Source organism: Oenanthe melanoleuca, chromosome 3 (genome assembly GCF_029582105.1).
Source record: "Oenanthe melanoleuca isolate GR-GAL-2019-014 chromosome 3, OMel1.0, whole genome shotgun sequence".
In the NCBI taxonomy this organism is placed as follows: Eukaryota; Metazoa; Chordata; class Aves; order Passeriformes; family Muscicapidae; genus Oenanthe; species Oenanthe melanoleuca.
Genome location: NC_079336.1, coordinates 80,350,880 through 80,495,058, shown reverse-complemented (window position 1 = coordinate 80,495,058; position 144,179 = coordinate 80,350,880). Strand labels below are relative to the sequence as shown.

Below are 144,179 nucleotides of genomic sequence, written 5' to 3'. Positions count from 1 at the left end.
CCAGGTACCACGTTATAAGTTGGGAGGGCTTCCTCTGATAGTCAAGGTTCCAAGTACAGCCCATAGCCAGAACTCCTTCTGGTTAATAAAAAACTGAGTAGATACACAGAAAATATATTAACATATAAGAAACATGCTGATTAAAATATTCTGATAATAATTTTGGATTTTTCAAGTTAAACTGAAACAACTGTGAAGTCAGAGAGTTTTGGTTTTCTATTTTTAGAATATTTTTTTGAGATGCCAGAATTTTTCTCCCTCTTGTCACTCCTTGCTGCTCATAGAAAAGAGCAGAAGAGTGATACTCACTCTTCATATTTTGGTAGTTATGTTGTTTTCTACATGGAGAAAGCTGTGGAAAATATACCCTGTCCTCTCTTTTCTCCTTACTGGGGTGGAGCTGCAAATGACAAAGAAAGCAGAAAAAACATTGAAAATATGAATTCTGAAAAATTGAAAATCTCTGAAAATGAATTTCTCCTCTGTGAGGAGGTTAAGACACAAAATATCTTAAGTACAAGTCAGTATTTTTCCTACAGACATTCTGCGAAATTTCCCATGCTAATTTTAATATTCTTTCGGCTACTCTCCTAAAAATGCTAAACAAAGGCACTCATATTTTCAAATTACATCTATGCATTATTAATTCAGGTAAAATGTAAATACTTTGACATACTTTTAATCTTACTTGATATAAAAGTATAGTGTGGCACCATAACATGCCTGTAATTGTAAGAATTAATGCACTCTGTATGAATGACCAAGAGCAAAAAATTCCTGTTTAAAGCCTGTCAACAGCTTTGCACTGTTCTGTGGACTTTTGGCTTTGGACACTTGTTGATCACATTTCTGTTTATCTAGTTAAGGTTTTGGGTGTATAAGGAAGTATCATAATTCCTAATGCCGCTAAGATCAGAGACAAAAATCCTCTTCTGTGCTGATTTGTGGGTTGGGTGCTATCCATACTGATCAAAATAAACTCTGCAGAGGAGCACTTGTTCCTACATACTGCTGGTTGCTGGGCAGAACTGCAAAATATGTGCATACCAACGTGAAATAAATCTGTGTTCACATTGAAATAGAAGTCACAAGCTTCTGTAGCTAAAGTGTAAGTGTTTATTCATAATGCTCTGTTGTCCTTCTCTGGCAACCTTCATATTTGTGGCTTATGGGTTGTTGGCAGCTAGCAAAAAGTAAAGGAACAAATTAACACTTCAAATGCAGACAATCTCTACTGATATACTCCATTCCTCTCATCCTGGGACTTTGCCAACTCATCTCTGGCACAGCTGGAAAGGAAGGAAAAATAGTAAGCTAATTGGCCTGCTTTTTAATTGCTGATTAGAACGGGAAATTAATACAAAAGCAGGAGTAAGCAACGCACCTGGGACACCTGAGGGGGACACTGCACTCTTTGGCTGTTTTGGTGGCTGTTAGTTTTTAATAAATAGTAGAAAATGTGTGGCTTAAAGTGAGAATGGCTTGCAAGGATGGCTTTCTTTTGTACAATGAAGAAGACTCAGGTTTTAAGGTTTTTTTCTGTGCTGCTTATCTTCAGAAAGTGAAATTCACCATGTAAATTGTGAGACTAGACTGAGCTATATGATAGAGATCAGGTGAATGCAAGAAGGTAAAGCAAATAGTTGTTTTTAAAATTTAACCTTCAAGTCATCTGTAGTTTTGTGGTATATGTTCTCTGTCCTTCACAGCTGCTCAAAGTGAGAGAGCCTGACATTTAGCTCCAGCTCTGGTAATCCCAGCATGTCAGTCAAGCAAAGTTAAAGAGATGGGATGTTGAATTAAGAATTTTTTTTTTTTTAGGGTGACAGATAAAATTTGTATGGAGATCAGGAAGAAATCAGAACTACAGTAGCTGAGGAATCCCCTAATTGTGGGGAGATTTGCTCTAAAACACTGAGAAAATAGTTTTCTGGCAAATAATTTCAAGGAGTTTTCTGAAGATATTATCTGTCTAAGTGATATTGATGTCTCTGGGGGAGTTTAATTCTATGATGTTTGTCAGTAGATGCAAAGAAAATCTTATGGAGGCACAGCAGCTGAAAGTTCCAAAATCTGCAGGAGAGAACTGGCAGCTTTTTAAAATATGTAGGCTTGAGACAGGCTTCTTTCAAAGAATGCAAGGAAAATACAAAAATAAAAAAATAAGGTGGAGATGGATTGTAGCTCTAACTGGCTCTTATTTAAAAGCTTCTGCCCCCAAGTATTACTGTGCCTTCAAGTGCTGTGTTGTTTTGGAAATGCATAGAATAAACTCTGGCACAGAGGGAGGAAGAGACTTTGGGGTTGTCAGGGTATATTTACTGTAGAATGACCATTCTTGAAAGCAATATCAACAGTACTCAGGGTGGGGAGAACTGTGACTGGTTTCAAAGACACATTCTAGTCAGACCTGGGCAGTAATGACCCAACTAATTTTTCAAGGAAGGATGCCGCTTCCAGCACTTTGGTCTATACCTTCTGGTTCCCATCACTTGTCTTCTTGCTCATTTGTCTTAATTTCCCCTTCCTGCTGTGTGGCACCTGTCCCATGCCCCCTAGGAGCATCAGGGCTGCCTGCAGGCAGGACACAGCAGGCTTTTGGCATTTGACTCCAGTTCAAAACAGATTTTGAAAGAGGCTATGCATATTGTCAGTATTGGTTGCACCTTTTCTAGCTCCATGTTCCTCCTCCCTTTCTTCCCACTCCAGTTCCCATTTACTGCCACTCCTATGCTCCTCCCCACCACTTCATAACCATAGTGTCCCTACTGCTGCAGCCTCTGAACTTGGAGGATAAAGCTTAGCTCTTTCTAGTCTGGAACTCTCCAGAAGTCTTCCAAACCTTAGCTACACCTTAGCTTGTTGTTGTGTGTTCAGATCCCTTGGCATGACTACATTTGTCTTTGTAGATGTGGCCTAAAATCATGTTACCAATGCACCAAGTAAGCAGCAAAGCTGTCACCTGTTTAAATAAACCTTTGGCTCCTAATCAACAATTCACCAGAAGAAAAGAAACTGAATAGAACAAAATATGTTTGATTATTTAGTAAAGGCATAATGGCCTGGAGACTGAAAACAAAGAGTGGGACTGAAAACCAGATGGCAACCAATATAATCTAGACAGCCTACATATCAAATCTTTAGGGTACAGAAAAACTCCCACAGTGGGATCTTTTTAAGCTGTAGAGAAATCCATATGTGCTACTTTCCCAGTTACAGTAATTCCAAATAAATGCCAAAGCTGTGACTTTTTAAAAATACCTTAGATCAAAGTTAGGAGCCATTTGTGTGTAACACTTGACTTTAGGTGGCCTCAGAATGCCAGTGAGGGGAGAGCAGCGAGAATGGGACTCACACCAGCTCTGTGCAGAAGCCCTAACCACAAGATTTGCCACCTGTGTTATGAAGGAGTCCATAGAAAGCTGATAATGCAGGAGAGCACAAGCTTATGGGATGGATGCTGCTGGTACCACGTGGCATAATTGAATTTTAGGGTGTTACGGTGCCAGGGAGTGTAAAGGGACCATTTCAGACATGGACAATCAGCTGACTACAGGCACAGAGCAGACTATGAATAGCAGCTGCCAGTGGCCCCAGGCAGAATTCAGAGATATCTGTATAGCTTGCATTGCTCTTGGCTGGTAAGTCTCCAGCTGGGGTACAGGAGTCTTCTTCAAGTCTCAGGGATATATGGCAGCACCAAAGTCATTGTACACAAAAATGAAACCCTAGGAATGAGAAACAGGACTAGACAGAGACAGTCACCATCTAGAGCTTTGAAGAGGAGGAGGAAAATGGAGCAACCTTCATTCCAGACCACCTGCACACAGCAGGTACTCTACATGAGGGGGAGTAAGAAACCATGTCAACCATTGTTGAAAAAGAGTCTTCTACATCCCCACGTCCTGCTAAACAGATCTTTTCTTGGACTTCTGTTTAGGCCAGGCTAATATTTGGAGTGGGAAGGATAAGAACATGAGTTTGGGTGGATTCAACAGTTTTAGAGCACTGTCTCTTATATTTCCTGTTGCATCTGAAGGCCCTGAAGTATCTCTGTGCACTGGGACTCTGGGATGGGACTTGTTCCCTTGACAGAAATTCACAGGCAAGGAGGGCAGGACACGTGCCACCATATGCCAGCTGCTGGGAAAGGATTTTGAAGAAGCAAAATTATCATCCCCTTACAAGAAAGAGTTGTTTCCTCCCTCCCAGTGAATCACCACAGTGATCCTCAAGGATTAAAAAGAGGTAAACCTATATCCTCATACTAAAGGTCTCCATTAGATGACATTCAAACAAAGAATAGAGTATACAGCCCATAAGACACTGTGCTGACAACAAGTTGCTGTCTGGTTGTAGCTTTGGTGGGATCTACTGGTGCTGTTTCCACCATCTCCCTCAGCAGGTTCTTTTTTTTGGGTAATGTAATTTTTCTTACTCATAACATGCAACACTCTGAAGCTTAATTTTGCCATCATTTTATGTTCCCATTAGCAAGTAGAAATAATTGGTTCCTGTTTTCTTCTTAATTTTCATTTTTCACTGTCCTGGGTGCAGAGACCTCTGGGCAGCAAAATTAGGAAGAAACTAAAAACAGAATTAATGAGAAAGAAACCAACATGCATCTATAGAGCCCATATCAGGAAATTCTTAAAATCCCATCCTCTCACCTCAAGAAAGTAATTTCAAACACTTAGAATAGCATCAGAATTACTGCTTTATGAAAGGATCTGGGAGGTGTCAAAGATCCTCCACCAAACACATCAGATGGCTTCCAAAGCCATAATTCCTGGGATGTATGAGCAAAATTAGAATGTGTGAGAGATGAGAAGTATTGTTCCTAGAATGGAAGTTTCCTAGAATGGTGGGGCTAACTTGGACTCTTGCATGAGATCAGATCATCAGATTTTAAGGAAGCTGTCGGTAAACTGACAGCAGTCTGTATTGAGCAACAATGTTTTAAGAAAGGATGACATTTGAGAAAGTCATTAAAAAAGGCAGAAAATGCTTATTCAGACTAAAAAGAAAACAAAAGAACCAGTGCACATAAGTTTTCTGATTGCTAAAAGACTGCTGAAGACTGCTAAGCAGGGGCTAAACTGCTCTTTTGTAGGCTTTGGAGAAAATAATAAAAGAAATCTGTCAACATTGCAATAAACATGACAGAGCCTAGTGCTACAACAACATTATTTCCTACTGTAAGACCAATAAACTACAAGATGGACATGGACTTCAAATTCTTGGAGAATTTGTGGATGGTTTAGAAAAACAGCTAAACTGTCAGGGATAGTCTTGCTACATGTATGGACATCCAGTACAGAGGGGCACATTCAGTTATCTCTTGAGGTCCCTTTCAGCTAAAGTTTGTATCCATTCAAAGTTTGTCTGTGTTTCTGTAGTTTGTGTCCATTCTCTGATCTGTTTTTATCACTCTCTAAATTATTGCTCTTATGTATTAGAGTTACTCAGACTAATGAGACTCTGCTATAAATCATATGCAATATTTCATATGCATCTTAGAAATAACACACTCTCTTCTCCTTCCTTAACAGGCTGCCCCAAGGTGGTTAGAATGTACCAGCATAAAAGAGAACAAAGACATGTAGATAATAAAAAGACAAGGGGATTTCATATCCTTTCTATTTCCTCCACTTCCTTAGTTGTCAAGGCACTGGAAAATGGTGCTGTGAGGGATCTTCTAGTTCATTATCAGGCTCTCCTTTCCAGTGTCAAGTGTTTGGATATAATAGTGTTGAGGCAAAGATTGCTAGGTCTATGCCAGTGTTTCCATTTGCTTTTCCACTTGAAAGAAGGAATATATTTTTTTTCATTTCAAGCAGTTTCTCCTTGAACAGTATGTCCTCCTTGCCTGCCATTTCCTCCCACTCCTTAGTCATCTCCCATTGCTTTTCAGCCACATGTATGCATTTATGTGACTCGGAGGAAGTGGTTGTGCTGTACATGAGTTGTCATGCAGGTGAAGTTACAGAAGTTAGCTCTTGATTATATTCCTCTGGATTCCAAATTTGGTGGCCTTTAACTTCTGTGTAACAGGTCCCTCTTCATTTACCTCACTGCTTGACAGAAGGGATGGAAAAGGAGGTAAGAAATTCTGTGCAATACTTTGCCTTCCAGAGTAGCACAGATGCTTTGCACAGTCACAGCTACAAAGCAGCAACTGGTATCTCAGAGAACATCACTCCCTTCGTGGGTGAGAGAACTGGCAAAACCTCTGACTCTTGGGAAGTCTTATGAAAAGAGCTCTTTCAGGATAAAAAGCAAGAGGCTTGTTTACAATTCACTTCCATTTTTATTACAAAATGTTATGCTATTTCTGTTTCTGGAGCAGAGGAATTAGCAATCTTCTCAGACACCTACGATTTGCTTGTAGAGAAGGGAAGTGTATTATGATGAACTTGTTAATCAGCTGGACATAGGACTTGAAATTGCAGTGAAAAGAGAAAACAATGCTTTACTAAGGTGTATTAGAGACTATATGAAGTACTTACTGACATAAATGATGCTTTATTCAGCTCAGAGAAAGTGTCTATATAAGAACTGCCTTTCTTATTCCTAATTTATTGGGTTATTTGAATTATGAAATCTTTAAAGATTATTTATACTACGGCTAATTCCATTTCCCTAGGATAGAGCCAAAAAAACTTCTTTTCCCTTGTATTTATAGTTTTCTGGCAAAGAAAAGGGAAATGCAGTCCCATATTATACCAGTGGAAGACCCTTCCTCATTGTTAAACTCATGTTAAGCAGCAGTTCAGGAAAGACAGTGGGAAAGCTGATGAAGAAGGGGGAGTTGGGCCATTGTACCAGAGCAGCCTCTGTTCACAACAGATGCAGCAGCCAGGCCTGTGCCTTTCCTGGGACATGGAGGGGACCATCAGCACCTCAGGCAGGCAGGGCCATACCTGTCCTTGAGGACAGACAGACTCCTATGCCTGAGTCCTGCAAGGCTCCTGCCACAGCATGGGCTCGCCACCATGATCCACTGCACTTGCTGTCTCAAAAGACAGAAGGAGCTGAGAGAGAGGTCCTGGGGCATCTTTTCCCCAGTCTCCCATACATTTTTGCCTTTTTCCTTAGCTTATGCTATTTTTCTGCTCTGCCGGGCAACCTGTGAGATTGCTCACATCAAGCCTAAAGCCATCCTTGCCCTCTACTGGCACCCTGTAGAAACACAGGAGTGCATCAGGCAACAGCTCCATCTCTTCAGCTAGTCAAAATCCCTGGGCAGGAGAGGGTGCACAGGCTCCCTGCAGTCCCTCATGGGGTGGGGAGCAAACCTGTGCAAACACTCTGTGAGCATCTTCCTACAGCATCTGTGGCAGTAGCATCCTGGTGAGTCAGGGCACAGCAACCCCTTCTGCTCATTCTGTCCTGATGTTTGCAAAGGGAAGACCTGTTACTTATGGAAGTGGAATCTGATTTCAGGTTATTTATGAACAAACCAATCTAGAAAACAAGAAGCAGCTCTGCCAGTTGCTGTTCACAGTGTTTCTTTCCTTCATTTCTAAGGAAAGTACAGTCCAGTTGGTTTGTAAGCTCAGGGAACATGAGCAAGAGTGGTCTAAGAATATTGCTTGAATGGCTTCCATGGGTGTGCAAGCAGGCTGGTAATGTTAGGTGGCACTTTCAACTTTGAAGGGTGCTTGAACCTACTGTAGGCTTGAAGTGTTGCACTGAATCCTGCTGGAAAGCCACTGCTGGGGTAGGATGCAGTGGCTGCACCAACAGAAGGTAGAAATCTGAGACAAAGTAGAAAAATAATTGTGCTCACTCAACAACATGTGACACTTCAGCTTGGCAACAGATTACTGGATAAATGGAGCCAGCACACCAGCACCACTGAAAATGTAGACCACAGTTTCAGTGTTCAGGCTGACCTAATCATAGAAGCATAGAATGGTTGGGGTTGGAAGGGTCCTTAAAGATTTATTTAGTTCCAACCCACCCTGCCATGGGAAGGGACAACTCCCCCTAGACCAGGCTGCTCATCCAGTGCCCCATCCAGCCTGGCCTTAAACACTATCAGGGACAAGGCACTCCCAACACAGTCCTCTTGCAAGGTTTGGTTGGATCTTTCATATCAACCCCAGTTGGAAAATCCAGTAGATTTGATTCCTGATAAAATACACTATGAAAAGACTCACAGGCCATCTAACCATCTAACTACTGCAAACTACTTTATATTAACTTGTTATATAAGCTACTTTTGGTCACTATAATTTTCTAAAATTCAAAGTATTGAAAATAAATATGAAACTATATAGAAGTAATAATTTTCAGAAAATAATTGTTCTCTTCCCTTAGTTTGTTTGTCCATATTAACAAATAGCAATTTACACCTCCAGCAATGGCACAAATAAATAGAAAGCAACACTTATCGAAGAAGAAATGTTCAAATGGCAACTGTAATTCAAAATTGTGATGCCATTGGTTCTCTTTAATTGTATGTGTTTAGATCAAATTTATCAAAATAACTTATAAATTTTGAACAATTGGAAAACTTGGATTATTCTTTGAGACAGTGTCAATGTGCACATTACTGGGGGTATATGTGCATGCCATCTGCCAAGATTCTGATCTTTTTGCCTTGCCCAAAACCACAGAGCAGTGCCATTTGGCTTCTAGTCTCCTTAGACACTCCCAGTTTCTCTTCTAGTGTGCTTTTCTGCAAGTCATTTTGATCAGTCTCCAGCCTCCACATTTAAGATGGAGTTCCCCTCCACCTCTTTAAATCTGCTTCTGGTTTTTGTAACCTCAGAAGCTCAAAACCAATTAAACATCTCTCAACACCTCAAAGTTAGCAAGGTCTTCAAGAGGAGCTTTCTGCTTTGGTCTTTGTCTGAAGAAGCTGCCATTGTGATGGTACATCACCCTTGAGCCATAGACAGGGAGCCTCAAAGTTGTGTTGGATCCTGCTCCAGCACTAAATCAACTTGACTTTTCCTCTGCTCCACCTGGAAAGTGGAGTCCATCTTTGTCCTGCTCATAACTTACTGCCATACAAGCATTTATCTTGAAACTCTCTGGTCTATCAGCATCTGACTTTACAGTAACAAACCCTTCCCATGATATTGCCATCCGAATTTATGTCTGGGACAGAGGTGACCAGGACTTCACCAGATCCTCTCAGCACCTAATGCAAATATTTTGCACTCCACATACTCCTTTGAAACTGCATAAGTCTTTGCAGTAACAGATACTGTGCTTTGGCAGAGCAGAGTGTTTAACTTTGTATCCCAGACATCACTCCACTGTCCTTGGATGGTCTCCTGGCTCATAGAAAGCCCAAATAACTCAAAAAGGAATCAAGACCTCAGTATCTTTCAAAATCTGTTTATTTTCTATCACTGCTTTTCATATGGATTATGAGGAATTTGTGGAACTGATTTCCCACCAAAATCAAACCACAGTGCCCTTGTGTCCTGCAGAAGTGTTTGCTGCTCTGAACTAAAAAGACAAATGTAAATATCTGAGACACTCCATCCAGTTACCCTGAAGGCCAGACCTTCCTCTTACTTTTGAAGACCTTTAGAAATGTCCTATACTACCAGTGGTGAATGTATGCAGGTGCTCAGCTATTTACTTCATGTTGATTCCTATCTCCAGCTTCTCCCACCCTTTCCAGTTTAGGATGTTTCTCTCAAGATTGTGCTTCACAGAGATGTTCCTTGCTACTGTCTTGTCTGCAGCATGGAAGAAGCAATAGAGAAGCACTGTTTTGGGATGTGAATATTCTCATTACCATCAAACTTCACTACAGAAAAGATCTGAGGTTTTTGGTGAGTTTGCATTAATTACCAGAGCTTTCATGGGAGAGGCAGCCCATTGGCCAATGAATTACATAGCTCAAAAGACATATTAAAAATGAGTCAAAATATAATCTTATTTATCAAATAAGCATCTCCTGGATTACTTGTTTTCTTGCCTGTAATAAGCTCCAAATGTACCCTGCTTTCATAGGATCTAAGAAGTGACATCTTAGGTAATTCAGTTTTAATAACAGCTGAGAAATTGCATTTTTTTCCCGGTTTAGGTAACAATATCTTTCAAATTGACCCTTTGGTTACTAATTTCTTCAATTACAAAGGAACTGATTTTCCTCTGTAATTCACAAATGTGGCTTTTATTCACAGGTAGCAAGGGTTCCTGAGATGAAAGCAAAAAGCATCTGGTCTATTGAAGTGCAGCAGAACTCCCACTGCCTGCAGCAGTGTCAGAATTTCACACTGAGGATCAGGCATATCCTAATCTGTCCTGATCTTTTATGCAAAAGACTGGTAAAACAGCATTTAAAGTTTTATCAGATTAGACACACACATACTTAACAAATCAAAGGCCTTTTAAAGATAAAATTTGTGCCTCTATGAGGCCTGAGTCATAATGTCTGAATGTTTGGAGACTGAGAGGGATACCTTGTTCAGGCTGATGAGCTCACTGGAGCTGATGCCTGAGGAATCATGGCATCTTTACCTCACCAGTCTGATGGAGCAAAAGTTTGGCAGGTCTGATTCCCCACTGACTCTTCAGATTCACCAACTCCCATTAAATTAGGTATTTTGTTCCCTCTGTCTTGTTGCCGTCTATGTGTTCTATAAAGATGTATTAATAACTTAATCTTTGCACATGATAGATATAGAACATCAGTCTGCTTGGAGCAACTCAACAAGGTCATTTCCAAAGCAATAAAGTTTCTCCCTTTTATCCTTCCAAGGGAGTACATTCCTGGTTTCTTTCTTTTGGGAACAAAATACAGCATGGACAGAAACAAATAACTAAAATACAGTGTGGGGAGAAGTTTGACTGATAACAGCTCTGCACTTGAGAAAGGCCATGTTTCAGCTCCCACTGACAGATACACAAGAGATGCACCCTCACTGCCCTGTAATTGTACAGTGAAGGTGGATGTCTGGCCCGTGTACTTTCTGAATCCTGCTTCCAAAAGAAAGGGCAGAAAATAAAAATGTCAGAGCAGAGATTATCTTTGTCTTCTGCACAATCAAGCATATTCCATGGGCATCACAGGTACCATTTTCACAAATCCATCCAGCTTCCCTTTAAAACTAATGAGGGATTTTGGCCCTAGAAGAAGGCTGTTCCAAATTCTCGTTCCTGTGGGGTCTGGAAATCTGTTTTCCAGCAGAGATCTATTTTTGACCTGTTCTTACCTATTTTTAGTAAGCTAACCTTACCCTTTAGCTTAAGTATTCTCTTCCTTTCGAAGTGTTATGGTCCAGTGTATTTACTTACAGTAATTGTACCCCTCTCCACTATTTTGTGCTTATTTTGTTAGACTAAACAAGCTGATGTCCTTCATCTTCTTAACCAGCCTATTTGCCTTTCTCTGCTCCACTCCAGTGTGCACAGCAGAAGTCAGGAATTTTTACAGATTAAAGCTCGTCAAATAAAGATTCCTTTTTCACACCAGGAAATTCAACAAGGAATACTCAATTACAGCAATAAACTCTAGGTGCTACTATTATCAATACTATTGCTGTTTTATCAATAGCAATAAATTGTATTCTGCTTTTCATACTCTCATCAAGAGATTAGATCAACTCAGATCTAATTTAGTTATTTCTTCTCCCCTTTCAAGGGAAATGCATCAAAGTCAAAGCATTATTTTGTGTCTTCAGTTTACTGATTCTCATTTTTTCCAGCTAGAATCATAATCCTGGAATCAAAATCACTTGGTTCTTTGTGATTCACACAGTGTTTTCATATTTTTAACACACTTCAGTGTATGAGAGCTGACATCACATTTTAGGTCAGACTTAACTCAAATCTGGCTGAAGTTTCCTGAGCTTCTCTAGGGGAACAAAACCAAACCCTGGATATTCCAGAAAACATCCCCAAGAGCAGGAGAATGGAGATTAAAAGCAAGAGCTGTTTTCATCTGAAAAACAATTTATTTTGTGTATCAATCACAGAGACAAATCAGCCAAGTTTCTTATGTAATCCTGTGCATGCTGCATGACTTCTGTGAGCCTGGAATATGGCATTTACCTTTTGTGTGTAATCTGTTCAATCTGCCTTCACTTACTGAAAAGTCAGTTTCCAACCACTGTGATTGCAAGGGAAACAGACTGATGCCTTGGTATTTACCTCCTGAAAAATGGCTCTCTGAGCTACTCTGCTCACCTTAGCAAGTATCTGAGTGTTAGTGCCTTGTGGTGAATGAATTATTGATGAATTTTAGGAAGAAGAACCGACTAACTTGTTTATCATCCTCATCCAGCACTGCCTCCCTCCCTCACAGCTGCTTAAATAAGCAGCTGTCCTCATTCCAGCTCTATCTCCTTTTGATAATTCTGCAATACTGTCGTATGTTTTCAACTTAGTTTTGCAGCACACTAAAGCTTTGAAAGTGTGGAGAACTGATAAACCAAATTGCACTTCTGCATAGAAATATTATTTTACCACCTTTCTCAAATGTATGCTTAGTTCAGTAAATAAATACTCATTTAAATAGAACAGCAGCTAAGTTTTCTCTTTCAATTTGATATATTCCCAAATCTAAACACCTTGCTGTAAAAGTGGATCTAATTTGCTAAAACAATAGCTGATTTAAGTAATCATCAAGCATGGCTGCACTGCCAGGATCTTTGTGCTGATGGCTTTTGGTAATGGAGCATCATTTTCCTGTCATGAAGTGCTTCATGTGACAAGGACAACAAATCTCTGAGAACTCAGTGTGAGAAACAAAAACTGAATTTCACTAGCAAACAGATGAAAGCTACTTCTTTCTTTTTTTCTTTAACCTCATTCAATGAATGTACTGTAAGGAAGTCTTAAGGCTATAGAGTGATAAAAATATTGATAACACCAGAAGCTTCTTCTCACCAAAATGTTCACCCTTAAAGCTCTGCAAACATAAAAAAGTATTTAAAGATGTGCCTGGCTATGGCATTATCCAACATTTTTCTTTATGCCTGAAACTCAAGACAAATGAAAATATTTCGGAATGCTTTGGAATCAGCATCAGGGAATGATCTGCCTAAGGGAATCCTGTTCTTCCAACAGCTCCCAGCACCTCCAAGTGAAACTTAAAGGCTTCCTTTACTTCTATACCTAGCACAAGGATAATCTGAGAGTTGATGTTAACCCACACTAGATCATACTTATAGTCCCCTGGAGATGGATGGTTTTGACTGTGAGAGGTCCTTATTCCTACAAAGAATTTCAGGTCTCAAAAAGACTTTTAGAAGTGAGGATTTGGCTTTCAGTCTTGTAATAACTGCTGAGCATCCACCATGGAGATACTGATCAGGCCCTTTTAAACAGATATATTTCAAAACATCTGCAGGAAGAGAATGCAACAGGCAGAAGGAATATTGGGAGAGGCTCTAATGGAGCTTGAAAGGAGACACCGGCTCATACTGAGTCCTTCCTACGACATGTGTGACTCTTGCAAAGACTGTGTTTGCTTCCTTGCATGTATCACCAGGCTTGAGTTGCCCACTATGTTGTTTTAACTAGCAGATAGAGCAAGGGCTCTTTGGAGTGCCAGGTGCAGTGAGTCCTGGCTCATAGGGTAATTTAGAGCACATTCTAGTACATCTCTGTGCTTCATTGGTCCCAGCTGAAAAAAAAGAGCACTTGAATTTTGCCCTGTTGTGAAGTGCTTTGAAATCTGCTAGATCAAAAGAGCTTCAAAGCAAAGAGCAATGTTTTCAATCACTTTACTGTGTTGGCAAACTCCTCACATGTATTACTAATTTCTGATTGCTTCTTGTCCCCACGTCCCCAGAGTGACAACTATGGAAAAGGCAGGCAGGTACCACATATCTTATCAGCAGTTTCAGGTAAAGACAGGTGGAAATGGAAGGGGGAGAGCTAGACACAAAGCAGGGAAAATCAGCCATGGCTTTGCATCTCCAGATGAGATGAATTTTCACTGGCTCCTGATGTCCATCTAACCTGGACATCACCTGAAGGTTAATTTTAAGCTGAGAGAGCACCACAGCCCTCAGTACCACAGCTGAACTTCCATGTAGCTGTCAGTGTAACTAACAGAGACAGTAAATTATGGCTCCCCAATTTAGACTGAACTTGCTGGTTCTTGCCATCTGCAGGAACATGTCCTGAGCAAGTGATTTAGAGCAGTGCTCTGAATAATCAAAGGAATAATGTGTGCACCCACTGCTGTATTATACTGATGCATATGATAAATGAATTGACCTGTAATTTCCTGCAGCATTAGCTAGAGCAAGTATTTCCTTTTGTAGGTTGTATTTATGGAAACCTGACTGTAGCAGGTCAGAGTGACTTGATACATGCCTGATGCAACCAAAGATCTTTTTAAAGTCAGACAGGCTGGGAAGAAGCTTTCCTCCCATCAGGCTCAAACATTGTTCTGCAGCTATGAGAAATCCAGGTGTCTGGTCACTGTCAGTCACATCATACTCATGCAGGGACAGTCACAGCTGAATTATTTGCAGCAGTCAAGATGTATCTATTCAGAAGTGCCTTTGAAAGGATCATCCCAAGTCAGTGATGGTAAAGCAGTAGCACTGGTACCCAGTTCAACACAGGCAAAATTTGGACCAGCCATAAGATTTAATAATTTTTAAGAGCAATTTGATAGTGAAAATCAGAATTGAATGCTATTGCTCTATATATATATAAATATTTTTTTTAGAGAGTACAGAAGTGTATCTGTATATAAGGAGATTCATACTCTTGTCCATTTGCAAAAGAAGAGCAAAAATTAATATAAGAAAAAATAATATGCTAAAGGCAACTATCATCTACCAGCTGCTGTCCCTGTAAGGCTAAAAGAAATTCATAATCTTTCTGATTGCAGACAGCCTTTAAAAAAAAACATTGGCACTTAGTATCAGTTGTCCTAATTCATAAGATAATTTACATAAAATCCCCAAAGTCCTCACTGAGCCCAGGCTCAGGCTCCCAGCCACACTCCTCTGCCACTTCTGTGCCCCACCAAGACCAGCTGTGCTATCAGGTACCTGGACAGTCTCTAGTAAACAGGCAGCAAGATGAAAATTATCTGAGCAAACTTCAGTGCAACTATTTTTATTTAAACTGCAGTTCACTGCAGTAATTTCAACCCCCTCCCCACTTTTCCTATTTGTCTTGCAAGCAGGGGCTGAGGAAAATATTCCCCGCCCCCAGACAGAAGTCATTTTTTGAGTGTGACTTATCCATATTTTGAAACTTTGTATTATGAGTAACTCTGCAGAGCCTCGTCACCGTCCAGCCCAAATGTCCAATTCCAGCAAATTTCTGATATGCCACCCTACATCCCCTGCACTTCCCCTTAATTGCTCTTCCCTTCTGCCCCTGACCAGACTGCTGGGAGGGTTATGGCAGCAATGGGAGAGAAATGGAGAGACCCCAAGGGGTTGGGTTTGTCATATCCCTGGCTCTGAACCCTGCCCTTCCTCCCCTTCCTTCCTCCCTCCTGCTTTTCATCTTGGTGCAAAAGGAAGTGGCATTTGGCTGCAAAGTCTTTCATTTTGCCTCCTCTAGGGCAGGATTAACCAGTCTTACCCACACTCCAATCCATCCTCAAGCACATGACAGGCAGCTCCATCACCCTCCACTCCCACCCTTTCCCTCTGCTGCCCACAGCAGGCAGTCACCATCAGGGTGCATCCTGACGTGTCCTGACGTGGCTGCATCTTGCTAACCATAAAAAGCCAAACCCACTGATCCCACACAAGAATGTCTCCATTAGAAACTGAGAAAGCGCACCAGGCAGCATGTCTAAAAAAAAAATAAAAATTGAGAGATTTTCTATTCCTTTGCTACAGCCAGGATCTGCCAGATGTTTTTGCAAAGTTCACAGCACCACCTATACAGATGCTCCTTCCCTCTCCCTCTTTAACTGTGCTCAGAAGAAACCAGACACCAGGCTGCTGCCATGGTCTCAGCACTGCAATGACAAAATGAATGTATGCAATAAGCCTTCTTTTTTCTGCCACCTCAATATAAAATAGCCCTCTTCTGCTTAGTAAGTATTATCAAGAAATTTTGGACTGAGATCACCACTGCCTCACTATGAAATATACAATCTCCACCCAAATGGAAAGAAAGGGTGATTGCTCCTTGGGGAAGGTGACTCAAGGTTTGGTGGCAATGCAATGTGCTTTTTGATCACTATGTTAAACAAACAAAGTCTACAGCGGAGAACGCCAGTATTCCTTCTGCAGAAGAGGACATTAGCAGTGCTGCCAAATACTTGCACAATGTTTTCAACTGACAGATGCCCAAATGCTGTGTAGGAACAGGGACCAAAAAAAATAATCATAATCATTAGCAAATATTTGAAATATGCCTGTGTTATTAATCCTGCTTTAGTGATTGTTAGATAGCGGTATGCAAGATCAAGGAATCAATCCTGCTGCAGAGTGACATTCAACAAGACAACCACAAATAAATGTCACATAAACACCCAGTCCACTGATAAGTTTAGACTTATTGGAAACATTATTCTGTATATATCTCCATTGACTTTTTTTTGTGTTGAGTAAATGGTATTGGAGGAAAGTTCAATTAATTCACAGGTTGCTGGACTGAAATGTTATCTAAGCCTATCAGAACAAATAGTTGCCTATCTTGATGGGCAGAAAATTATTTTAAACTTGAAGTAATGCAAGTAACTATAATGTTATAATGAAGCAGAAATATTCAGTTAAAGGGGAAAGAGCTTTCCTGGTCTATGTACAGAACATCCCAAAATTTCAGTGTTTCAAATTTACCCGAAATTAAGACAATGTAAAAGTGCATCCCTGGTGACATAGGCCTTCCAAATCTTTTGACAAAGGCACCACAATTCATAATTGATATCCCAAGTTGCAGCCATCGAGAACTATGATAAAAACTGTGTGGAAGGTGGAACAAATTTGAAGGAATATTTTTATTCCAGATGAAATTCATCAGCTTGTCTGATAATAGATTTCAAACATAAAAAATGTCATCAAGTGCTATCCATGTCCAGTACCAGGCAGGACACAAAAGTTAAGAGATCAGCACTCAGAGCTGAAGGATTGAAAAGCACTTTCTAAGTCTAGGAATAAGCTACATAGCCCATTTTGGGGATTCTGATTTTGGAGGTTTTTAAAAGATCCCTTTGCCAGGGAACATCTAGGTTCAGATATTTCTATCTTGATCAAACAAGCTGTAGGTGACATCTTGTGGTCCTTATAGATTTTAACTTCTGTGATTCCAAAATATTCTTCTGAGTTTCAGTTTTGAACATTTACCATTTTTTGACCTTTTTTTTTCCCCAAAAGAAATCAAATAAGTAAAAAAGGCTATTTCATTCTGTCTTGGCTTGACAGAAGCACAGGAAATATTGCTGTGAGGCTTTTCCATAACCAGGAAGTTCTCTTAGGTTATTTATGGTTGCTGTGCCCCAGGCTGAAGGCTGCAGATTATGGGATGGCTCCTCAACAGCATCAGCCACAGCAGCTGGTCCCTGGACTCCACCTGTAGCTCCTGTCTCTTAGTGTGCAACTAATATATATTAGTTGTTTATTCAGTCTAGTCATCACAGCTGGTAGAAGCAACATATATGAAATGTGCTCCAAGTAATAATCTAAAACCAAGTAGGATTAAAGCCCCACAGAAAATATTATTGCAGTAAATTCTTTTCCAGTCCCCGAAATTGCAATGTCTTAGTGACTTCAAAACCTGAAGGATTGGGCAGGTGTGATGAAAGAGTTAAATTTACTGAAGATGAGGTACCTGTCTAGCACTATGAGAGGGTTGATGAAATCTGGCAGGGAGTAGAAGTGGTTATTCTGTCCTGAATTGCCTTGTTTTTTCAGTTAGTTCAAATCACACCAAAAAGAGTGGGCAACTTTTCTCAAAATTCTGAGGAGCTGAGGTCTATTTTCCCAGTCAACAATGACTCTCTGGAATGTACATCTCATGCACACATAGATCATCATCTCAAAATATATGTGTTTGTGGAGGAGACTCAGTGATCCAGCTGACAGCTGATCTGAAGATGTGGGATTACGTGTGTTGACCTGATTCAAGAAGCTCACCACTGGGGAAATCTTGGAATAGAAAATGTCAAATGACATGAGTAAATCTGTAATTAAAAATCAGAGATCCAGGAATGTTTTACATCTGCTATTCTCAGCCTCTGGAGCATCCAAATATCTTCTATAGATGGTAAAGCTCATGTCTGTGCCAAGCTGTGTGTGCTCTGCTCCTCATGCTCCCAGCTCAGCCTTGTGAACACTGCAAGCACTTGCCATAAAGTTGGTGAGAACAGAGCAAGGAGCCATGCCATCTGATGAGCACCATGAGCACCAAGGAGAGGGGCTGATCACTCAGGAGAAGTACTTGTTTGGGGTGTTGTTTGGATAAGGGAGTCTGACTCAAATCCTGTGTAAGGAAGAGTGCACCATATCCTGCATTCATACTGTTCCTACATCTGGAATCACTACAGCATTAGTACAAAGGCTGGGAGAGGAATATTGAGGTCACTTCAGCCCTGATAGCTCACAAAGCTGCAAGCACAGATCCAATGTGCAAGATCAGGGCCAAACACTTAACACAATGGTTCTCATCAGTGAGCAATGCTGGATGCAAAAACATCTGAAGATTTGGCTTTCAGATCTACATACAGTGGCAGGATCTGAACTGTTTTCTGCTCTTTTTCCTGTCTTGTACTACATGCATCAATTGGAGAGACCACAAAGAAGCTGGAAAATAAGCTAAGAATTATTCCCCACTTAGTCACAACAAGGACATAAGTGAAAATCCAAGCATGCAATAATGTGGCTATATAATGAATGCAGCAGTTAAATAACACTCATTAATGGCATTTCTGTAGTTATGATTAGCCACCATAATATGGTAGTTAGGCTGCTTTGCTCCAGGTTCAGGCAGCTTTAACTCCACAAAAGTTGCAGCCCAAGGAATGAGGAACAGAATTGTACTGGGATACCTATTCCCTTGGCTCCCACTCATTCTTGTGCAAATGATGGTAACCCTGGCAGTGCTGTTCTAATTTCTAGGAGGCTCATGAATATGTTGGTAATGAAAATGCTGCCCATGCTCAGGTCATGCCTCTGTACCCAGAGTCAGAGAGCAAATAATGAGGTGTGGGTGTGGACAGCAGCTGATCCAGTCCTGGGCTGAGCTAATTCTCTGTGTTCATTACAGCCTCACCACACCAGAGCTGGATTTCAATGAAGGGTAAAGGACTCTGAACTGGTACCTTAAAGGAGCACTCAAGCAATTCCAAATCAGGCCACATAAAAAAACCCAGGCCATTTCAATTATGCACTTTCATGTTTGGCAAGAACAGGAATGAATAAACTCCTACGGCAGTTTGAAAATGGCAAAGATAATAGTGTAGCACAAATATTTCTCATTGGTTTAAATGTCTCCTCCTGACTTTCAGTAAAGATTTTAAATGCATTCATTTTTTCTTTCCCAAGCAGGTTTAGGTAAGATACATCTTTTTATGGATCATTGTTTTCAATGCACACTGTACATACTCCGCAACAATTTTTTTTCCCACAGAGACTTTAATGCTCTTGTTCCAGATATTGTGCTTTCTTTTTCACTGATTTTGTCAATTATATTATTTTAGCCTATTGTGCAACCATAATATTCTGATTCCCTTCTTAATAGCTTTGGAAAGCAATTCTTCCCATCAACCAAGTGATCATGACTTTCTGCATACTGCTGAGAAGGGGTAAGCATGATGCCCTTTCAGAAGAGGGGATATGTGTCATTCATTGGCATATAATAGCAGAATATTCCTGCAAAGTCTGTGGTTTCTCCTCAAATCATAAGTAGTTAATATTTAAGCAAACTGTATTAAATCTTCCTTTGTTGCACATAATTACGACATTCCTAAGGAAGGAGGAAAAAAATCCAGACCATCCAGATGACTGAGGGGTTTTATGACTAAAGCTACCTCTTTGTGTTGACTTTGGCCTCAGCTCTTGTCTGGACCAGACATAAAGAACATTTCTTTCCTTTGGTGTTTACCTGCTCTTCTCATGCACATTTCTGTGCAATTTACCAGACTTGAAAAAGAGCAAGGAAAGCCCCCAGTTCAGTGAGTTTCCTGCCCTGTTCTCATAGTAGACAGCATTTGCAGCTGTTCTTTTCTGCAAAGAGCTTTATCTGATTCTGTTACCTCCAAGAACAAGTTCTCTCGGAGTGATGCAAGTTACTTCTTCATAGACCAGCTTTTGGTGAGAGCAATGTCCCTCAGGATGAGCTGGCTCAGCATCTAGCAGTCTGTCCACCCTAGAGAACTCAATTGCCTGAATATGGTTTCCTGAGATTGTGTACATCCCCACATTTCTGCAGGGGCTTTCTCCTCTGTCAAAATACTGTCAGCTTCATTTCAGAAAAAAAACCCCCAAACCTACAAAATCCCCACCCTGTTCCTTTTTGCCCTGCAGAAGATCAAGGTGTGAAATGCAGCACATTTTGCAAACTGGACACTCATATTGCCTGTTCCACCTACAGCAAGCTTGAAATGGCTGCTGTGTTCAGTCTCTTCTACTTATGGAGCAGCTCCAGTTTTAGTGACACTCAAAACTTTTATCGTAAAGACTTAGAACAGAGGAAGTTAGCATCAGTTTATACTTCTCAAGTAGTCTGATGCTATAAACCACTCATCATTAGCTCCTATGTCATCCAAGTTCTCAGCACATGGATCCAACCTTCATGGGGAAATAGAGCAATGAGAGCTTCATGGTTTTAACAGCTGCCTCTTAAGTGAGTCACAGGGTGACAAGAAATAACATTTGGTGACAATCTTGTGGTTGGGACACTGTGTTTTCATGCACTACTAAGGAAGTTATCACTGAACTTGCTTATTCCTTTAAAAGTTGTTTTTCCGGCCATTTGTGAGTTCTGAGTCAAGAAGTGGAATAATCTCTAAAGCAATGACAGCATCACAGTGCCATTGTTTGATAAAAAAGTCATGTCCCTTTTACACCACAAAACCTCAAATGGCTTTCTGAGCAATTATGTGCTATGGGTTTGACCTTCATCCTTTCCCAACTAAGTGCTTTGCCTCTTCTCCATCAGGAATTTTTGTGTTTGTAGGTGCTTTGTGGGGAATCTTTTTTCCCAATGCACAGCAGCATTAGGAATGTTGGTCTTATGCCAGATCAGCTTACAGTTTTAGAAATGGCACCATCCAACCACAGGTCAGTAAACAATGATTTTTAAAAAGTGCCAAAACTTTGTATTTTGGAAATGTGTGGGTATAGTGAGAGTAAAAGGTGGGAGAAGTAGGGGGAAAACAACTTGTTTATTTCTTTGGGACCATTTCCTTTGTATGCCATGGCACAGGTAACTTACTGAAATATGGTGTGCATTTTATTGTACTGAGCTAGAAAAAGAACTTAGCTGAATTTTCAAAACAAGACCAGACAAAAAAAAAAAAAAAAAGGGGTGTTTGAGCACTGGAAGAGGTTCCACAGGGAAGAGTTCAAGAAGCATTTGGACAGTGCTCTCAGGCACATGGTGAGACTCATGGGGCTGTCCTTTGCAGGGCAAGGAGCTGGACTTCAATGATCTTGTGGGTCCCTTCCAACTCAGAGCATTCTATGATTCTATAAGTAAGCTGGGAAAAACATTACCAACTATTTGATAATAATCATGATGGGGAGCAGTCAGTTCCCACAAAACCTTAAAGACGTGGTGATGAGAAAAAGTGAGTGCATTACTTTCTGTGTTATCAACTCTACAAAACTTCCAATAGCTTGTTCCAGTGCTCCATACTTTCATCTCCTGAGGAAGCTACAGTAGTAAATAGCACTGTGGTGCCTCTGATACTGCATTTGCCTTCTGTGTCCAAGCAAACCCACCTGGTGTCTGATCAACCCTGCATTTTTGTAAAAGTTGTCGTGAAGAGGCTTAATGAATAAATTACACTCAAATATGGATTGCAACATAAATTTTACCTACATAGTCAGGACAGAGGAGGAGCACTACTTTAAAAACCAATAAGTGTCAGTTTTTCCCTGGATGAGTGGGTGTGGGTTTTGGGGTAAGGTTTTAGGATATGTTGCAATCTCTTTGTCAGTTGTGTGGGCTGGGCAGATGAAGTGGCTGGTCTGAAAGCCATAAACATCATCTGTGGAGAGAGCTTAAACAAGCTCACCCCACACATGCTGATATCTGAGCAGCAAAAGAAGAGATAATGAAAAGAATAAAGGACCTAAAAAGCTTACTGGTTGAATACTGGCATCCTAAATATTTTTGTTGTCTTTGTATTCCCTTATTTGAATACAGAGCCACATTCTGTGGCCCAGACTTTTCTGGTAGCTCCAAGAATTGCATCATTTAATTTTCACCAAATCCATCCCTGCCTTCCTTCAAAGGAGGCCCTTCCAAGCACTTTAATGCTTCTTAAAATATCCCTGTGTAAGCTCAGAATTAGCTGTTTTGAAAGAGATGGGAACTGAAGGTGAGAGTCTTTGTCAAGAGATGCCTTCTCTTCTCTTTATTGCCATGATTTTGACCTTTTAGAAAAGAGCATGAATGCACAAAGGAATCTGCAATAAGAGGCTGTAAGGAGCTTTTCTGCCTCATGTTTCTTTTCACCTGGGAAGGCTGTATAGTCTCAAGTTAATGAGAAAATGAAAATCTTATGAAATGGCTTATGAAATCTCTGCCACAACTAACACACAAAACACAAAAGAGAAGACTGATGCCTGGCAGCCACCTTTAATTCCAGTAGATTTAATAAACTGGTAGCAACATCTGAATTATTCTAAATACATGCCCAAATCATATATATCTCACTTTTTGGCAGAGGCAGAAAAGCCCTACAGTGTTGTTTTGGATTGTAGGATTCAGAAAACAAGAGGACACAAAGAAGAAAACTTGAATGGAAATAAAAAAATCCCTTCACTTATGTACAGATGAGCAGCTTTTGGTTTTTAATGTTTCCTGTTAAATTCAAAGGAAGATAGAGTGCCCATCCCTTGACTTGCTAAAAAATCCAGCATTATCAGGTACTGACCACAGGTAAGGAAAGTCGTGCTGCTTTGCTCTTTGCTGCAGTTGAATAATATAGGTGAGGTTTTCTTTCACTCAATAACTTAATTTATTAATGATGTTATGCACTGAAACTGTGTGTAAGGCTGTCAAGTTGGAGAAGACAGGAGACTTGAAAGTAAAATATGCAAATATGATGGAAGGAAGAAATAGCAAAACCTCTCAGTGACATTGCTGGCAATAGTTCATTAAGGCAGCAGAAACATCTGAAGGAGATCAGACCTCAGAGGCAGACACCTCATAAGATAAGAAAGAGGTTAGCTCACATGCACCTTGTGACTTTGCTAGAGCCACAACAGAACATGCATATGGCCAGGGAAGGTAGTCTGGAAGCAGAAGGAGCATCTTTTGGGGCACACAAAAGCATAGAGGAGCTTTATCACAGCTTGACAAAATCTGGCTCTGGAGAGAAAATGGGCAGTGATGGGAATGACAGCCTGGGGAATTAAAATTGTTTCCTGCTGCTGTGACACTTACAAGCAAAATTGGGCCTTTCAGTCATTTTATAAAGCCATCTAAATCAAGCATGGAAGATAAAGTATTTTCCCAGCCCTAAAGTAGCTCAAGCTTCAGCTGGTTAAAATGCTTCCTCCAACTTCAGACCATCTATAAAATTTTCAGTTAAAATAAACAAATTCTTCCCTGTCTGTCTCTCATATAGGAGACAAAAATCCTTTCTGTTTGTTTAAAAATGCAAGAAAAACTGCAAATATGTAGGCAGAGACATTATTTTATATTCTTTAGTGCATGGCCAGGTTTCATTCATTTGTGTCCTTCTCAGCAACATTCACCCTGAGATAGAACAGAGGCCTTTCTTACCATGAAGTGCTCCTGAGGACAACAATTTCCTTTTCCCTGGGAGTCACACAGTGTCTGTGTCAATACAAATACCCTGAATGGATGAAGATATGAGTACCACTCTTTTCCTCCCTGAGCAACACTAACCCTTCCTGGGCTGCCCCTTAGAGATGTGCTGGCATCGCTGGTTTGGTCATTTACAGGAGTGGTTGATCATGAGATGGTAGAGCTCAGAGGGTCTTTTATTGCCTGGCCTAAGGCTGGATGTCTGATACCTGAAGCTATTAAATTTCACAGGCTCAGTTGTGATTTGTACTTTGACTCCTGCTAAGTGCACTTACTTGTAAGAGGCACTGTAAACATGGCAGGGACTTCTGCTGCCCCGTGCCAGGGCAGCCCCTCTGTCCCTGCCTGCACCTTCAGGAATGAAAAGGAGCAATATTTCCTTGGAAGCACCAAGAAATGTGTCCTGCAGATACTGTGCAGGCTAGGTAGGATTCATCCTGGTTGAGGCTGTTTTGCAAAGCTACCTCTGCTCTCATATAAAAACTGAGCAGAGGAATGAGCTCCTCAGGACCTGTTTGGACAGGTTGGAATGGGAGGAGTTGCACAAAGGCATCTTCAGCTAAACTGGTCTCAATCTGCAGCCATTCTGCTGTGATGGGGGATGTGAGGATGTAGGAAGCATGCCCTGGTGAGAACTGGGGAACAGAGCAGTTGGTTCAGAGGGCAGAGAAAATAATCCTTGCCATGAACTCTCTGACTTTGGGGGTGTGTGGCAAAACTGTACCAGAGGTGAGAACAAAGCACAGATGTGGGGGCTTGCTGTTGCTGTTGTTGTTGTTGATGTAGATTGTAGAATTGATCATTGAGTTACTGAGTTCATCTATCCCTGCTGTCAGACACAGCTTGTGCAACCCAAAAGTCAGTGGGAGTCTGCCCAGGCAGAAGCTGTGCTGCAGCAGTGTGAGGTGAGGGAGAGAGCTGAGAATGGCAGATCAGTGCCAGGGCTGCTCCTTATATGGCCTCTAAATGTCTGTAGTGTGTTTCTTGGTGTGTGGTTTACGGAAAGAAGCTTCAGGTGCTGTGTTCCTGCTCTGCTGTGTATCAAATGCTATTGCTGAGGCTGCACTGGGACTGGGCCAGAAGGAGGTGGGTAGCTGGGATTCATTCAAGTGCTGAGCATTTGACTAGCCAACCCTGATATGGTCTGCAAAACCGCTGTCAAAAATCCCTGCCTTTCCAGGGGCTGGCAAAGGTGGCAAACGTGATGCGGGAAGCCTCATCCCACAGCTGGCAGCACATCCCTCCACAGTGGGGTAAACAGGGCAGGGTGCTCTCAGCATGGGGTCCCAGAAGAGATTTAACTTAGCCAAGGACAGACAACTTTTTATATCAGGCCCTGATTTAGTTTTTGTTTCTTGGGCTGAGAACATCTAATGGGAAAGCTCCTGTTTGCCAGGAAGAAACCTGAACTACATCTGGACTAAGATGTGATGCTGGCTGCCTGTCTGTGACTGGTACCTGTGCACAGCTTGAACAGCACCTATTTACATTTTCACAGGTTAATTTTCCTCTCTCTAGAACACACTACCACTGGCAATCATCCACTAGCACTGATTCTTTGGGGGCTTAGCTACAGTGAATCATTCTCAGAGAACTTGCCATGGTTTTGATTGCTGGAACATTGCTTTTCTGCACTATGGGATTTTTAAAGTGAAAATATTTTCAGCTTTCCCAAACCCACAAAAATATGGTTTATCAGTGCCCTAGAGATCAGGATTTAAAGCAAACAATTTAGTGCAATGAGGAGAGTGTTTTGACTTATGGGAAACAAATTTTAAATTCAAACAAATTGCTTTATAAATACACACATACCTACACACATATCCATACAGATATAGATATGGATATAGATACAGATATAGATATATGATATAGATATAGATATAGATATAGATATAGATATAGATATAGATATAGATATAGATAGATATATAGATATAGATAGATATAGATATATTTATGAAAGACAGAAATGTAGATGGTTCAGGCAGCTCTAAAACTCTGAAGCTGTGTCTTAAAATATACATGTTATAGACGTGATAGTACAAGGTTTTCATGGTCGACTACTATGAGCTGACTTTTTATAAATAATGTTTTGAGGCCTAAATAAAACATATTTGTTTCCTGTTTCAAGCATCTGCCAAATAATTCTGATTCTTGGGAGACTACAAAAGTGATAGGCTTCATCTAGCCCTTCAGAAATTCTGCTACCAGACTGTACAGTTGCATTAAATGTTGGGGGTTTTTTGTTTCTCACTTTTAAACACTGAATTATCTCTCACTCCTTCATATTTTTTTGAGCTTTGCCTATGCAATCTTTATGCTTTTTTTACCACTGTAAATTATTCTATAGATCATCCTTCAAAAATATCAAAGCTGCCTCAGCATTAATTTTGAACAACTGTGTTGTACTTCATGGTACACCTTGAGTTGCCTTTGTTTTACTTAGACCTCCAGGATCTTATGCTGAGAGTCGTGCACTCCCTGGTCTTTTCATGCTATTTTAAAATTCTAAATATCTGTGTCTTATGTAAGGAAGAAAAAGAAGCTGGTACATGACACAGTCAGACATGGACCCACCTAGGGATATGCAATGAGCACACAGTCCTCTGCACCAATGATCACAACTTTAAGTTGTAGCAATAAAGCAAATTACTGTTTAAATGCAATGTTCAAATTACTGTTTAAATTCTTGAATTGTCAAGCTAAGAGACATTAATTAAAACATCATAAACCATGGCTCTTGAAAAGGAAATGGAGAAAGCACTGGCTTCTTGTTTTTACAGCAAATGTAATACAGTGCACTTGTGATGAAGCTTTCTGACCACAGCAAATTCCCAGAGGGAAGATTCTTCAAACATAGCAACCACAAAATGACAGAAAGTAGGGATAGTCTACTCTTCATTTTTAAAAAGTCTCCAGAACTTAATGGCCACATTTAAATCTAATGTTATTAGAAATGACTAAATATTGTAAGCTTGAGCTTGGATGAATGTACAGGCTTGTTTGGAAAATGTTGAAGAAGAATGGATGCTCTGTGGTGTGAGGTTGGATTAATGCAGGATAATTACTTCAATGTATATATCAAATGACAGGTTATTTGTTTGCTTGTTTTTACTTTTATTGGAATTTTGTGATGCTCTAGTGGGAGGTGCATGGGCTGCTACAAGCTCTTCTAAAAAACTCTGATGCTCATTTGATGGAGGTGGGCTGGGATGCTGTGAGAATTATTCAGCATCTGCAATTATCTAAAATCTAAAATCTTTCTCTTGTGGCTGTCTTGTCATTCTCCCATTCTGCAAAATGAAAGCAATTTTATGTAATTCCCCATTTTGTGAGGGACTTTGAGTCAGGGAAATCACCATGTAGGACTTGCCTTTCCTTAACAGCAATTTTAAAATTGCTTTGCCCATTGTGATAAATTATGTGTCTCTGCAGAGATATGAAGGCACAGGAGTGTGGAGTGAAACAGCTGTATAAAGTCACCCCAAGAAGCCTGACTTCCTTTTCTGTGTGGTAACAATTATACAATAACTGTGACAATAAAATGCAGATTGAGAATAAAATAAGCTACAAGAGCATAAGTGAAATCTGCATATATCACAACCCTAACCATATTTTAAGCAGCCTGTAGATCCCACAGGCTGAAGATGAAATATCTTAGGGTCAGTGGTGAATGATTTTTTAAAATTGTATATTTATGGTCTTCTGGGGTTTCTCTACTTTTTGGGGAGGATTTAGTTTGCTTGTTGCTGCTGTTCCAATCTGGTGGTTTTTTTGGCCTTTATCCCCCTCCTCCATAGTAGCTCTTTTTTGGTAACAGGAGAAACAAGACTGTTTACTAAATGCAACGATTTCTCCTCATCACAACTCTTGTTATTGTTTTAAATCACTTGGAAAATTTTCAAACTAAATCAGACAATATATTAGAAAAATAATTTAGGATAGGAAGCACTCTTGCACTTTTCCAAAAGAAAAGAACTAGACAGAATTGAGGTATTTTGTGTTGCTTGATAAAAAAATCAGCAGCTGAAATTATTTTTGTCTCTTGTCCTGAACTTTTCAGCTGTATTTTGAGTCTTTTCCTTTTCACTGTTTCCTCCTTGAATATGGCTTTTTTTTTTTTTTTTTTTTTTTGTTCCTGCTTGCTTTCTATCCAGGTCCAACCAATCTGTACTTCTGTACTCCAGGTCACATCTGTACTAGCAACTTTCATGAGAGCTCACATTTCATGAAAAATGACCCAATGCAGGGTAGAAGAGGTAAAAATGTTTTCATTCCCTCATTCTTAGACATTGCTATTCCTGGAGCTCTGGCTAATGGATGGTATGGAAACACCTCGTATTTGTAGACTACTATTCTTAGCTGACTTTTGGAATATGAGTGTGGTTTTTAAATAAACTTTCAGCTAAGCACATGTGCCTATTACAACAGGACAGAGCAAGATAACCTTGCATGGAGTTGCTATGTCACCCTGCTCTTAAGCTGTAAATTCTTTTAATATGATCAGTTATTTCTCCCAGTCATCATGAGGACTTATTTATTAATGGTATTTCCTAATAGAAGTTATTTATGTGTGATACTGTGGATTGAGAATAAATAATTGCATCTTTTCCATATCTCTCAATTTACTTCTGGTGTGAGATTAGCAGTTTCAAGGCACATTCAAAGGTTATAGAGCAGTTCTTGGCTTTACAAGAACAAAATGTCATGGAAATGCCACCTCTCAGCTCCCTGTCCATCAGCAATAGCAAATATTTGATCAGTGTGTACTTTCCATTCAGCTCAGCATCCTTGGGCTGGTTTGGCACATCTGCTTTTTGGAGAAGTCTTGCATTTGTGATGACATGATCACAGAAGGGTCAAGGGGACCCTCCATCAGTATTTCAGTGAGATTGGTTTAGATAACAAAACAAGGGGAAGACATGGGTAGACTTCAATGAAACAAAGACAAGATGATATTGCTATTTAATGGAAGTTTTAAAAAGCATTTTTAAATAAGTTTTTTGCATTAAGAGTGGTAAAACACTGGAACAGGTTGCCCAGAGAGGTGGTAGATGCCCCATCCCTGAAAACATTCAAGGCCAGGCCTTGAAGATGTCCCTGGTCACTGCAGGGAGGCTGCACAAGAAGACCTTCAAATGTCCCATCAAACTCTATAGTGGTCTTGATTCATCCCACCTTTGTGATTTCCTCTGGATTTGTACAAAAATAAAGAAATGCCAAGTCCTGATCCTCATTTTTTCCCCCATATTTTTAAATAGTTTTCTCTTTGGAGCAGCCAGGCCATAGCTCTTTAGTAATGTTGGTGCTGTCCCCACATTGGTGCTGTGGCCAAGGGGTGCCAGAGGGCTGTAGAGCTGTAGCTCTGCAGGTCCTCAGCTGTGAGGAATGGCACAGCAAGAAACACTGGATTTGAATTTGCCCATTTGCTCTTGAACACAGCTGTTCAAGACCCACCAGGAAACCCCATCACCTCCTGCCTGTGAACTACCCTGAGCTCCCTTCCACCAGCTCCCAAAGACACAGGGCATGCATCAAATGGTTCCCCACTAAAATCTGCAGAGAAGAACATAAAAAAAAAAAAAAAAAAAACTTAGTGGGAGGCCTTCTGTAGGAATTTTGCAGGCTCTTCTTGCTGGAAAGCCAAAGGAAACCTAAGCATAAGAGAAAATTAAGCCAGTTGCTGTTCACCCCAAATATGGGCAAAAAATAGGAGCAGCTATATTACATGCTATTGCCTTGAAGGAAGAGAAAAAGACTTATTCTTTTAAATCTGTGCAGAGAAACGGAATTCCAGGGGGAAAGCACTGATAACAATCTGCTAAAAATCCAAGATTAGAGTCCAGACAAAGTAGACTTGTTCTTGTTCTCCAACAAGAAATTTATTATCTCACACAGCCCATTCAAAAGAGCTTCTGACCAGGTAATTAGAGTCCAAAACTCTGCTTTCAAGGTTTTGTCATATATTACTCCCTGTTTGTTTTTTATCATGCAAGCTCAGACACTCCAGTGATAAACTGTTTGCTCTGTGGCCTTGCTGTGGTACATGGAAAACTTTCCATGACTGTATTGCTGTGGAACAGAAATAGCTAGGCATGTCTCAGGCAGCTTTTGAAACCCAGTTTGGATCCTGATGAAAAGAGGGATTGTTCAGAGGCTCATCACTGTCCCATACAACTTATTTGTTTCTCTTTAAATGTGTTATGTGAAAGAGCGTGAACGCTGGGAAAAGATTTTATTTTATATTCTCTCAATAGCTTTGAGAGGTGCAGAAAGCTGAGCATTTACTGAAAAACATTTCTGTCACAATTTTTCTTTGTTTTTTTTTTTTTTCCAATGTAGTAATGTATTGGACAGAGATATCTTCCCCATTTCTCAGGAATTATATTAATATTTCTCCATTAATTTTACCCTTACCTAGTGAGAAATTGAGTGTTTACCTGGTTTTCCTTCTGGAGATTTCTATAGGCAAGATTTCCTGCTAGTCCATAGTGAGTCCAGGTGCTGGTATTTCAGACACAGACAGATGAGAGGAGAAATCACTATTTTCTGCCTCAGTTGCTAACTTTGTAATGATCCGACTTCATTCTTCCCTCTGCTCAAAATCTCTTGGGTGAGCCACCTCACTGTTTCATTCTTCTTTTCCTTCTTTGAAGGACTCCTTCTAAAAAAATAACAACTGGTTACAACTAATGGATAGCTGACTCTATCAGACTTACTAAAGATTGTATAAGGTTACTCCTTGTTCTCCAGGCAACTGAAATTGGCACTAAAATAGTTACTCTTGTGGGTTTTAAGAAATAATCCTTTGTGTTTTATATGTGAGGGCAAGAACACGCATTACTTAACTTTTCTTCCTCCAGATCATGCTGAAATTTCTCAGGCCTTTTTTGTCATTTCAAAAGGCATAATGATGTTTCTTATTGGGCTGATTAATCCTAGCTGGGCCAGTAAGCCATACAGGAAATTCTGTTTATATTTGGAAGGTTTTTCTAAATGGTTTTGTTTGTTTGTTTATTAAAGTTAGTAACTTAATTTTTCCCCCTCTACAGATGCATCTAGTGAGTTGCAAGAAAATATTAATTTTAGAAATGAACTGTAGTCACTAAAAGGGCTTGGGGGAAAAACTGAACCATTCTGCGGTTGGTGAGAAAATGTGGAAATTTACACCTCCAAGGAGTGGTCATAAAAATCCTTCTGGATTTGGGTTCCCACATGAGCTAGATGCTAGTTTTGTAGTAAATCTAGTAATAGAGTCCCCATTAGCAGCCTCAGTAGGTACAAGACTATTTAGACATCAGATACTAGACAGCAGAAACTTCCTTCCCTGCAGATGACTTCACTCAGAAGCATTTGCAGAAATTGTCTGCATTGTGGCTCAAGATTACTGTCAGATAAACTTAAAGGCTTGAAATCTGAGTCCTTAACTCTGTCCAAATTACTGCAGCATTATTCTTCTACCACTCTTGTTGTCTGTAACATTGAATTCCATTGGTCAGACAGGAAAAAGCTGAACATAGGATATTAATTTATAAGAGACCTTTTCTGTGCATTTGTGTGTATGGCTGTGTCCTCTGCCTTGATGGACATCTTCATATGGATCCTCTTTTCTTGTTCTGCCATGCATGCACAAGTAATGCCTGTATCTATTCCCCTACCCAGGGACACTGGATGTATCTGTCATCCAACTTGAACTGTTTTCCCGTATTTCATACAGTTCTGAAGCTTGTAGGCACCTCACAGCAATGTAACCCTGCCTTCAGGGCTGGAGGGACTGTAGCTCAGCTTCTGGCCCTGTGCTTTTCCATACACAGTGCTCTCACAGCCAGAGTTTCCAGAGATACCCTATCAATAGCTCAGCACCAAGTCCTATTTACAATGAACCATGGAAAGCAGCATCCTCAGCTAATACCCTTAGGGGGAAAAATACTTGAGCACTCCAGAGCCTTTGAATTGGTAACTTGAAGATCTTGTTATGATGGATTCAAGGTTCCAGCTGTGACACTGTGACCCGCTGTTTCATTTTAGTGATGTCACTTCATAGGATATAAGCAACTTAAAAAGTTTCCCAGGACATCATTATGCTGTTTAGTAAACAAATAAATTATGCCTTAAGATTGTGGCTCTGAACTTAGAACAGTTAAAATTATTTTAGCTGTGTACATATCCTGATAAAGTCTGGTTCTGTGATCCCCTCAGTGAAATCTGAGAAAACACGAGGATGCTGGTCAGGTTTGTTCCTCTCTAGCTCCTGTGGGCCTCACCACATGGTTAGAGAAGACACATCTGGGTGTTCACACAAACCCTGAAGTTTAGCAGAAGTTGAAGCAGATTTGGAGACATTTGAGGGAAAAATGTGTTGGAGGATACAAGGCTTCTGCAAGGATGAGGAGAAAATCTTGCCAGTCAGATTCCAACAGAACTTCTGAGTTCTGCTTTTGGCAGAACACTTTTCCTGCATAGGAGTCGCAGCAACAAGCCTCCCTTTGAATCTGGTTGTGCCTGATGAAGATAAATACAGTAAAGCAGGGAATGGAGTAGATTTGAGATTGAAATAAGCTTTATGTAGGGCTCTTGCCCTTGTCCAGAGGAGATGTGACATGTTGCTTTTTGGAAGGTGGAGGGATTCCTAGGAAACCCAGGCTGGTGTGTCTCCACACAGGGTTCATCCCTGCTCCCTCAGCAGTTGCTGGCTCTTGTTCTGCAGGTGTTTGGGATTCATGTGAACAGTGCAGGTAGATGGCAGTGATGCCCAAGGTCATCTGTGTACCTGCAGGTCTTGCTGCTAGGACAGTATTTAGGCTTGTTTTGAGTTCATTTCTTCCACTCTGCCATGATCAGGAAGAAAGGGTGAAGCTGGTAGCAACATTTCATGTTCCAGCAGAGAAGCTGTGCTGAAGGAGAGAGGGAAGTGGGTCTGGAAAGAGATGATGGTGTAAGGATTGGTTGGGAAGAAAGACCTGAAATGGAGTGGGTTTGGTTGGCTTTCTTTAGAACAAGTTGCATTTCTGGAGCATGCTAAAGGCTGGTGGGGGAAGAGAAAGGAAGCCTGCAGGAAGGCTTCATGGTGAGAGACTCTGCTTAACAATTGCCCCTCACTTATTTCACCATAAAAAGGTATAGGTATATATATATATATATATTCTTCTATAAAATATTTTTCTTTTGCTCCCTACACACAATGAAAAAGCAGTGAGAAGATTTCAGCTGAATGTGAATGAAAATACTAGTGGAGGAAAGGGTCCCATTTAAATAACTTAATAATAACTAGTTTCCTTGAAACAAACAAAACAAACAGGTAGGGTTTATTTTCAGACTTGACTTCCTCTGAGGAGGGCAGAGCTTTAAGCATGGTGCATCATGGAGAAATGGATTGTCTGGTTAGAAAATCCTGATCCCTGCAGCCAAGACACCTGACAAACATCAGAGACTGTGTTGTACAGAGAGTGGAAAATCACCAGCGTGTTCCAGAGCAAGACCAGGTTTGGGGTGGGGAGGGGTGAGGGATGTTAGTTAACCTTGGGTGAAATTATAACTGAATGTGCTGGAGACTTTCTGCAACAGAAACTGATTGTATCTTCTGTATAGATAAAAGTGGATGGTCAGAAATGTTTCTCTTCTGCTGAAGTTTTGCCTGGAGCTGTAATTTACTGCATATCAGGGGAGTAGCTTTTTTTTCCCCACTGCTAAAAATATAAGAAGAAATATAGAGATGTTTTTACTGTAGGACAAATTTCCAGGGCTAACCATGGAGTCATATGCTCTGGTGCTGTCATGATTAAAATTTTCACTGCTGTCAGAAAGCACATTGTAGTCTGGCAACATTTTTATCCTGACACTATTCCCTCTTTTAGGGATTAATGCTTTGGTTCTCTGTCACATTCATATGCTGAAAACCAGCTGGAGCATCCTGCAGGGAAATATTCTGTATAAGGGTTTTTTAAAAGCCTGCTGTGACCACAGAAATATTTGTGTACTTCACTTCTTTACAGCTCATTGTGGAAAGAAAAAGTGATACCAGAAAGGAACATCATAAATAATATGAACAAAAGTTTGAAGAGGTAATACACTTCATACTGCATGATTTATACAATCCCTAGAAGCTAGAGACTGGATTATGATTTAAAGTATATGGGATAAGAGGTGAAGTTCTCTCATGCTTGCGTACTGACAGTTTTATTACTGTTTTTTTTAATTTAATAATCCATAAAATTAAGTCCTAAAGAAGGAGGATTTTCTTTTCAAACACTTTTAAATACTTTTTGATTCTCTGCTGTGTTCAGAGATCCAGACAATGCTTTTGTTGATCCAGTTTGAAGTTTAGTTTTGTTTTGAAACTCAGTGAAATGATAGATATGACCCAGGTACAGGCTTATCTAAATGTGAATATAAAATTGGCCCACAAACTGCAGAATCTGCTGCATTTATTTTCATCTGCCTGTGTTCTGAGGCACCATGTATGCATGCCTGCAGATGTGTCAGCAAGCAAATGCGTCCCTTTCTGAGAAAGTGAATGTCTCTCAGTGAATGGCTTCACATTATTCCTTACAAAGCTCCTCTGCTGGAGTTGCTGTGAAAGAGTCACTGAACTGAAAAAAACCATAATTGCCCAGACTTTCATTTACTGATTGTCAGCTGATAGAATGCAGTTCATTCAGTCCCAGGCTAATCAAGTCCTGAAGAAACACTGCAATGAACAAGTTCTGACCCACGTGTTTTCTCATTTCATTTAAGCTTTTACAAAATCCTGTTCAAAGGACATTCTAATGGAAATAAAGCTTAATCCCTAGTGGAAGTTACCCAAACAAAACATTTAGTAGAAGAAGACATTTCAAACTGCTTTCACTGATGGGCCAAGATCAGAGAACTTTTCAGTATTTCAGTTTCTCTTCACCCTGGGAATGACATTTTCTTTAATTTAAAACAAAATGTACTATAATAAAAATACAGCAACCAGAAACACTCTGAAAAGAGAAGGAAATGCTTTTTCCTCCCTAAAAGTCTTTCAGGGCAAATTCACCTGTGTTTTCCTTTGTTTTCATGTAGAGTGAAAGGGCTTCTTCCAATCATCATGTTTTGGAATTCCTAATGCGGCAGCAATTGCTGTCACACTGGCAGAGGCACACAGGGTGGATGAGAGCCCCTTTTGGCTCTCCATGACCCCTTTGTAAAACACAGTCAGTAAATCCGATTAAAAGTAGCACTGGAATTGCAGAAGTGTCCAGTTACTGAAAATATTATAACATCTCCTGACTGCAGATCAAGTTTTCTGCTTGTAAGCGCATTTTACTGTGGTGATTTGCTCAGACAAACAGCTGAGTTTTTATTTCCATGTAACATTTTTGCATTTGTCAAAGGTTATGGGGCTTCTTTCTGGATTTGTGGGTTTGGAAGAGCCTGGCCTCTTCTCCTGGTACTTGGCAGCACTGCTAAGGTTTACACTCAGTCTCATTACTTATACCTCATTCTGAGAGAAGAAGGATTATGGCTGAAGTGGGTGATGCTGATGTGTTTGTTCTTTCAGAAAATACCAGCTTGCACCATCAAAACCTCAAATTACATTTAGGCTCTCCTTATATTGGCCACTACCTTTCTGATCTAACTGCAGACTGTAAAAAGCTTTCAGCTGGTGCAGCCTTGCCTTAAAAGAAGAAGATCTGTAAATCCACAGCTGATGCATTCAGCTTGGTCTTCAAGGGTCCTAAGAAAGATTTCCTTTTTTTTCTTTTGTGGTGTTTAATGGTAATGAAAGTAAGAACACAAGATGGTGTGATAGTCTAGGGGTTTAGCTGCATATTTTTAGGGTTTCTTGAATAGATTTAATTTTTAAAGCTTTCTATAAAACTGGGTTGGTTTTTTTGTTTTTTTGGGGTTTTTTTGGGTTTTTTTGGGGTTTGTTTTTGTTTTTGTTTTTTTGGGTTTTTTTTTTTTTTTGTTTTTTTTTTTTGTTTTTTTGTTTTTTTGTTTTTTTGGGTTTTTTTTGGTTTTGTTTTTTTTTTTTTTTTTTTTGTTTTGTTTTGTTTTGTTTTGTTTTCTTTTCTTTTTTTTTGGTCCTGAAGCCCTCAGAACATTCTGAAGAGATATTTCTTACTTAAACTTTTACATAGAATTTGTTTATACATAATAGTCTTTTGATATTGCCAGAGTTCAAACCTAATGTTGTGTGTCCACCAGTCATTCTATTCCAAAAAAATAACTGTGCTTTTCATTTGATCAGAATTTCTGGGTGACTGGGTTTTTTTCTGAGGCTGACTCTCTGAGTACAACATGCCATCATCTCACGATGTATTATTCCACAGAAAGCTTGGGATGGAGATAAATATTATGTTGGTCACTGAATTAACCAAGCTTTTCCCAACAATTATTTTCTTCCCCTGGTAATCACTAGTGACTTTAAAAAAACAAACTATGTTTGGATTCAAAAGACCAGCTCTCAGAGGAGTTAATGTAATGGCTGTGTTGTAGAAGGCCAAGGGTTCTTTCCTAGTTTAGTCCTTGCTTAACTGCTTTCTTCAAAGCTGAGTATGCTTGGATGTATTCTTTGGTATTTGAATGTTAGGAAATGGAAAATTAAAAATAATAATGGAGGAAATTCCCATCTGGGAAATCTGTTGTGTATTCAAAGCACCTTTAGTTGCAAGCTTGCACTTTGTGGCCTTGACGCATATTGTACCTAAAGATCGAGCTTGGATTTGAGCTTTCCCAAGGTTTTCAGTGAGGGGGTGGGAGGCCTGGGAGAGGATTAATTCAGCTTTGCCTAATCCCATTGCTCTCAGAGTTTCTAGTGCCTGGCCAGATGTTCCCTTTCCATTAGAACACAGAACTTGCCTTGGCTCTAGATCCAGGCACAAGACCACGACTGTCCCTTTGACTCCTGTGCAGAAATCAAACAGCAGTGAGCAAAGGTGCAAAAGGGATGGTCCTCTGCCTTTTTTGTAGATCATCAGAAATGCTCAGTGACTAGAGGAGGGAATGTGCAATCTGTGGAAAAAGCAGTAGTAGAAGAGTTTGGTGAAACTTTAACAAGTGTAAGAAAGTTATTTGATTCTCTTCTGGCACAGATAAAATAATAATCTTTGCTGTTCAAAGTGCAAGTCTTACAGAAATCTCAATGAAACTGTTGTGAGCTGTGTAGGCAGAATTTATGAGCAGCCAAACAAAAACCAAATATAACTATGATCTTCCAATGGAAGTGTGGGTCTGGGAGAGCAGCAGCCAAGGAAAGTTTGCAGAAACATCACTCAGATTTATTTCAATCAAGAAGCCAAGAGGGAGACGGAGATCTCAGGGCACAGCTGCTGACTGGAGGGAGACTTGGTATCATGAGTAAAGGAAGTGCTTCCTTGAATGCTCAGTAGCACTTTGCTTATGTATTTTGTAAATAAATGCAAATGTCAGGCAGGGAGGAAATCAGTAGTTGATACAAAGTTTGTGTAGTGGCAGGGTAGCACAAGAGCCTTGTCCATGGGTAATTAACAGGTCAGGTAGTCAGGTGCATTTACAGTACACTCCTCCCATGAGCCAACTGTCCAGGAAGACATCCTGCTTCCCTAGGTTCCCAGATTCTTAGTGTCTGTGCCATGACCAAACCAACCTATGGCAAAGCTATAGCAAAGCACAGCTCACAGCCACGTGTCTGTGGGTCACAAAGAGCTGAGTGTCTGAGGTCACTCAAAAGCAATTTTTTCAGGTAATATTTTATTTCTTTCTACTGTGATGCCATACAATACAGAAGCAGACCATCATTCAAATTTAAGAAGATGCTAGAGTCTTAGCTCTGGCTCTTCTCAACTCTAAGTTAATATTATTTAATAATTCTTTATGCCCTTGATTTGCTGAAAGCCAAAAACTTTTCCCTGAGAGCATTTGCATGTGTTTAGAGCTAATTAACTAATCAAAATGTTTCACAGGAAACATGTAATTTCAATAAACTTTACAAAAATGGTGCAATTGGTCTTGTTTTATCTGTAGTGTTGATCATGGCTGTGAGCTTCCTGGTGGCATTCAGCAGCCACAAAAGGGCAGTGCAGCTGGAAGGCCAATTTGCAATAGGGGTGCTTTGCTCTTTCCTGCCTATTCACATGTGTTGCATGTGAATGCAACTTGCAAACATCTTTTCAGAAAATGTCCCTAGAGTTTTGCTTTCACATTTCTGTAAATTCCTGGTGTTGCTGATTCTCCTGCTTTTCAGGTGCTCCATCCCCCTGAGCATCTTTGTGGCCCTCCTCTGGATCAGTCCAACACATCTTTCCATGCTGAGAGCTCCAGAGCAGGACTCAGTACTCCAGGTGGGGGCTCCCTTATCTCTATGCAAGAGTTACACCCTGTTGGCTATTTTGCATTAAAAACTAGGTGATTTTTGCCTTCTCAATATGAAACCACAAGTATCTGTTCATGTAAGAATATTGAGAAAGTTAATTCCTGATTGCAGAGGAGAACTATATTTCTGCAATACCTAAATCTTGCAAAATAATCCATTCACCTTGTGTGCTAATCCTGCCACTGATTTAAGAAAGTGGCCCAGAATACAACATGCATTCCACAAGCCTGTGGCAGGGCAGAAGCAGCACAGCAGCCATCTCTGATGTGAACTGTCTTGCTCGTACTTGCTGTTGGGTCTTTGAAACAAATAAAAGCATACAAGAAAAAAACCCAGAAGAATGTGATGGTTAATTGAATTTGTGTCTATGAGCAACCAGTGTGAAGCAGAAGTAAAATGCATTAATGTGCTTTTTGGGCATGCTAAGCAAGGTGGTTTTGTAGAGATACCCAAGCCATTTTAAGTAACCACAATAAGTTTTTTGTACAGCTGAGATCACCTAACTTTAACAAAGCCTTATTTGAATTTAGACAGGTAGCAGCAAGGATTAGTAGGTTGGTTAGAAGAATGGGATGGATTAAATATTTCCATATTATTCCTTACAAAGAGATAAAAATAGCATGATTTCTATAGCCTGGTTGGCAGATGCTTATAAGAGGGTAGGACAACTATTTGTAAATTGATTGGAGGTTTATGTATCAGGGAGAAAGAAAAAATATATAAAAGGATAACATTAATCCCAGATTAAGTGTTTATTACCTAGTTAATCTAGGCCAGAAACTGGAAGGCTCCTGAACACTCATAGAGTGAAGCTCTAAACAGGACTGGAAGGAGAGAGGAGCTTAAATTGTTGGGAGATTGAGCATGATAAACCCAATGGAAGGGATTGTGTTACTAATTTGGAGAATTCCTGAAGATAAGAATCCATGTGCAACTGCTGTGTTCAAAAGGAAACCAGATCACTGCTTGCACTGTATTTATTTTTTGGTAATCCTGTGCTAAGACTTCTGCCCCTTTCTTGTGGGGATCAGCAGAGATTTGTCCCCCTAAACTACGTAACAAACTTTGTTTGAAAGTTTTCCTACTTTTTGAAGGGATCTAGGACAGCAGCAGTGCCTTCAGTCTCTCTTTTGCTGCCTTCTGTCCAAGGCTGTTTTGTCTACAGCTGTTTCTCAGCTCCTTATCTGGTTATCAGTATTGGGTGGGTATTGTGTGGAAAGTGGGCACCTGGGCATCTGTTGTGGGATTTCCTGGGGCTGGAGGAAGCCTTGCTGCAGGATCTGTATCCCAGTCCTCCATTCCTGCCAAAGAGAGAGTTGCTGATTTCTTTTTCCATCAATAGGTGTTGGTAATTGAGTAATGTTCCCCCATCCTCTGTTTACACAGACACTTTGTGTCTTTAAAGGCTATTTATGTTTTTGTTTTGAACATTTCACAGGCACACTGCTGTTTACTCAAGCAAAGGCCTGGAGTACAACTGAGTACTTGTCATGCTGTACTGACTGAATCCAAGTTTGTTTTGCCTCTGTTATTCCTCCTTTCTGGTGCATAAAAAAATATCATTGGAGAGAAGCACTTTATGCATTCCTTGAATATCCCTTGTGCCACAGGAGAGCTCTGTATGCAAGAGATGAGAGCAGGAGAGATCCTGCTCTAGGAATACAGTCAAGAAGTGCTATTTACTTTTTTGCCCCGATGGCTTTGGCACAGGTAAAATAGCAATGAAATTTCAGAGGGTAGCAGTCACACCTTTATCTATCAGTTTACCTTGCTCAACAGTGCATAGTTAATTCCTTTTTTCCCCTGTAGATTGCTGTTTAAAAGCACTCACTGTGTAGCCAGCTACTGTGAGTGTTTTAAGCTGAGGAATAAAAACATGCTGCCAGCTACAAGGTCTTGTTGCTGTACTTTTCCTTGTGACCTTTAACAAATGCAAACCATTGTTATTGTGCACAGAATCCAGCAAGGCTATAATCACCATTAAAGAGGGTGGTTGGTTTATGTTTACTTTGGGTTTCACTATTTTAGGGCAGACGGGAAAAATATTTATGGTGGGGGTGGTTTTGGTTGGGTTTTTTTATTTTTTCTAGGACAGGAATAATCTTTTCTGTTTACATTTGTGGAGTAAGCACAGCCAGGTCCATACAGCAACTGGGACTCCTGTGCCACAGTACATGACTATTTGTGTCCTTGCTTTTCTCATCCCACATCCAACTGTCCAGTGGATCCGTGGATAAACAGGTCCCATCTGATTGAGTGAGATGTCTAAATAGTAACAATTGCAGCAGAAAAACAACTTTTTCTTCTGAGCTGCAGAAATCTAGTTCACTCACATCTTGCATCTTACATCCTAACTTTCTGCCAGTAAAAAGGAATAAATAAAATACATTTTAAAAACCTCTCCAGATTTAACAGTTGCATCTTTTCTGAGGCCTCCACCAGCAGGTTTTTTTCCCCTTTTGCTGCTTCCTGCCTTTCTCCCTGCATACACTGTCATCTTCCTGGAAACTTTTGCATGGGCAAAAGGCATTGTGTGGGATGTTCTGAGCAGTGTGTCCTCCAAGACCCAACTCAGCAAGGAGCTGCTGATTCCCTGTCGCAGCCTTTCCCTTCACAGGGAAATTTGCTGGTTTCTTCTACCGTGCAAATCTTGCAATTTAGGAATTTCGAACCTCAATCCATCTGCCAAATGTGGCTGAAATTGCACATTGTGTTTGGAAACAACTAGGAAATGCAAAGCTGGACAGACCTACAGCACAATTGTATAAAGCCCATTTAATGAGGCAAGTAGCCTAAGAAGAATGGATTCCCCATTGTAATGTATACAGACAGATATGTGTTCCTACCCAGCTCATAGAACATTAGCTCTGAAGATGTGCTGTTACATGCATTCTGCAAATAGATAATTGGAGAGGGAGAGGGAAGAAGGAGAGGGATGTTTGTATCATTTCATGGCAGGTAACCATGGTCATTCATACCACAGCTGGGTGTTTCTGACTTTGTTTCTCACACAAGTGCTAATGAAATATTTTGTGGTTAAAAAAAAAAAAAAAAAAAAAAAAAAAAAAAAAAAAAAAGAGCTTGGAAACCCAGTATCCAAAGGGTTTCAAAACTTTATTGTATGTGCCAAATATTTCCAGCTGTTATTGCCTTCCACTTATTTCCCACAGCATCTTGGCCTGGGTCTGCTAGTGATCTTTCTTCGTTGATGGCATGAGATGTTAGCTGAGCCAATGTTTATGCTGCTCAGAAAGATATTCCTCAAGCCTTACTTCATTAATGATTTTAAAGCTTGTTAACCTGTTTATCTTCAAAGGGTGGAAGCTTTTAATGCTAAATAAAGTAGATGGCATTTATATAGATTTTTATAATGAGTACAATTGGATATCAGACTCCAGTCTGTGTTACAGACCAGGAGCCATTACATTCTTCAGTTGCTCTCCCTGAGAGGAGGGAGATTACAAACATGGGTGTCTGAAGCAGCATTGCATCTGCTCACTTCAACCCACTGAGAATTTCTAATGTTCAGTTCCTTCAAAAGAAAACAGTTGCTAAGATATTCAGCAGTGGAGAATTTGCGGATGGCTTGCTATAGCTTCTGTGATCATTTGTGGATTGTCTGGTGGCAAAGCATAGTTTTGTGAGTAGCTTAATTTAATTAAATCTAGATCAGCAAGGGATAGCTTGGATATTGTGGAATCAGCTGCTTTCTATCATGAAATTTTAGAAAGTCTTATAGGCAAAGCAGTTGCAAAATCTGTTTAAATTTTCTTACATATCAGCCTACTTGCTTTCTGAAAGACTTGATGTCAAGTTACTTGGGTTACTCAAAACCACTGCCTGGTTGATCGACTGCTCTTTGTTGTTTTGGCTTTGAAAGATTCATTAGAATGGAAGGAAGTTTTTGCTTTTATTTTCCACCATTCACATCAGTGCTGCTTGCACTTCATATTTTTTTCTGTTTTGGTGATGAAAACATCCTGCTGGTTAATTGTTGTAAACATTTACTTAGCACTTTGCAGTCACTAATGAATTAATCTCTGTAATGCTGGGTAAGTATTATGTGTATTTTAGAGCTCAAGAGTGTTGATGAGACATACCTAAGGCCTTAAAGTGTGTCAGTAGTGTAGATGAGGATTTAATTTGAGAACATTACTGTGACTCACTGTAGTTAATGTGCAAGCAGTGTCAGTCTGTGGGTTTGTGTATGAGCCAGGATTTGCAGTATTACAGAGATTACATCTTTCTTATTGTTCTAAAGCAGCTCTTTCAGGTTGTGTTCATTTTCCTTTGAGAAGTGGATATTTTTGAAATCTTGCTTCTGTATCACAGAAATGCTAAATTTAATTGAAAGGAAGTTTGATTTGCAGCTAAAGCAAACCATTAACTGTTTCAATATCAGTCCTAGAATTAGACTCCAAAAGCTGAAAATCTCTCCTTCTCCCACTGATGGGACACAGAGAGACAACCTGTTCTCTTTTCCACTTCCCTGTCTGCAGGAACCTCCAGGACCAACTTGTGCTGCTGAGCCTTGGAGGGGCTCCCCAGTCTCACCCAGCAGAGCTACCAGAGCTATGGGTAGCACAGCCAGCAGGAATCCCACATCCCAAATCCCACATCCCACCCTGTGTGACAAAGCAGCCTGAGAGTGAATGGAGCAGGGGCTGAGCAGCACAGGCAGATTCTGCCCTGAGGGCCTCTTTGCACTCTAACCCTCAAAGGTATCACCCCAGATTTTCTGAAAAGGAAAGCACTGACAGAATCTCCATGCAGAAAACCTGGCACTTGCTTTGTTACAAGCAGCTCAGAGCATAAGGCACCACTGAAAGCTCTGGTATAGCAGAAAAAGCAGCTCATGGGGTATAAAGTTCTTTTATTTCATGTTTGCATGCAACAGTTGTGTTTCTGTTATTTAAGCTTCCTGACCTGGAATACTACTGGCCTGGACTGTACCAGTTAAGTGTGCATGACTATTGCTGCGGTTTGGTTTGGGGTTTTTTCCCTCCACAGATACACTTTATATTGCTTCACCCTTTCAGAATTTAAGGTAGAACTAAAAATTTGCTGAAAGAGATACACAGGGTGGGGAAGGGGAAATAATTTTCCAATCACATATTACTTGTTCCTTCCCTTTTCCCTCATCACCATGTCCAGATGTTGCAAAATGAAACTTAGAGCTCAAAAATGTAGAAGTTGGGTTTTGTAGCTCAACACTTCATTTAAAGGTTATTTATTTGAGTGAAGTAACAATGCCAACTAGTGGTCAGATCCCTCACTGAGAAGAGATTTGGTATTCTAGCAAAGAAAAAAAAATAGTAAAAATGTATAAAAATCTCATCTTTTGTAACAATCACACTATTCAGCTAAGGAAAAGACTCTAAATAATGATTTTTGCATAATAATACAAATTCAATTTGTAACTTAACAACTGCATCATTAGGTTAATGACAATTAATACACTGTTATGCTTTTCTTTTTTTCAAAATTAATTAATCCCAGTCATAGTCATAGTCTGTTCACCTGTGCCAGAACTAAAGATAGGAGCATGTATTATCTTGTTTCACAATAGTATCTGGGTTCTGCTTTTCTAAAACAAAAATGTGCATTTGGGCTTGAATTACCTGTCCTGGCTTCTCTTTGAAAGTCCAAGGTTATTCTAATAACAAGTGATAATCTTCCAACATCACTAAAGGCTTTTTTCTTTTTCTTCTTTAGCCTTAGGTGTATATCAACACATCAACGTTGATAAGGTGCTCTGCCACAAGTTGCTCTTTATTTTTATTGTTTCCTAATGACACAATTTGCATCAAGATAACTAGATTTAGGGATACATATGTAAATATTACTGGCTGTTATCTCGATGCCAATATCTAAATTTAATTATCATCTTTATATATTAAAGACATAAAACTATAAAGCAGCTGTTTGGAATTTTCATTTCTTTTAGGCTTTTGGGGTGGTTGTTTGCCTGGGCTTTTTTTCCCCTTTCAAAACTGTGTCCTTCCTATAGTGTTCACCTAGCCCTCAATTGTTTTAGCAAACTCATGTGCTGATTAACAAGATGATTCCAGTAGATGATGCAGGGAAAGGCACCAGTTGGGAAGGCAACTCTCTGAGATCTACACAGTGGTTAAAATTACAGTATCTTTTTACTCTGTGTTAGCTAGATATTTTCAGTCTGCAGTATGCAGGTGCTGTGTCTTCAGAATCTCCAACCTGCACATCTCTTGATGTGCCTGATGTTGAGGTACACTGTTCTTTCAACATGCAGTGTTCTTTTAGGCATTCCCTGGAGTTTTTCCAGGCCTGACTATCTACCTACCTGACTTTTGAAAAGCTAGATTTGCATGTGTTATCAGGTACTTATAATTATTAATTTTGCATTCATAACCATTTTGAGCATACCTATGCCATTCATCATGTTTCATGGTTTCTTCAGATAAAAGTTACCTTGTATGTCCTGTGAAGTCAACTAGTTTGTGTGTAGTTCTTACTCCTTTAAATGCAACACCTGTATTTTATTTTATCCAAAGGGAAGCCAGGTTCATTTCTCTGATGCTTAGTGAACTTTGGATCTATTCCTTGATCTCACATTTCACTGCAATGCTGAGATTAGAAGCTCTGATTCACTTTGAGCTGCAGAAAAATGTGGGTCACACTTACAGGAAATATCTGGGGGGCTAGTTTTGGTTTGTGCTAGAGCTCCAAATGCTTCTTCCCCTTCTGGCAGGCTTCTGTACACACTGTCCCCTTTCACCATGGAATAACCCTGACAGAAAACTCTCTTCTCCTTCCTGCAGCATCAGGAGTTGAAGCCTGCTGCCTTTGTGCCTATGGCACTGCTGAGTGTCAGATTTGCATGAGCATCCTTCACCTCTGCTTCCACCTCCCTAACAGATATGTACTGACCTTGATCTTCAGAGCACCGTACACTCCAAGGCAATTCTGAAGTTTCCCGTGTGTTTTGGAGGAGTGTGAGGATGAATCCCAGTGTGAGGATGAATCCCAGTGTGAGGATGAGTTTCTCAGTCACTGCTCTGGCTCCAGACCTTACTTGTTAAGTGCTGGCAAACCCAGAGGGCACACTTATATAAGCCACACTTATATGTTCATTTACTTTTTAATCTGTGACTACTTCAAAGATCATTTACTAACAACCTTCACAGAAAGAGCTTTCTAGCATTACTGCTGAATTTGGAAGTTCTCCATATTGCTCAGTTATCTCAGACCTGTTTTTTTGCTTTTTCTCTCTTTGACTCCAAGCTCCATGGTTTGCATATTGCTTTTATTCTCCACTTCAATTTTATTTAATTTCAGCTGAGAGACATCAAACGCTGGCTGCATTTCTGGATATATGTATTTCCTGCTTTCTTGCCCTTTGTAGCCTGAAGGCAGCCTAAGTTCATAATTGAACTACAGGCAAGATGGGAAAAGAGAACTGTTTGTTCCATGAACTCAGCAGCATTAACCATTAACTATGCCTCTGTTTATTTTTAATGAAGGAAGAAGTGGAAAAAGTAATAGCATCTGTCTCTCACCTGCATTGATACGTGGCTTTTAAGGAGGTGGGAAGATAGAGAAGAGAGACAGAAAGATGCCAGCATTGCTTTATGTGACCTTTTCCACTTCTACTCCAGGAGAAAGGATTCCAAAATTTATTTCCCCCACCCCAGTTTTTGTCTCTTTCTTTCTTGCCTTTCTCATTACCTTGAATTACCAGCAAATTTTAAAAGAAGAAGAGGGAATAGAAAGATGAAGCAGTTCAATCCACCATTTTGCTCCCCACTGCAGCCTTTCCTCTTCCCTTCCTGGCAGAAGAATGCTGCTTTCTTGCTTTTGGGGTTTTTCAGTTGCTAGGAATTCAAAATATTTGTGGCTTTTTAGAAAATAATTTTGGAAATTGCGTCAGTGCAGAGGCCTTGGGGCTGGAAATGCCAAGTGTTACCTAAGTGGAATAGTTGGCAGCCCAGCGTGGCACTGTGTGATAGGAGATGAACCCGGGGCAAGAGGAGCCAAGCACCAAGGGCTGAAGGCCCCCAGCTGTTTCTGAGTCACAGCCAGGCAGAGGAGCAGTGCCCTGATTGCAGAGCTGAACATTTGTCCTTCCTGAGAAGCAGCTCACACACAGATCTTGGCGGCAGAGGGAAACCAGGCACTAAATTGAGATGTGAGCAGATGAGGATAAGAACTTTTGACTGGCAGGAAGCAATGGGTTTTCTGAAGAAGGAGCCAGCATTAACCTGTCATGCTTCCTCCTTTCAAATCTGCTGCTTGCCACAGGAGTCTGGGCAAATGCAATTACTTTTTTTTTCCCCACCCTGTACAAAACTGTCCTACCTGGTAGATTCAAAAATGAATGATGAGCAAAGTCAGGAAACAAAAAGACTTGTTGTAGGAGTCTGGTGAAAAAAGGCTCCTCACTGTGAAGTTAGTGGAAAAAACCAGAGGAGACGCCCCTCCCTCCCACTGGCATAATATGCAACTCTGTGGAGTAACACACAAACCAAGGGAATCCTGCCATCTCTAGGGAAGGCTTAAGATGCTAAAACTGTTTTCCTTGGCATGTGAGAAAATATTATTTGTTGTTTTAGAAGGAGTATTTCAGTAGTTCCAGCAGAAGAATTTACAAATCTCATGTACAATAATGAGGAGGGTAGTGTCTGTGCAAGTGACATCTATGAGAAAGAATCTGGAGTGTTCAAATATGTCCCACGTGCTGTAAAAATATAAGTTTGATAGTGTAGTGCTTTTTACAATATATTGTAAATATATTTATGTATTTAAACATATAGAATATATTTTATACATGTAAATATGTAATATGTAATATATAATATATAATATATAATATATAATATATAATATATAATATATAATATATAATATATAATATATAATATATAATATATAATATATAATATATAATATATAATATATAATATATAATATATAATATATAATATATAATATATAATATATTTGGCTGTTTTGTTTCTTATTCAGAATTTGGAAGCCTATTGCCATTAGAAATGACCCTTCTTCATTGAAAAGGCCCTTTGTTCTCTATGAAAATAATTTTATATTGTCAAGAAATTCTACTCAAGCAGAAGGGAAACTGGGTGTTTTCAACTTTTCTTCCTGTGCCAGGTGTCCTTGCTAACAGCTTCACTTCAGTGTATGCAGTGGTCTGACTGCTTTACTCCTTGGCTCTGCCTGACATTCTGATAAACTTAAATCTGCACAGGATTAGTCACTTCCAGGGTGAAAAATGTTCAAGAATATACTCTTAAATATTGCTCAGCATATTTTGCAACAAAATACATTAAGGCATTCTCTGGTTGCCATTATAATGCCCTACAACAAGTACTAGGCTTCTGCAGTGCAGTTGTTCATATTTACCTCTGGGAAAATTTTTATGGCCTGTGTTGCAAACTTCTCAAAATCCAAACCAGAAATTTCCCCTTTTGGTTCAGTTAGGTCCCCAATGGCTTGCCTCATTCTGTTTCCAAGGGTTTTGGGGTCCAGGGCCCCATTTCCTTCTATCCAGAGATGGAACTCACATGTGATGCACATAGAACAGCTTGGTCTATGTTTTTCCAGATGCCTTGGAGAAGAGAAGTGTAATGCAGATTTGAGGGAGATGGGAGACACACTGCTCTGACCCCTTCTACCTTTCCAGGGGTTTGCAGAGGGGAATTTAGCTGACCTGGCTAAAGTTTTCTCCCCTATTTCTTCCTCTGGCAAATTGCCTTCTCCACTCTTCTCCTATGATGACTTAGAGACAGATATCTGGACTGCAGAGACTTTTATGGATAAATGTGGCTATCCTACATACTATTCTTCATCTTGCTTTTGTTTCAACAACTCTTTTTTCTTGTTGACATCTGGTAAGTGCAGACTGAACTTTTGAAATCCTGGATAAAGGAAGAGCTCTGATTCTTTCCTTTTATCCTACAAAGACAGCCAAGAATAGGGAAGACTTTGGCTGACCACCCAGCTGGGAATATCACCAAAACAGAGCAGGCAGAACTAAAAAGGCACAGCAGATTTGGTGATCTGAAGCAAGGTGGGAAAAGTTTGCAGGTAGGTGAATGCCTTAAGTAGGGGTCCTGAGAGCCCCAGAAAAATGTTCCATGACACCATATTCCTAGGCTCCTGAGAAACACCTATCTGGATCTTTTGGGATAGTGGGTACAAGTGAAAACCTGCATCACTAAGGTAGAAAATATCTCTGCTCTAGTGAGAAATGTGGATTGGGAAAATCTTCACTTCTTTTTATATTTCTATTTTTAAGGACTTTTTTTTTCAAAGTAACAAATGGAAAAACAGAAGCTTTTGATGCCAAATTCTGTCCTGATATGCACAAACATGACTTTCATTGACCTTTTGAGGGAGGGCTATGGACTTCACTTAGTATAGAAGAGAATTGCATAGGCTTGGAGTAGGAATGATAACTAACTATGAGGGACTTCAAGAAATTTGTTACCAAGCCAGAAGTACCTGAGGAATAAAAAAATGATGAGTTTGGTATCTCAGGGTTGATGTGTGACATAAATAAAGACACAGTAAAAATATAAATCAACACATCACACAGCCAAAGAAATAGCAAAATGCTGGGAAAAAAAGTCAACAAAACCAGAAACGTCAGAAGGGCAACAAAAGGTGTGAGAAAAAAAGGGTTGAAGACTGTGAAGTCAAAGTAGGACATTTATAATTATGTCAGGGACAAAAGGTCTGTCAGAGACTGCTCTAGCCAAGGGGAAGTTGTTCATGGATGCCCTAGATAGTGCTGGGAAACACTGCAGTTTCTCCATCTCAGCATGCACCAGGAAGAAAAGGAAGAGACCTGCCAGAACCAAAAGGACTGTTTTGTAGCCCAAAAAATACAAAATTCCTGAACACTGTGTCTACCCAGAGCAGATGACAGAAAAGTATAATGGCTCACCAGGCAGTGCCAGGGCAGCTGGAATCTCCTTTTACTCTCCCAAAAAGGCAAAGATGGGAAGCAACAACAGGAGGACTGGCAAGAGTCAACTGCAATATCTTTATTGTGCCAGCACAGTATGGGTCAGGGCAGCTCTTTCTTCCCTGTGTCCATGCATTATGCATAGTGTGTATGAGTTCTGGGGTTTTGGTTTTGTATTTTTTAAATGTAATTGAATTTAAGTCTGTGTGTGTGTGTGTGTGTGTGTGTGTGTGTGTGTGTAAAACCTTTGGATTTAATTTGAGTCCTGCTTCTGCTTGCTCTCCTTATGGTCTCTCCTTTGTTTAGGATGATTACTTGCTCTTACTAAGGCAGCACAGAGTGCTCAGAAAATGCTGAACTTTATGCTCAGCCCCAGCATCCCCATTTGTTCAGGCTCTGTTTACCCAAAATCTCTGGGGCTCAAATAAACAAGGTGATATTATATTTATAAATACAACTGTGCATGACTAACTCATGCATCTGATGGCAGAAAATAAGGTGACATTTGAGGTTGCAAAGCTCATAGGCACAAAATGAGAAAGGTTAATGAAATTGCATGGGGCAAGAGAGTTTATTACTACTGCCTCTCCTGGACCATCATCCGTGAAGAACATGATAACAGAATACCCTGTTTAACCAGGGGATAGGTATGGTTCAGGCATGAAAAAACAAAACCTGTGTTTTTTCTGCTTGTATGCAAGCCCTGGTTTGGGGAATGCTGCAGTCACCAGACCCTTCTTGATGGTGGAGGTAAAACAAAGGCATTAAAGCTTCCATTAGCATGTACAGCAAGAGCTTCTGCTCACTGGATACCCTCTCTCTGACCCTGAAGTCTGCTAAATCTGTAAGATACTTAATGGCATGACTTACTGAGAATGTCCACTTTATTTCATAACTGAGCTGGTCTAACTTTAGTTTCTGATTATTAACTCTTCAGTGAGCAAGGCCAATCTCAGAAGAAAGGGACTTCTATGCTTTCTGAGCATCTTTTCCCTGGAAATTAGATCAAGATTCTTCAAGTCTTGCAATCTAAATTGCTGCTCTTTGACACTTGTTTGGCAATTGAGAAGGGCAGGACTCAAAACAGCATCCTAGAGGTGAAAGGCTACATATCCTGTTAGTGGGAAAATCATCTACAAAAGCAATGGTATTTGTCAAGAGCCTAGAGAAGATCTGACATCAGGAAAAGCCTTTGTGAAGTCCACCACAGTAACAGAAATGCATTCACCTTGATCTAAATCATTCTTTTTACAGCAAAATCTAAAAATGGAGCAAGACAGGGTTATAACTTAAATGCAGGAACTGTGACAAATAACAATTTATATGAGGAAATGAAGTGCCACAAGGATTGGGTTCCAGGGAAAACTTGTCTTGTGAAAAGGATATGAAGTTAAATGGTCAAATAAACCAGGGCTTTTGTTTTGGGGTTTTGTTTTGTTTTGTTTTGTTTTGTTTTGAATATTGCTTTAAAAAAAAAGAGAGTGACAAAAAGGAGAGCAGGAGCAAAGGTCTTACATTCAAGAAAGACTTGCTTGTGGTTAATATACCACAGAAATAGCTGAACAGTTTATCCCTGTGAAAATATTTCCTCTGGGATGTTGTTAAGATGATGAAAATATGCAAATTATTGATTACTTTGCCTCTCAATCAAACCTGCAGGAATGTAGGAATGAAAAGCTGATATAAGTGATCCTGTTTGATGAGGGACATATTCTGAATTTTTGCTCTTGAGCCATTTCACTTTTAATAGTGACTGAGTTTGTTCTTTTGTTTGTTTTTCTCTCTTTGCTCTGCTTTTCTCATGCAGAACAGTAAGAACTCGACTCAAATTGCACTCTTGTGAGGATTTCTCCAAAGAAATCTGAACGGTTGCAGCTTAAATGCTGAGGAGCTGGAGAAGAGAAGCAAACTCCATCTTTCCTAGTGCTACTTGGTTGGTACCAAATCACTCCACAGTAATTCTGCCACTCTTTTTATTTGTCTTCAGCAGCTGGGAAGTTGTAGGTGCACGAGAGGTCAGGCAGTTTGCTGAGCTTGCTGTTTTCACTCTGAAATCATGGACCTCCTGCTCCATTGGACAAAGATGGTCAGGAGTTCCTGGAGCAATTTTCCAAATAAAAAAAGCTTCTTTTTTTTTTGTTAGCCAAATATATTGCAACAATATTTCAGCAGAAGATGTTTCCTGTAATTTTGATTAACATTCTGAGAGAGACCTGCAAAGAGGCAGAGGCTGGGCAGGCACAGACTGCATCTCTTTGTCCCATGAGGTGGGCCAGTAGAACTAATGCAGAGACCCCAGTCCCAGTCTCTGGTAAAGCTGCCCATTGAAATCAAGGCTAGTCTTGAATCAAGCACGACTATGATTTGAATAAGAGATTTTTCTTTGCTCATTTTCTTTTCTTTCCCATGTAAATGCTCCAATTATTTTAAGGCATTTTTTTTTCTTCACCAAAAATTATCTCATTTTCCATTTAAAAATACTGAATTTGTCCCCATATAGAAAAGGAAAACTATGAGATCAGAAGTTTCATATTTTTTTACCGAATTTTAGTGCTAGTCATGTTACAAAGGGAGACCCATGTTTCAAGCTTCTACCTGAATTTTCATCCCAACAGATAGCTCGGTTAATTTATTAAATGTAGTTATTTTTAAATGCCTTTACCTTGCTGCCCTCTTTGACCTCTAGCACTTTCCTAGGGATGCCTTTGCTATATGTACTGTATCCTGATGGAACGAGCTGAACATGGGACAGCAATGCACATGAACATTCCTTTGCAGGTTTTGGAAGTGTTTTAGAGGAGAAAATCCCCAAGACCTCCCTACTACCCATTTTGTGGTTTTGACAAAGCAGCTTGTCCTCCTTACATCTTCCTAAAGTTCGAGAAGGATTTACTCTTCAGCAAGCTCGTAGTTTTGGATCTGTACAACCGAAGGTCTTCAGGGTTTTCCCCCACCTGCCCAGCAGCAGCAGCAGCAGCAGCAGCAGCAGCAGCAGCAGCAGCCTGACCCCGGCGCTGCCCGGCAGATTCCCGGCAGAAGGATGGAGGAGCCCTGCAAACCCCTCCGCTCCCAAGAATGCCTTTCTGCTACCACCTAGTGGGCATGAAGAGGTGTGAGAACACCAACTTGTACGGAGGTGGATGCCAGGAACAGGAAAGAACGTGGAGAACTGAGTGCAGAAATTTCCCCTGACAGGTCTGGAGACAGGGCACAGGCTCATTGGGCTGCAAAGCCTACAGACGGTGATGCACAGTACAGAGAACTTCAGTGCAGAGGCCATTCTGTTCAATCTCCCAGGAATTCTTCCCAGAAACAGACACAGACGCTGAACTGAGCCAACCACATGAGACTCAGCATTGGGGCTGTACCTTCCACGAGGAAACCTGGCCAGATCCTTGCTAATGTATGCACATGCAGCACTAGTGACTTTTATGTACAGATGGTGCCTACTGAGAACCTGATCAGTTCTGTCCTTTGGTTTTGTTGGTTTACTGCATGCTAAAATATCTGGGAAATTACATGAAGCAAAAGTAATGCTGGGATAATTGTGTTTGTTCTCCCAAACAAAATCCTAGTATTTCATGTACATTATCCATATTTACATTGCATTTCTCTCCCGAAAATCACTTTAATTCAAGAACATGAATGAGTACAATGTTTTAAAACCACAGCCAGCAGAACAGTTTCTTTTAATGAATACAGAAGAATCTTTCTGAGCACTTCAATTTAAAATGTTGATACTGAGCATTTACAATAATAAAAAAAAATAAAAAGGAAACAAAGGGGACAGAATACTTAATGAATTTCCTCTGGAAAGAAAAAGCAGTAGCTGGAAAACCTGAAACTGAACTCTGAAGTCCATTTAATGAAACAGGCCTTAGCTATAAAGGAAGCCTTAATCCGTTTTTGTCTTAATAGCTCACGTGAAGTTTCAAAGTAAAGGATTTTCTTGGAATTGGTCCAGAGCTCCATTTTCAGTATCCCACAGGCTGGAGACACACATGCTTTTGTGAAAATCACAATATTATAAATTCAATATATTTCACTCTCTTCATGTGTGTGAAGGAATTAAAAACCACAATCAGATCAGGTCTACAGCAAATAAGTCGATTCTCATAAGTACATAAGTAAAGTTTCTGTGACTTATTTTAGAACTTATTTAACTCAGAACCAAAACCATATGTCCGTCACAGAAGGGAAGCGGGAATTAGAGAGAGAGGGAGTATATATTCACTTAATATAATTCAAATTTTACCTCAATCCCTAATCATGGAAATAAATCCCTTCTGGTCTCTGTAGTCAATCTACAGCTACATCCTTGGGAGCTCAGTGTCACAATCACCTGTTTCTGCAGCAGAGAAAAGGGAGATGTCATCCTAATTGTGCAGCTGCCTGATATCAGCTGTATGAAGTGAAGATTAAACCTCTTGGGCTCTTTGGCTCATCAGTCAGAGAGTGGGTTTTAGAAAACATATGTTAAAATTCCGTGTGCATGCGATTAAAACCATGTTTATTGAAAGACAAGGTGTATTTTGAAAGATGAATCTTATCTCATATAAGAAGAACTCATAGATTTAAAATTTCAGTTCCTTTTAGATCCCAAAAAACAAATTAGTCTGAATTGCAGAATATAACCATCATTTGCCAAGGAACAAAATAGAAATTAAGCACAAGGCTCTCATAGTCCTCCTAAAATGAAATAAAAATTATGAACCAAAGATTCTGTCAGCTTTTTCCCAGGAAAGATAAAACCACTGAGATTAACAGAGAAATCTTTATAGTAATCATCTAAAATGACGCCAGAGGGTGCTGTCATTTCTCCTTAGGTTCACAGTGTCGAGTGAATCTGCAGCTCTCTTGCCCCCCAAGTTGCTACTGAAAAGAACCTTTTAAAAAACCAAACAACCCAGTAAATTTTGAAATTCACTGGAATTGTTCTGGAAGGGAATTAGAGACCACAAACAGAGGAAAAAAAATATATGCTCGTACGGATTTAAGGCCAGAATTCAAAATGTGAAGGCTCTCCTGCAAGTACTTTGATTGTATAAAACTCTGGAAATTTTTTGCTGCTGCTGTCCATTTGTATTTAATTTAGAAACATAGATGCTAGATCTTTTAATCTGTAAATATTTCTGTCTCATGAATTCATGCCTTATCTGCTGCATATTGTTGTCATTACTGGACTGCTAAAACAGAAGTGATAGGATAATATTGTTAAATGTTTGCAGTGTCCTGCCTATGAAAGTCACTTAATCGTCCTTTGGAAGAGCTGACAAAAGAAAGTACTGCATCCTTTCCTACACTCTGAGATAAATAAACGGTCTAGAAATGGTCCTCAGTCTTTTCTACCATCTGAAATTTCTACTTAGCCACTACATACAAAGCATAGTTTTCTTGGGTTTTTTCCCCCTTCCTTTCATAGCTTGGTTGCTCAAATCATGGCCTGTGAGGCCACAATCAAGACAAATACTGAAACTCTGGTCAGGTTTGACTGCAGAGAGAATCCAGGCAGCACGGTAGATGCTGAACTTGCTGCAATGCTGAGTGTCCCTCCGGGTCAGCACAGTTGATGGTTTCTAAACCTACCAGAGGCAGGATGAGCACTCCACATTTCTTACTGTGCTGGAACAGCCAGACCTAGCTCTGAGCTCTGAGTTCTGAATTTGCCATAAATTCAGAGACAGCCCCATTCCAGGTTGTTTTTACAACCTGATATATAAGAAGCTAATCTTGCTTAGGTATTAATTGTCCTCCTCATGCAATTTATGTTATTTTAGAATGCATAAGGTGCAAGATTTATGAGGCATGTTTACAGTACAATAAATAGAATAAATTGGCTAGGCTTGTCATGGTTGGAAAAAAAAAAAGTTGCAAAGTTTTTGTTGTTGTGTCAGTTTATTTTTAGGGAAGTAACATGAAGATCTTTTGTATGAGGCCCACAGGTCTCATCAAGTGGCTAACAGGGTATGAGCCGAGTTTGGTCCATCAGGAATGTAACCCCAACCCCAGTATAATCCTGTAAAAGTCTTCACTGACTTCAGTGGGGACAGGTTTTAACCCCACAGTGCCACATCATGTCAGGAAAACTGAGGATCTGATTTGGTGTCTGTTTCTTTTGGAGTGTCCCCACCCTCATCTCTGCTGTTCTCACATGATCCCTTGTTCTTATCTCCTCCCTGTATTCCTCTAGTCCCACCCGCTGGGCTTTTCATTCTCGATATTGTATCTCTGTCTCTAAGGAGAGGTGGCTGTTGCTGAGTCTCTGCTAGATGTGGTCCTTGATAAGTGTTTTTTCAGGTCTCACAGTCAAGTAAGTAAGCCAGTAAGCCAGTAAAGTAAGTTTGAGACAAAGTGGTAACTAGTGGAAGACTAGGATTTTTCCCTTTTTGAGGATGTCAGAGGAAGGCATTATGTATTGGAGTACTGGAGTACTGAACTCGTGATTTTTTTTTTTTTTTTTTGCAAGTCAGGGCTAGCAGTGTATTTAAATCAAAGATTTATTAATCTGTTCCAATAGGCCAAGTTACCTTTTAATAGCTTTCAGCAGTTAGCAAAGGCTGTATTTCTGCAAGTCTTTTGTGGATTCAAGACTTTTTTACATCTTTCTTCTCTTCACATTTTGTTTTATATAAGGCTTTTTTCCAGATCTGAATTCCCTTAATTAGGACAAATACTGACATGAAAAATACTCCCTCTTTGAATTACATCCTATTAAATTTTACTTAAAAAACAAGAAACTATGATTACAAAAGAGTTCTGAACTACTATTGCACTTTTTACCCTGCTTGTACCATTTGGGTTCCTGTGTTTTCTTTACAATCATGAAGATAAATTTGTTGGTATTTTCTTAATAAATTAAAAGTCATAATTTGGGGATAATATCCAAAATAGCACATAATCACTTAAATCAGAGCTGAAATTTAATTAGACCCTTACACACAGTTCAGTTGCAGTCTGGAGTCTGATCCCATTCAAAATTACAGTTATTAGATTTGACATAAATAGAGCAGGTAGAGTCACCTAAACAGGGGTGAGGGACTGGGACAGAATTTAGACTGCATGATTGCAATCCATGATGGGCACACACAAAATCTTTGCTCCAGGGATTAGACACTCTTTGCTCGTGGGTGCTTCTGTGCTGTCATACTAACTGAGCAGAGCGACCTCATGTCCTGTTTTCTATTAAATTAATTAGGGATTCTCAAACCACCCATCCCTAGGGTGGTAAATTGCTCTGGTACATTGGCTGAGATATCTGATAGCTCTGGATTCAGCACAGAGCATTAAAAAATTATCACCACTTCAACTAGAAAATGAATGGGTGCTTGGGGAGCTTTGTACTTGTGGTGATGTCCACACTTTGTGTGATGCATCACCACAGGACCATTTGCTCCATGAACATCAGGTTTTCCACAGGTGATTCTGATGATGCCCCAGCCTTGACTTATTATATGGGTGGGATATAAAGGTTATTGCTTCTGCCTTAATCTCGGGATTCTCAAACCCATAAAAATTCTTTCCTTTACTGGAAGATGAATTTAGGAACTATGTTCATTACCAGTGTACCCACTTTTTATTTGTGTGTGCCATCCACTGAACGACAATCAGTTATTTTTATTATTCTGTATCAGTTTGGAAAGAAGCACTTGGAATATCATATGTTCAAATACCAATTTGGAAAACCATTTTCCAGTCATGTTGAAAGGCTCATTCTCTTGGTGGACTGTCCAGTTTATTCCTTTTGTTGAAAGCATTAGGGAAGACCTTATACCTAAAATTTGTCATCTGTGACTCCTGGTGGTAAGCATCATAAATATTCCAAAATCCAGTGCAGGTGTTGGGATGAAAAGGAGATAATGAAGAGGAGCAATTGTCAAAAAGGGTAAACTGATAATATTCCCCTACAATCTAACAGCTTGACAGAAGTAATAGTTTAGACTTTTGTTCTGTAGATTATGTGGAGATATACATAATCAACTATTTTATTCTAGATAAGCTCATTTCTTTCATTTAGAGCCCAGGAGGAAGAGGAATGCCATGATATCTCCCTCCTTCATCTTGTAGTCAGTCTGCTGAATAATTTGTGGTAATTCAGAAATAGCTCCAAGCCCTTACACCTGGTATACCTACTGCAGGGGTGCAGTTCAAGTCTCACCCCTACCTGAACCATTTGTAGGGAAATTATATTTATCGGCAAGAGCCTGAGGTTCCAACCAACTGGCTGGAATGCACACTGACAACTGCAGTGATAGAGCAGCTCCTCTGCATGATGATTTGTCCTAGACAGGGCAGAGGCTTGAAGGCAAGAGAAAAGGTTCCTGCAACAGCTTTCTGGGAATTCTGCTCCTCTAAAAATGAAACCCACCACTATTCTTCTGCCTCTAGTTTGTTTTTGTTTTATGTTTTTTGGGTTTTTTTGGTAGATGTGGATGTGTAAAACTGGCAGCCAATGGGAGCATTAAAATCTACAGTGCACTCTCAATGAAAAGCATCTGAAGAACTGAGTGTGTATGTGTGTAAGGGGATAATGTCGCCCACTTCAGTCTTCTCACTCTTTAGTGACATCCCAGCATCTAGAACTTTCTGTATTTTAAACTGCGATGGATTAAAGGAAATAGATGTGGAACCAGAACTCAGATCTACAATTGGTTTTAAGATCATCTGACATTCTTTTCACACCATTTTCTCTGTCTGGGGAAATGCTGTTACAGCATCTAGGTACATTTAAGTGCTGTTGTGTTTAAGTGCTATACTAAAACTAGTAAAAAACATTGACACCAAGTCCAATGAGCTGTTATTTCAAACTTCACAAAAGCACTTTGATAATTAAGTTACAATTTTTATGGTTTTCCCAAAAAAAAGTTTAAGGAGACTGATTAAACCCAGCATTATGTTCTCAGACAGGAGAGACAAAACAGGTTTCTCTTCACCTAAGTTATAAGGAATATCAAGGGGAAAATGCCTTTTTTCCCACCATACCTATATGATAAAAATCAAAAGACAGTATTCCGAATCTTTTAAGTTTTAAAACAGTTTTCAAAACTTTAACTTTGGAATCAGATCAAAGTTATGAATATGGCAAAACAATCCCACCTAAAGTGCTCATTGGGTGTTATCTTCCACAGCAGTAAAATAGCTCATCTCCCTTTTCTGTTACAATTATTTCACTAAATATCTGACATTTACTGCTGACATTGAACTAGTGAGGGATTTTTTTCTCTGTTTTCCTTCAAATGGAATTTTCTCATGAAATGATGAGGAACATTTCATAGTTGTGACAGATACATTAATAACTCTGCTTTGTCCAATTTTAAATATATTTCCATACAGAGCACTTCAGCATATAAGGCAGGAACATAAGTGCTAGCATCTCAGAACTCTTTAGCATGCACCGCTGAATATACAAATGCACACGTTTCAAGACCACACAGATATAAAAATTTGCAATTGAGAAGCTGAATAACGAGCTGAATAAAAAGACAGAAAAAAATTCTTAATGTCTAATGGCAAAGTACCCTGATGTTGTTATTTTAGGAAGGAAAATTAATGACTATTTTTTACAAAGGAAGCAGTTCTTCTCTGTAGTTTAGAACTGATTAGTAAATGGATATGCAGAAAGCTCTCTATGGAATTAGACAAATATGAATCTGTGCACTTCAATCTATTTTATACATGTTCTGCAAGACCTCAACAACTAGAGCTAATGCTCCCTCAGCTCCATTGAACTAATTAAGCTAGGTCATTATATTAATAATGGGTTGCCCTTCTGTCTGCATTTATGGCACTTAGCAAGTCAGTGTGAGTGTGAACACTTATCTCATGTAGGAGAGAGCTCCTGACAATGAATGAGATGAATCCATCAAGAGAATTATGTGACTTGATTACTGTTGATATCTGAAGAAGCTGGCATACACGAACAGGTATCTGCAGCTGTAGGGAGCAAACAACAACATTCCAAACAACTGGGCAAAGCTCCAAGCCTGTACTATTGAGCAAGGAGGTGGCTGCCACCAAGACCTGGTGACAAGCTGCTGATGTGGCACATGTAAAGGGTACCACAATATCTGAGTGCTGCTATCAACGCTTAGGTTAACTCAGCTGGGTTGGTATTTTGCCACAAATAGTTCTAATGCTATCTGCCAGGTGAAAATACTTTATCTAATTAGTTTTTACTTCCTTCCTTAAGGGGCATGAAAGAGTGAACACATTTGAAAATTAACTAGGAAAAACTCTGCAGTCACCACCCCAAAAGTATAAAATCAACTGCACTTTGGGCATGGCTTTGCCAGCTTTCTTGTTCTGTCAATTCTTTCAACTCCTTCAGTTCACTTGCTGATAAAGTGCCATACACAAAGTTCCTAATGGCTTGGAACCTTAGTTCCTTAAGCTGATGATACTTGGCTGAGAACAGAATGCAATGATTCTTCTCTGTCATAAATATTAAAATATAACAAAAAGTTGATTGCTGGGATAGAGGAAAAGATTTCAAAATCGCTGAAGTGGAAATTTATAAAGAACAAAGGTTGTCTTCTTGGCAGAAAGAAATACACATGTGAACTGCTTTGTATTATGATTTAGTATGAAAAAAGTTAAAAAAAAAAAAAAGTTTTTAAAGTTATCTTAATGCTGCCTCCTGGAAGTTGATGAGCAGTCCAGAACTTCCTTAATAAAGAATGCAGCTTTAGACATCGATCAATAGCACCCAACATTTTTGATTCATCATTGGCTGTGGCACAAGGGGAAAAATACTTGACTCGTACTCTCACACCTACAAACCCACTATATTCAATTTGTTTTTCTCATGAATAGAGGAAGGCATGGGATTCAAGTCCCACAGAAGCATTCTTCAGCCTCTCCATGTCTCCTCTGCCCTCCTAATCACAGGCTGGGGATCCAAAGATTAAGCTTGCTAAGCTGCCAAGAACTTCTGTAGGCACTGGAATACGGAACAAATTGTTCAGATGGTTTGTTAAACAAACAAACAAACAAAATGAAATGTCTATACAATTAAGCTGTTTGTTTAAAACAGGATATATTGAAGTAATTCAAGACTTTATGGATACAAATTTTTTTAGGTGTTTATCTGCAGTGTAACACTCATTAAGAGATGAAGTTACTGGAGTGCTCTTAAGCTTCAAAGGCAGGATTCATGGCACTCTTTTTTGTTTCCTAACAACACACAGAAATATATGTAGCCCTATAAAATAGCCATAAAATAGCTATTTGGATGCATTATAGCAAATTCGTAATAAACCCAGCAAATCTTGAGTAAAACTTGTCAACATAGGAATCACTGGGTACAGCTTGCAAAGGTGATGTTTTATATATCATTCACATAAAACTATCAGTTTGACTAATGAAGTCTCAACAGAACAAAAAGCTGTTTCTGTGAACAGTAGAACAAGAGGAAGAAAAAAAAAATCAAAATAAAATAATGTCATGTGCAGGCTATCTTAAAACATTTTTGACTGTTATTTCAAAATCGAATTTCCGCAAACAAAGAGAAAAATTTTATTCATTGCAGCACTCCTCTGCAAAGTCGGAAGGTTAAAAGAAAGTCATTTTGTAACCAAGCATAAAATAGGCATTTGAAAAATTATTTAGCTGGGAAAAAACACAATATTTTCCACATTAAGATAACTTAAGAACACCCAAATTGATTTTTATTAGACTTCTCATATTCACTTCTGAGCTGACACATGCATGAGACATTCAGCCCCAAAGGTCACTTCTGAGAAGGCTATAAGTAACTGGAAACAGCACTGCAGGATGAAATGATGCCTCACTGCTGACTATTACTGCTGGAGAGTGATAGATATTTTACTCCTGAGGCTAAGAGACAGATTCTGTAAATAAATTTTTATTTCTTGGCAGTGCCGATAGCTGAAACGCGATGTGCCAGAGCCGGTTTTCCCAATGTTAATATTTGACTTAGAGGGCGGGACGGATGTGGGCAGAGCCCGTGGGCCTGCACTGGGGGGAGCCCCCACAGGCTTTTCCCCAGGGCCAGCAGAGGATGGCACAGGGCGAGCCTGGCCCCTGGCACCCATGGCCAATAGCCCAGCCCAGGGCTGTGCTCTCCTGCTGCCCCAGCTGCTCCCAGCTGCCGGAACCTCGGCTCCAGGCCCAAATGGCGCTGCTCAGCCTGGCTGCAAACGCCTCATCCCCCTCCCCAGGCTTTGGTCACTCCATGCTTTATTCTCTCCTCGTCTTTTGGGTGCCAACATCAGTCACTGGGGCTGTTTAGCCCAGAGAAGAGGTGGCCTGGGGCAGGTTGTAGCCAGGTAAGGGTCAGCCCCTTCTCCCAGGCAAACAGCGACAGGACAAGAGGACACGGCCTTAGGTGAGGTGGAGGTTGGATGGCAGCAGGAATTTCTTCACAAAAGGTCTCATTAGACACTGGAATAGCCTGCCCATGGAGCCACCACCTCTAGAGATGTTCAAGAAATGACTGGACACGGCATTTAATGCCCTGATCTATTTGATTTCGTGTTTGGTCAAGGGTGGACTATAACTCAGACGCCTTTTCCAACGCTGTAACTGTGTGAAAACAAAACACGAGAGGCCTGTGGCGAATGACAGCTTTTCTGCAGAGGGAACCGGCGGCCGTGCCGTCCACCCCGACCGGCGAGGAGGAGCACAGCAGCCAGAGCACCCCAGCCCCGCTCCCATCCCCGCTCCCAGCCCTCTCGCCGCCCCCCGGCCCCGCCTCCTCCCCGCCCTCCCCTCACGGGCCCTGGCGCAGGCGCGGCTCGGCCATGGCGGCGGCCGTGGAGCGGCGTCTCGCCCAGTTCCGCGCCGCCCGCGGCAGCGCTGCCGCCGCTCCGCGCCCCGCCGAGCCGCCGGGAAAGGCCGCGCCTCCGGAGGCCGCCGAGGGACCGCGGGCAGCTGCGGTGGGCCGGGGCGGCGGCGCTCAGGTGAGCGCCGAGGCGGGCGGGGCGGGGGTGCGGCGGCCGGCCGGTGCCTGAAGCCGCGTCTCGCCGCCGCCTCCGCAGGTCCGTCCCGGCGCGGCGGCCGCTCCGGTGTGGGCGCGCCCGCTGCTGCTGAAGGTGCTGCTGTGGGCCGTGCTGCTGGCGCTGTTCGCGGAGCTGGAGCTCGGCCTGCCCTTCTTCGTCCTCTCCCTGCTCTACTGGATGTACGCCGGCACCCGCGGCCCCGCCGAGCGGCGGCCCGGCGAGCTCAGCGCCTACTCCGTGTTCAACCCCGGCTGCGCCGCCATCGCCGGGACGCTGACGGCCGAGCAGCTGGAGCGGGAGCTGCACTACCGGCCCGCGGCGGGCAGCTAGCGCCCGGCCCGGCGGGACTGCGCCGAGGAGGGGCCGCGGCTTGGGGAAACCAAATGGGGTTTGTTCCTGTGCAAAAAACCTGCCGAGCCTTACTGCTGGCCCCCTGTCCCGTCCCCAATAAAGCCGTAGCAAAGCCTGCGCTCTGGTCTCGTTTCCTGGGGCCGGGCAGCTGTTTCGGCCGCTGGGGAGCGGCCCTGAGAGGCACGGCTTTGTCACAGCTGCGGCTGCCAGCGTGTCAGCTGGAGGCCTTCAGCTCCCGAGCTTTGCCACAGGTGACAGAAAGGCGAGGCTGGCGTCTGACGACACCTGCAGTAGAAGGGCCTGCTGCTCCAGCTGGAAACATTCCGAAGAAACGACGTGAAGCAAGAGCCATATACCTAAAATAGGCTGCTGCTTTGGTTTGCAGTGGTGTCTTCCACCTAACACAAACATCAGATTGTAATTCCCTTTTTGCTTCATACTACAGTTTTCATATTTTCATATTTCAAAAAATACTTAATCCTAGCAGATGTATTTGTATGATTCACTTCTGTTTTTAATATGTAGATCATTGCACTGAGCCAGACCTGCTCAGCGAAGTGGTAGTCACCACTGCTCAAAGCACGTAAAAAACACATGGGTGTGGCATTCAAGAACATGGCTTAGTGTTGAACATGGTGGTGATGCTACACAGACAGCTGGACTTGAGAATCTTAAAGGTCTTGTCCAACCATAACAATTTTATGATTCATTAAGTCATCATTTTGAAGAGCAGCTGCTAGAACTGTGGACAGAGTTGAGAAAAGTCACAAACTGATCTTGCACATCATGTTCCATTATGTCTTTTCTAATTTAACAGTCAAACACATTGTTAAGGCTTGACTCAACACAAGTTTCATCATTGATTGTAGAAACAAAAGAAAGTGGTACTTTGAATTTAACTGGACTAGTAAGAGAATAATAGATTAAAGCACATGTAATATGTTAACACTGCTAAACATCTCCCAGTAGCTCTCCACAGCACTCACTGTTTCTATCTTAGGCTGCTGCAAAAATTCCAAGTCCTGCTATTTAAAGGCAGAAAAATTAATCATTTGCACAAATTCTGCCATCCTCCAGTAAAAACCCCCCAGAGTTTCCATTATTCATACTGATTCCTTTTAACTCTATAGCATGCTGCATTTTGGGTTTGATTAACATAGGCTCAGCAGAGTCAAAGGCCTCTTGGTAGTGGACACACAGTTACACATTAAAAGTTAAAGCATTGTTTCCTTGGAAGAACCATAGGCTGTGAATCTTTCCATTCTTAAATAGTATGCTCAAAACACCTGCAAGCAATGGAATTTTGTGAGTTGAAAATTTATTCACAACAATAAAAATAAACGTCAGCATAGTGTTTATGGGGAGTTGATAATCTGACATTTTGTACAGTTCAGTTCTGTGGGTATTCTTTAAAACAAGGAAATACATGCAAATAAATATTAAATATAAGGTAAGATCCATGAAATTATAAAAATTCATAGCAGCAATGCTGGAAATAAAGTTTTCACTTGCTATAAACTCTAGCTGCATTATGTCCAGGTGGATTTATAGACTCTTGTATTTAATGCTTCATGAAACTAGTTACCACAGTAAGTGAGCATGAAGCCAAAAGGCACAAGAAATAAAAATTGACACAGTTCATCTGTTCCAGTGCTTTGTGTTGGTTTGCTTATTTCATGCTACTCAAATAAATGTACATTACACATTGTGAAATAGAGATGGCACGAATAACAAAGGCTTGTAAAAGGTTTTACTGAAGTAGATAAAGTATGATGGAGAAATTGGCATTGAGGCCTTGCACAATCTCTAAATACACAAATACTGTAATTCTGCTTGGTGGTAATGACTTTCACTGAGTTGTTTGACAGGGGATTTAAAAAGGTTTGAACAAGTGAGAGCTTAATTAGAGGGTGAAAAAGATTTTCTCTGCAGCCTTCTGCTTGGTTAAGACCTCACTTTGTTACCTTACTTTTATATTCTAAGAAAGCAGAAGTCACCAAGTTAACTGGAGTTACTCCTGTGGGCCCAAAGCCCTCAGTTCACAAATGAGCAAGAGGGACAAGAATGGTTTACTAATCCAAAAGCATGACAAGCTGAATGCTCTTTATTCCCCTGTCTGTCCTCTTTCATTTGTTACACACACTTGTTTGTCCAGCACAGCAGTGAGTTAAAACACTTCTGTAACTTCCTATTGTTATAGCAAAACTATGATCTTGCCAACAGCTGCGTAAGCAGCAGAATTTTTTTTCCCAGGTTTGCACACAACTAAGCAGGACCAGCATCCACTCTTGAATATTAATGAGTGAAATTATTCCCCCCGGTGTTCATTAAGCCACAGCTGTAACTTGCATCTGTCACCGTGCTGCCCTTTCACCTGCCAGTGACAATCTTTAGCACTTTTTTCTTATTCCTAGCACTTCAGGGTAGATGTTAGATAGAAACATCAAGCATATTCTGTACGTACAGGAAGCTGATTAATTAACTTGCAGGACAGCAGTTAACACCTGCATGTATACAAGTATAGTACTGATGCTCACACAAGACAGAAGGTAGTTATTAAACACACAAAAGAACTTGAAGTGCTTCATTCCAAAGTCAGCTTTGCAACTGGTGTTAGGGAGGGAAGGCCTGGAAGCAGCCTGCAGAGAAGCCAACATGCTGAAGACACATAAGCCAGCCTGAAAACTGTGGTGGATTTCTGCAAACATGTCTTTCTCCCTGGAGCTCAATTAAAAGCATTATAGCAGAAGAAGGTAACACATCCTCTTTAATTCAATTCTAACCTTATGACTGCAAAACTAATCCATGCTGTTGGCAATTAGGATTCTAATACAATGATTAAATAATCCCATGCAAAGCAATCTAGCTTCAGGCAGGAAAGATGCTGAGTTACATCCCAGAATATCCAGTCCACTTTCCTGGCAAGAGGGGCTGCGAATGCAAGTGCAAAGAGACTTGAAAATAGGGAGGGTTATTTCTGCTGAGTAGTTGCAACTGCTTTGCCATGGAAGTTACTTATTAATAACAAGAAATCTGTGAGGAGGGAGATTCTCAGAGCTAGTCTTTGGCACTTTGCCTCTGTTGTAAAGGGAGCCCAAGGAAGAGCAGAGTAAAGATGTGCAAAGCTTGTTATTAAGCGATGCAACCTATCACATCCTGTTTGTAAAGGTACTTCTACCTGTCCCCAGCAACTCTTGTCAACATCAGGGAGGGAACACACTACACAGTGCAGATGCAGTCACTGCACGAGCCCTTCTTGTTTTAAACAGATGGGGAAAAGCTCACGGAGTTCAGGACTTTTTGTTTGAAGTTGTTGGTTTTGTTTGGGGTTTTTTTGGAATGCCGCGGACGGGAAGCTGGCGGGCTCTGGAGGATGGCAGCCCACCCCGGGAAGGGGGGCAGGAGCTGTCCTGGGTGCTGAACCCGCGCCCTGCACACGGGCCACCTCCCCCTCCGCACGCGTGGGTACCGTGTGTCACAGGAGAGAAGGACCAAGGCCGGAGGGGAGACAAAAGTGAGTGCACACTGCCAACCACCGAATCTTTGCAAGGAGGAGAGGTCTGCCGAGACCAGCAGTGGCCGCAAGCTGACTTCTGTGTGTCTGCACCCACAAGAAGCAGAGTAAAGCTCAGACAGGAAACATTCTCTTGAAAGAAGAGATCATTCCATCCCTGTGAATGCCTGTGTGCCCGTCAGGTGGGCAGACTAGCACTGACAATGGAGGGCTGTGCATGCAGGGGACATTTCCATCCATGTCAACTGATAACACGCATCTGCTCCTAGCAGAAGAGGTTCCTAACAGATACTTTTTGTTAGGGTTTTTATATTTAAGTGAAGCTTAGATAGCATTCAGAAGTGTTCACTACCCTACCTGCTGTATATTGATAGACCTTCAGGATGCTGTCCTTCTCCTACCCAAAAAACAGATTAGCATTTTTGCAACTTCAGCTTTAGGAAACCCCTGCTGCAAAACTGATCCTTCCCTGAAATGCAAGTTGTGTCACGCTAAATTATTTTTTTCTAAAAATGGTGATGGCACCTTACCCTATCCCCAGAAAAGTCTAAATGTATTTTTTGGCAATAATCATATTCTATATCCTTGTAATTTAATCAGTTGAACACTCAGCTCACCCACTCAACAGTAATAAGCCATTGACCCTGTGGTTTCAGACTGGATCAATGCTACGCTTAAGTTTTGGACCCCCGGAGGCCTTGTGTGCAAATAGGAAGAAACTCTTTTAACTTACTTTAGACGTGACCAATTTTTCCTCTGATGTGTTGATTACATTAGGAGATTGCTTTCCCTAGAAACCTTTGTCCAACAGCCTGCAGGCGATGAGCAGCATATGCTTAAGTTTCTTGCTGGAGATGGCCACCTTCAGCCACTTGCTTGGGTATTTAAGGGTTTTCAGGTGTATTATACAGTTCATTGTTCTCAGTCTGATTCACCTGCAGAAATCTCAGCTGAATGTGGCCTGACAAGTGGCAGCATAGACACTGCTGCCTACTGTGCCCCCACTACTGATGCTGTTGGCAGGACACTTCAGAGGTTTCATACTGCTGTCTCTCTGGACATACAAGTGTTCCAGTCTCCAGCGCTCCCAGCTTTTCCGAAACTCCATCTGAACCTAACATAAGCACAGGAAACAAAAGGAATGAATGCAGAACTGATCACCTCTTTAAATGACTCCATCAGAAAAAGTAAGGATACCACACTACTGAGTAAAGCTGGAAGTGCTTTAAACCTGCAATATTATTGCTTCCAATGATCCAATTATCTCATTAATCCATTGTAAGCCATTCCACATTTCAAATAATGATGACGTTCATTTTTGCTTGTAGAAAAAAAGCTCTTTTATGCACCAGAAAATCTTACCTTCATTATTTTGCTCTAAATTGTATTCACCCGCAATACTGATTGTAGTCTACGCCCTACCAGTACTAACAATTAAGCTGACTTTGCTTATCAGCCATGAAACAGCTGAAATGACTGGCTTTCTGCTCAATATTACACCACAGGTATTCTTAAGAGTTCTAACTTCTGGCTTGATTTAAACATTATTATGTCTTGGATTGTTTTTGTTCTTTGAATATTTAGATGGGTTCTTTTTATTTCATACAAAACCAAATGTTTATTCAGAATTGAAAACAACACTTAAAGCAAGTTTGAAACTCTATTTTTTTCCCTTTTAAATAGCAATTACAGTATCTCATTCCAGATACTAGCTTTTCTTAAAGCTACAAAGTATGCTCATCTAGTCACAGGTTCTGGGTTAAACTGTGTAACCTCTGCACTGGTTTGGAGGTTTATCCCGGATTTTGCAACTGCTAAACAAGAACAGAATTAGATCTTCCTGTTCCACCAGCAAAGTTCTTGCCACTTGACTGAAGAAAGAACCTCCATTAGCTTTTAACACATAAGGCAGAGGACATAAAATTTCACACTTGTTACTCTAGATCGAGGCAGGAGTCCACAGTAATAAGTTCATTATGGTGTGTACTTTAGCTAGGAAGAAAGTTCCCTGTAGGTGGGTCACTTAAAGGGCGCTTTCTCTGGAGAGATGCTTTTTCTTTTATTTTAGGATCTCGTACTGACTACCAAGAGACTAAGTAGGTTGATGGCAGTTGCAGCACAGATTTGTCATCATGCCCAGGCTGTTGAAACCTTCATATTCTGAGGGACACTTCCTAGGGAATCAGCTGCTGTATGTCTTGTTTCTTTGCTTATTCACTGCGAAACACTGGATTTGAGAAGCAGCCCTAAAAAAGGAGCAAAGCCTTACAAAACTAATTGTCTTCCACTGGTGGCTGCCTCTATCAGTGCTTGTCAGCTCTGGGGTACAGAGCCCTTGTATTGAATGTTCTGTTGGAACCAGATGCACCTTTGTGCTTTTGACAATCTCAGAATCTCACCTCCACTGTCACAACCAAATGGGTCAGAAGGAAAAATGCTGAGACAGATGCTTGTATTTTACCATGCTAAGGGGGTTTTGCTGTGTGAAAAGGTGCACAAAGGCACCAGAGAAAGACACTGAAGACATAGAAGAATGAGGGAGAACGTCAGACGAAGGCAGAAATGCAGGAACCATGGTGTCTGCAGGAAAAGAATTGACCATATTACTGCTCCAGTACTTGGCAGCTTTTGTGGGCATGGAAAACAATAAGGCAGCACTGGTAAAAAGCTGCTGTAGGCATTTTCTGGCAAATCCTGAATGAAAGCATGACCATAGTGACTGACAGAGTAAGTCAATGTGCAATAGAAATAGGTACCTTTAGGTCAGCCAAAGGAAGGAAATGAGTCTTTACTCCAGCTAGACATGACAGGCTTGAGCTATGATACAAACAGCCTGCAAAATTGAGATAAAGTGAATGGAAGGCCTGAACAAAAGACAGTAGGGTCTGTCTTAGGATTGGATATGACTGGCATAATACCAGTTTTCACTCCAGGAGTTAGGAAGAGGGTAGGGAGCAACTCTGCTTGCCTGGATTGAATTGAGCTTTCACCTAGATGGCTTTGGAACTGGTTAAGATTTATTTTTCAGAGGCAGTTCCTGAGCACAGAAGTAGATCTACAGATCTTTCAGCAAAATAATTATCCTAGTAACTTCCCTGTGTTGGTAAGGTTCCCCAGAAATAAGCTATACAGAAAAAAGGATACCAAGAACAAAGCTCCTATGATGTGCTGATTTTGGCTGGGATAGAGTTAATTTTCTTCCCAGCAGCTAGTATGGGGCTATGTTTTGCATCTGTGCTGAAAACAGTTTTGGTAATATAGAGATGCTTTTGTTATTGCTGAGCAGGGCTTGCACAGTGCTAAGGCTTTTTCAGCTTCTCATCCCACCCTGACAGCAGGCAGAGGCTGGAGGTGTGCAAGAAGTTGGGAGGACACTTGACTGCCAGTGGGAAGTAGCTCTAGTAGTTTTTATCTCAACCCAAGAGTTTTCTCACTTGTATTCCTTCAATCATCACACCAAAGTGGAGTGAGCAAGTGGCTGCATGGTGCATAGTTGCTGTCTGAGGTTAAACTATGACATGTGAGAAAGGGGAAGAAAAATGCTTATGCAGGGTATTTTAAAAGAGAAAGGAAATAGGTGGGATAACTTAAAAAAGATGGTCATGGAGGTTAAAGTTGAAGATCTCTCACAGAGAGCTCTTGATTGAGTTTTATGCAGCTAATGGGGAAGGAAGTTGACAGTGTTGGCAATGAATCTGGAATCTAATTATAAAAAAGGTGCTAAATTTTGGCAAAAAAAAGTCTCAGAAAGTTATAGTGGAAGGAAAGTACGTCTAAAATGGGATGGAATTGAGCTGATAGAAGAGTTTAATAATTTGTATTGAGAATGAAAAGAAATTAAAAGCAAAAGGGAGGATTGGGCAGTATTTCAAGAACTCAGGAGTCCTGGCATCAGGACAGGTTCTTTAAAGTAGAAGAAACTGAATTGTACTTCCATTGTGACAAGAAGGCAAAAAGGAGAAACAAGGCTACAGAGAATGAAATATGAATCATCTTCAGCTAAGTGGTGTAAACCATCTCTGTGGTTTAAAATATTTCTTATAGAAAGTAGCATTAAAAGCAGAAACATTGGTCATATTAAGATTTTGCAAAGAACAGTGGTGCTAACAGGCCATCTCATGAGACCCTACTGTTGGATTCAGAGAAAGTTCAGAGAAAATCCAGAATCTTTCAGGCAAAATAAGACTGAAATATGAACAAATTCAATTTTTTTTTCCAAAGTAGATATTAGAAAAGGACATTAATATTACTTCTATCTTCATTTCTACTATTGATCTGGGCACCAGGACTTGCATTCTGTACAGTTAAGGAAAAAGAAAAGGAGTCAATGAGTCACAGACAAAAAATAAAATGTAGATCACATTGCAGTGTGTCAGAAGACAGTTTCTCATGTAGCTTAGGAGAAGAATTCTCATAGTTCAGAACAGACTTTACTTAAACTCTTCACAAAGATTTTTTTAATGGACATTGATGACCAGACTTGACAAAATCTTACTCCTCTCTTTAAACAAGAGTCGGAACAAGTAAAATAATTAATCCTAGACTGCTGGTAAAGCTGAATTCGTCATATTTAGATTTTATGAACTACACTACAAAGGTAAAATAATTAATGTAACAAGAGATTTGGAGCATTTCTTAGAAACACAGATATGCTATTACACAGTCAGCTCCCTCAAATGAAACAAGCCTGCCTGTTTGAGGGCTTGAAATGAAGTTTGGGCTGTGATGCAACTTTGCCCTTATTTATTGTGAAGGAAGGTACTGAGCATTACACATGAGAGGCCTGGCTGCAGCTGCACAAGGGATGTATGAGCAAATGCCAAGGTGAATCAAAAGAAATACACGATCCACCAGCAGACGGTGCTGCATCTCAGGATTGAAGTACACCTGTAAAGCCATACAAGGAATTAGAAACAAATATTCTCTAATTCATGACGTGCATCAAATGACATTCGTTCCCAACAGTGAAGCCTGCTGCTACTCACCTCTGATTTTGGTAAGCAGTAGAATTAATAGATTCACTTCAATAAAATCTTATCTACAACCTACCAAAGTGAGCAGACTCCTGCAAGGTTTAATTCAGGATGCCTGCTGCTTTTCTGTTGATTCCAGCCTGGCCATAATGACACAAGTAGCACATTTTTCTACTGATTCTAGTTACTTGATGAGGCCTGTCTCTCAATAAGTGATCTTGAATTACCACGTCTTCATTAAAAGTAGAGTTGTTGTGAGTGTAAAACATATTGATGTGCATTTAATTTAATAATGTATTGACTAAATGAGTAGTGTTTGCTTCCCTTACAAACTTGGCTGCTGAATGAATGAATGAATAATAATCACTTAGAAGGTAAATGAGATTCCTGCAATACTGAAATAGAACAATACCCTTTCCCACATCAAGGCTGGGATTCAGAAGTCAGAAGATGGTACTTGCAACCAATTAACTCAAAGCCAAAGGACCATTTCTTCTGGGTCTGTGAGTTTACCACTCTGTGAAGTGCAGTTTTAATGAGAGTGATGATGCCTTCAAGCAGCTGGGCTACAGGGAAACCAAATAAAACCAAACTGTACAGCAATAGCCACAAGGATTCTCCAGCTTCATCAGCAAGCTGAGCTGAGTTCATAGAATAACATGGGCTCCACTCTCACATTCACGAAAACAAGCAAATAAGAAGCACTAGGAGACAGATTAAGAACAGCTGTAACTCTTAATTAAAAAATCCACCAGTGCAAACTACATAATTGTAAGCAAGACTATTTGTGAGATTCCACATTTACAAATAGTGACTGTAAATTATACTGCCTGAATTCCTTCCAAACACATTTGTCTGATGAGTTATCCCACAGAGCTGTACAGGGAAGGATCTGTAAAAAAAAAGTCCTGAACAAGGAAAATTTGCAGTTCAAGACCATTTTTAAGTTCCTTTTCCTATAGTGTATACTGATAAGGCAAACTCAAACAAATAGTATCTCTCTTACCTCATTATTGATGAAACAGTAAAGAATTGCAACCATCAGCCCCTGAAATCAACAAAAACAAGAATTGTGAGCAGAGCAGTTTCCTCACTTTGCCAAATTCAGTGGCAGAGGGCTAGAGACTCCACACTGACACATCTCTGATTAGACTGAAAGGTGGAGAATCCTTGGTCCCTGTCAACTCTGATGGCAGAGCAGAGGTTTGATCAAACTATGTCTCAAAGCACATGGCCTTAGGAAAAAGGAGCTGTTGTTTCCTTCAATCTGTTATTTTTGTCTTGTGATTTCTTTCCCCTTCTTCCTTAAAAAGCAAAGGTTTCAAGTCTTAAACACTTCATAAGTGAGTAATTCACAGTGGTCTTAAATACAGCTCTGTGCTTGATAAACAGGGAACGATTGAGTGTGCAGGGAAACAGAATAATAATTTCCTTACACAAGGAGTCTCATTTGAAATGGCTTTACCTAAGGCAACAGTTAAATAAAAATCACAATGAGCCTATGTCCTCCTCACATGCAGTTATAGCTGGAGACAGCTACCTCTCCCAGCACAGATTTTCCAAGGAGTACCAGAAATACTGGAGAAAGCACAAAATGTGCTTTCAGCAATGCCACTGTACAATTACAGGAAATCACAGACAATTTTGCTATTGCCCTGAGGTGAACCATAGGAAGTAAACACTAATATGTGGACAGGAATACCAGCTTATTGTAGTAAAGTTGGCTGTTAAAAATTAGTCCTTACACTTTCCCTTCCACTCTAATAATCCTGTAACAATCAGTGCTAAACTGAGAAATATAAGGAACAGGGAGTATGCAATGAATGAAAGAGAAAGCAGGCCCCCAAACAGCAGTTAAAAAATTTCTTATGCCCATGGGCAGACTGTGAGTGCTACCTGGAATGAAGCAAAGGAGAGCTCAGTAAAGAGCTTCACGAAGCGCAGCATCCCTCTGGCATGCTCGTCAGTAATAAAGGCAAAGATGACCTCATGGGTCCCCAGCAGTGGGATCAGAGTCAGCGTAGACTTGGCCAGCCTAAGATCACAAAGAAATTGAAAAGCACAGTGCCACTGAATAGAGCATTGCTGATCCAAATGATCATGAGAGTCACCATTTCTGCATTCTGTTTCTGACAGTTTCAACTTTGGCAAGTTGCTGCATCACTTTGTGATGCAGGGTCCTCCTCCAGAAGTTGCAGGATAAAAACCTCGTCAGAATAACCTTAGTAAGTTCCTATAAGTTTTAGCCTCCCTTAGCACTTCACTGCAGATCATTTATTGGTGAGAACAAAGCTGTATATCCAGCTACTGGCTGTATTTCACCTAAAATCTTCCAAACTCAGTAAGAAGCCTTATGCTTTCTTGTACCTGTGATGTCTTTCCTCTGTATTATTTTCTCCACCTGTAATTGGGAAAGACAACCAAAACCTATCTTCTTGATGACATGAAAGACATAATCTATCAATAACTGGAATCCTTTAAAAATACCTTGGCAAAGTGGGGAGTACTTGGTATTCCTTCCCACATCTGTGGTGTGTTAAATCTTCTAAATATTGTAACTATCTGTAACTGAAGCACACTTTGTCAAAGCAATCAAAGTGTCTAGAAATGAGTGATGGCAAGTTCAAAGACACAGCTAGCAAAGGATGAAAGACAAACCAATCTGAAGTAAATTATTCTTTACCTGTGAGACAGTTCAAGGTACACAACCACGGGGGGGAAAAAAAAAAAAAAATCACAAGAATGATCCCTAATTCTCTTTTGATAGACATACACGCCAGCCACCCAACAGGTTAGTGAAAGATGCCTGGGGATCCTGTGGGAGCTTCCTGAGCCACAGAACTTGCCAACATCTCACAACAACCTATCTTGAGACAAGTCAGTAGATGCAAAATCACTCAATTAGCAGGGCTGTCAGACCTCTGTAGATCTGTGTGCCTGAGGGCTGTTGGCTGCTATTCTGAATCATGTAACCACTCTGGCTGGAAGGCATCCCTGGAAGCATCTAACCCAACTCCAGTTCACAGCAGGTTAATCAAGGCTGTGTCCAGCCAAGCTTTGAGTATCTCCAAGGTCCTCCAAAGAGCCTTTGGACCTCTCTTCCAGAATCAGACTACTCTGACTGTGAATTTGTTTTCACCTGGATCTGCAAGGGGAATTTCTCTCACTATAACTTGTGACCTCTGCCCTCTTCCTTTCACTGAGACTTCTGAAAATACTCTATTTTCCGTAAAAGTGGACTTGGAATCAAAGCCTCCAGCTCAGACAAGTCCTCATCTCTGCTTTGAACTCTCAAGACACATTAGGATTTCCAAAATTTCATGTGAGGTAAAGAAGGTAGGTAACATACATGGCAATTCTACACTGCTAAGAAACCACCAAAATATGTGCTGTATCTAGTTTAGAAGGCTGCAGCATTGAAATGCCCAATGTAAAATAGCTAAGTCCAATGCCAGCAGCAGTCCACATACCAGAGCATGTAGCTCCACACTTCAAGAGACAACTTGTTATTCTTACATTGTTTTTCAGATTGCAGTACAAAGGTCATGATGCAGAAATGAAGGATTCAACCATGAATCTTAGAAAGGTGATTAAGTAAAAGGAAGAATACAGACAGGGGTAAACTGACTGCAAACCAAAAATTGAACTTATCTGTGATAGCCTTGACATTCTCTTGAAACAGCCCATGCATTCAAGATTGAAAGTTTTCCCAATAACAACTGCCAAGAAGAATAAGGAGCAAAACTCAAAATAATCCCATCTCGTCTTCCTTGAAGTGAAAGCTTTTATTTCTATCAATTCATATTATTTTGTTCAAATTAGAATAAGACAGGATATTCCAGCTGGGAGGAACCTATGACAACCATCTGTTCAAAACTTAAAGCATGTTCTTAAGGGCACTGTCTCCAAATGCCTCAAACACTGACAGGCTTGGGGCATTGATCACCTCTCTAGGAAGCCTGTTCCAGGGTTTGACCATCATTTCAGTATAGAAATACTTCCTAATGTCCAATCTTAGCCTCCCCCAGTGCAGCTGTGAACTATCTCCACATGTCCTATCACTGGACACCCTGGAGAAGAGTTCAGCACCTCCCTCTCCACTTCTACTCCTCAGGGAGCTGTAGAAAGGAATGAGGTCATCCCTCAGAGCCCTTTCCTCCAAACTAGACAAGTCAAACTCCTCAGCCACTCCTCACAGCACAGTCCTTCCAGCCATTACACCAGCTTTACTGCCCTCCTCTGGGTGATTTCAAGGACTCTAGCATTCACTTGCATATGCTGCAGGTATTTTAAAAACATCTGCTTAATTAATTTTCATCCAGTCTAATGGGGGCCGTAAAAGTGACAGACATCAAGCCTTCTGTTTATAACACAGGTGAAATACCTGTCCTGGTTTCACTGAGACTTTTCAGTGGACTGACTGTCCAAGCAGTCACATTAATGCATGACACCACACCTGTGCCTTACTCAAGGGCTGTGCTCTTTAACCACCTTTGTCAATCCACTCTTTTCATGTATGTCCTGTCTACTTTTATTCTGATGAGCATGAAAAGTGTCAGACCACCTTAAGACATACCTGCATTTTATGTCAGTTTTGCACATTAAATTAGCCTGCAGTTTGGAGATGATGATGCATATAACTCTGATGAAGATGAGGAAATTCACCTAGAGAAATGAAAGAATTTATATCACCATCAATAAACACACGTGTAAGTAATTAAACAGTGGTTTGTGTATGCATGTGTAGGTCTATGCACATCCTGATATGCAGCAGCTACAGAATTTACCATGGAACTCAACTCCTTGCTAAGGAATTGTGGTCTAAATGTGAGGGTGTGCACAAGCCACCCTTGAAAACAAAGGCACTTCATTACACAAAGCAGGGGACCCTACTTTCTCTCTGGGGAGTGAGACACTGTGAAACTGTGGGTTGGCTCATTTGCCTTGTCTGGAGGTCTGAGCCTGACACAGTACTGTGCCTGCAGAACATTTCTACACAATGCCACACATTTTGCAGCTCTTTTGTAGCCCAGCATCTGAAATAGTATATTTGGTCTCCCTGAATTACCTTCCTGCTCATGGGGGAGTTAATGCTGCAGAATGCTGTTCTGTTGTCATGTCCTGCCACTACAACATGACAGCTTGTGGCCAAATTGAAGAAACAAAACGTTAGGCTGAAATTTCAGTAACAGAAACCAACTTGGCTTCATGAAATCACATTTGTGAATGAAAATGTCAATAGCCCCAAAGGTTATTAGCCTTTGGACATGCACAATGGCCACATGTGCATCTCTGTACATATTGTGCTGTTCTCAGGGAAATGTGCCATCTCACAGACACTCTCAGACTCACCCCGATGGCGATGAGAATGGGCAGTCTGATGATTAGCCAGTAATTCATGTTGTAGTTTCTGGTCCAGCAACTGGTAGGAGGACAAAAGGAAAAGTTTTCAGTACATTACTAAAATCTCTTGCTTTTCATTCTGTTCCTGCAATGCAGATGGAAAACAATATTAAGGACTAGATACCAGGAAAGCACATCATGCTGACATGGAAACAGATGCAGCTGCTTCTGAGAAACACTGAATGCTTCGTACTATTGCAGCTATCATCATCCAACTGGATGCTACTCACCAGCCTTTCTTGCCCACTAATGGCTAGCTCTCCTCCACAATTTGCTATGAATTATCATCCATTAATTGTGAAGATTTATTCCATTAAATCCAAGGTCATATTTGTCATTTGGCTGAAAGGAGAAGGGGGGGAATCTGTTTTGAGTCTGATCTTTCTGATGTCAGTTTTTGCTTCCTTGTCCTGCACTATTTTTTTGTTATTCTTCAATCTCCAATGTCAGATCATCTTATTTAATTGCTTTAATTACCATCATTATTCTCATAACAGTATTGAGATCAGTCATCTATTTTATCTGTCCTTATTTTCAAAAAGGAGTTACTAGTTTCCACCATGGGAAAGCAATTGCAGCTGCAAACTCCAGCTCTATCAGTGCACATGCACAAGGTTTCAGGCCCAGTTTTAAAAACCATAAACAAGTAAAATCAAAAATGGGAGCAACAGCTCCAAACTTTTGCTGGCCTGAGCCCTCTGCCAAGTAAGCAGCATGCTGCAGCAATATAATACTTCATTTACCACATGAGTCTCATTTCAGCTTTTGAAATTCCTGTCTCCTTGAGCAATACGGGAGGAAAATGACAGGAAAAGCTGTGGCAGCCACAGTGCGGGATCACTGGTCTGAAGTGAACCTTAAACTGAGGGTCTGTACATGTAGTTGCTTTCCTCTGGCCACAGGCAGCCACCACCTCTGTCTGCTGGGCCATGCTGGTGTAGGATGGCCCAGCTGTTAGGGCAGTGCTCACCTGCCACTTTGCTTGTTGCTGCAGTGACAACATTCTTAACATTTCTCTGAAATAACTTTGTTAGCCTCCTGCTCAGCGTTACTCAAAAGCAACAGTCACCAGTAAAGCCAGCAGGTTTCTGCAACAGCACTACAGATAACATAGGTTCCTTCCCCAATATGGTTTCTCTTCATCTCCAAATCTGTTCTGCCAAAACCCAGAGTTTTCCCTAAGGCTTATTAACAGACCGATGAAAGTTCAGCTTGGGTGCTGCTGATGGAGCTGAAACCCTCTCCAGCCTTGTAGTGGCACAGTCTAAAAGAGCAAACCATGCAGCACCTGGGAGGGAACCATGCTACAAGCACACAGCCACGTGCCCCCTTACTGGAGAGGAAAGGTAGCAACCCGGCTGTGGCAATTCCACATTCCCTTGCAGGGACTGCAAGTCAGAGAAGGGCTTGGGATAGATATCATTTTTTCCTTCAATTTCAGTTTAATGTGTACAAAAAGCCTATTATTGCCACCATCAGCCTCCAATTCAATTGCATTGAAGTATTGGTCAAAAAAGGTGTGCAGTCTGTGTGTGCAGTCAGTTTACCTGAGCCAGAATCTGAGTTACAGAATTTCTTAATTGGTACACAGGATTAGGAGCCAGCTTCATGGAGCCTTTGAAATTAATTTTATTTGAGCACCTCAAGACTGATGGGATAATAGGCATAGCTGGAAGTGGAGTTCTAATTTTCTCACTAGCTGCAGTAGATGCAGAGGCAATTAAAACAATTTCTTTATAATAACAGAGGCTGAGAAACAATTCTTTACATAAACTCTGCTACATTTCTGTGTTAACTTGCTTCCTGTGGCACACATCAATTTTAGCTACCTTTAAATTTATACAAATATGTGCAATAAAAAAAAACATTAGAGGTCAATTAAGGTGTCATGACTATTGAAGCATCCAGAAAATAAAACTGGTAGATCTCTACATGACTTCTTGCCCATCTGTGCTTTCTGTGATTGCCACATTGATAAATACACAATATCTATTGTGCTTGGGATCTATCCCTACAGTTTGCTTGGCACCTCTCAGAAGATGCTTGGCAACTAATAGCCTCAGAGCCATGTATGGAGAATTTGTCCAGTGGAAAAAAATGCTAGTGGGATGTTTCTGCCTTTGCTTATCAATCCAGTATTCTCCTTCTAAAAGTGAAAACACTGAATTTTTACCTTGAATTGCTACAGGTGAATGGAAAAAAAAAAAAAGGATTGAAGGCCGACTGTTTTGCTCCTGTACTTAATTTCAGAATGAATCAAAAAATGTGTATCAGCTTTTTAGACACAATCTAGTAACTAAGAACAACAGCTTGCCTTTAATAGTATTTGTAATGTAGACAAAATATTTTTTAATAGCTCACTTTTTAAAACACTAATTTCATTTGAAAGGAGTTTACACTTGCACATGTAAGGAAAGAAGAAGCTGCTGTGCAACCAACCAAGTCTTGCAGGCTTCAGTCCTTTACTCAAATGGCTACATTTACAGGACTGCCTCAGATTCCTAGCCCTGACCACATTTATTTCCAGTTATTCTTCATAGCCAGGGAAGTAGTAAAATCACAAATGAAATTTACAGCCTGCTGCACAGTGACAGAGCTATGGCAAACAGCATGAAAGATATCCCTGGCTGCTCCAGTAAATGCCTGCCCAAGGCACAGAAATCTTGCCTTTCAGAGCAGCTGCTGCACGTGGTTATTTATTGCTGTATTTTACAAATATTTAGACAAGATTTAGAAAATTCAATAATGTGCAAAATTGCCCCTTTTAAGATCTGCTGAAGGCAGTGAGTGACAGTCTTCCTTAATAGAAAATATAAATCAGCTCTGAGCACTGCATAATGTGGGAGGCTCAGCATGAGCACTTTGAATACATTTTCTACATCAATGGGAAGATATGCCCATGGAACGTTGCCTGTTCAGAGGCTGCATGGTCTCTACACCTATCCTGATAATTTCAACAAAACCTGCAGTACATCAGTACAGCCACAATCTTGCTACAGAATACCATCAAGTCAACCTTGAAAAGGAAAGTCAAAAAATCCTAGCATTGCTTAAGCCAGAAAAGGCAGCTTTGACTGAACTGGTTCAATACCATGAGGAACACAAAAAAGAGAGATGGTTCTTAGTGCTCAGAAACACCAGAAAATAGTTTGGGGGTGGCTCAGACTAAACTGAATTTTCACATTGCAGCATCTCTCCAGCAATAATTGTGTCTGTGAGGGAGAAAAACAAAACAAAACAAAAAATGATCTTTACAAAAGTATTGGCTAGGTAGTTTGGAAATTAAGTAAGATGAAAATCCTTTAAATAATAAATTTACAATAAAAATGAAAGAGCATAGATTTATGTCTTTTCACAAAGGAAGATACCCAAATATTTCTAGGCAGCCACTATCTCTATAAAAGAAGAAGCCACTTTCTTCCCTTTAAGAGAAAGCAAAAACCAAAAACAACAAGCTACAGTGCTATTTGTAAAATAGCTATTTATAAAACATATACTAAGGTAATTTTTTCCAGAATAGCCACCATGGTAAAAATGGACAAAAAGTATTTTGTGCTTTACAGCAGTCTTGTGCGTGACATAGTTGACTTCAGCAAGACTAACGCAAGCAGACAGAGAATGTGCCTTTATTTTAGGAAAATCTAAATAATGGGAGCTTAAACAAGAAAAGGCAATCACTTCTCTGCTGCTAGGCATAGGCTAATCACAACAAATTGCAGGCAGAATCCTGTGGGAGGTTGCTGTCTTCTTCTGAAACAACTGTAAAGGCTACTGCCCAAGGCACAGTATGAGGAGTGGTCTTGGTTGGGTGGGATGACTGCTATTGTAGATCCTATAAGTACAGAAAAACAAAACATACCTTTCCTTGACCTGCAAAAGAATAGATTTATCCAGACATGCAGAAAATTCTGATCAGAAAAATACATATGCTCCTTTCTGAAATGTTATGCAAGACCTTCAGACAAAACAGAAGCAATTACGTGAGGTTTCAGCACATTGCCAAAGCAAACCACACTGAACAGAAAGCAAACAGTGACCTGCTGGTGCACACATACAGCACAAATGAGATAGCTATAAAAATCAGAACTAAACCAACCCCTCATCTTCATAAAGGTACTTGACAGTTCCCCAGAGGATAACAAACAGCATTGGCACACCTGAAAAGAGAGGAGACAAGGCTGATATTGACACTGAGACTGGGAAAAGCTGAGAGGAAGACAACTCCCTCTTGCCCTCCCCCTCAAATAATGATGAGCAACATAATTAACTGGTTGCAGCTCTTATCCAACACATTGCCATGAACAGCAGGCTCCCACCTGGTTCTCAACAGGCATGAAAAATGAACAACACAACTGCCCCATAACAGGCATTCACCACTTCTTCCGTGGATACTTACACAGACAAGGGAATTAAATTTTTGGAAGCCCCAGATGCCCCCCAGGGCAGAGGGAGTCTGGGCACACCCAGCACAGAGAAGTCCCAGTTCTGGCTGTGGTACTGGTGTGGACTTGAGTGGCTGCAGTGAGGACAGCAGACAAAGCTGGCAGGGAGGAGAGGCTTGGCCCTATTCTCACCTGACAGCACATGGGCTACAGCTGGTCAGCTCTTCTGGGGTGTAAAGGGCAGAGACACAAGCCAAGTGAGCTGGCACCCATTACCTGCTTTACTGTGTCAAAGGCTCTCTAATTAACTTCTTTATGAAGAGCCCAGGTCATTAAAACAATTTTAAAGTGCATCTACTGACCAATACTCAGTACAAAGAATGACAAAAATGCACAAAAGGAAGGAAAGCAGGTTGTGACTCAAAAGTCAGGATGAGGAATTTCTGCTTAAGGATAGATGAAGATGGTCTGTTTCTTCCTTGGACAGTGTCTGATGCTGCATGTGCATTGTATAGAAAGAGCAATGTTTAGCATACTTTGTTACTTTATTCTTAAGAATCAGTAAAGTAAGGGACCATAAGAACATCAGGCTGCAGCACTAAGTTCTGCACAGGGCAAATCCATAGTTTGTGGCAGCAGAAGCCACAAGGAAATTGGTGATCTCCCACAGTCTGAATACCTCAAGAATTATCTTTATTGGGTATTATCAGTAAAAAACATTCACCTTTGTTGTACTGCAGAATTCCTCTGCTATCAGAACAGCTAAATACTACAGACACAGAATAATAATATTCTCCTTAATCAGTTAATTAAAAAAAAAAAAGAGAATAAAAAGCAGTATGGAAAAAATACCAATCATTAGAATAATAGCAAAGATAATTGAGTAGAGATTATTTGGGCAAAAGGCACCGTGTTTCATGGATTAACTTGATACTGCGAATATTTTGGGAGCAGTTACCAAAAACTCTATGCTGCCTTGATAGTCATATCAAGAGATTAAGAACAGGCTCACTGCACATCACTTCCAAACCAAATGACATCTGTGATTCACAGAAACAAATTATAGTTTAAATTATTCCTTTCTTGACTTCATTTAGACATCTTAATATGGAACTTAGAGTTTAAGACACAAACACTGAGAGCACAAAGGCTGTTATGTCAGTAGATACATCATTTGATAGATCAAATGATAACAATAATGATTTGTGGATATCTCAGTCTTCTGGATACATCAGAAATCTCTCCATGTTTAATCAAATCACTTGACATTTGAATTGAGAACCTATTATTAATACTATACTTCAAAAGAGCCTAACTAGAGGGAAAGCAATAGAATTGCATCAGCTATGCAAATAATATACAAATGAATAGAAGCAAGTATGAAGCAACTTGTTCAATATCCTCTGCCCACTCCCACTGGTGTCTTGGAATTGCAGCACCATCAGTCACACCATTTTCTTTGCTGGCAATGCACATTTTAGTCTGAGACATCAAGACTTAACAGTGCAACACACACAAGAATTTGCACTGATGTTCAAACCTTACTGCATGGATCTACCTGACATCTACCAAATTCACAAAGCCTTGTCCTGAGAAATGGATGGCTCTGGAAACTCTCTGGGACACGGTTTCAGCAGATGGGAATACATGCTGTTTCCAAAGCCCTAGTGAATATCTAAAGAGGAGACTGCCCCAAGAACACTCCCTAATTCACTTCTAGCCTGTAGAAGTCACTTCATCACAGCAAAAGAGCAAATCTGAAGCATGTCTGCAAGAGCTGCAGTTTGCAAGGATCACTGAGACTCTCCAAAGACTAATTTACCATCTTGATACCTAATTAGCCTGCATTAACTAGCAAAAAACCATGTATTATTCTGGTTACTTCAGTCAATAGAATTTTGTCTGATTTGAGCAGGCAGTGGAAGCAAACTGAATACAAGTCATTGAATAAACACCACAGATGACTATGTTTCATTAACAGCATCAGTGGTGTATTCCACTCCTGGGCTTCCAACATAACATTTTTGATGAATTTCTCCTGCTGCTGCTATTCAAAATATATCAGATAGCCAAGAAAAAAACTGCACTCATTTGCAGGAGGCATTTATTCAAGGTGTTGGCTGAATTCTTTCTGGTTTTGCTGTTTTGTCACAAAGAAAGCTCTGAGATGAATCTTTTCTGAGATTAACCAACCAGGAAAATGTCTCTGAATTCTGGAAATGGTAATGTCCACTTTTTCTTCTGTAGGGCATCACTGCTGAAGATGCCAGAAACTGCAACAGCTTCATCATGATAAACTCTGTGATGTTAATTTTTGCAGGCTGATGGCTGACCCAAAATCTTTGAACACTACATGGTGATTATGAAATCTGTCAAGTGTACTAGAAAATAAGCCTGCTGACAGTTCAGCTAATAAAGTTCAACTTCAAATGACTGGGCATCTGAATTACAGGCTGCAATAATAATAATAATATATATTATGGATGATGAAAAAGTAATGGAACTGTCAATCAACATCTTAACATCCCACTACATAAATAAGCAGCACAACCTACTTAGTTTCACTCTAATTTATATATTCTACACCTGGCCAGGTGTCTGCATAGTAAGAAAAAAAAAAAGTTGGAAAAACTATCATTTTTCAGAATGACAAAAAGATGGGGTAGGTAAAAGAACAAAATGTTGAGAAAATCTGCACAGGTTGATTTTCAGAATGCTCCACAATCCCTAATGAGAGGGCAGGAAATTCCTGCAGCTGCTAATGGAAGTTACCATGTCCTGATAGCAGCATGCAAAATCAGTCTCTTCATTTAACAGGTCTGAGATATTTTGGCAACAGAACAGAAAAGTTGGGGTTTGTTCTGGAACCCAGAGTGTCCCCATTACCAAGAGAGGTGTCACCAGGTGGTGCTTTTCCATGCCATCATCTTTCCCCTATCACCAGTGCAAGCAAGCTTCTATTCTTACAGACACCCTATTTGTAGCTTTGTATTGTATTGCCTCACTTTACATGGAGGCTATTTCAGAAAGACATATGAGGACCAGGAGAGGCTCCCCTCACCCTCATGTGCTGATTAGAGATTGCTCCTGAAGTAGATTTGCCTCTAAAGGATCAGAGCACTGCCATCCTGCTGAAACCCTTAAAGACATATTATGAACACAGCATTTTAGGGCTGTTTTCAGTATTTTAGCCATAACCTGACATCCCTTGTTTCCACAGGTGGTAAGTTCAATTTGACAGAAAATCAAGCACATAAGGACACTACTGTTGTCAGAACAAGTCCATTCTTTTTCTTATAAAGTATCCAAGATGCTCTGACTTGAACAACTGATTGATGAAGGAATGCAAGACTGATGTCATGAGGAACTGAAAAATTATAAATAAATATGACTACATGCAAAAAGAGTAAAAGCACTGATGATGTGAGAAGAAAAGATGAAACATTTTTTTTCCTAAAAAGAGAAAAAGATGAAGGAGTAATTTAGAAGACAGAGTGAAGAGGATTAAGAGGAACTCCTGACATGCATTTCTTACCAAGATCAGTCTGGACACAAAATCTATTTTTACATCATTGTCTGAAGCAGAATTTCCATTTGAAAATAGAAGTTGTCAGTGCAATGAATGCATCCTGTTGCTACAGTGAGTTCACACTGGGCTTCTGAAGGAAGGTTTCTTACTGGCTCTGTTCCAGTCAGATCTTCCTTGCAATCAGGATGTAGATTTTGATACCCCCAGCCAGGCTTCCTGCTTTTAATAGCTTCATTCCTCAAAGTATTCTTCCTTAGAGCAAGTCTGGATTGCCAAGGCTTGGAAGGGAGCAGATTATTTATTTTTTATGGTGATTTTCCTGCTGCAAGTGCAACTGGGTGTAAAATTACCACAGAAGCTCAGAGAATATTTAGCTGTTTATTAACATTTTCTTCTCAGCCTTTAGTGCTGAAAATGGTCTCCTTTCTGCATGTCGCTCGAGTCACTGTGGGATGTTTCTGTTATTTCTCCATTCCTCCTTCCTCTCTACTCTTAAATGTGAACAGGTCCCTTTTCCAGTAAAATCTGCTGATACAGCAGCTTTACAGTATAAACTGCTCTTCTCCAGAGACTAGTCAGTACAGTACTGATAGCTGAAAATCAGTATCAAGCTCAGCAGCTCCTGCCTTGGGCTCAGACATGATGAACACTGGGTTGGTGTCCTGGACACTGATTCAGACCAGTCTGCACATACTGAGAAACAAATAAAATAAAAAAGTAATGATCTTGATCTCTGTAGTTAGGTTGGGGTTTTTTTTCACCCCTTTCTCATAAATGTTTTTTTCTTCTCTCTAGAAACTGAGATCCATGGGCAAGGATTTCTCAAGGAAGCACCAGGTACCAGCAGTGCACAGCAAGAGATTTTCTTTTCTGCAGGTGCAAATGACTATGTGAATCAACAGCTGTTGTAGCTGCTGTTGGGCTGACCCCCAGAGTGAAGGAAACCTCTCACCCACCTGCTCTTCCATTAACCTATTAAAATTGTTGGGCTTTTGATGCTGCTACGTGTTTCTGCCTTTCTTTTTCTCCATCAGCATTCAAAATGGAATATACAATTGTTTTTGCTGTAAGATATGTGGAACTTAAAGTTGACATAAATGTATGAAAGTCTGCTTTGACAAAGAAATAGAAGACATGAGCAAGACATATTCCACATTAAATGAAATAGGAAAAATTTAACACTGCCATCTCAAAGCCTAGTATGCCATGAAATCTCTGCAAGTGCCCATTAGGAATGCAGTTACCTCACATAATAGAGGAGGTTTATAGAATCCTATCAATATATATGATATTAATATAAATTACCCAAATTTATGAAACAACATTAGTTTTCATAGCTCTATTGAGATTTTGACTTTTCTAGGTTTTGTAAAGTACAATAATGCAAGACAGACTTTTCCCTTTATAAACATTTCAACAGTAAAGATAATTAGTAATATGAACTGATAATAAATGGACTACTGTCTAATAACTGACTTTATATTATCATATAACAAATAAATATTTGAAATATCTTGGAACAACTGTGGGCTGAATCTGACAAGCTATAGGCTTGCCAAGCCTGGGAAGGGGGCTTTAAACTAAAGCTACTAGGGAATGGGATCCTTAATCCATCCCACTCCTACCATCAGGATGCCAGTGCCTGTACCTGCAGGGCTATGATTTCACTGGCATCACAGAGACATGGTGGGATGGCTTCTCACTGGAGTGTTGGAACAGCATGCCACAGGCTCTTCAGGAAGCCCAGGCAGGGAGAGCAGGAGGGGGTGTCAGCTGGAGTGGATAGAGTTCCACCTGGGGATGGATGAGGAGCTGACTAGGAGTTTATGGGTCAGGATTAAAGGGAGGACAGGGACAAGTGACATTACAGGGCAGTCTGCTGCAGGCTGCCTGACCAGGAAGCCCTTCTGTAGACAGACAGGAGCATCCTTGCAGTCACAAACCCTGGTCCCCCTGGGGACTTCAACCACTCAGATATCTGCTGGAGGGATAGCACAGCAGAGCATAATCAATCCAGGGGTTTCCTGGATCACACTGATGATAAATTCCTTCTCCAAGTGGCAGAGAAGCCAATGAGGAGGGGTGCCATGCTGGACCCTGCTCTCACCAGCAAGGAGAAGCTGGTGGGGAAGGTGAAGTTCAAGGGCAGCCTTGGCTGCAGTGACCATGAAATGTTGAATTCAAGGACCTCAGGGCAGTGAGGAGGGTGCACATCAAGATCAGTACCCTGGGCTTCAGGAGAGCAGACTCCAACATGTCTGAGTGATCACAATCTTCAGTTGTAATTGCAAGAAATAACAACATGAAGTGACTATGTTTTTGAACAATACAAACATGAAATTTTTACACATAAATATTCATCTAAAGATGACAAATGAACAAGTTAAAATATTATCATGTAAGAAGACAATTCTTTAATGGAACAAAGGGTCAGAATATCAAATTAGCTCTGGCAATCAAATAAATATTTATTTTTTGTTCCAGCTTTACTTTTACAGTTGATTAACTATTTCAAGGAGCAGGATACCAGTTCAAACAGGAACTTACTGTCTCTCTTTGAAGCTTCAGCATTACACTGAAGCTATCACACAGCTCAAAAATAAAATGAAATAAAAATCTTCTGAGCATTGCATACAGCAGAAAGTCACCTGGTGAGGGACTTGAGCACCCAAAAAATGGAATCACCAATAAAGCAGAAAGAAAAGGAAAAATCTTTGTATCTTTCCACTGGTTAGAGATGAAACTTATCTGGTATAACTAACCTGGGAGTGCTGCAATAGCAGATGCTTCTGCATTTGAAGGTGGAGAATCATTGGCAAGATTTGCACATGCAGACACATATGGAAGAGCAAGAAACTGTACAAATAACAATTGAATGGCACAGAGAGCTTTTCTAGGAAGCTTGGATGATACCCATGTATCTAGTGCCAAGTTCTTGCATTGCTGCTCATTTTCACAAACTCATCTAAAAATTCAATATACAATAGCAAAACCACCTTTGTAAAGGAAGAACAAAGCCAAAATAACATCAACTGTTCCTGCCTTCTGCATTTGCAGAACTCTAAAGAGAAGTGATTTGGACAAAAAGCAACCTTTTTCTTATAAAACAACACAATCCCCTCAGGATTTGACTAGATATAATTTTGTTCTAATTTCTTTTCCATTTCCTTTCATGACCTCAGTCAGTGCTTAGGGTAACTCCCCCTCTCTCTTTTTTTAAAATTAAATTGAGGATCTAATTAAAATATATAGTTCAAACGTTAAACAAAATGGTGCTGCTTTCGCTGTATGCCTGTCATGAAAGAATATGGAAGACAGAGAACTTGAAATAAAACTCTCCAGCAGGAAACTGCTACTATTTGCATTTAATTATTTATTCCTGCCAATATGGCAGAAAACCTTTTCTCCTTATATATCACTTTTTTGTAGTATTAGGTAACTCACAATAATATGACATTTACGTGCATTTTCCCAGTTAACTAATTTGCTAAAATATTCACAATTGAAATCCATAGAGAGAGGAGGAGACTCAAAGCAATTTAAATGTTCAAACTGGCATTTGTGAAAGCACTCATAGTATTTACTTGGATTTACTTTCATCTTTCCAGAAGTGGCCTGATTCCACCAAAAGGGCAGGGTAGAGAAGGGAGAGAATGCAATAAAAGTACATGCAAGATCACACCAAAAATAGGATTAATCCCAAACTGTAATGTATTTTCAGGTGAACTACACACTGAAAGAATCAAAGCTTTAGCCTTTCTACAGAAGGTGACCCTTGCTCAACCAGCTGATTTCAAGGCATCACAATCCTCATTTCAAGCACATCCATGCCCATGGCACATGCACCCTTGACCCTTTTTTTCCCAGACAATCCCTTTTTGACCTGCTCTGCCCACTAAGCCAACAACCTGACACCTCCCTGCTAGCAGCCCCTTGTTCAGCAGTCCCTTTGCATCCCCCTCTCATGCTGTCACCATTTCCCTACTGCTGTCTTTGCCCAGATGCAAAGCATCATCACTGTTTTGCACCACAAATAGTTAGCTTGTCTTTAAATGCAATGGGAAACTTTCAGGAGATGAAGCAGGGCAGTCTAGAAAAGTCCACACCCAGCTGGAACACCCATACAATGATTTGTCCTGGGAAGCAGGAAAAGTAGTTTGCCACAGGTTTGGTGAGTTTCTGTGGTGTCCCACAGCCTGTGTGCCATGAGCACCCAGGAGCTGTGACCACACCCTCCAGCCCAAACAGGGGAAGGGATTGGGAACAAAAAGGGAATGCAGAGTGCTGGACTTGAACTGGGAAGCACTAGGACAGAAGTTTTCCTGTTATACCCTCTGCCAGTGCAGCCACAAACTGAAGGACAAACAGAAAAACCAACTCACCCCAGCCAATGCAGAGATAAAGGCGGAAAATCCTCTGCTCGGAGAAGACGGAAAGTACCAGCAGGGTGTACAGGTACATGCCTTCCACCAGCAGCCAGTAGTAGTTTGCAGCCACACAATACTGCATCATCACAAAGACCAATCGGCAGCTGAGTGATTCCTGTGACAGAAAAGAGCACAGCCCAAAGTAACACAACTGGAACTGAGAATCAAAGGATACCAACACAAAAGACTGGCTTCTCTTTGCTCCTCAAAAAAAGAGCTTGCTAAAATCATCACATATTTCATTGCTGAATGGACAGAAGCCAGTAATAGGTGCTATGCACAGCAGACAGATGCTTTAAACAATATTACTAAAAAAAAAAAGTACGTTCTGTATTTTCCCCTCAATAAGCAATGGACTTGATTTTGAAAAGCATGAATAAAGATGAAAAGAACAAGTGAAAGGTACTATATCAACCACAGTCAGTAAATCTTTCACTTTCATATTGCAGTTGAGAATTTCTCTATTAAAAATAAAAGAGTAGATGCCGTAAGGTTGACTATTTGGCAAAGCAAAGGATATTTTCAGAGAATAGCAATGTTGCCCAGTGCAAATTTAAGTGCAAGTTCTTTCATAGCTGGTAAATTACAGAGATGATCAGTAGGGTTTTAGATACGTAAGAAACCTGATCATCTAATTAATATATCCATCAGACCTGATGAAATCACTGTTGAATAAACCGTGTGTAAAATCACAAAGTCTACGCTTTATGGAAAGAGGAAATGACTGACAATCCAATACGAACATTTCCAAACCATTTAAGATGTGTTTTACAATGTTATTTTCTGACAACTGACAAATTGCAGATGAGAAAAAAAATCAACCATCGTATGAGATTCACTAAGTCATTTTAGCACTTCTGCCTTAGGCAGTGTCAGAAAAAGATGGGCACTAAGGATGCATCAGGAGAGTTTGCCTTTAACACTCCAATTGCAGCAGCTAATGCTGGACCCATGTTTTAGAGTCACAAGAGCTATACAGATAATAAAGCTACCTTTCTTTGAGGTTTCAAGTACATTTTGCATTCCAAATCCAAATGGGGAAGGGCACGCTTTCATCACTATTTATAAAAGAGTTATATATCCTCTCTCATCAATTAGAAGTATTTAATTAGCCTATTCCTCCAAAGCTTTTCTAACTGCTTTCAAATTTGCATTTTAATCAGTTGTTTCCTTTTTTTCCTGTCATCAAGAGCTTATATAGAGATGACCAACGGCAACCAACTTAGCTGGTGGACAAGCAACTGACTAGACAGACAGTTCTATCACAAAAGTGCTGGCTTAGGAAAATAAATGTCCTCTTGTCACTGCTAGAAAGAAATAAAACTGCAGCATAGAGAGAAGATATGGGCATTGGTGTATGTACATATATGCATGTATGCAAAAAGATCAGCTTCTAGTTCCTCTGTCTAGTGGGGGTAAACTTCCCACAGGTAGAGAAACATGCCATAAACTAAAGAATTAAATTACCTGCTGTCATGCAGACACACCACAGTGATGACTCCCATATCCTAAGAACAGCCACAGTGCCTGCCCTTACCTGGAAGGCTATAAGTCCTTCCCACTGGTACTCCTGTGTGGCTGTGCTGTACATCCACTTCACCACCGAGTCTTTAATGAAAACAGATATAGCCCGGAGGATAAAAGAGGTGAAGAGGTTCAGGTGAATGTAATTCCTTGTGCAATGCAGATGTCTGTAAAAAGACAAATATTGTCACAATCCACTACCTACATAAAAGGTGCAACATCAGACACAGGACTGAGAGAGGGAACAATGAGCCCTGTAAGAAATCAGGAGACACCAGAGGAAATCCCATAACTTGAGAATGGCTGTAGGGATTTCACACTGTCTTTGGGAAGAAAATACTATCAAGGTAAACACATTCAAAACTTCAGCCCTCAGAGCCAATATTTGGGGAAAGGAAGAAGATAGGTGCGTTAAGAAAAAAAATAATTTCAAAAACTTAAAAAGTGTAAAATTAAAGTCATTTTCAGCAGCCTTATCTGAAAGGACTATAAAAGTCAAGTTCCACATAATGCTGAAGCTAATTGCTTTGAATTGACCCCAGTGTCACTGCTCAAGTTTACCTTGGCAAAGCTCAGGACTGGTGTGCAGAGCAGCTCTGGCTGTGCTCAAACCCACAATGAAAAAACATCCACCTGCAAATCACCCTTTGACAACAAGAGAAAAGTCTGTATTCAAATTGCCTTCTGGGAGAATTGTAAATACTTTCTGTAGAAGTAAAAGGAACAGATTTTTCACCTCTGCATTCAGAATTGAAAACAAAAAAAAAAAAAAAAAAAAAGGAAAAATCCTCTTGAATTTCAGCAGCCAGCTGCAAAGACAATAAAATTGCTACTTGTCAAAAAAAAAGCATGTTAAGGGATAGCAAAAGAAACTGCAGTCATGTAAATGTCATCCAATTGCAGAGTACTGCCAATATTTTACCAGCCTTATTCACAAACATTTCTCTCCCAGCTCTGAAAGGGTTCACACTTTACCTCAAAGGAAGTTACACTGGGTATGATTTTTAAGATGCCAAGAGACAGATGTAGCATATGGTAATGAGCAATTATTCCAGCAAAACTTTTGCAGTATAAACCAAACTTATACTTTAAATGTCTGGTTTTTACACCTCTATAAAATGTGGTAGAAAAATTGACTTGGACTGAAAGTTAGAGGTTTGCATTGAAGAACAACTTGTTTGCCATAGGTCAGATAGAATTTTCTGTATCACTTTTAAATCACAACTAATTTCAAAACTTACCTATTATTAATATTTATGTTCCTTAAACTCAATATTTGTTTGTTGCTACCCTTCAGAACTGCTACACATTTCGATCTGATTGAACTAGTTATGTAAATTAGGCAATTGAAGAAAAGAGGTCGCAAGTAGTTACTGATTATTTTTGCCACAGGCAATGCAAGTTATTCAAATTGTTTCAGTCATGAGGCTGTGGGCCTAATTCAGCTTCCACCACTGAAATTACAGACTTTCCTTCCATTTTTTTGGGAGGACACAAAATAGGACTCTAGAGAGATACTGTTTCCTCTGCTGTATCACCTTTAAGGACAAATATAAAATCTTGTACAAATTACAAAGTCCAAGAACTCCAAGAGGTATTTGCAAGTCATTGAATTTGATTTTGATCCCCATTTGTTGAGGCTGAGCTGCTCTGGGGATGTGAGCAGAGATTCCAGTCAGAATCCAGAAACTGAAAATTACATAGGGGTAAGTCCCTTATCTCATGAGATCCAGGACCAAGTTGTCTCCTGCTAAACCTAGACAGGAGAACACAAAATTGATTGATAGCATAGTTTTAACAAGACTCTTGGTACCTCTGATGTTCCTGGATCCTCACTTTCAAAATGAGAAGCACACACTTGTGTACACTTCTCCAGTCCTGCTTCATAGAGGAAGGGAAAAATGCTAAAGCATCACCCTACAAAAGTGAGGGCATCAAAATTCCCTCTCTGCTACCAGTCCTTGGTGACAAACTTTATCTTTGTTCCCTGACAAAAAACATAATTTCTTCTTTCCTTCATAAAGTACATGGTTGTGCTCTGTGACCTTTACATTTGGGCTGCTAAGATTATTCAAGAAGTGTCATTGATAGGTGAAGTGAAGAGAAAACAGTTATCCTGGGAGACATTTAGAGACTTCAAGACCATCTGGTGCTTTTTCAGAAAGGTCTCAAAGCTGCACAGGTACAACACATACAAATCATAATTATCACATGGCATTCACAGAGGGTGAGTATCTCTGGATTTCTGCAGTCGTTTTAAAACTTCCTTGATATTGTCCACCTATGCTTCTCCACTGGAAGGAGAACATTGCTAAAAAAGTATGGTTCAACATGAGAAGGCTTGCATCATTTCAGTTTTGGAAATTAGAAGTTAAAAGACATGACTGACCTTTTTAAATACATAAGGGAAGGGAAAAAAGGAAAGGGATGTCTTGCTAAAAGTAGAGCGGAGACACCAAGGCAAATTACCAATAACTGGCAATGATAATTCCTCACTCAGGGAAGGAAGTTCCTTAAGGATCCGAGCACTGAAGTTTCCTGACTTGATTTCAAATAAGAGCACCAGGACATGGAACATTATACTTTTTTAGGAAGCAGTCTCTTCAGGACATAAGAGGGAATGGGACCTGGCTGTAGGGATCAGCTTCCTGGCAGAGGGACTTCCTTCCCAAACAGAACAGAATCTCATTTTTGTCTTTTCTAAGTAACAGTCTCCTGTGCTCAGCACCCCCAAACTGAAGTAAAGCCTGGCTGGAATCAGAACATCTCTCACATTTACAGAGGGGAGAAAAAAAAGATTGCTATTAGAAGCTGAAGTTGTGTTTTGGCCTGGTGGGGGGTTTTGTCTTTTATTTATTTTTTTAACCAAACACACACGGTGCTTTGTGCAACCAAGAGTGCTTAAATTTTTCTATGCTCTGTTGAATTTGTAGGCATCAACCTAGATGAACTCAGTATGTCACTATGGCACACTGACAGCAATTTATTTCACTTTTTTATTTTATTTTCAAGTTTCAAATTAGACTCTCTTCATATTGCAAAAGAAATAAGAATTTCTGAAAGTCCTCCAAAAAAAAAAAAAAAATTATCAAAAATCCATTTCTGCACATCTTGCATGTAAGGGCTGGGATAAAGGTCAGAGATTTATGCTCTGGGTAATTCCAAGCAAAGCAAGGTGAAAATTTTTCTCCTAAATATCCTTGCCCATCTCAGACTTGTGCCTCATCTGCAAGGAGAGACCATGAAGGAACATTTGCATCTCTCTGTTTTACCACCTCTTTCAGTGGAAATTTCATGGAAATAAAAAAATTGCCTAACAAAATATTCCAATTAATTAAAAGTACCTGTTCCACAGGGGTAACTGCAAAAATTTGGCAATTTTGCTTGCACAAAGAAGGAATTATTTTAGGAAGGAATACAGAAGTGACAAAAGATAGAGAAATAATGAGGTGATGGAAGGAGGGAAAAAAATTATCAAATGTTTCTGTCCAAGTCTGATACTGTCATATAGAAAAACATAAAACCTTTAGTCCACTGTCTTCAAAACTTCTCCAGTTACCTGAATCCAAGAAGAATGGCAGTTGCTATTACAAGGGCAGAGAAGGAAAGAGCATATCCAATGGTGTATATGATGGACAAATTCAGGAGCTGTTCTTCTGGTGCATCCTGAGAGCATACAAAGAAGAAAAGAAAAACAAAAAGGTGGAGGGGGAAAAGAGAGAGCTCATGGCCTTCAGTTCTTTTCTCCCAGCTACTTTATAACTTTCTTAATGATAACCAGAAATCATTCTCCTACTTTCAAGTTTAAATGCACATGTCAAATCAGTCTTCCACTTTCCATATGCTCTAAAGAAATAAAAATTTAATCTTAATTCCTCAGCTGCTCCCAGGTGTTTGCTCAAATAGTTGGGTTTTGCAGCCTGGCTAGAAAAATAGATAATGTGACATTATTTCATAAAAAAGTTGGAAAGACATGAATTACCACACAAGCAAGTCTTAAAACTGATGGCAGGAAGCACAGACACAACTCAGACCTTCAGTAAAAGTGACTTGAGCACTTCAAGCAAATCTCCTTATTGTGATAATGGGGGGTCCTCATCTACACTTCAAAGTGCAACAATCCAGGTCCTGTTTGATGATTTGGAGGCAAAGCATGCCTTGCATTCACACAGCCAAACCCTTTTCTGCCCCCAAATAATCTGTCTTCTGCCTCAGCTATGCAAGGTCCTGGTAACAAACCACAGCCCAACAGCATCTCCTGACCTGGGTGTTGCTGCACTGTTTGACAGGGAGCAACCTGCTGCAGACCAGAGCAGTGAGGGCTCTCTTCAGATTCACTGAAAACATGATTATTGAGATCCTCGCTTGAAAACTCTGGCCAAAATCCTTATAGAGAAGAGAATTACTTGAAAAAGTACAGGCAGCTCTGAATTTTAAAACAGTCTTATTGCTCAGCCTTCAAGGCACATTCATATTCACTGCTTCTGTTCATCTCTAAGCACGAATCTTTATCTAAATAGACTCAGGGATTTTATTTCCCTTCTTCCAGCTGCTAAATCTGCAACTGACTCCTGAGACCTGTGCTGTACAAAGGAATCCATTTCCTGTACTTCAAAAAATTAGGCACAGTTATTCAGATGCACTTTGCACAGCCAGAAGGATTTAAGGTGAACATACAGGCTGTACCTCAGATTTGCTAGCTTAATACTTTAAAGGGAATGCTACAAAAGCTGCCTTGTGAAAAGGAAAATCTCTTCAATACCAAAGCTTAAGCAAACAGCTGAAACCTGACAATTAAAACATGTACACAGATGAAGATGACATTGTACACCTAAATTTATGAAGGTTCACTAACACTTTGGAATTTGTTTTATTTATTTGTAATGTATTTGTATGTATTATTTATTTGTAATACAACACATGACAAACTTATAAAAACAACTTTTTTCCCACATGCCAGATGTATAAAACAAAATTACTATGGGGCTCTATATACATTAGCTGGAAAACCAAACATGGCTGTTCACATTTCAGGGAGTGACACCACGTACAAAGGTTTCAGATTCCAGATCAGTTCATGAAAAATTGGAGGCAGGTGCCAAATGAACAACTGTTAACATTAGGTATCTCATTCACTGGCATGTCCCAACACCGCTCTGGAAGAAATCATAATGGCTAACAAGGAAAAATCAAACAACCAGGCTTACACTTAGCATTAAGACAATGTGCTTTGGTAGCATAGCACAGACCACAAAAGGGACAAGGAATAAGGCTGCAAGTCAAAGGAAAAGGTTAAAATTCACACATTTGGAAAACAGAAACTCTTTTTCCAGCTCCTCCTAGTCTATTTATTTCTTCTGAAGAATGAGGCACTGAGCAATGGAAACTACAGAGGGCATATATCCTGCAGCTCTTGGGAGTTTGATAAACTTAAACTGTTTTGACTAGGTAATGCACTGGTTCCCAGTACCCCAGGACAGAGAGTGTGCACTCAATTTCTGTGAGGAAAAGCATCACCCTTGGAGGCTCACAGTAGTAGTGGTATCACGTGTCATGGGAACGCACACAGTGCACTGGCTGACGCCAATGGCTGTCAAAAATCCTCTGAAAATCCCTCTGCTCTCCTTCATTTAGTGCCAGGCATCTCAGCTCCCTGCAGAGTAAAAAGCAGGAGGGCAAGAAAATAACACTGACAAGCCTAATTCCATCGCCCACAGAAAATGAAGGCATAAAGACAAAAAAACCACAAACCTTAAACAAAAAAAAAAAGGAAGGCACTGCCCCATGCCCAAAGGTGGAAAAGCAAATATCCTTCAGTTCAGTTCATCTTAATCACCTTAATAGCTGCTAACAAGACAGAGCAAATGGTCCCTATTACAATGACGTGACAATGGAAAAAGGCAAAGCAATAACAGCAGGTCACTCCTGCAGTTGAGCTCCTTGCACTGCACCACAGCTGGGATGACCTAAGCCACTTCTCCTGGCTCTCACGTACATGTAAACGTGCTCTCATCTACTCTCCATGTTCCCTCTGTTGAGGAAGAGACTTGATGTCCCTCTCCATTAGGCTCACTGAGGTGAGTCAGTCAAGATTACTTTGACAGGACAAAACCGCGTGGGCATCAACAACTATTTTCTTCCTCTCTTCTGCTTCGTCCTTAACAACAGCAGCAAGGGGAGGGGGGAAATGGGAAAAGCTCTTACCTGGTCAGAGGGCTCACACTCAGACAGGTTCCTCCAGGGCAGGGTTGAATTCTCCTTCAGCAGCCAGGTCCCCTCCGAGGTGCAGAAGCGGTACACCTGCCCATGCAGCACTGCCAGGAGCAAAGTGAGCCACAGGGTGAGCGGGAGGAGAGCCTGCTGCACCGAGGGCAAGGCTCACACAGCATCTCCAGCGTGGCAGGGCAATGCTGCACCTGCTCCCTGCCTGCCCCCAACACTGCTCCTTGTCCCCAGGGCCCTGGAGCACCTGCCAAGGTATCAGATGGCACCAGGACACGTTCCAGGACAGTTGCTGATCGTTCCACAGTAACAAGAGACTGAAATAATTGCTGCCATCTTTGGATTCTACAACGTGCATGAATTCCTGCTCACTAGAATATTAGATTTTGAAACATACAAATTCTAAGAATGTTAAGTTTTAGCTACAGATTTTATGTGGAAAAGAAGGTGCAGAAAGACTTAATATGCTTTTTAGTTTCTGAAAGCATGCAGACCCAGAGAAACCTCAGAGCAGGTACACTAACACAAGCTTCCCAAAATGTAAATGCTTATACAAACATCTGTGCTACAAAATGAAGCCATAAATCTTTTCCTAAACTACCTATGTGCTCTTTCTATTCCCTCTGTCTACATGTTTGAATAACAAAATTAGCAATAAATGAAACACCTTTCTGGAGCAGTTAGCTGCTTGATCTTGTAAAAGCAAGTACATTGAAATGGCTCCTAATAAAATTATGCCAGACTGAACCTCCAAAAGAAAATCTGCAAAGGGAAAGCTCCCTCATTACTGCAAACTTGAATCATTAGAATTCGGCATTTCTGTTCAATGGGAAAATTTTTAAACTTATTTGAAATTCCAACAACCCAACAGGTTATTTGCATGTTAGCTGACAACTGGTAATCTGTTTGATAATTGTCAGCAGCAGACAACTAATAGGTACTCTAAGTAATAAATATTTTAATAAAAACAATATAGACAATTATATTCTAATAAGCCATTTTTAATGAGTATACTAAATGATACCTGATAATGGTTCTGGTAGGCACAGCCTATTTGGTTTTGTAATTGCTATACTGAATATATCAGTAAGAGATAACATAAAGATGGTATAAAAATTAAGTTATGCTTGTGGAGGTTTTTTCTTACTATTAAGGGTAACTGTTCACATGAAAACAGAAGGAGAGATTAGGCATAGCATCTGCAACACACATTCAGAGCCACTAACTGCACCTACTCTCATTATCTATGGCCAGTGACAACCACTTCCTTAGGTCAGGGTATTGCAATGATGTTGTTCAAGGGTAATTAAAATGCTTATTTAGGAACACCAGGAATAAAAGAAAGACTAGGGAAAACATGGTTCCTCTCAGGAAGGATAGGGGAGACCTGGCTGCAAAGGACACAGAGGAGACTGTGAGGTACTCTTTTTTTTGTTTCAGCCTGGAAAAGAAAAGGCTCCAGGGAAACCTTACAGCACCCTTAGAGATGCTGAAGGGGGCTCTAAGGAAGCTGGAGAACAGACCTAGATTATTTATTAGAAATAAATTCTCTACTGTAAAGGTGGTGAGTCACTGCAACACGTTATGCTGAGAGGCTGGGGATGATCCCTGCAAGAGTTCAAGACCAGGATGGATGGGACTTGAGCAACCTGGCCTAGTGGAAGACATCCAGTCCAGGGCATGGTGGTCTGAGCTAGATGATGTTTTCTTTCAGGTCCCTCCCAACCATTCTATGAATATATTAAGGATCTTACACATCATTCCCCCTCCCACTCCCCCTTAGGATTAGTGGTCAGCAACTTGAAATAAGCCATTCAAAACACCTGTGCAAAAGCAGCCCAAGGAATTTTGTCTGACTGCCATTAGATGAGCTCTAACCAAGTATTAGAAGACAAAGTTATGAGAAATAATCTCAAAAAACAAGTAATTTTACTATATTCCTGGGGAAAAAAAAAAAAAAGAAAAAAACCGCTTCCTGCTAAAGGAGAATTAATTAAAAACTAGCAAGAAAAAACCCCAAACCACATCATTATTTCACATTTTCTGAAACTCTTTGTGAATTCCCCACCCCCCGCCAGTATTTCTTAGTGACAAGGTCTAATTGGGACAAATGCTTAGCTTCAATATATTTATTTTCTCTCCCAGTCATCATGACACACTTTAATTTTCTTTTTATTGATAACACTTTTTAAATAATAAAGAGGAAAATCTAGTGTATCCTGAAGCCTGGCATATATCAGAGAATTGAAAGGTTTACTGTAAAAGAAACATGGAATTTGCTATCAGACAGAAAGACAAGGCAATTCATTTAGATATGAAGAAAAAAAAATAATGTAATGCTATTACACTGGACAGGAACATTCCTGGCACATATAGGAGGCACAAATGCTCAAAGTGGATGGTGCTTACAGACTTCTAGGTAGTCACATGCCAGCTGTGGCATGTTGTCATAGACTCAGTGATGGCAAAAACAGAGGTGATCAGTGCAGGACTCAGAGGCAACTGAACACCAGCTGGGCTATCCGTACCCAGGAAGAGCATTTAAAATATAAAAGAACAAATCAAACAAATTCCAAATAGATGAGACTGCACATCACAGTGTGAAAGCCTAAACACTTGGTCTATGGAATAATTTATTAGCCAAAATGCTTATGAGATGGAAAATGGTAAAAAATAGAAAACTTCCACTTTGAGGTACCATTGAGATTCTAGTTGGTACATGGGACAATGCTCACGAAAGAGGTGAGAGAGTGCAGAATGCAGGACATGAAAATAACACAGGGCTGATGCACTGCAGGCAGCTAGTTACTCTCAGAAATGTGAAAAGTCTCACTGTTGTGATAATAGAATGCTTTCAGTAATGTGTCAGACTCTCCATTACCCACCCAGCATCACTCTGTGGAGCTGTGAAGGGCTCAGAAATGGATAAACACCACACACAGGAGACCCTTCATGCCCTGCAGCTTGGCCCATCCAACACCAGCACCATGCAGGGTCTCCCAGACAAACCCAGCCCAGGGGTGCAGACACCTCTGAGCTCTGTGTGAGGTCTGCCCTTGAAACAGAACCCTCCCAAACTGCATCAGCCCATGGCCATCCCTGCTTTCTCCATCCCCAGAAGCAGAAGGCAAACAGCCTCCATCTACTCCTCCTCTGGGCAACAGGCTCAGTCACAGGCATGCCCAAACACAAGAAAGGCTGCTAAGGACTGATAGCTCAGAAGAGATTCACCTGAGCTGAGTGCTCTTCCCCAGCCTTGCCTCAGTGACATGAGGGACAGAGTAAAGCCTCTACACCAGAAAATCTCCTCTGGTATATTTCTCCAAAATAACCAATATAACTATGGAGACTTCAGATCTTCTCATATACAAAATTCCCATCTTTGCTTACTGACAGCAGTTCCAACAAAGTTCAAGGAATCCACTAGCCTTTAATGAGGAAGGTTTTGACTCAAGAATTGCAAGTGCCTTTCCATTCTTACTGCTCAGAGGAAAGCACATGGTTTGCAATAAAGCTAGCTAAAAAAATGTTTTACAACAGTTTTTTCAGATATACGTTTTATGACTCTCTCTGCACAGGTGGTCACAGCTTAAGATGGCAGAGATCTTCAACCTCCTAAAAGAGATGAAGGGACAGTATATGTACACATCCTGTCTTTGCTGAGGGCCTGGTCCAAAGCTCACTGGGAACCTCATTTCCTGCAACTTTCATGTGATGCCATTGCTGCAAAGAAAATCAGTTATTAATAGACATTGAGGCAAACTCACAGTGACATGCTAAGAGGTGGCCTGTGTGCCATGACAGACAGAAGGCACCCACGCAGCTTCCCCCGCAGCTGCTGAGCAATTCCAGCTTCTTGCTTGCAGGTGGTTTACTCAGAGGCAGTTCACATTTGTCCATGCCTGAATTCTGCAGTGACTCAGGCTCTCTCTTACCTTCAGTGCAGTCAAAACACCGAGTACACAAAGACCAGCATCAGTTCTAACAGACCAGAGAGATGAACAGTATTTTTTTAAAGTTTCAGGGTGGCTCTTGCCTCCTTGCTATCCTGCAATACCTTTTTCCTGTACTGTTGTTTTCTGTTACCATACAGTCAATGTTTCAAATCATTCCACTATATTCTAGAATTGGCTATCATCCTCTGAAAATAAACAAATCCACACCCAGTGGATAGGGAACCTGATCTTACTTACCTTTTAAGTGTAAAAAGTTGCAAAATCTCTGGAACACCAACTTAACGGCACGAGTTTATTTGAACAGTGTCAATCACATCTCATTAGAATTACATGTTAAAACATGGACTGATGCCCAAAACTCATTCTCTGTAAGCTGATAAAAGGTAGAGAGTTAGCACTGGAGTTAATAACATCTATCTATTGAACCTGTAAATCAAATCAAATCCCAGAAGTAGCTGAATACTTTTACATATGGAGATTATGGGAAAAAAAACCACACAGACCTTTCCTTACTAGCCCAACTTTTACTAGAAATGAAAAAAATCAAACGTCTTCTCTATTTGAAACAGCCAACTTCATCTGCATTTTACAACATCAGGGTGTCAAGGTCAGTGTGACATTACTCACCCAACTGTCCCTGAGGATAAACTGGAACATTATTCATTGTAAAAATAAATTACAGCATGTCCTAGCCAATCAATTCTATTCAGGCAGAGAGACGAGAGAATGAGAAGAACAAGAGACTGCAGTTTTGTCTGCCTGCTCTGTGTCAAGCATTACAGACCCGTCCTCTGTTAAAACCCATTCTCTACTTCCAGCAGGGGAATTGCTTTGGAAAAGGTAACAATTTCCTCCATAAAGCAGGGACTCTGCAGTATGAGAACATCACTACAGCCTTCAAGACAGACTGGCTTGTTCCTGAAATGAGCAACCTGCCCTTTAATGGGTACAACAACTTATCAGAATTTAGGAGGTTGCACCCCCATCAGCAGCTCTGTTCAGCTATCACTTGCTGTGACTTGGGCAATGCTCTCCTGAAAGGAATCACTCTTGGCTGTAAAAGCTACTGCTAAGTGTCACTCAGCCCCAACCCTGGTGCTGCTTTCTGCAAAGGCATCCTAAATCCAGGATTCATGCCTAGGAGCATGCAGCTAAAGCCATAAGGGAACAGCCTGATCCTGCAGCCTCCAGGGAGCTGGAAGAGCCCCAGCCTGCACCACTGTCCAAGAACCACATTTATCAAAATGCTCCTTTGTGCTGGGCTTACCACCACATCACCTGAAATTATATTACCTCAACAGGCAGTTTAACTACAGGTACTTTATTTAGTATTCTTTCCCACCATTCCTCTTCCCTCATAATGTATTAGCCATCTCAACTCCTTTGCTTTTGTAATAACATAAAAGAGAAAAAACCAAGCCTGCACTTGCTCACTTGGATCTTCCCTTGCACTATGTAAAAGTGGCTGTTAGGTAGGTGCAAGCTCATGTCTGTCTCTTGGTAGAAGTGTGAATGCATTTACTTTTCTTTTTCCTCTTGTTACTCTTCTTCCTTGCAGTGTTTTGGTTTTGTTGTTTGGTTTTTTTTAATTGGAAAAGACTGGAGGGATTCTTGGATCTTCCAAGATAGGAGCTATTGATGAAGAACATTCACAATAGGGATGTTCGAGTCTGTTTCCCCACCTCTCACCCAAACCACCAGAACTTGAGGGACACCTGACATGACCTTATGCAGACCTAACAAATACCTTTACATGGTGCAAGGGAAGATCCAACCAAGCACAGGCCATGCTGCAGGCTGCACAGACACCCTGCATGTCCTAGAAATTCTCAGTGCCAGCATCCTCTGCTTTGCCATCACAAGCACAAAGTCACAGACACTGCAGGTGGAGGTGATGCTGTTTGGCATCACCCAAGGAATATTGCCTGCATATAAATTCTTATTTAAAAGCATTCCTTTTGAAATTACATTAGCACAACAGCACTAAAGATTCAAAAATTAGGAAGTGTTAAGCTAAAGCTACTTATTATATGAGCTCTAGTTCTACCCAATAAAATTGTTTCTACATACACAGCTATATTTTTTTTCATAACAGAATCCATGATTTTATTCATGACATAGAACAGAGGGAAAAAATTTAATATGAAATTACTCATTCTTACTACAGTAAGATGAAAGCCATATTTAAGCAGACTGAATCAAGTCTATACCAAATACAGCATTTTCTTATTTGTATAGTCCTTTCAAAGACCACCAACAATTCAGCTCCCCAATGAAGACTAAAGGCTATCAGCTCATATGCATAAAGAGATGATAAAAAAATAAAGACCATATTTTGCTAACATAATCAAGTCAAATTTACACAAAAAGAAAATTATGCAGCCACAAAGTTCTTCATGGGCATATTCCATTCTCCTAGTGCAGAAAGCATCCTTGCCAGCCCTGCAATATCTTGCCTCACTCAACACAAACTTCCTCAGTTAATAAGGCAATGATCCTGCAGAGAAGAGCCCCCTTTACTACATCTCACACTCAAATCCTTCATACTGAAGGAATAAGATCTATGAAAAAGAAAATAATCATAGAACATAGCTTCAGAATTAAAAACTACTTGCACAATGGTGGCCAATAAAGGTTAAGGAAGCAAAGACCATATCAAATCACAAAGTATTCCTTAAGTCACTGGGTATGAGCTAGTATCTCAAAAATTAAAATAGCTTTCTGGAAAAGAATATTGTTTTTAACAGAGCATTACCCCAAAAGGAGCTATACCCTCCAAGCATTTAATTAGAGGAACTTGTATTAAGAAAAATCTGCCATTAACTATGCTAGACAACACTGACACCTAACATAACTTTTTGAAATAAACTCTAAAAAAATATCATTAAAGTGCATGCATGCATGTGGGCATCAGGTTTAATAAAGAGTCTTTATGAACTATAAAAGGTAAGTGAATTAATGCAATAAAGGAAGGCAGCTTACAAAAAACAAGTATTTATGATAATGGTACAACTTTGTCAACATTTGGTAAGATACCAAAAAGTACCATTAAAAGTTTTGCTCAGAATAAATAAAAGTGGATTGGGATACATTTATTGCAACAACAAATGTGATTGGAAGTTTAATGCAAAATAAACTTGTAAAAATGCTCTTAAGAGATTTTGTGTTTTAAGTTACTGGATCAGTTAATGTAATTAATAAAAGCCATCCTATTAGAGGATATCAAAATGATGCACCAAAAGCACATCTGGCCTCAGTCACATCTCAGGAGAAAGGAACACTACTCCACACTGATATGTAGGTACAAACAAAGCACACACAAGGAATTCATCCCCACAAGCAGCAAGAAATATACCACCAGTAACACAGGAGCCACACTCCTCTTTCTCAGCCACATGCTGAAATGCAGAAGATTTTTGACAAAATGTTCTTGGAAAACATCAGCCTTAAAACAGAGCTCTAATTTGTTGAATCTCATCAAGCAAAGTTCTACAAATCCATAAGATACTAAATACAAGCTCTTACAAATAATGGGGAAAAAAAAAAAAAGGACCAAGCAATTTTTTTATGGAAACCACCATCTTTTCTGTCAATAGTAACTGGAGGCCACTAAAGCTGCAAGTATGTCTGAATTTACCTTTCCTTTACAAAGTCAATCCTTACACCAATCTCAGTGATGCTTGCCCTCTAACCCAAAGCTGGGACCTCTCCCTGATCTAAAAATCAGGATCTCTTACATCCTTATATGGGTAATTTTCCAAGTTTTCCATTCCATTTTAATTTCTGTTCAACTTTCATTGCTTGAGACGTATTTGGATGGACATAAAATCCCTTTGACTTAAACTTTTCCTGCCAAGGAGCAATCCCTTCCTTTGTATATTCACTGCCAATGATACCTCACATTTAAAAAAACCTTAGAGAGGCCCACTGTCATTCATCAGTCACACCAATGCAATGTTTTCCACATTTACCCATGCTTTCATTCTGTTTAAGGAATTGTTGGTGCCCTGCCTCATTAAGCTCCAGGACCATTACCAGGCAGTTTTTGCATAAGTCAGTTTTTTGCCTTCAGAGGAAATACGATGATGAGCACTTGATCCTTTTCTTGCCTAATTCATTTCTGCTCATTCCAATTGTCAAAAAGTAAATTAGAACCAGAAAGTCATATGAGTCTGACCAGGCATCAACCAGAATTATTTTTGTCATCAAACAAGTCATGTACCCAAATTCTCTCAAACATTGCCTAGAAAAGCTTTATTCTTATCCAAAGAATAATTCAAGTGATGTATGGGAATCCTAGCATTTAACATTTGGAGCATGTTTGAGGAGGATTAGACATTTTCAAAATTCATAGCAGGGACCTGGGCCTCTCAGGGAAAATCTAGTCTATGACAGAAAACTCTCAAGGGGAAAGTCCTCAATAAAACATGCTAGCAGAAAAGAATAATACTGCTAAACAAATAACTGTGTGCATGATTAAGAAGTGTAATCTTTATAAAGATCAGCATATTTTCAAGTTAAAGTTGCATATGCGAAATGGCACGAAAGGGAGGATGTTCTATAATTAGACTTACATTCAGGCATCCTTTAAGTCAGTCCATATTTTTTTGCAGGACTACTCTGTCAAATGAAAATATCATAGAAGATTCTATCACAGAGCTGCTAACTTCAAGAGGCAAAGGCTCAGCTGCCTTTACATAAAGCTTTTACTTTTACACACACATATATATATATATGTGTATATATATATATATATATACATATATACATAGATGGAGTTGTATCTTACCAAAATTTAACTGAGGATATTGGGAAAAGAAATAACTTTTAGGACCACTATCACATCAGAAGCATATCTATTATGTAAGAGGCCACACGTAGGTTGAATGTGAGAGGAGTTTTTGCCATCACCCAAGGTAAATTCCTGCCAGGAATTGCTGAAAAGTGGAGGATGAAGTGAGCCATGTGGGCAAGTTCCTCTCCACCCATGCTATTTAAAGATCAGGAATTCTTATCACATCTTCTGGGACTTGGGGGGGAACCCAAAACAATCAATATTTTACTAATTAGCAACATTTAAGTAAGTTGAACGTTAATAATCTGTTTTCATCAAGGCATTTAATTATGTAGCACACACAAACACTGTTGTTTATTCAGACCCTTAATTAGATCAATTTACTCCTTGTCCACAACAATTAAAAACTGCAAGTTCTTAGGTGTAAGTAACCTGAAGAAAGGTTTGACCTCCCTCTATTTAAGAGTGCACTGGTACAGAAAACAACTAAAAGCAAATAGATAACTTCAGTTATGCCAGTATGCAATGAGAGCACAGATGAAGTCTAAGATAATTGCTGAGCTCAAACACATCTAGCTACCTGCTAGACTAGCATGGGCAAGGCACAGAGGCAGTCCAGCTCTTCCTTGCAGCTGGATCTAAAGGTGTTCATTTCTCACTGAAAGGCACTATTTGTGGCCAGATCAGCTGAAGCTAATGTCTCAAGCACTCACAAAATGAAGCTCAGCTATCTCTTTTCTGAGGTGTGCCATGACATCCTTGACAATGCATTTCAAGGAATTACTTCAAACAAAAACATCATACAGTCAAAACTAAAAAATTTCTGGAAAACAGACAGTCCTGCCAACTGCTCCAACTCCCACAGACACAGCAAGCTGATATCCAACAGCAGGCTTGTACAGCAGTGCAAAAACCATAATTCTTCCTAGGTCTCAGGTGACCAGATCTATATCTGACATATGAACCTCATGCTTCCATCACACATACGTGCATTTCAGTGTCTGGCCAAAGTTTGCTGTTCTATAACACATTTGATGTATTTTAGTTGCAGCAGAAGAGGAATCAGAGCAGAGAGCTTTTGATTGTCCCTACAGAAAGTCACGTTTCAGTCCAGCTGGAAGGTCATAAACCACTGCACTATTATATGTACCTCAATCAAAGTTAAGCAGCAGTTTATTTAAAAAGCTGTTCCTTTGCTTAAGCAAAATTGATAAAATGGAGAATGGCATTGCCACATGGCCCAAAATAAATGCATGTTAATAACATCTATCTGTTAATGATACTAAAAATTATTTCTGTCAACAGCCCCTATATCTACCCTTGAGATGAGCAACATATGTTTGAGAGTTCTCTGGTATACTACCAGATGGAGACTGACAAACAGAGGCAGAGGTGAACTTGAAAGACTAAGATATTTTTATTATTACTTTAAGCAAACTGAAATTGGCAATTAGTTTGAGACAGCTTCTGGTGCAAGGAAACAAATTTTGAAGTGCTTACAGGTTAACAAATGCAAGCATATTTTTCTCTGAAAAAAGGTCACACCCCTGTTCAGCACTATGGAGAAGTTTCTGGAAGCTTGGTTTCATTAAAGCAAAGAAGGGAAACAATTTAATAAATGTCTAATCATCTTCAGAGGATCCAATATTTGAAGTGAAGTTTATTTTCTTGCACGCAAAAAGACAAGCAGGTACCTCAGCTATACACTCACAAAGACATCTGCTGCCTTGGTTTTAAAACAACATCTCAAACTGGGAAGCTGGGTGGAAACAAAGTGAGAGAGATGAAACCAGACAAGGTTTAACTTGTCCCTTGAACCAAATGTTCCTGCCATGCAGTAACTTCAAAAACTGTCTGAAGGAAAACTCTCACACAAATGCAGGCATTTTATGTTGCTTCCTTGGCTGTGCTTTTCCACAGAGCCCTCTAGAAAGCAACCAAAAGTTTCTTTTGGTCTGCTTTGCACAGGCAACATTAGAGCTTCACTGCCACAGCACTGCTGTCCATAGGAGGTTTCACAAACAAAATCAAACATCTTTTCTTATGCTTTTGCTTCTTGCTGGCACTATGGCACTCTGTCCCTACACAGGCAATTCAGGGAAAGAGCAGAGGACAAGGACACTGGATTTAATCCTGCAGGACAGCAGATGCCTTGGGAGTGCAGATGCTTCAACACCAGCCCTGAGTGACTGTGTTTGATAGCAAGGGGCTGAGTGGGGGTACTAAATCACATAGAAGAAAAGATTAGGTGCAGAAGCTTTGCCAATGGCGCAGGCACCCCAGCAGCAATGTCACAAAATCCTGCTGAGGCAGGAGTCTACATTGATTCTCACCTGGTCACAGTACTGCCACAGACCCAGAGCACTCATGACAGCACCTTGACAAACACAGCAAGGTTCTGGTTCCTTTCTCAGCCCTTCTCTTTGCTGGGCACAACAATCACAGTGAATTTAGTTTGGGATCAGATGGATTCATTTCAACACTTTTGGTTTTCCTGCTTGTGTAGCAGGGAATGGAACCTGCAATATTGCTGTACTTGATACCATTATTATTGTGCAATTAATTGTGTACTTGTGTAAGTACAATTACAGCTCTTGGGAAAAGAAAGGCACCACTTAAGAAGGAAGGCATTCATTCATGACTTAAGCAACATCTAGGACTAACTTAGACACTAATGCTGGGTGGGGACTGTGCAGACCATTTCCATTATCTCTGTTGCACCTCAGTAAGGTTTATCTAGATCTCATAACCCTAAGGAAATTGTTTTATACAAGCATAAATTTCTCATGGTCAAACTGCTAACCTCTGGTACTTGGGACTTCCAAGGTAACACCCCACTTCCACCCAAAGCCTCATGCAGAGCCCCTACCAAAAGACACATCAGGAAAAGAAGTTCTGCCACCAGAGAGAAAATAGGGGGTGCTGGAAGAGGATCTCAAACATAGGTTACAGGAGGGAGAAATGAGAGAGATCTGACCTTGATGTATCCTTGCAGCTGACAGTACTCTGGAGCAGCAAGCCAGTCTGATCCCTGCATTTCCACACCCCCACGTGAAGCTCAGCTCCTACAATCTCTGGGACTGAGCAAAGTTACTGTGTGAAGTACAGCTGTGGTGCCAGATATCTCCATGATTTAATCAGACTGGCTCCATCTCTAGCAGCCAGAGGCAGCCACAAGGTTACCATCAGAGGTCATCTGGTATTACTGCTGGGTTAGTCTGCCACCAGAGAGACTTTCAGGGCTCTAACGTCAGAGGCTGGAAACCAATGCTGTTTCCAGGGGTCCCCAGGCTGTACTTTACCCAGTGATCTGGGAGAACAAAGGAGCAGGTGTAACCATTGCAACACATAATGTGGTAAAGAGAAGATAACACAGATAATAAAGTGAATTATAGGAGACAAGTGACTCAAGCAAAGGTGAACGACAACATAAGTTATTAGGTAACCAAAGAAAATTTCAAACTAGGAAAAAGGCAGAATTAGAGAGCACAGGGAACTACAAAGCACTGACAACACAGACACCAATACATGGCATTAAAGCCTTCTGGCCCTTTCCTTGACACAAAAAAACATTACAATTTCATGAGATCTTGGTAGTCCTCCAAAGACCCGTGTTTGGTTGTTCTGGAAGACTTCATAATAGTACAGCCAAATTGTTAGGTCTTATGCCTCCCCCCAGGACTGAAAAGAATCCAATGCACTCCTGGGGCACAGCTTCTGGCTTAGTTTCCTCTGAAGAAACAGACACCAAAGCTGCTCAAACTAAATCAGTCTCAGCAAGCAGCACAATCAGGGGTTGCTTCAAAATTCACTACTGTGCCATAGCAAGATACCAACACAGATACAGACTGGCATCAAACTAATTCAGGTGTCAGACCCCTCAAAACTAGAGACAGGTTCTAAGCTGAAACAAAAGCATTTGAAGATTTCATATTTTGAGTGGAGATCTGAGCAAGAGCCACATCTGTGCTGGTGCAAGTCCACAGCCAGCCTTGGTGCAGTCCAGTGCTATAGGAGCAACTGATGTTCACATAACTCATCTGAAACTAGTACCTCTGGAAGGTTTCTTAATTAAAAAGGATTTAGTGCTATTAAACAATAAAATATCAGAACCCCAGAGGAGGCATAATTGCAAGATGAATTGTGCAGCTCCACAGTTTCCAAATCCACATGGTGTTACTGGCAGCTGGCCTTCAATTATGAGAAGGTAACAAGAAAAAGCACACAGCCAAGTGACAGTGAGGCAAGGTGCCCATGGTCCCTTAAAGGAGCCCCTGCTGTTCCCCTCAGAGCTTCTGCAATATTTGGGCTTTGAGCCCAATCTGTGCAGCTTTGGCCCCAGAATTTGTCATAATCTCTAACTACAATGTGCATAGCAAGGTGTGCAAAGTTTACCTGGTGCAACCTCAATGCTATCATAACCTGAGTGGGCTTCACACACAGGAGCAAAAGCTTCAACTCTGGCAGCCACAGGTATAGAAAATTTGCCTTCAACAAGCTCTGGCTGTGGGCCAAGATGTGTACTGGCAACTCTGCAGAACAAATTCATTTAACAATAACCTCCCTCCTGATACTTCAGCATCTCCCCACAAAGATCTGCCCTCAGTGGGAGTTGCATAAGAACAAATAAAAGCCAAATAGAGCTAGAGCGACATAGCTTGCACAGATTTGAGAAACTTCTGTAGTTTGCTCTTTCAAAGATGTATAAGCAGGACAAAAAAGTTCCTTGCTTTGGGTTGGGTTTTTTTGGGGGTAGGGAAGCAAGTAATGCAAAAGCTAATCATGTGCTTGTTTTGATAGTCTATACATTTCACTTCATATTTTCAAAGCATTTCAAAATAATACTTGAAAACCAAGAAATCTTCCCAAAGAGAAAATTTAAGAATTTCCCTACAGAGCCCTGAACAGAATACTTCGTTTGACCAAATTTAGATTCCCTTTCACATTACATTTGCTCCAATGACTCTGCTTCTTGCTGTCAACAGGCAATAAAGAGAACTCCCTCACTGCATACACACAGCTGTTTTATATGGCTCTCAAGGGACACAGATAACTTTATGAACTCCTGCCATGTAGTTGCAGGCCAGCAGTGTCTGGGCTCCTCATTTGCTAGGATACCAGCCCCTGTGCTATGAGACAACCACCTATTTCTCATTCCAGTAACAATGACTTAACCTGAATTGAAGCAGAGGCTACTCTAAACCTCACCTACATTGGCTTTGGTGAGATACTGATACCCATATACCCATAATATCCTTATTTCACAATTTTCTTTTAAGGAAATAATATAATAAGCAACACACTTGAAGTAGATGAATGCTAATACAGCTGCAATCACACTAATCAGGAAAATTATCTACATGTGAGGAAAAAAAAAGGACTCCAAGGAATTAAACTCCCACATCTCAGTTGGGTGAGATTTCCAATCTAGTTTGCTGGTAAACTACAGATGAAAAAATGACAGCACTGCAGTGCAACTGAAGGAAGAGAAAATAACCCAACCTTCAGAGCACATCTCAAAAGTGCACCCACAAATGCACCCACTATTTCAGTGCAACCTATAATAAAAAAAAAAGAAAATCAGGTTTAATTTACTTGCCTGTCACAAAGAAAGCTATAGCAGTACAGGCATACATGGTTTCAAGCATAAAATCTTGGTCTAATGTTGTGATATTTCTTCTATTCAATTATTGTGAACTTATTCCCAGCCCTCAAGAGTCCATCCTTGCAGAGAGGAGGCCTTGCAGGGAGTGACTCTTTCAGGGATGCTGACACACCTGCTAGGTAACACAACAAAAAAGTCTCAGCCTCAGTGTTTCTAAAGAGATCTGACACAAGTGTTACAGTACTGATTGTCTCTGCTGTACTTTACAGGCTGCCACTGCAAGCAGCATTTTCAAAAAGCACTGAAGATAAATGTTGCAATCACAAGGAAAGTGATCTTGTAAAGAAAAATCTTGCAAATGCACACATTCCTTAGCACAAAAGGCCTGTAAGCCCATCCTGCATGGCTCTGGCTGGCAAAAGGCTGGTTTTGAGTCTGTGTGCACACAAGTCTGAATAGGGACACAGCACTGAACATCAGACTGACCCAAGTTTCTCAGTGAACAGATTCCCATCTCCCTGCAGTTACTCTTGTACCCTGAGATAAATGAGCAGTCTAAGGAAGCAGAGAGAGCACTGCTGCTGAGCTGTGCCCACACTGCAGACAGGGATTCAGAGACCTGCACACTAAACAAGCAAGAAAAATGTCACACCTCAGTGAGCAGCTCTGTGGCATCACATAGGGACAAGAACAGACTGACATCCTGTGCAGTTGAACTGGTGACACAGCACATACCTGCTGAGCATGTAAAAAATTCTTCAAACCACTTTCAGCTTGCCACTCTGCAAGGCAACCTGCTGGGCCACATCTGCTGTTGAGACCTGCAGAAGAGCAGGCTCAAGACTGACAGCCACTAGGATAAGAGAGGTACACTAACAGCAAAAGCTATTAAAGCATAGTTTGCAAAACCTGTAACTCTCCAAGGAACACTCCAGCTTTGCAAACATTTACCATGCAATTTCTTCTCCCCATCTCGTATTCTGGCTGACACCAACAGAAATTTGTAACACCTGACAATAATTGGTTACCAAGACTTATCTTATAAAAAAGAAATTAACAGAAGCAGAGAATCACAAAACAGTCAACATTGGATTGAGATACTGGAGATTTCCTAATACAGTGAGGAACTAGGGGAAGTTGCTCAGGTTCATGTCTAGTCAGGCTATGATCATCTTCTTCAAGGACAGACTCCAAACACTCTCTGGGTCACCTGTCCTAGGTATCTGACTAACCTCACCATAAAATAATTACATTTAAAGGAAATTGTCTGTATTTCAATAAGTGAGCATACACATTGATAAGATTTCCCCTGAGGCCTTCTCCAGGCTGAAGAAGACCAGCTTTCTCAATCTCATTAGAGAGACACTCCCACTTCCCAATAAACTTCAGTCATTTGCTGGACCTGCTGAAGTAGGTCCATGCCTCTCTCATACTGGGGAGCCCAGAACTGGACAAAGAACTCCAGATGTGTCACTCCCCAGAGTAGAGGAGCAGGATCATCCTTTTGAGCTGCCACTAATGCTTTACTAATACAACCCAGGAGGTCATTGGGGTCCTTTGCCTTTGCCTCCACTTTTTCAGCCTTTTGTCTAATCCACACTTCATCAGTTTGTCAAGCAGGATGTTGTGTCAAAAGTCTTACTAAAGTCAAGAAGAACACCTCTATTGCTCATCCTTTAGCCACCAGGCTAGTCGTCTTATCAGGTTCATCATGCATGATTTCACCTTCATAAACCCATGCTGACTACTCCTAATCACCTCCTTGTCCTTTAAGTGCTTGGAAACCATTCCCAGTATTGTTTGTTCCATTATTTGCCTGGGGACTGACAGAAGGCCAATTATCTGTAATTCCCCAGATCTGCCTCCTTGCACTTCTTGAAGATAGTGGTGACAATTGCAGGATCTCCCTCAATTGCCATGACCTTTCAAAGATACTCAAAAGTGACCTCACATCAGTATTAATCAGCTCATTCAGCACTTGTCACTACATTCTACCAATTGCTGTGGGTATACTGTGTGAAAGTGTTCCATATTCTGATCCTCATCCAGTTAGAGTAAGCCTTTATTGCTTCCAACTTTACCACTGATCAGAGTGGCCTCAAATTGCTGAAGGTGAGTTTTACCAGAAAAGGCCATGATGAAGGCAGTGAATACTTCAGTAATTTCCCTATCCTTTATCAAAGACTCTCCTGCCGCACTCAGCAGTGAATCCAAATTTTTTTTTCATATGTTTAGAAGTCCTTTTTGCTGCTCTTCATCTCACTTGACAAGATTCTGGTTGGGCTATGACTTTCCCAATGCTATCTTTAATGACCAGTGTATGCTTCCTGGATCACCTTTCCCTGCTTCCAGCCCTTCTACATTTGTATACAGAAGTGGTTAAGTCATGAAGAGACTCAGACTCAATGCTTCTTTCATTTCAGTACCCCATCATAAGCAACATTTGGTTTCAAGAGATTCAAATTCCCAGGGGATTCCTGGGGGTATACCCCAGCAAGCTTCCTACAATCTTGAAAACCTGACACCTAGTCAAGGGAGCAGCAATCTTAAATATTTGAGTATGCTTGGCTGAAGCATTTTGTCTTGATGACCTTCCTTGAACACATTTTGAAGGCACTTCCCAAACAACATCTCATCTTTTCCTCTTCTCCACTTCCAGTAGGTGATGAGATGGAAGTCCTGCAGTGCTAGAACCTATTTCAAGTTCCAAGTAGGGGGCTAAGCAGGAACAAGTAATAAACATGCTTTAGTGACCACTCTAAATCAAAGGATGTTCAATTTTCTATTGCTCTAGATTATCTATTACAAAGACATTACCTTTTCATCACAGCAGCTCATTAGCATTCACTTTGAACATAACTCCACAAGATGTCACACAATACTATCAGGTCATGGTAATTCAGGCTCCTAAATTGCATACCTGGCACTGACACAAACTTCTTGTTTTATATTGGACAGTGAAAGTCCTCCTTGTTCCATCCTTATTCCTCATTGATAAAGCAGAGGTTGAGGTATATGCACAATTTTCTCAGCAAGGGAACACATCCAAAGGTTTAATGATCTTCTAAAGTATTTTGTAATTCTCCCTAGCAAGGAGTTTACAGACTGCTGCTCTTCTCACTGAAACAAACACCATTTTCAGGATAATTAATTTTTTAAAAAACTTATTTCCAAAAGTATGAAAGATATTGCATTCAAGTAATTTATTAATCTGCAGTATTGCATTAAGCCATGGCTTTTTCCAGCAGTGGTTTCAAGAGCAGTTGGAAGTCCAGGGTCTTAAAGACTGAAAATAAACAGGTTTAGAGGAAAGAAGTTAAAGTCTGTGAAGAATTTCAGATATCCAGACAGAAAAACATTACTGGAAAAAAACCCTGCAGTATCCAATCATTTTATGTTAACTGTGAGGTAAATATTAATTTTATACATTCAAAAAGGCTTGTTTGCCCATTCCAAAAGCATAACATCTTTAATAACTTGAGGAGGATTAGCAAACAGCATTTTAACTTCTGAAGTCACTTAGGAAACCAGACAAGGCTGAAGAGGTAACCAAGGGTGGCCTCTGCAAGAAGAGGCTGGAGCTGTCCCATGCTGGACACAACTGGTTCCAAAGATCCACTGCAGGGCACAGCTGAGCCCCTCAGCCAAGATCACAGAATCAACTAGGTTGGAAAAGACCTCTGAGATCATCAAGTCCAACCTATGACCTAACAGCACCTTATCAACTAGACCATGGCACCTCAGGGAAAACATGCAACAAAAATCCAAACACTGCCTGGCAGTGAGGGGTGAGAAAAGTGTGAGAAACAGCCCTGTGCAGAGCACCAAGGTCAGAGAAGATGAGATGCTGCAGGCATCAGGGCAGAGACTTATTCACAGCCCCTGGGCTTCCATGGTGGATGAAGTAAACTGACTGGTGGGCTGTCAAACATACCTCCAGCTGCTTTCTCTCCTCAACAGGATGGGGGGAAAAAAACCTAAGATGTAGAATCTTGTTGGTCAGGATAAATAAGTAACCAGGAGAAGTAATGGGAAAAACTGGGACAGGATGTTTCCATAGAGCAGAACAACTTCAGGGAATCCTTTGTGGTTGTGAAGTGGTGAAGGGCCAAGGGGTGTAATAGTGTGTGTGTAAATCTTTAACCTTTGTCAGTGTTGTGGTGACATTTTGATTTAAGTATGGGGATTTACACACACACCACCAATCCTTCAAGATAATGACAGTTCAATAAGGAAAGCAAAACTGCACATGCAAGTAAAGCAAAATAAGGAATTTATTCACTGCTTCCCATTAGCAGGCAGACATCCAGCCACTTCTTGGAAAGCAGGGCCTCTGCATGTATAACCATTACATGGGAAGACAAACACCACCATGAATGCCTCTACTCACCTCCCCACTTCTCCCCTTTCCCTGAGCTTTATGGCCAACCACATCATAGGGCAGGATCAGATCAGATCAGCTGTCCCAATTTTGTCATCTCCCAACCTCATGCATACCCCCAGGCTCACTGGCCTCAGGCAGGGCTTGGAGTGAGTGCTTTGGTGCTGAGCAAGGGTTATTGGAAAGAAAGTCATCTCCAAGCCAGCCAGACCCAATGTAATCTCCATCCCTAATTTCATGCTATTTTAATTTGTATTATGCCCAGGTCCCACATTATGCAATAATTTAAGTAATCTCTGACTATCCCATCCTTTCTCTTTGTCATTCCTGATATCCCTCCATACCAACACATGTTCTCCATACTAACACCATACACTTACACCATCAATCAGAATGATATATCCTCATCAGCTAATATCCTCTGTCCTTTAACAGAGACCAAAGCCAATTCTCCACACCACTGTAGCTGGCTAATAAACTGCTTCATTTAGACTTCAAAACATAGAAAGGTCTTCACAAAGAACAAGCTGTACAAGTCACTGGTTTGAAAGACAGAATGCTAGACAAAGTGATCTAGTACATCTTGCCTTCAAGTGTACATGCACATAAGGGTGTAAAATCTAAAGGTAACATTCAGTCCTTCATAGGAGAAGTCTTTGCAATCACTGAAAATGCCTTCATCTCACAGTGTTCTGAGAAATAAGTTTCTCTCAGGAAGCAGCATAAAATACTTCTAGTGTAGACTTTTCTGCCTGTATCTTCTACAGGATGAGGTACCAGTTACCTTTGTTACTTTTATCTCAGTTTTCCAACTAAGCCATTATCACTGTTAGATAGCCTCCATAGATAGAACTAAGTTAATTAATAGTCACCACTATCCAAGCAGCAAAACCACATGAGATCAAAAAATATCCAAACTAAACACAGCCTTTAAGAAGTCTGCTCTCTCATTTTCATCTTCTCCTGCTAAACAGAGATAAAGAATGTATCATACTAAGATCTGTCCTTACTTTTATGTTACAGAGAACTGCACCCACAGACATTTAACCCAATCTTGCCTTGTGAAGACTGGACAAGGACAATAGGATTGGTTTAAAGCTGTGCCTATAAGGAAAGGCTCTTACCTGCATTAGCCCAGGGAAGATACCAGGGGCAGCTGACATTCACGTAGGTGCCAGGCAGTCCATCTGGCCAGCAGGCATAATCATCAAATGTTCTGTTGCAGAACTTGCCTTCTGCAGAGAGAGAGAAGGGAGGCTCATGCCACTGCCTTGTATTAATACAGAAAGAAGGAAAAGACTGAAGAGCAGAATATAAAAGGAAATACAGACAACATGCATTTAAGCTCTGACATGGAATTATATTACATTTATTTATCCAAATGAGTGAGTTTCATCTCACACAGGAAGCTGTCATTTCAGGGAAGAACTAAGGAACAGATTAGAGTCTTACACTGAATCAGTAGACAAGAAAGTAATAGATTAGTATTAATTTATCTATCCTTTTTTTTATACCCTTACTTGTCACAGGTTAATTTAAAATCATTTTTGCTATGAACACTAATGATAATAATTTCTCAGAATGGTGGATTCAAATTCAAATTCATGCAGTTGGAAAGTCTATCCTAATATATAGGCCCACCAATGAAATAACCACACACAACCATAACTTTGCATTACAGCTTAATCAACATGAGAATACTTCAACTTCAGATTCATTAAACTGTCATTCTTAGAGGGCAGCACTCAACTGCTCAATAGAATAATGCAGCAGAGGGAGATGAATGTGTCCCTGCCATTGTCATCAGCCACTGCTCTCACTCTGACATAATAATGTAGTTAAGACAAGCAATATTAACAGTTTTGAAATAATTCTTCACAGGCACAACTTTAGACACATCTTCAGAGTGTCACAAAAGCACTGAAGCAGGGGAGAGGCTGCATGGTGTCAATTGTGAGCATTATTGACAAGCCACCACTTGTCCTCTAAACACCATGACGCTGGCACATCACAGATGCTCTGGGCACATTACACCAGCTCAAACACTAAGACAAGCTACATTCTCCTTAAATCACTTGCTTTTTTCACAAAGCCATTTCAGCATTTTACAAGGCTCAGAATAATTTATACCAACTTTACAACCCACAAACTCCTAGTTCAATGTGAACAGCATGGTTCCAGATTTCCTAACACCTTGACCCCTAAAGAGGTTTCAGCTCTGTTAGTGTCTGTTTGATATGGTACAGCTACCACTTGACTCTGTGTAACACTCTGGACCTAAGGACAAACATCTTTAAAATGAAATAGCTTCATAAAATGCTTCCCCCAGTAGAGGGAAGAGTCCCACAGAGCAGGCAGGAGCAAATGAGATAAAGAAGCAATGGACCAGAAAGAAGTATATTCAAGTTCATAATCACTCCCTTGCTACTATTACCATGCATTTTAAAAATTAATACATCCTATCCCTACCAAAACAGCTTACCTGCCACAATGGGGGGTGTCTCATACAAGTATTTCTGGCACTGGAGCTGATACTCCTTCCATTTCTGCACAACCTCAGACAGGGACCCATCTGAGCTCTGAAAGAGAAGTCACAAGCCTCAGACATTGCAAGGATTTAAACTGAAGGGTTTTTCATGCAGAATGAGCAGGCAAATGTGAAAATGACTACAAAAAGCCAGAACAGCCTGCTCATCACAAACATGATGCTATGTATTTGCCTAATTTCAACAAAAAAAAAAAAAAAATTCCCCTTCCATTTGCACCACAAGGAAACAAAAACCCCACAAACTGTAGTGTCCTCACTGAAACCCACACTAAGCTAGCCTTGCTCTCTTGAACATGCCCCAGTTGTGTGCTTTATCATCTCATGAAAAGACAGGGACAGCAGTAAATCCTTTATTAGTAGATGTTCTCTTTCCAACAGCAGTATTTCTGCTTTCCCATAAACAAAAAAAAAAAAGTTAATTCAACATATTCAGTGGCTATTCCCTAAACATTCTTCCAAAACATGGATGAAAGCTTTTCCAGCCTTATTTCTTTGACAAACAGCTTTACCCTGCATCCTACATATTTTTCCTGCAACTGCAGGAAGATGTGGAACCTCCTTTTTGGACATTCTGACAGGCTGCAGGTTCTATCACCAGCTATGCCAAGCAGTGAGGGAGCAGGGGAAAAGTACAAAGAGACTTGATCTGAGGACAAAAGAAATCAGCTGTTATTAGAGTGAGCAGCTAACTCAGGGCTGGCTGCTCACTCAGCCCTAGCAGATGTCCTACCTGGCTCACAGAGATCCAGCTTTACTCACTGCATTTGAGTAGAGACATTACTCCTTCTCCCCTCTCTTTGTATTTCTATAAACCAAGTTTAAATGTCTGGACTAGGAGGCTGTTAGTGATAAACAATGCAGGTAACTCAGCCTTCTTTTTCCAGAGAAAAACCCATGGATGTCTCAGAGATACAACCAACAGCATGAACCTAAGGGTACAACACTAATGCTGCTGAGTGGAAGGAAGTTCATTTAATCTCAGATGTCAATCAGTTTATTTAGTAAAACATGAGGGTAAATAATCCTTGCAGTTTTACCTTCCCAGCTTCAATTGCTAATTTTTATTTTCCACTCATGCTTCTAAACCTTTTCCAGATGGTTAGAATAAAACCAGAGTATGGGAAGAATTATTTTAAAATTAAGAAGTAATTATAAAACTCTCCTGCATTTCAGGTAAGTCAGACTGAGTTCTGTCCACTACAACCAATATGACTAAAATTTAGACACCAATACAATCACCTTGTTATAAAAGAAAAGACCTCTCAAGTCCTTTTATATCCTTCCAATTAAAAACCCATTTGAAAAGAAACCAAGCACCATATGCATAATGCTTCTGCCTGGATTAACCCACTACATTTAATTACAAATACAGTCTTGTACATGTGATGGAAAGTACAACATTTAGTAAATACCTGTGTTGTGTTTCAAGAGTAAGTACCTATTAACTTAACCTGTAGCTAGGGCCTCACAGCCATAATTTTAGAAGAATTTAGTTGGCTCCCCCTGAAGTCAAAACCAGCACAAGCCTGTGGATCTTGGAAACTCTGACCTTGTTTGCCTGATTTAAATCACCTTATCTATGCCAATAAACGTTGCAAAGTCTGTCTATTGTAAAACAAATGGATTCTACTGAATGGAAAAACAAACCTGTAGCACAGTGATCTATGCTCGACATACCTGAAGGGGAAAGAAAACATCACCTAAATTAGATCTACAGGTGTGTGTAGAGACAATCAGTAACTAAAACACCATTTACATATCCATGTAGGCTGTGTAATGATAGATAACCTGAATACAGGGAGAGAAACTTAAGTTTCTCTCAGGCTGTTTTTACCAAGTGACTTTTAGGTTATATATCTTTTAGAATCAGAGAATCATTTAAAGGTCTTCATTTTACAAGGGTGATTAATTGAAGTTACACAAGACTATTTCACTATCCTCTCAGCACCAGGTTAACACACTAATAAAGGAATTTAAAGGAACATTTTCAGGATGAATTCTTAAATTACAATTCAGCATAATTTCAGAAGTTACTAAACATCACACAGCTTCCCAAAAAGTAACTATTGATCAAGCCTGCTGGTGACTACATCAAGTTAATCCAAACTTAACTTTTAAAATTGCTACAAGACACATATACATACAGAGTTTCATTTAGAAACAGGACTCTACCTTTTAAAATATCCTGACAATATCTTAACATTGCTTACACTAAGAAAAGTAGCTTTTTTGGAATCAGGAAGCTTTAAAGTAATTTTTCTAAAGTAAGCTTTTGTCTGCCTTCATGTATGCAGTAACAACCAGCTTAAACTACAGCTTAAAAGCAAGCCTCTAGCCCATAATTTAATGAAAAAGTAAAAACATTCTGCTTATACTGGTTTTTCATAATGTGAGAAGACAACTCTAAGAAGGAGATTAGCAAACTGTAAGAGAGAAATAATTAGACATGACTTTCTGTGGAGATGACCTATTTGGTAGACAGTTTTCTATTATCTATAGTTTGTTGCAATAAGACAATCAAGTATAAATTCTAAGACTACATAATTTGTTCTCTCTATGCAACATTTCACTGTGATTCAGCTAAATACTGTGGTTTGTTATCAGACAAATTGACTTCAACTTGATTTTAATATATGCTGTGTTCTATTTCTCAAAGCTTATGGCCTGCACAAACAAGAATCACAAGCACAAGTTTTGCTGTGGTGAAAATATATCACAGAAGGATAGCAGAGAAGATGGAAACACAGCTGACTCGTTAAGGTGGACAAGTCAAAAGGCATGAATGGATGAAAGACATTAAGGAGGTGACAGTACAGCCTAAGGAGCATGAAACAAATGAAGACAAATTAGGACAGTCAAAGGGACAGAGGCTGGGAGCCTCTCAGTGTATGTACACAATTAGTGCAACTAATCTCTAGTGAACACACTCTAAATTAGCACATGTAACAGCCTGAAGTCAGAATTCGTTACAAATCCTAAACACCTTCATAGAAAGCCCCTTTCTATAGCTATTGTTTGTCTTCATTGGCCCTACTGTAAAAGTAAGCACTTTAATCACTTCTCAACATCTTTGAAACCATTCCTGCTGAAACAAAAGCCAGCATCCACACAGATGCAAGGTGATCAATGCCACAAAAGCAATATTCCAATACAGTGAAGTCTGAGCAGACAAAAGCCTCCAGACAAAATGTACCATGAAATGGACTTAAAAGTGGGAAGGCGATTTCTCAAGCTTCAGAGGCAATTTGTGACCTCTGGGATTACCTTCTTTCTTCTCCCACCACCACATACAAGGTCTCACAGGCAACAGAATGAGAAATCCCTCCTTACATTTGCATTTCTTTTGTCTTTACTTGTCTGTTTTTAAACAGGACCACTTATGCTGCAACTTTTTCATGTTTTTAATATTTCAGGATAACAAGCAAGACTTTGCCTTGCTGCTACAGGCTCTCTCTTCCTTTGGATAGTAATGCTGGTATACCTACCTCATGAGAGGAAGATTCAGATTATATTTACTGCCTTTTAGCTCAGAAGGGTGCTAGTGAGTTACTTCTAAACTTCACTGGCCTCCTTTGAAAATCCCAATGAAACAGATTTCAAGGCTATTCTGCTCAGGATCAGCACAGCAACTAAGTATAAGATAGGTGAAGATTACACATTACAAGCCTTATGCTCCGTCTGGCTCATAACATTCCTTCTGGTATAATACAGATTTATTGAATCATCACTTAGGTAACATAAGCTACAGGTTTGCATCAATACATCAGTGCAGAGCAGAGCTGGACAATCCCCACCCTGGCCTGGCCAGTGATGCTGTGCCTGATGAAGCCCAGGACAGGCTTGGCCCTCCTGGCTGCCAGGGCACTGCTGACTCGTGTTCAGCTTGCAATCAGTCAGGAGCCCCAGGCTCCTTCCTGTGCCACTGCTTTCCAGCATCTCATTCCCCAGTCTGTCCCTACATCCAGGGCTGCCCATTCCAGGTGCAGAATCCAGCACTTTCCCTTGCTGAGCTGCACATGGTTGGTGATTGCCCAGCTCTGACTGGTCGAGGTCTCTCTGCAGGGCCTCTCTGACTCAAGTGAGTCAACAGCTCCTCCCAGTTTTGTGCTGTCTGCAAACTGCCTTAGGATCCCTTCCAGTCCTGTGTCCAAGGGTTTATGAAGGTGTTGAAGAGCATGGGGCCTAAGACAGAGCCCTGCAGAACCCCACTAGTGCCAGCTCCCCAGCTGGATGACAGCCCATTCCCTGTAACCCACTGTGCCCAACCTGTGAACCAGTTGCTCACCCACTGTATGATGTGTTTGTCCAGTTGTGTGCTGGACACCTAGTCCAGAAGGATCTCATGAGACACAGTACCCAAACTTTACTAAAATGTACTGTACTGAATTTGGTATTAAGAGTCCGACTCACTGTTCACCCCATGACAAAACCATCCTGTTGAGGATCAGTCCTTCAAGTACAACATTTCTTAAAGACCCAAAGACATTCTGGAAGTGTGTTAGTGTGGGGAGAAAGTGTTACTGCTCAACCCTCACTCTCCCCAAGAGATGATATTCAACTCAGTTTTGTAACTACTTTTGTAACTACTACTATTCTGTGTAATAAGTTAATATAAATCCATTATGGGCAACATCTCACAGTCCAGTTACTCTCCTTTAAGAGCTGAAGCTATGCCAAAGGAGGAGAAGGTACATCAAAAAAATGATGTCTCTACTATAGATAGTTCAAAAGAAGTATCATTAAAGGTACCCTTTTACAGAGATCATAAATTAGATCCTACTTCAGCACTGACATTCCCTAGATTTCTGTATTTATCACATTCTCTTCCCACATTACGTTGCCCAGTATCAAGTTTAATGTAGTCATTTGACATTATGCAATGCTAAGTGACCCTCTGAGATAAAGTCATTACTCTCAGTTCCTTCCGTAGGGCTGCTTGACTGATCAGATGATATAATATTAATTATGCTTCCCAACTCATATTTTACAAGATACTTTGTCAGTGGTTGGAGCACTCTGTACAAATTCCTCGCCCTTCAGAAAAAATAAACAGGATCAAAACAACTTATCTTTCAGAGGGAAACCAGCTTCTAGGAGCTTTTCCTGTAAATGCTTCTGTTCCTTAGTTACTAATGAACCAATTATTTCAGAAGCTCAGGAGCACCAGAAAAAGAAACCTTTCAGCACCCTCCCTGCTAGTGAAAAGAAAAAACTGAGTTTCCCTGAAATTCCCTGATGACAACCTGCCAGCTGTTCTTGCCTCTAGGCTGCAGCAGCTTAGTACTTGTAAGTCCTTCAAGAAAAACAAAAAGTCTCAGGACTCCGATAAAGGCAAATCTTGAGAACAGTGTTCCACCATCTGTCCAAGCATGGAAAGCCCTCTGTTCTGTCACTGACTTCAAGTTCCATGACATCAAGCTTCTGAACTCAAAGCTGCAAGAGGAAGCTCTCATCAGATAGTTACATAATCACAGAAAAGACATTCCTCTGTTTTCCTCTTCAGAGCTGCCCAGCCCAGATTTCCTTTTCTTTTGGTGGTGTGTGTTGCTGTTGTTCTTTTTATTTGTTTTAAACCGCTGGCTGAATCTCAGCATTTCTCTCTCTCAGCTGAAAATGACCACTGCACCACATGGTCCCTCATCCTGGCCCTTCCTGTCTTCATGCCTTTTTCTTTTGTCTTCTCTTTTACACATCTGCCCAGCTTCAGAAGGAAGGTTTGGCAGAGCTCAATCCCACAGCAGCTTCTAATAGCACCTACAAGGGCACTTAACACCAGTGGCTCCCATTCCCCTCTCCCACTCCCTCCATTCCTAAAACCTGTTCTTACTAGATTAAGGAAAAAAATTAATAAGCACAGGCATTTCCTGAAGGTCTAGAAATGCAGAATGCTTCTGCACAGAATCTCAGACAAGGCATTTTAAGCTAAAAAAAAAACCAAAACAAAACAAAAAAAAAAAAACCAACAAAATTGATTTGAGGCATACTCCTGTTTCTTGGTACCTCTGCACAGGGAGCTCCCAGTTCAGCTGACTGATCATTCCACAAATCATTCCTAATACATGAACTGCCTGAGCAGGCAGGAGAGTTCAGCCCTAACCACAAGGGTTTCCATTCCAGGACCAAACACTTCAGGTCTGTCCTGGGATCTTTCATTTGTGCTTTGAAAATACCCAGTTTTCCCAACCCTGAAAATTTTGTTTTGACAAGGTGCATCTCAATGAGAAAAATATCTCTTGGCCCTGTAATTTTCTGGATCAAGACTAAGTATTTGGCATTCAGAGACATAGATGTCTAAGCAAACTTTTAAAGGCCTAAATCAACTTGCATAATACAGTTTCAAAATAACAGGAATAAAGTAAAGCCTAATATTTCAGCATGCTCCAAAATTTAGCATTACCTTCTAGAGAAATAAAATCAAACTCCCATAGGTCAAGTAAGATAGTCTGAAAATGTGGTGCAAACCTCTGTGTATATGGTACAAGTTTCTAATGTTTCTGTCTCCAGTAGTGGACAGACCTGGGACAAGAACAATTACCTGCAGAGTTTTTTTTTGTCCCATGAAAAACTTCCCAAGGCCGGAAAGATTTTTGTCTTTGGTGACTGTAGGACCCATGAATCCATATACTCACTGTTGAGGCAAGTACACATTTAGATTGGCAGTCACTGTTACCAGAAAATGTTATTTTCATTACAATGTCTTTCATCTGTTCTGGTAAGTGTTCCTGTCAAGGATGTATTACATGAGCCACTCAAAAATGCCAGAAGGAAACTACTGAGCAACTATGCAGAGGGACAGAAGAAAAATGCAAAATTCAAAAGCAACTATAACTTACAAACTCTTGGAGAGAAGAAAGCAATCCAACAATTTTAGTGGAAGACAGCATACAGCACTCATGAGAATTACATTAGCATACAAGGAGATTTTACTGCGCATTGCAAATTTAGACACACACTTTCTGAAATGCTCTTTAGCAGAGGACTTTTATTGAAGCAGTCATACAACAGGGCAAGCAAAACAATAGTTTAACATGTATTTTTAGACAGATACACCAGGTATAGCTCTAGAAACATCACGGAATGAACAAAGGCAGAGTTGAAGAACACTGCAGGAGGAACAGAAGCTACGAAGCTGAAAATGAGAACAGAATCTTGTTTCCACACTCACAGATTTGGAAACAAAATCCAGCCCAGGCTACTGGAAGAGCCACTCAGCATTTCATTAAAAATTGTGTAGTAACAGAATCATAGAATGATTTGGGGTGAAAAACATTTAAAGTTCATGCAGTTCTGCTGTGGTCAGGGATATCTTTCACATAGATAGGTGGGATCTCACAAGAACAGCAGGGAAAGAATCACTTCCCTCATCCTGCTGGCCACACTGCTTTGAATACAGCCCAGGATACAGCTGAGTTTCTGGGCTCCCAGTGCACACTGCCAGCTCATGTCCAGCCTCTCAGCCACTCAAGTCCTTATCTGCAAGGCTGCTCTCAATCCATTTTCACCAAGCAAGCCTGTTGAGGTCCCTCCAGATCTCTTCCCTCCAGAGCATCAACTGTACCACTCAGCTTAGTGCCACCTGCAAACTTGCCAAGGGTGCACTCCAATCCCACTGCATCCCCTAATCAAGGTATTTAAAAGCACAGAAACACAAAAGTATTCTCAGTACAGACCCCTGAGGGTCATCACAATCATGTACTATCAAATGGAATAAAGGGAAAATGAGGGATGTATACAGCTGAAAAAGCCAAGGAGGTTTAGGATGGAATTAGATGCTTGAGCATAGTTCCTTTCAACATAGATGTGTCCTTCATGGTGTCTCCTGTCACACCTAGAGAGGTACAGGATTCTCCCATATCCTACATCATATCCATTAGCCCCATACAGGGTCTTGAATACTGTAAAAATTTTGAGCAGCTCTAGATGCCTACATTTGGGCAACTGACTCAGCTCTAAGCTGTTCAAGCAAAACAAAGTAAAGAACATCTGTCAAAGCTGGACTTCTGGCTCCTCTTGCTGAGGTTTAAAATGCAATTAGTTAAGCTGGTTCTTTAGGACATACTGAACCAAGTGCATTTAAAAGGATCTTTATCTTATGCTTGTAACTGATTGGTTTCTCTGTACCAGCCAGCAGCTGGACAGTCCCAGTGCTGGCTGAGCAGAGGGACAGACTGTGCTGGCACTTCCACAGAGCCATGGAATTGCAACATTGGAGTTTCCAGTTAAAAAAAAGTTACCACAAAAAAAACATGAACATCACTTCATTGTAAATAAACTGTATTTTCACAAGGCAGGAAAAACCCTAAATCTTTCCACTTTCCATACCAAAACGGCCCAAGAGAGTTAAGCTCCCCCAACTTTTCAAATAACTATTTAACAGTCACTCTTCTTAATGAGCTGTGGTGCAAAGTGTAGCTAGTTTTTCCAAGATCACAAATGCTGTAGCACTGTAAGCCTGGTCACCAGTTTGTCATCCCATCACTGCAATCCCTGCAATAAGCTCAACAAGAAAAAAAAACAAAACAACTAGACACACTAACCTTCACAAACCTTTTTCTCACTGAAAGCATTCTCATCTACAGTCTTATTTGTAAACAAACTGAGTTCTCCAGTTTAAAAAAATTACTCAACAGAAAAACAATCACCACAAAGCTATTTAAAAAACACCACCACACACAAACCCAAGAACTTCAGTTTATAATTTCATGAGTTCTGCATCTACTATCATTTACAGATTGCCAGAGTAGAATGCAATCAAATCTGCATTGCTTTTACCGGTCCTAGTTGAGGGCAACACTTTATTTTGGTTTTAACAAATGCAAATTAACTCCCTCGGCAGCTCGTTGTCACAGTGGCCCAAGGTTCACTGTCCCATTATCTGCTGTATGGCTTGTCCCTGCCAAGGCAGTTATAAGTAGCACCTTTACAAACTGCCAGTGCTTTCATCCACGGTCACAACACATTTGAGAGCAGAACATACAGGAGACGTTCAGCCAGGGAAGCTCATTCTCCAGACGTCATCTGTTTGCCTTCCAAATCCTAAAAAAGTAGAAGTACTTGACAAATTCATCCAGGAGAGATTTACTTCTCAGTTTTCTTGCAATCCCTCCGAGCCAAGAAAGCTGACTACAGACAGGTCAAGTTGAATCGCAGACTTTTCTTACTCTAGGACTGCAAAGCAATTTATGAACCACCCTTCTGCTACATGAACCAGCTCAGGTATTTCTCCAATCTACTGCATTAACCTCACATGCCAAATACTCATCTGAAGTCCCTCTTGTGCAGTCAGGATCTCTGGCTACAGCTGAAGAGTAGCAAAGTATCCATGCATTAGTTCTGCAAGGCAATCCCACAAGCTACAACACTTCTGTCCCCGAATAGTAGCAGAAGACAAACTCAGAGGCAAGTACTAATTTCTATTTTTAAAAAAAAGTTTATTGCTACTCCATCTTCAGGTCACTTCTAGCACACTTTGATTTTCATCAGTTGGGATGTCATTACATCATTTTCCCAATAAGTGGGAAAGCAGCATATTCTCTTCACTCACGATCCTCACCAGCCTCGGATCTTTCTTCTGGACTTCAGACAGACAGCACAGCCTTCAGCCCAGCAGCTCTGCTTGGGCAACAGCCAGTCTGAAAGACAGTCACAACTCTCCACAGAAATCAGCCTGCCTCCACCTCATTCCTTCTTTCCTTCCCTTATTCTCCCTAGGGTGCATGCAGCTAAAGAGGATTGTGGTTTAAGCTACAGAAGTGCACTGCAATAGTGCTGATGTTAAAGCTGACAGGACTTCCATTTCTTGCCACTTTTCCTTGGGGACACCTTCAAAATAAAGGGGAAAGCAGCAGAAGATTGCTGTTCAAGCAGTAAGCATACTGGTTTTCAGAAAGCAAGAGACAGGACAAAGCCCAAGGGAGAAGCAGTTCAGTAAGGCAAGCAAAGAAAAACATGCAGAGATTCAAGTTAGCCATCCAGCCTGGACAAATGGGAACACAAGAGAGCAACCCCTCCAGTCAAGTCTCCAAATTACTCATTTCGAGGAAGGTGAAGTTTTGCACAAAGCTTCCCCTCCACCCAGCTCCAATTTTAAAAGCACTGAGGGAAGCAGTGACCATGCAGTAATAAAGCTGAAAATGGATAGGTCACTTAAAGGAATTAAACTCATTCCATGTTAGCAGTTTCACAGCTACACGTTTCCCCATCTGACACTAACCTTAAATCAAGCAGGATTGTAGGAACAGAATACATTCACAGAGAAGATGATAGAGAAAAAACATAGGAATTTAAATAGCAGAGTCTTGGCTTGTCTTTTCAGAGGAAGTTCTGAGTGAACCTGCTCTGCTAAAGACTTATGTTTTCATTTCAGTTCACCCTTAAAATGTACTTTTGAAGCACTGGGTTACCTTACAGCATAACTATCAGCATTTAAAGCAGCATAAACCAGCACCACCGTTGAAAGCAGTGGTTTCTCTGAGCCCAGTGAAAGGTGGTGATTTTCTCCCCCATGCCTCACTCCCCTTGTCTCCTTATGCCTTTTGATGCACTCATACCATTAGCACTGCAAGCCAAACAGCCTGACTCTCAGAGGTAAAATTAAACAGGAAAAATATTTGACAGGCTAAGTGTTGCTGTGAAGCAGAGACAAATGCAGCACAGCTCACAGTGAGACATAAGAATAATCTTAATTATCCATCATTTTAGAAGTGAGTTGTAAGTAAAATCCTATATAGCATATAAAATGAATTACCAGTATCAAAACTTTAAGCTAGGAGTCAAATGTGTTACTCAAAAGAAACAAAGACTTGACAACTTCAACAACTGGAGAAATAGCCCCTAAATTTTCCTCATCTACACTCCCTACACCATATAGCTCATGAATTTTCACCTTTTGCAACCACAGTGATCTTGAGGCCAAAGGACTCATGATAAACTCAATTTCCCACATAGCACCTTCTGGAGTCTCACACCAACCAACTGCTGCATCCATCTCAAATGAGCTTGACCAGGAAATACCCTTCAGAAACAGATCTAATTTTGACTTTAAGACCCCAAGTGACCAAGGATCCACTGCACTCTTAGGCTACCTGCTCCTGTGGTTTATCACCCTGAGTATTGGATACTTCACTTATTTCTGGTCTGAGTTAAATTAACTATACAAATGATTTCTCTTAAAAGTAACTGTCTTGCTCAACATGAAGTATGTCACAGTAATTTTAATTATAAAGATGAATCTGAAGTAATTAAAATTGCATCTGCCTCAATTTTCCCAAGATTAATATTTATGAGGTTAGATAACTTTGGTCTTTTCACAAAACTGGTGGATGCATATCAGATGAAACAGGTAAGAGTTACTAGTGAAAATAAATAGAAATTTCACTTTTCATAGATTGCTACCATTGCATACCACCACACTGCTGTGGAGCCCTGCAAAGGAGAGTCCAGGCTCCTCCACCTCACTGCCATTAAACTGGTTTCTGATAAAGGAACCAGTTGTCCTTCAGCCTCAGATTATGCAGACTTGTTTTATCTTCACTAGCATTTTTGAAACTGTTGGTTTGTACTTGCTGCCATCAGCTCCCTTACCTTTTCATTACACATAACTGCTGGAGTTATTTTAGCCACCACTTCCATTTCTTACCAGAACACTTTAAGTTCTGCAGAGCTGGAGGTACTGGGGACACTATCAGCATCACTATCTCCCTGAAGTTAAAAACAGTGGTGCTTTTTATATGATAATGTTTTCCTTTCACACCATTTTTACTCTTTCAGCTTTGCAGCTGCAGATAGTAGCTTACATTCTTTTTTCTGCTTTTCCAGTTAGGAAGAATGAATTAGGTAAACAAGTCAAAATCTGTAGATGGAAGTGCTGCAGTATCAGGGCTGTAGATCACATCTGCTTTTCGAGATTGGTAAAAGCTTTCATGCCTGAACACCTTGCCCAAAAAAATACATCTGTTCCTTGCAGCTACCAAAGTAGCATGCTGCTGTACTGCAGACAACAGTCCCTTTTTCACCTCAGGCATCTTTTTTTTCTGTTTTAGCATTGTAGATTATGAGGGCAGAAAGTTCACTGAAACACTTAGATTTAAAATAGATAAATAAGCTACTATAAGTGAAATTTCTGCTCAAACATCACGACATAAGTATAAATAAAAACACTACCCAAGTATGAATTCAAAGTACTCTGTGGAAAAGAAAGGAAAGGTCAGCTCCAAAAACAGGCTGGAAATGGCAGAAACATAAAAACCCTTGTGTTCTAACAACCTGCAGGAACAGCTTCTGTTCAGGTCACAGAGATGCATTCTCCTCCTTTATGGCAACCAAGATTTATCCAGATGCAGTGAGTAACTCCTTGTGCATGCAGACCTCCTGCAACATCCTTTATACAACAGTCTCCAATTAGTGAAATGAGCAAGTCAAGAAAATAATGAAGTTAAATACTTGACAATTCCTGTCTCCAAAATGGTAGATTATTCAGCTTAAAAAAGTGCTTAAAAAAGAAGGGGGGAAGAAATAGACAAATGAACATTTTTATTGTCTTTTCAAAACCAAAAGAAAAACAAATGCTCATCACTACAACAAAGTGAGGCTCCAGCTAAGCCCAAAATCTCTGCAGGCTAATCACTATATAAAAAAAGTGGTGGGGGAAATTTCCTAAAAATCTCCATCTTAACTAGAGTTGTTCAGAAGTATCCATTTCATGGAATTCAAGGGAGGAAACAGCACAGCCAAAAAAGGCAGCAACTCACTACATGGAGGAGAGGAAGACAACACTGGCCAGAGCTGGGACATGCTCCCTAGAGGGGCCCACTAGATGAGCAGCTTGGGCAAGCAGACAAACACAGCAGACAGGCCAGCTTGTCTGCTTTGTTTCTACCAGAACTTTTAATGGAAAGGACACTAACCCACAGAACATTTCTCTTGTCAGATTCCTTGGACCAGAAATGGTCAAAAACTTGAGAAGGCGCCGGGGTGGAGAAAGAGACAGATGAGAGGGAAAAGGCAGCTAAAGAGAAAATGATTTAGTCAAGACCAAAGTAGGCTGACACACTCCATTCCCAACTGTTCAAATAGTTTATTTTCCAGTTCGGATCATAAAACTAAATAAAAGATAAGCATTGCAAAATAAGCACGAAGCATTTAGATCTCAATGGTGGTGGAAGTTGAATATTTCCACGTCGGCTGCCTGTCATCCCATACTTGACAGTGTTCCAACCTTGCTACAAATTTGCTATGAAATTATCTTCTCATTTCCCAGTGACATAGTCTGCTGCCCATGCTGTCTTTCACATAATACTTTTCTTCTGTGCTGATCCCAGCTGTCCATTGAGCAGGATACAGATACTTTGGACAGTATAATAAATCTGTTTTTTTCCACAATTTGGTTTGGCTCCAAATACTTCCAGCATGACAAAAATAGGAGAAAGAGGGAAGAATAAGAAGAGCTATAAATTAAAAACAAACCAAAAACTCCAGAGGCCATAGAGTAGCATCAACAGAAAGATTACCATCTCAGATCTAATTTGGGGATAAGAGAAAATATTGGGAACTCAGAATTTTTATCTATATTCTTTCAGCGCACTAGCTAGAAATTCAGTTTCTTCTTTATCTGTCAGCACAAAGGTGCTCTCTCCTTCCCCATACAGTACAGCCATAATAATGAATTTCTGAAAAATGTGAATTTTCTTTAAGGCTTTACTTAAACATTATGCCAAGCAGCTCAGCCATAATGGCAAAGCTATGATTAAAGAGAACTGTAAGTCTCTGTTGAAGAAAAACTATAGAGTATTTGCAAAGACAACAGAGCAAAGACAACACAGCAAAGCTTAAAGCCAAGGTGTGAACCAAGCTGCTGAAGCACAGAACTCCACATGCAAAGGGCAATACAAAACATAGATATGAAAGAAACTAATCATGGAAAGCCTGAGCAAGTATAAGGTTAACCTCATGAACTACAAATGATGTTTACATTAGCTTTGTTCTCCCAATGTTACAGCCTTCAAGCTCCCTCAGTAGTATGTGTAGCACCAGTTGACAGCTTGGTTTGTTATTAACTGCCTGGCTCTGAAGAATACAGTGTTTAATAATACAAATAGTCTCATTGATGAAGATCTCTTCTGTGCAGCTGTAACCCCTTCTCCACCAGTAATCAATTATACAGGAACTGAGAACATTTTCAGACAAACACAGTCCTTTAGCCTTGACTCAATATAAAAAGCAATTCCTCCTCTACTGCTTTCTGCAGCTATTACAGATATTTCCAAGGAACCCATCATATTAGTATTCAAACACACAGACTTGGTGAATTAAGTGCACACAGAAGAAAGCATTGCCATTCCTTCCTCACAACAGGTATTTGGAAAGGGTCATCTTACCAAATGGATTATCTCTATACACACATTTCTAATAGCACGAGTGATGACAGCTCCTACTTCCTAAGCAAAATGTAAGGCAACACTGCACTCCATTCCTGTATTCAATAATATGTAAAACCACAGCAATCTTATTCATCTGACTCCCTAAAATGAGGAAAGATAATAAACATCTGCAATTGTAAATCTTTCCATGCAAGATAGTAAAAGAAAAAAGGAAAACAATTCCCAAGGCCCAAATCTGAACATTCTCATCATCAGCTACATGATGTTCCATCAGACCTCATGAGGGGCTACAAAGACATTTAACACAAACGTTGAGACACCTCTGCTTCTTTTCTTGTCTGACTACTCCATTCCCTAGTTCTTGAAGAAAGCCTTTATTTGAAAGCAAAAACACTACATCAGCTAAAAAAAACTTGTGAGTGAGCCACAAGTCACACTTAGGCAGATTCCTTGTCACCAACAACCACTGTCCTGGATGGCACCTCTCCCTTGATTGCTCAAACTAACCATGACTACTCCAGCATCAAGAGGGACAGCTTGCTTCCACATTCCCCTCTCCCCATGTAAAGGAGTTTGAGTTCTATCCCCAAAGAGGACCCCAACTACTTTCTGTAGCTGAAAGCACATCCATCCTGACACAGGAATTAATTTTCTGTTGGAAAACATTTTATTCTGACTGGGTTTTCAAAGTGTTTCCCCTATAATACACCATACACACTCCTCAAGACAAAACAAACAGAACACCCCACCCCAAAACCCCTCTCTATCATCCTTCTAGGAAGAGCATCCTGGAAGATCACAGTGAAGGTCCAAGGACAAGACTGCTGCTCACATTTGGAAAGTCTGTGACACCTTTTTGCAAAAACCAAGCAGAAGTCAAAGCTGCATCAACACAAGGCTTCTTTCACAGAAAATTAACAGTCTACTAACAGAAGAGCTTCTTCTAGAATTAATATGTAGAGGAAGAGATTAATCCATGTACTCATTTGCCTATTTCCTTACTCAATGTTTAATTGCTGATGTGGTCCTGTAAAAGTCTATTTGAGTCCAATCCAAGGTGATTTTAAGTCTACTGGAGAGAGACTTACTGACCTTTTCACCAAAAAAAAAAGGCTTGGACTGGTGAAATACCACAGTAAATTCAGTTTATAACTAATTAAGATGGATGAATAGTGGCAGAGTGCAAAAGAAGACAGGAGCAAGGAACAAGACAAAAGTTTCATTCAATCATTGCAGGATGTCCCACCATTCATTTAATATAAGCAACAAGTAGGAAAACTGATCAGCAAATACAGAACTCTGACAGCTCAATGACCCATTGGCATTGATGTTATTACCTTACACAAATAAATAACTAAGTGGCCCTGCTTGAGCAAGAAGGTTGAACCAGCTTATCTCCAGAGGTTCCTTCCAACCTCAGCCATTCTATGGTTCAATTGTCATTTAGGTATCAAAACAAGTAAGAAATCAAGATATGCAGTTTCCAACTCCAGCTTTGTTTCCTGCAATTTAAAACCATCTCTACTATTGCAAGGCCATTAAGTTAAGAGTTCAAACTATTAAGCTAACATTCCTTTATCATTACATCTTATTAGTAATAAAATCAGTTTTATTTTACAAAGCTTTAATAGCCTTATTCATTACCACCAGGTGTCGTAATCCCCAAAGAGCAATGAACAAATACAGAGCATACTGAATAGTTATACAATCATTATTCTACAGTTTTCCTCAGTACAAGTTTCTCCTCTCACTAACTATAGTTAATTAAAAGACAAAATTGCTGCCCCTTGGAAGCCCATAGGGAGCAAAGCTGAATGCAACTGAAGGCAGGTTTTTCAAGTTTCCTGTGTCAACGTTTATTCAATTCAACTAATAAACAGGATTGCCAAGTTCTAGGCTTAAAGCACATCTATCACAACAATAAATGTGTTGGAATTTCATTTTCTGAAATACTGTTTGAACAGGATGTTTCTGACTACCTTTATATCTGAAAGCCATCCATGCCATCTGTGATGTTCTGTATTTAATTTAGAGAGGTTATACATATTAAGGATTTAGGGCTTTTTGAAAGAAGTCCACTACAAACACAATTTATTTGCTGTGCAATTTATAACAGTGTCACTGTAAACAGCACATAATAGCATCCTGTCTTTTTTTCCTCCAGAGTGTACTCTGCCTGCAGTGTCAGTGAGTTTAAAAGGAATGGGATTTTTTGTTATTCTTAGAGTAATGCATTTCAAATGATATTTGATGAATTTGTCTTCATTAAGAAATAGTAATGAAAATGGCAGTATATTAGAGAGCATCACAGCATCTGACAAAAACAAAGATAACTGCTATTTCAAATAATTTAGACCAAATACTACACCTTTAATTTTCCCATCCCAAAGGATAAAAACTAAAAGCTTAATTCATTCTGCATAACAAGCTTTGTCCAGCAGAACAATTTTATTTGGGAGGAATTGGACTGAAGGAGGAAGATGGAGATTGACCTAAGTGATTATCACTCATCTACTGATATATGGCTATATATCTTATTTGTAACTCATCCACAGCTCTACCAATATCCTTTTAGAGGTGACTTAGGAAGAAGTGTAAGTGCTTTACAGGGTCTAGCTCCTTCCACAACAGCAGTAGCACCTCTGATTATTTTTGGGCATAGGAGACAGGCTGTTACCCTCCTAGATATTGGTGTTCTCTCATACCTCATGCTTCCCACTCAATTTCACATACTGAAGCAGAGTGAAAAATTAAAGCACTGATGCTTATGTTCTCCCTCTCTGAAAGGCAGAAAATGTGGATTTCTATTAACAGACCTCTTCAGCACAATGATCATTCTGTAGCAAAGTCACAGCCAGCCATAAAGGCAACATGTTTCTGCAAACATGACAGGTACATTGCTCTGCCACCCTATTCCAGCTCTCAAGGAGCTACTCCGAGCCTGAATAACACAAAGAGCACATTAATAAATTAATAATTTCAAAAAGTAGTCATTGAATAGAACATTCTGAAACCTATAAACCAAGCCTTTTGATTTTCCTGGTTTTCCCCATCCAATTAGACAAAGTAAGACACTTGATACTTCGCAATGCTTCTGTACACCCAATCCTTTCTGTATCAAAATGACTGACAGCAACTCTTCAGTAGCTTCTGTACAACATTCTAGATATGTCAGAGGAGAAACAAAGTTAGCCATTTCCATTCTGAAGAAGATCTATGAAGAAGCTACTGCATTTCCAGGAGCTTGTACATGCCAGGAAATGAATCTTGTGAAAGAGGACTGCAGATACCAGGCATGTCAGTATCTCCCAGAAGATCTTAAAGGCAACAATAACTACTTTTTCACACCACACCTTAGCAGTTACATTTAGCCTGTACTTCAAAATTTCTACCAGGCACCTGCAGAAGCACCAAACTAGCATAAGCAGCAAGCACACAAAGGGAGTAAGTCTTCTGCCATTACTTTACCTGCAATAGTTCAGAGACAATCTCCTTTACAGAAGAGAGCAAAAACACCTGCTAGGTTGCCCACAAAACACACAGCACACTGTGCCTGGGATTTATCAATCCTTTCCATGAAAAGCTAGGAAAGAGACACATCACAGGAGAATACTAACAGAAGTCAAGAGAAAATTATTCTAATGTCTCCAACCCTTTCAGAGGATTGGAGCATTGAGGCTTTAGAGATGAACTGCAGCACAGAACACAATTTATTAAGCCACATCCACCAAGGCTCCTCCTAACATGAACATTGAATGTTCTCCTGTATGCTTTGTGCACACCTGACCTCAAACGTAACAAGTGAGTTAAAAACTCCCCATCTAACTGAGCCCAAACCCTTTGTCCTTTCTCCTCTCCATTAAAAGCTCACTATGCCATCTTGAAAAACAGATTTGGTGATAAGATCTTAGCAACTGCAGGGACATGATACCCCCTCACCTACTATCCTCCTAATGCCTTATAAAGTTACAGCAAACTTCAAATTGAAAAATATGTTTTAGAAGTTCAGTTCTGTTTTAGAGTGATTTTCAAGTTTGCTTTGTTTGGGTTTTTTTGAAAGTGGTCACAGGTTTTGACACCCAAAGGTAAAAAGATAATCATCTGATTTATTTGTTCTATAAGGTTCTTAGAGAACTGTGGCCCCATTGCTGCAGTTGAGAAGTCACTCACTTGTCATCTGTCCTTTACATCCCCAGTCACTCTCTATTGTCAAATTCCAATTACACTGATTTTATAAGGGCTTCTTTCAGATGCCAAGACTGAATTGCTAAAAGAGATGAGCATATGCAAAATTTGACTCAGTCTGGTTACCTGAGAAATAAACTCTCTGAAACTCAGTTTAAAAAAAGTTGAGATGCAACTGAACAACTGGAATATGCTTTAAGCAAAAAATAAGACAACAACAGAAAAAAAGCAGTTTTCACAATGAACTAATACATAAGGATGAATACAGCATCCAGGAGATGTTGGTCACAAGATGATCAGTGCTGATATATATGAAGCAAAATGGGAATAGGAATATTAGCCAAAGAAAGAATGACAGTTGTTTCCCATAATATATAAAAGTTTACTGTTAGCACAACTCAGAGGAAGATTAATGCTATGTATCATGGAATAATCTGGTTTTAAGAGGTGCAATCCACCTATTTCATTGGAATGACTTTTGTACATCTCTTGAGTGGTTGCTTGATAGACATCAAGCTAAAGCTTGATTCCATTCCTCAACTTGCTTCAGCACATACATCATGCTCACAGGTAACTGGACTGCCTTTCAAAGCACCAGAGAAAACCCACCCTAAGCAGAGCCAGAGCAGCTGGGAGGGCTCTTCTGGCAGCTGAACTTCTTGTCTGCTTTTGGCTTGTCCACACACAACAGCAAGTCTCAGCCTACTCATGCTGCCACAAACACATTCTCTGGTGTAAGAGCACAGTTCCATACACTTCTGCCCTGCACCAGAGACACACTCAATGCAAAAGTCTCAGTGGTCACCATTCTTCCCATCTTGAGAAGGATTTACAGGACAGACTGCCCTCCCTCAGGCTGCTCACACAAGTGTTTTAGTTTACCTGATGCCAGGCCTTTCAGTGTGATTCAGCTTCCAGACTGATGCAAGGAGCAGCACCAGAACTCCAGATGTCAGAGGAGCTACCAAAGCTAATGAAATGAAAGTCTTAAAGAGAGCAAGACTTCAGAGATTGTCCTTGCAGATGTGTTCATATACACACATCCCCATTCCTGTTTGCCCAAAGCTCATTAAATCTAACAAAGAAACTGCTTCATGGGGAGAAGGGGCAGCTGGGGAGGTGGGGGAGGAGAGAAGCAGTGCAGTTTTACAGAAGGGAAAGGGGAAAAATTAGCCTGAATGGAAAGAGGTGGCCAGATATGCCCCAATTACAACAAAATTCAGATGACAAGCTAACTCATGCTCACTTGTTCTCTAAGGAGCCAGAGAACCAGAAGGTAGTGGAAAAAGGCAAGACCAAGAGAGGCACAAATTTCTAAGTTGTGCTCAAAGGATTCATAGCTTCACATATGCAAAAAGGTTCTTCTACAAAGGTCCCAACTCCTTAGCTGCTTCCAGGTCACAACAAGTAAGCAGGTTCCTTTTCCTGAACATGTCCTACAGTGCAGCAGAGAGCACACAGGTAAAACAGTATCTATCAGTAATAAAATGCAAGTTTCAAAAACTGGCCTGAAATTATCCAAGAGGGCACTGGGAGAGTGGCAGAGCACAGGCACAACAAGTGAGGCAAGACAAGAACAGAATGGGTGAATGCAGATGAGCTCAATGAACAGACAAGCACAAGACAAAAATACAGCAATTCTAAAAGCAGCATAAAACAATTGAGGAGAAAGACAGCAAGAAGGCAAACTAACAATGAAACAGAGTCAATTGCAAGAAAAATAGCAGTCAATACCAGACTACACTAAGACAGCAATCTATTAACAATCAATTATGGTGAAACAGCAATAAAACATAGTAAAATGACCAGCTGAAGGAAACATCCTTTTTCACATGTCTAAACTACAATTTCCTCTACACAGTTACCATATTTTTGCATGTTCATTCAAGTAAATTAAGCCTCTGTTTTCTCTATACAATAACTGCAGTACTTAGAAGACTATTAAGAAGACATATTCGACCTTGGGGCAGGGGCTGCTCACAAGGTTCCATGTAAACATTTGGGAAAGAGCTGTTCATATTACCATGGCCACACTTAAGCAACCTGTATAGATTCATTCATGTACATCAGAGGCAGCAGCAGTTTGTTATTTTGGGAAGACAAGACCATAAAGGTTAAGTGGTAGAAATGTAATCAAGTTTTCCTCCACAAAGTTGTGCTGCACTGTATCCTTGGAACACTGTCCTTAAGGCTAACTGAAGTCCCAAAAAATCTGCAGGGAGTCTCCTTTTGCATGTGTCCATATCCCTGGAAGTAAGACTAGACTCATCTGCATTCCTTCAGCAATGGAAGCAGTGGGCTTTCCATGTTTATGCTTACAAACCACAGATGCTGCTGCAACTTTTTCTGGAGATTGTCCTCCTGCCTGTGAAGACCAGCACGTATTTCCTAAGCTCCTCCCCATTCACATCAAGGCAAGGGATCACTGGAATGCAGCAATCATAGCCCAGTGTGGTTGAAATTCATAAATGCCAGTTTCCAACACTGAACAAAGTATCAAAGAACAGTATTCAGCCACCACCAAACTTTTTTCACCCTTCATAAATTCAAATTTGCTGCACAAGAAGCTATGACATTTGAAGCAGTTACCTTCTATTTGGCAAGCTAGAGATCCTTAGATACTACTTACCCTACCCCTCTTCTAATGGGAAGCATTGTATGCAAGCAATAAACTCTGTCTCTTTCCAGTAGCTAGGTTAGGAAGTTTTATTTAATGAAATGAGTTCCTGCCTGATGTTTTAATTCACTCACAAGAAAACAGCTTAAATAAAAGGTCTTTTATCTACTTGGCTGACAATTTTTTTCCAAAACAGAGACAGACCTGCTATTGTGTACACTTTTGTTAAGACATAAACTAATAGAACTGATGTACTGCACAAGGAAACTTGAGCAGGCAGCCTTGGTGGCAGGACACACTGGTTTAATCACAGAAACGCAAAAGCTGATCATGAAAGAAGACAGGAACAGCTTTCATTTCCCTACAGCACTGCAGAAGGAAACAATCAGTTTTGAAAAGGATTATTTCCAAGTTAAAAACTAGTGAAGGCCCTGTGATTTCAGAGATAACAGCTCCTCCTGGTGTGTCCTCTCAAGTAACTGGCAATCAATCAATGCAGCAAATGAAAGCCCTATTTATACAGGCATGCAGAAACAGGATATGATACAATACCTTTAAAAATCTGACAGAAGGCAGACAACTGTTTATGCTCTGTATATCAGGCCCAGTTTCACTGAACTTCCTCAGCTATAGAGTCACAACTTTCAAGTGCAGGAGGTTTAGTTTTGCAAAGCTCTGTCACTTCCATCTCACTTTGAAAATACAAGTTCTTTTCACAAAGGAGCACTACGTGTGCTAGTACAGCCATAATACCTGTCCCTCCATGCCCAGCTGTATCTGTTTACACTTTCCCTCAAATACTCTTGTCCAAACTCTCAGACTGTCCCCAAGTTTGGGGTGTGGTTTCACAGCTAGAGAAATAGGGAGAAGGATTTAAGAACCGTTTCACTAATTTAAACTTTCCTAGAACAGACACCAGAGCTTTTAAATGATGCCAAGGGCCAAGTCATTGTTCTGTTGTGTGAAATACATCCTTTCCTTTGGCCCTTGGAGATCACAGAACCATGGGTTGGCAGAGATTTTAAAGACCACTTGGTTACAGTCCCTCTGCCATGGGCAGGGACACCTTCTACTAGACCAGGCTGCTCAAAGCTCCATCCTGCTTGGCCTTGAACACTAACAGGGATGGAGCATCCCCAACTTCTCTGGGACTGTTCCAATGCCTCAATACCATCACAGTAAAGCATTTCTTCCTACCATCTAATCTAAAACTAGTCTCTTTCAGTTTGAAGCCATTCCCCCTTGTCCTGTCACTACATGCCCTTGTCCTAGGTTACTTAAGCCTGAAATGTCACCTCTCATTCCCACCTCCCTCTCAATATAGTTACATTTGGGATACTGTAGCAAGTATCTTTAATTTGTATAATCAGGTTTGTCACGTTAGGCCATCTGGCTTTACAGCACACACACAGTGTCACTAGCTTTCTAAAGTTTCCAGAAAGTTAGTTTTTTCTAAACAAAGCAAACAAAAAAATCCCCACATTATATTATGAAGACATAAAGGTTTTAACCACTTGGGATAGCAATTTAATCTGCATTGAATTATATAATACAAGCACCTAATTTAAGTTTTACACTATAACAATATAGTAATGAACTTAAACAGCCTACAAATATTACGTTTTTAAGAGCCTGGCCATATTCCTGGGAAAGCAGCCCATTACCTAGAAGCCAGCCAAGTATCCTTGAATAATGACTAGAGCAAGATGGCCCAGTGTCAGACCTTGTCCACCCTTTCCTCCACTGCCTTCTATACTTCTGCCAATATGTGCTGCTGATGCTTGTCTAGCACATTTGGATTTGCAGAGTGCAGGCAACAAAAAAAAAAACAACCAAAAAAAAAAAAAAAAAAACACCAAAAACTAACCAGTTCTGTGAAGCTTTTTGGAGCAGAAAATTGAGAAAAGGAGTAACTCAGAACTTCCAGCCAATCTAGTAATGGTGGAATTTTTACAGAAGATCCAGTTAACCAAGATGCAGTTCAACTCACCATCCTCACTTCTGCAAGGACTCACTAGCTTACAGGTTCACTTCTCTTTCTGTTTTTCAGACAAGTTCTATCTGCAGTCATTTTCCCACCCTAATGACTTCTAAAGAACACAGATATGCAGGACAGTGGTAGTCAGAACCATAGTTCAGTTTTCTCAGCATTAGGGCATGTAACAGAAGACAAGAAGTCAAAACAGGCATGGTCCTGCAAGCCTGGGCCGGGGCATGAAAACATTTTGGGACCTCTATTCCCATCAAGGGCAGAGTACAGCAGACTAACAAGGCATTTAAACCCCTTTAAAACCCATCCTCACGCTGCATCTTCTCCTCAAAGCTTATCAGGATTCAAAACTAGCCCTCCTGGAGACAAATACTCAATCCTATACACCCACGGTTGAAGAAGCAGATGCTGCATGCAGAACTAGAAAGCGGCCAGGGCAGGCTTTGGAAGGGAGAGCAAGTAGCAGTAACTAACCATACATGCCCCTAGCACCTGCAACCTAACAAAGTCATGCTGTTGGTCGGGAGAACAGCTGGCTGCTGTATCTAAATAAGCCTCAGTAACAGAACAGTAACTGAGAGCACCAGTAACATACACACATCCACACTCAGTGTTGATATTTACATGTGTGCTTTTCTATTCCCATACCAGAGCACTTCAGAAGTAAGAGGTGAGGAGAGCAAAATATCTATAGCCTTTCCACGGAATTTATCTGTTTCTACTTCTACCCAGACCACCTCTATTATTCCCATTTAGCCTCAGAAACTAAAGCAGGGGTAGTTTGAAGAACAGGATGCCCCAAATCAGCTGTGGCACAGCTCTTCTCTGCTCTTCATTGGTATTTAAACTACTTCTTTGGGATTATTTTATCAAACCTTTGAGCAAAAATACTACATAGGAAAGCAGGATCTGAAATCCAAATCCAAGAGAGGGCTGGATGGCAGTGAACCAGTGGCCAGCTGCCTGTCAGCTCTCTCAGCAGTAGGGCATCACTGCTCAAGGCCAAACAGTGAAAGGACACAAGCTTGTCATTAGCAATGAGATTCTGCAATGCAGCCGTGTGCTACCAACTCTTGGTCATTTCACTACCCTCAGTGCTGTCAGATGATCTAGACCTAGGAATTACCCATCACCCTGCATTTAAGATCGTGGCATGTAAGTGGCACCACCTCAGATAACTCCAGACTAAAATTTTTATTCCTTCCACATACATTCTCAGCTTTCCTTTCTTCTCTTCTTCCTCTTCCCTTCCTCATTTGTTTGAGGAGGTGAGGGGAGAGAAAGTCAAAGTAAAACAAATTTGTCAGAGCACCAATAAAGTTATTCTTCCTTCAACACTGTATTACATCATTCTGCCTTCCTCTCACCTGTCTTTCACAGATTTTACTACCCACTAGTGCCTGTGCAGTATTTTCAGTTTCCCTTAAATATCACCTTTAACACTATTCTAAACTGAACCTAAGAAAAGAATTCAGATAGCCAAAGTCTTACTTTTGTACACTTATGACTGAGCAGAGTATTTCATTCAGTTTCTCAGCACACAACAAGCACAATCACTGCTCTAGAGAAGTTGTCAGATAAGACCCTCTAGTGTCAGAAAAGACTATAAAAGTACTTGTTTTACTGCATGACTAAAGTTTTAGTGTTGAGGCCATGGAAGCCTCTTTCTTCTGAGTTGCTCCCAGTTCTTCAGCCAGGTGAAGAAGATCCCCTGGCTCAGAAATGAACTTCACTTTGATTCTCTACTTCTGGCAGCTCCACTATCAGTTTGCTGTGTAGTTGAAGCTCAAGCAGCTCAGGGATTTAGCCTGTCAAATACCTCCACAGATGGAAGCTCCCCAGCCTCTCGGGGCGCCTGTTTGTGTCTGATCATCTTAACAATGAAGCGATTTTCCTAATTAGAATTTTCCCTAGGGCACCTCTACGGGTCTGAGGTAGACAGCAAGTAAAACCCACCAAGAAAACCCAACTTGTTACACAGCCCTACAGGCTTAGGCTCAGTTTGGCAATGAACAGATCCTCTTAGTGCTGTATTGCAAAAATCTGTAACCCGAAAAGCTTTTAGCAACTGGAAAGAAACTGGACAGTGTATTTGGTCCATCATCACATACACTGTCCTTTCCTTGACCTCTACAGCCCACAACACCAACTTTGAGTCTGTCCTTGCTCTCCCTACAGCAGTAGCCTCCTGCTGCCACCCCAACGCTGTAAGCTCCATCCCTCCCCATCACTGTCTCTTGCCTCTCTGTCCCCAGGTCACCAAACCACAGTCAGCCTTCTCTGTCCATCACCCCTTCCGTGGCCCCTTCCCTTTCCCCCATCACCTCCTCTTGCCCTACACACAGATTACATTTTGCTTTCCCACCCTCAACGCTGTGTCACAGCCGACCCTACAATCCCCAGAGCCCTGCTCTGGTTTTCCCACGGCACTCCGTTTGTTTGCCATTACAGACACGCGTGTTATTTCCTGTGGGAGCACTACCTCGAGGGCAATGTCCCCGCAGCAGCAGCGTGTCCGCTCCTTTCCCCCCACCCCGCTCGCCCCGAGCCCACGCCCGCCCGCCGAGACCCGCGGCGGGACCCACGCACGGACAATTCCCGGCGCTCCATCCCCGCCGTCCCTGCAAGTGCTGGCGGGGCGCCCAAAAAGTGACGGCTTTAAAACTTGTGACTTCTGTCCGGGGCGCGCCCGCAGCCCGGGGGATGCCCCGAGGGATCCCGCACCGCGGGGCAGCGCGCAGGCACTCACCCGCCTCACCGGGAGCGACCTTCCCGCGGCCGCCAGCAGCAGCACGGCCAAGCCGAGCGGCGACGAGGGCATGTCCGGGGGCGGCCCCCATGCGCGGGGGCCCGGCCAGGCTCGGGCTCCGCTCCCCGCGGAGGCTCCGCAGCGCGCACGGCGGAGCGGCACCGGGCGGAGCGGCACCGGCGGAGCGGAGCGGCAGCAGCCGCGCCCGGAGCTCCGGCGGCCGCTTTAGTATCGGCGGAGGAGGCGGGGAGGGGCCGGCCCAGGTACAGCCCGGCCCGGCCCGGCCCGGCCCCGCCCGGCGGAGATGAGCAGCCGCCGGTGGCGGTCGCTCCGCGGGCGGACGGGCGGGCGTCGGAGGCGGCAGCGCACGGGGTTGTGTCGGGAGGGGAAGGGAAAGAAAAAAGTGGAGGCAGCGCCTCTGCGAGCCCGTCCCCCACCTTTTCAACTTCTTTTATTTTACTCTGAATCTGTTCAGGCTTGGGCATTTTGGTGACCTTCATGCTG

The 144,179-nt window shown here is 40.7% G+C and overlaps 2 protein-coding genes across 3 annotated transcripts; one reads left to right on the top strand and one right to left on the bottom strand.

The window, feature by feature from the left end:
- The first annotated feature begins 61,934 nt into the window (after positions 1–61,934).
- On the top strand, positions 61,935–62,614 carry SAYSD1 (SAYSVFN motif domain containing 1). 2 transcript variants are annotated; one of them, XM_056488212.1, is made up of 2 exons: positions 61,935–62,083; positions 62,186–62,614. In XM_056488212.1, exons 1-2 carry the CDS (start codon positions 61,949–61,951, stop codon positions 62,474–62,476), a joined length of 426 nt encoding a protein of 141 aa, XP_056344187.1. In that variant the 5' UTR covers positions 61,935–61,948; the 3' UTR covers positions 62,477–62,614. The 2 variants fall into 2 exon arrangements, with proteins under 2 accessions (XP_056344187.1, XP_056344186.1); XM_056488211.1 differs by having other exon boundaries at positions 61,935–62,107.
- A 3,625-nt stretch (positions 62,615–66,239) lies between these two features.
- Positions 66,240–143,917, bottom strand: GLP1R (glucagon like peptide 1 receptor). The gene is made up of 13 exons (XM_056488208.1): positions 143,676–143,917; positions 117,691–117,787; positions 116,333–116,443; positions 96,454–96,563; positions 93,809–93,915; positions 90,263–90,416; positions 88,681–88,840; positions 80,484–80,544; positions 76,337–76,406; positions 75,561–75,649; positions 72,881–73,019; positions 71,991–72,032; positions 66,240–67,125 (listed from the first exon to the last, which is right to left on the bottom strand). Exons 1-13 carry the CDS (start codon positions 143,745–143,747, stop codon positions 66,958–66,960), a joined length of 1,380 nt encoding a protein of 459 aa, XP_056344183.1. The 5' UTR covers positions 143,748–143,917; the 3' UTR covers positions 66,240–66,957.
- Between the last annotated feature and the right edge of the window lie 262 nt (positions 143,918–144,179).

Excerpts from the sequence above, each read along its gene's own strand:
- SAYSD1 (XM_056488211.1), top strand. The coding sequence starts at position 61,949 with ATGGCGGCGGCCGTGGAGCGGCGTCTCGCCCAGTTCCGCGCCGCCCGC. Across the intron at positions 62,108-62,185 it reads GCCGGGGCGGCGGCGCTCAG|GTCCGTCCCGGCGCGGCGGC; the intron begins GTGAGCGCCGAG and ends CCGCCTCCGCAG.
- GLP1R (XM_056488208.1), bottom strand. The coding sequence starts at position 143,747 with ATGCCCTCGTCGCCGCTCGGCTTGGCCGTGCTGCTGCTGGCGGCCGCG. Across the intron at positions 117,788-143,675 it reads GGTCGCTCCCGGTGAGGCGG|AGCTCAGATGGGTCCCTGTC; the intron begins GTGAGTGCCTGC and ends CTTCTCTTTCAG. Across the intron at positions 88,841-90,262 it reads AAGGACTTATAGCCTTCCAG|GAATCACTCAGCTGCCGATT; the intron begins GTAAGGGCAGGC and ends TTTCTGTCACAG.